General features: G+C 37.9%; 1 protein-coding gene across 1 annotated transcript; it reads left to right on the top strand.

Moving 5' to 3' along the window:
* The first annotated feature begins 32,075 nt into the window (after positions 1-32,075).
* On the top strand, positions 32,076-135,584 carry LOC128867005 (uncharacterized). The gene is made up of 3 exons (XM_054108096.1): positions 32,076-33,511; positions 37,163-37,508; positions 135,400-135,584. The coding sequence occupies exons 1-3, from the start codon at positions 33,173-33,175 to the stop codon at positions 135,582-135,584; spliced, it is 870 nt and encodes a 289-aa protein (XP_053964071.1). The 5' UTR covers positions 32,076-33,172.
* Positions 135,585-144,179: the final 8,595 nt, after the last annotated feature.

Below are 144,179 nucleotides of genomic sequence, written 5' to 3'. Positions count from 1 at the left end.
GCGACTACCAGCACAGGGGTCAAACAGTCAAGAATGTGTTGGAGGAGAATAAGACCAAATCCGAAAGCGGGGGGGTCGTCATCCTTCAGGAAGGCCGTTGAGGCCGCAGATCATTTAGCGCTACCCAGGATGCATCACGTGAAGGAGATCTACCCTACAGCCCAGCATCAACGTAAAAGCATCAACAAATTGGTCGAGAGGTGGGAAGAGGTCGTTAACAGCAACGGCGCATATCAAATTGATTAACTTGTTGATATAATTCTAGTTTCTTGTTTAAATAAAAGTCTTCGGTAAAACTACGAAGTTGGGGAACAACTTAATACTTTGAATGCTTCAATGGAATGGAAAATTATGAATTTGAAAAGAAATGTATCCTCTATTTAACAACATGCGGTGAGTTATGTGAATCATCTTGATTTTTGATCTCGCCATTATGTAACAGAAAGTATTAAATTTAATGATATCAGAGAGCAAGGTAGCAAGAAGAATCATATTCCGAACCAAAATGCGAACACTAATAAGTTTCCTTGGACAAAGAATGGCTTAGCTAAGAGTATCTATCGTCTTCAATTCAATTACGCGCATCAACTAACAAACTGTTAGTGTCAGTCAACCTGAATTCAATACACCTTTTTAAATCATATTCACTCATGTAGGTTATGGCATACCCAGCAAGCAGTATTGTAGAAATTTTATTGGACTCTGAGACTTTTGTTTTGATACCTGCAATCTACTATTACTTTAGTTGGGTGTATTTGTGCGTAACTACCATTCGCTTGGTTTGGATTCGAGCTATGGTAATAAAACATGAAATGGTAGAAAAGGTTTTTTTCGAATAGCTGCCGCCAGTCAGCAGGCAATGACAAACCTCCAAGTGTATTTTTTTGCTGGAAAACTCCTTTAATTAGCTACATAGAGGTGGCAAAAAACTGTAGGTCTCATAATTTATAGAGCAACGTCACGTGCAATAGAAAAGCACCTGGATTGTATGGCGCTTATGTCGCTGAAAAGTTCATACCGCAGCTGTACGCAGAATCTTACTTTCGTACACAGATTCTTTTTTGTACGGAGGTCTACTACGATAGCCTGCAGTTTCTAAGTAATGCCATAAAATATAAGTGAGCTGAGTAGCAGAAGAAAAGCTGTGGGCTGAATAAATTATATGTTTAATCTATTATCAAATACATTTTATCCTGTATCCTCAGTTGCTGAGCGGTTCCATGTCAAGTCACTCAAGTATTTTTGTCATTGCCGTCCATTTTCTGAAAATTAGTTTATTTGTAGACTTGAAAGTAATAATTAATAAATTAGACTTGATTGTAGTTATTAGTAAACTGAAAGCATTTTGAAAAATAATTTCGAGATTTGTTGATTTCCGAAAACATTTCTTTGCCATTTTTGAAAAACACGCCCCTTCAGACTTTTCATGTACTTGTGAATGCCAAATTTGCCAAAATTTCAACAGATGGCATCATGGATATGCGTAAGTAGCAAATATTGACTTAGGTATTCAATGAGCTTAGCATAGAAAAAGTAGTACTTTTGATACTTCTTTCTTTCGAAATATACCATATCCACAAATACAGTTAAAAATTATATTTGTGTGGCGTTTTTAATTATCAATAATTTTAATATGTCTCAAAAGTTTGACATGCTGAATCCACTCTAAGGTCAGATTCATATACAGCAAGTCAAAAAGGTTGAGATATTTTAATTGCCATTAGAGTTGTTGTGAATAGACGGGCTTGAACACGGGCTTGCCGTCATCGGAGTCCAACCACAACCCAGCGCAGACGAAGACCTTAAGCTGCCTCATGACACCCGCATTAATTTGACAAAAATCCGTTCAGAATATTGTAGCAGGTTACACTCGTACCTACCGGGAATTGACCACGACATAGTCATCACATGTATGTCCGGCATGTGCAGGTACCAAAGGCGCGACAACAACTACCTCTTCACATGTCCACTTATCTGACAACCCTCTCCGTTTGGAACCAACCCGTCGAAACAGCATTTTTCTTGCCACCGGTGGCTATACCGTATTGCCAGGTCTTGATCAACTGCCACAACAACAAACAGACATTCACATAAAAAGCATTGTATCTCATCAACAACTTTATTTTTTTAATAAAAACAAACAAAAAAAAAACAAGTTAAAAAAAAATCTTAAAAATATAATAATATGTCTAGCCAGCAAGCCTTTTCGGAGGCTAATAAAGGGGGTTTTTTTTAGAGGTTAGGTTTTCAAGATGAAATAAAACGTATATAATTTAATGTTATGGCCAAGAATTTAGCTTTATTATAAAGATAAGGGTTTGCCATTATGTTTTAAAAATGATTTCGGGCAAGTGGCCGCCGCGGCTGGCTCGAATAAATTCCAGCCGAGAGGCCCAATTTTCGACCACTTTTTGCAGCAATTGGGGCCGTATGTCAGCAATAACGCGCCGAATATTCTCTTCCAAGACGTCAATCGTCTCGGGCTTATCTGCGTATACAAGCGACTTCACATAGCCCCACAAGAAATAGTCCAGCGGTGTTATATCGCACGATCTTGGAGGCCACGCCACAGGTCCACGGTGCGAGATAATGCGCTCACCAAAAGTTTCCTTCAATAAATCGATTGTTGCGTTGGCTGTATGGCATGTAGCACCGTCTTGTTGGAACCAAAGGTCGTCCACATCAACATCGTCCAATTCAGGCACGAAAAAGTCATTAATCATGGCTCTATAGCGCTCTCCATTGACTGTAACATTATGGCCGGTTTCATTTTTAAAGAAATATGGACCAATGATTCCCTCTGCCCATAGAGCACACCAAACAGTGACTTTTTGAGGATGTAACGGCGTCTCAGCAATGGCTTGTGGATTATGTTCACTCCAAATGCGACAATTTTGCTTATTGACATACCCATTCAACCAAAAGTGAGCTTCATCGCTGCACAAAATTTTCTTGTGAAAATCGGGATCGGTGGCCATCTCGTTTTCGTAATAAATTTGTACGATTTGCAAACGTTGCTCAGGTGTAAGTCTATTCATTATGAAATGGCAAACCAAACCGAGCATAAATCAAGTGACAGCTGTCAAAACGACCATCTACGAAAAAAGTAGTGCCAACTTGAAAACCTAATCTCTAAAAAAACACCCTTTATTTTAAAGGGTAAAATAGCGAATTTATCGTATAAAATTTATTTGATTTATTTGCGGATTAAACTACTGCAGGCGGGTTCGACTTAGCCCATGTGGCGATAAACAACGAGTGCACAAAAATTTAAAGAGATTGAAAAGATCTGCTGACGCCCATGCATAGGGCGAAAGGCGCGGAGAGTGGAATAGCACCAAAAATTTTGTTGAAAAAAAAAATTTTTAAATATAATTTAAAAACAATTATTAAAAAAAAAAGAAAAAAATTTAAAAATATATATTATAATAAAACCAAAATTTAAAAAATAGAGTGAAAGATGAGCAGAGTGGAATAACAATAAACATTTTCTTGAAAAAAACTAAACTAACATATAATTATAAAAAAAAAAAATTATAAAAAAAATACAAAAAAAATATTTAAAGTATAAGTTCTATTTGTTTGATGAAAATATTGTTTTCCGCATTTTTATAAATTGTGTTTCTGCTTGTTATAAAAATGCAGAAAAAACCGTGAAAATAGTTTGATTTAATGAATATGAGTATTTGAGGGGTTGAGGGTAGTCAGACTTTTCAAAACATAGGATTTTATTTTGCACTTTCTAAAAGTATAATATCTTAAAACTACTGTACTCAAAATACTGTGTGAAAATTTGAAGTTAATGCGTCAAGCACTTTTCGGGTAATTCAGCAATTAACAAAGGGCGCTCGAGCTCTACAGAGCTTTCGAGAGCAAGTACGAGTAGCAGCTGCAAGCAACTGACTTCTCCTACAGATATACTTGCATATTCAGTGAATGTATAAATTCATTTTTGGTTATAATGAATGAACTGGGACTTAATTGTGGGCCTAATTCTCTTCGATATGCTGAAAAAATTGATGTTGCACGTACGAAACTGCAGATAAGCGCGCTAGCGATAACCTTGAGAAGGTAAAATGCTACGTAGGCAACAGAAATTCGATATTTGGAAGCTGCTATGACGGCAGAAGAACTACTATATGACCCAGGAATAGATGACACAGTGTAAATATTTAAATAATTCCTACACCTCTACATAAATCGAGAGCAAAACTTTAACTGCGTTTTTCTCAAAACTATGTTTTTTGAACTGGCGACCAGTGCAACTTAAAACCCGCTTGGTAGATTTGAATGAAATTTATACTGCTTTTGAAAAACAAAAATTTCGTGCCTAATAGAAACATTTTTTTCAAAAATTTCGGTTATTTTTAAACAATTAATTTTTGGCTTTTTCAAGAATTAACTGTCGCTTTTTGTCTCAAAAATTTGAAAAATATTTCCTGAGGACGCCATATTGGTAATTTTGAAAAAAAGGTTTCGATCAGGCACAAGATTATCTATTAATAAAACTAATTTCTCTTGTCCGATTGATTTTAAATGAATCTCTAAGGACTTGTGGTGATCACCGCAAGGGACTTCTGGAGAAACGGGCTCCACACAAACAGCGATAACTTTTAAAATTACTAATTGTTTTTTGAAATTTTGCTAAAGTGAAGTGGAAACATAATTTATTAATGCTATTTTTTTTTTTTTTTTTTTGTAAAATAAAGCAATTGACTAGCAAAAAAATTATTGAAAGTGATGATTTTTTTAAATCATCATTTTTGAGAATCATAATTTTTTCGGCCCTCTGACTACCCCTAAGGCAAAACCATGATCATTTAATTTCTTGAAAAATTGCACCGAATGAAACAATAGAACGGATTTGTGGGGGCTTTACATTAAGATCACCACCGAGGGATTATGAGTACGATGGCCCAGCACCTTCAATCCCAGATGGACACTCAAACGTCAACTACCTCTTCCGGCTACTAAAGTTCTTCTTTTTCCTCTTTCTTTATTTTACAACCAGGAAGGCGGCTGCACCTGATTGCTTTCATTGTAGTTCAAGTTACAAAATAAACAACCGAAAAATTAATGGATGAAGTTGAAACTGTTGGCAGTTTGTTTTTGATATGTTAGCCTGTAAAATGTGGGCCTAACATTTTTGAAGTGAAACTTCAAACGCGTCGATGGCCGAGCGAGAATGGATAGTAAAATTTGAAGGCCATGCAACGTTTTGGGCATCTTTGTTCCACGAGAGAGAAAAAGAAATAAGATAGAGGAAAAGAAGAGAGAGAGCCTCATATATACCTTAGATACACTTTAGACTATTTTTCCTGAGTTTTTCCTTGTGTTTGCTAATTACTAGTGAGAAATAACATTGCCTACTTTTTGGCGCTTTTTTGTTGGAGCAAACTAATAGGAAATATATTTTTGGTGCCTACTTTTCGGCGTTATATTTCCTTGGTGCCTACTGTTTGGGGCGTTTTTTGGTCCAAATTTTTTTGGAGTTTTTGGTTTTTTTTTGGTGCCTACTTTTTGGCGCTTATTTCCGTTTCCTGGCTAGTGCTTGTGCGTACTATAAAGTGCTATCCATTCCGGCGTCGGCTTGCGGTAATTTGTACTGTTGCGGCGGTCCTGGAATCGCTGCGTTTGTGCGGGTGATAAACGCTTGGAGTAGTGCGCGTTGTTGCCACAGTTTGTTTCCGGCGTTTACCTACAGCGATCGACCCTTCTGCGGTTTTTGTACATTTTGTTTATTTGTATTCTCTGCAAAAGTTGTGAATTTATTTAGATATATATTCTCTCTCTCTCTCTCTCTCTCTCTCTCTCTCTTTCTCTCAGGTCTCTCTCTCTTTCTTTGTCTGCCTTGAAAGTTTCACTTCTGTTACGCTACACGCACTTTTTTTATCAATATTGTAATTTAGCGCCAGATTTTCTAAACAACCACCAGAAGCGCTTTTTTCTTGATCTTTTAAATTTACATGAGCTTTGGACATTTTCTTTTCGAAAAAACGACCCATAAAGATAATTCATTAAAACTATCGAACCAGCCTTATGATTTTCTCTGTAGTTATTGATTGATAAGTGATTTAAAAAATCGCTAAGAGTCTGGAAATTCATTAATTTTATTTTAAGTTATTATTTAAATATCAGATCTCACTTCATTTTAGAAAGGTGTGAATTCACACTAAACTCTCCAGTGCTTAAATCGTAATGAAGCATATTGAAATCGAAAGTCATTAATGGGTTATACACCTTGTCTTGTACTAACAAATCAAAATTTTTTTATGGCATATTCTAAAAGTACATCACCTTAAAGATATAAATTCAAAAAATTATAAAGATCGGAGCACTAGAACGAAAATTACAGACCGTGAAAGCGCGTCACCTTTATCCATAAATGAAGTGCACGCAAAACTTTAGACGCGGTTATTTCGAAGTCGTGTTTTTTGAAAATTACCGTCGCGGTGATCATTATTTATCAAAAGCTATTTGACCGATTTGCATAAACTTTTTTTTTAATTATTCGAAGTTACAACCTCGTGAGTCTGAACGGTTCACTTTTTATAATTATTTGCATAGTTCGCTGGAATAAATTTTTTTTTTTTTTAATTTTTTAACCCCTCAAAAATAGTTTTTTTAGTGCAAAGCGGTTTTCATATCGAGAAAATTTTTTTTCGGGCAAATAAGCCGTTCAGATTCACTAAAAAGCATTTTTCTACAACAATCATTGAATTTTTTTGATTTCAGTTGACCAGCTCATGTGCTACCGTGATCACCACAAGTTTCTTCTAAAAAACGGCATTTCGGGGGAGGGGCGATATCAACAATAAATAATAACATTTTTTAGAATAAAAACAGCATAATGTATTCTTCGAAAGTTAGCCTTCAGTATGATATATGCCGCATTTAAATAAAAGTTCTAAAACATATTTAAAAAAAATTAGGCATATAACCCCTTAAGCATGAATTAAAAACCCACATTTCAGTGTTTGTTGTGCAGCAGACCACAGTCAGCGACTACACTACGTACAATACTTACACTACATTACCTCTATCAACACCATTTTCACTGCCATTACAATTTGGCCCGCCTTTCACAGCGAAATGATTTTCTATTGCCCACTCCATTCTCCAGATCCAGCTACGTCAGGTTGATCCCATTTCATTTCCTACTGTCATACACTTTTCAAAGAAGTAGAAAGCGAAAAGAGAAAAAGAAATATCATTCGCCACTCAAACGCTTTACTACAGCCCTTTATTGGAGTCACACACACACACACACACACGCTCACACGCACACTAAGCTTTTTATATATTTTGCTATTTTTTTTTCTCCTATCTTCTATTTATTTATTTTTCTCGTATTCTTTGAAGCGTTTGTTGATAGCGCAATGGCATCTCAAGGACATGCTTTATATATTCCGATATTACTGATACGCTTCTTTTGCATTATTGAACCACTTTTCTGGTCATCGCTGCTGCCTCCACTGCTGACTTTCTGTTCAATGTTTGTCTTATTTTTTTTTGCTTTTTTCTTTTGCATATCGGTGTACATATGTATGTATGTGTGAATATATACACAAGTATTTACGCTGCTCTCTGCATGCTGCCAGCTCAATGCTCTTATCAGAGGCTGCTGCAGAACTAAATAGAACAACAACGTGCATGAAAAGTAGAAACCTAGAAGAAAAATGGAATGCGAAAAGTCTCTGCAGAAAATGGAAAAAATCCAACCCAATCACTTTTATTGTATTCATGCAATATTTATAAGTTTTACATCTCCACACTTATCCGCGCTTTAAGCGTCCTTTATCTGATTCAAGCTTCCTCATCGTTAACTGCCAAGCGTTGAATGTTGCCGTGCACACAACATTGCTGCTTTCATTTACATCAGCAAAAATAACAAAACAAATGCAGCATCACACAATAATACGGGGACATTCCGCAATTGGCGACAAAACACTCTGGCCGCAAGGCAGTCGCCAACGCCCAGCGCTCCACTCACAGCCTCTATTTTTTTAGTTTTTTTCCTGATTTGGTCTCACAACATTGGCATTTGTTGCGATTTCATCGGCGACTTACGCACATACATATACTTGCGCATATGTATGTGTATATATGTATAGTGTACCTACGTTTCTTTACTTACTTGCATTGTGTGCTTAGCTGGGTTTTAATTTTGTTGGTTTTGCTTTAATTTGTGTATGTTACGTATACGCCACATCGTGCACCCAGGAATTTTTCACTTTGCGCAATAGCGGATACATTTTGCCCCAATGCTGCTACACTTAGTGTGTTTTATTTCTGCTATTCAGTCATTTGTTGTCTCTAAAGTTGAGCTCCTTTCAAATGTCCTTTATTTAACTGCCAATACTGTTGCTGGTGTCCACCGCTGTTCGCCCCTAAATTGGCAGCGGAAAACTATTTTTCAACAGGTATTTTCCGCTTCATGCACAGCAATAAACGCACATAGTAAATACACTTGCCATGTATACATACATTTAGCTTACATACGTATATATGTATATATATATACTAATACAGATACATACATACAGAATACACGGATATCGGAGACCGTACTTTTCCTCGTTTAGTGACACGTTTTTAGAGTACCGAAAATCGCGGAATTGTTAAATTTGGTTCTGGTTAAATTTTAAGGGCCGATGTCAAATGTAAACCACACATAAACGTTAAGCTTTTTCTGCATTTCATTTGACTTTTTACAATTCTAGATTAACTCAATTTGAATTATTAAAAGATTACAATCGAGCAACGAGCTAAAGTTATTCAGGCTTATTATGAAAACGGGCGTTCAAATCAAAATGAATATCGCGCACTTCGTGAAGAAAATCATCTTCAGTGATGAGGCACATTTTCACCTCAGTGGATTCGTCGATAAGCAGAATTGCCGCATTTGAGCGAATGATAATCCAAGAGTGATTGACGAAAAACCAATGCACCCACAAAGAGTGACTGTTTGGTGCGGTTTATGGGCCGGCGGCATGATTGGGCCGTATTTTTTCCAAAATGAGGCCGGTCAGGGTGTTACAGTGAATAGAGTTCGCTATCGTGCGATGATAACGAAGTTATTATGGCTCGAATTGGAAGATATGGATGTGGACGATATGTGGTTTCAATAGAACGGTGCCACTTGTCACACAGCTAACGAAACAATGGCTCTTTTGCGCGAAAATTTTGATGGCCAAATAATCTCACGTCGCGGCGATGTCAATTGGCCGCCAAGATCATGTGATTTGACACCGTTGGACTTCTTTCTTTGGGATTATTTGAAGAAAAAGGTGTACGTCGATAAGCCAGTAACAATTCATGAGCCAAAAGATGAAATAATTCGGCACATTAACGGCATAGAACCCGAATTATGCCTCAGCGTCATCGAAACTATTGACCATCGGATGGAGGTGTGCCGCGGCGGCCATTTGGCCAATATTTTATTCTATACGTAATTGAGCCATAGCAATATTACGATAATAAAGAGAAATGACAATAATTTGCTAAAAAAATTGTATTTTACTCAAAATCAACACCAGCCCTTAAAACTTAGCGACCCTTTATTTTGTCAAAGGTATTTGGCAGTGTTTGGTATTGCGGCACCTAGCAGTATTACTGGATACTGATTCACTTTATTTTTATTGAAATTTACATGAACTGACTTGGTGTTATTCAAATTTTATGCGCAAAGTCTTTGTCCATTCTTCAATAGGGGTTTTTGCAATTTGAAGTTTGGCTGCAGCTTCTTCAGCATTTTTTCCAGTTACTAGGATGCCCAGAAACAACAAGAAAAGTGACGATCAAGCTATTCGGGGGTATAGGCGAGTCTCTGATGTATAAAAGGTATAAGGGTGGACCAAGAAGGCTTCCTCGCGGCACACCACCAGGGTTCTCCAGGGTTAGAGTACTCGTTACTTGTTTAACGCGAAAGTAGCGTTTTCTCAGCTACGATTTTAGGAGAGCGCAAAAGTCATTTGGAGGGCAGGTTTTTAGTTTGCTATTTAAACTGTCTTGCTAAAACTTTTGTGCGACGTCCTAGAACACTGCTGAACGCACGTTATTTTGTTTGAAATAGTTTTCTATTTCAGCTGTGATTCTGTGCATCTGATCGATGGTTGAGTGCTTACAGCGAAAGCCGAACTGATGCAAAGGTAACAAATTTTTAGGTTCGAAATGAGGATGAGCACTTTAAACAGATTACCAATGTGTGGCAGCAATGAGTTTGAGTGGTACGAGGAAACCGGATGCAGATATTTTTCCGATTTTGAATGCATTACCATTTCTGCAACTTTTAACAGGGTTGGAACATAGTGGAGATGAATTATATGATTAAATGACTTTTCTAATTTAACCAAACTTATAAAGGGACATTTTTTTAACACCTCCGTTGTAATTAAATCGAGTCGGGACGCTTTTCGCTCTTAGTTGTTTTATTTGTTTTTAGAGTTCTTTTATAGTCACCAATGAAATAGGATGGACTCGGCCTGCCCTACATCGCCCCATTCCCACTCTTTCCTTGAGGCTAAGAGAGTCGTAAACGCTGTAATGGCAAGTGTAGGCGGGAGTGCATCGTCCACCAGTCCGGGAAGCCCCAAAGTGACAGCCAGGATTTTACGGTGACCATAATCCGCGTTTGACCACTTACTTAGAGTGTTCAAGCCTCATTGCCGCGCTGAGTGCGTTATATATTGCTGCAGATCTACCGGAGGGAAGTTTAATGTCGCGTATAATGCTTTCGATGGTGCGGTTGACATCGCTCCGGTTATAAGAACAGATGCTCGTCTTTGAACATTGTCAACCTTTTTGACGTTCACACCCTTCTCAAGGGCATTCCACCATATTCCAATAACTTTGAACTTCTTCTTCTAATTGATTTTTGGTCGGGAAGTCATTTTGTTGAATATTTTGAAGAACTTTCGCAAAAATTTCCAGTCAGTATTTTTATGGAGCGTCGGATTACTGTCTTTTTTGTCAAATCTTTCACTGACGGTTAAAACTATACGTGAGTGGAGTTCAGCACGGTCAGCTATTTGAACAAAATTAGTTGACAGTTTTTGTGACAACGGAAAAGTCGGCCAGGTCCGGAGTTTTATTGACATCTGTTGGCCAATTTTTTTGTTTGGCCATTGAAATGAAGTGACATCTTTAATTTAACTTTTGTCTTTTGAAATATCCCAATTCTTACTTTAGATGACGATGTACAAGGTGGCGCAAAATTAATCACCTGATCGGAAGATTTCTAATGTTTGCAAATAGCGTCGTACGCCAATCATATTTGACACTTGGGAACTAGATAGCTCCAGTATACAAGCAGACGACAAGCAATGAAGCGCGTAAAGGCAAAAGGTCCATATCTCAAAATATTTTTTTTTAGTAAAAAGTTATGCCAAAGCCTACCAATTGGAATAGAGTGGATGATTAATTTTTACCGAAGTACAACTAATCAATTTCGTATTTTTTTGTTAAAACCCCATTTATTTAAGTATAAAAGGGAAAAAATACAATATTTTACTCAAAATATTGTCTAGCAGCTTTTTCCCATCTTTCAGGCAATTCATGAATTCCATCCAAAAAAACTTGTCATCTTTTGCGCTGAGAAAGTCATCAAGCAATTTTTTAATACCTTCAACATTGGTGAACCGTATTCCAGAAAGGTGATTCTGCATCGACCGAAACAAGTGGTAATCAGAAGGAGCTCTGCCTGGGCTATAAGACGAGCGAGGTAGAATTTCCCATCCGGCATTTTCCAAATAATTTTTGACCGGTACTGCAACATGTGGAGGAGCATTGTCATGATGGAAAATAAATTTCTCGTATCTGGTCGCCCATTCTGGTCGTTTTTCGGCTATTGCTAGCTTTAAACGTATCAATTTTAGGAACGAAATCCCGAAAGTCCCGGGTTCGTGAAATTAGAAAAAAATTCATATCCAAAATAAATACAAAATAATGAATACCTAAATTCCGAAACTAGTCCCGAAATCTCAGGATTATAAGAGTGAAATCCCGAAAGCCCTGGGATCGTGAATTCGGAAAAAATTGGCATCCCTATTTTCTTTTGTTGTATATATATTGTACAAGTATGCATGTGTGTCAGTCGCCGAAGTGCTCAGAAACTATCATGGATTTGTGGGACAAATAAATCCATTGTTTGTTTACGGTTGACTCATTTTCTGTGGAGCACCTTGAAATCCTCACTCGTATATGAATGTGTGTAAGTATGTGCGTAAAGCACATATACGAGTATATATTTTGGAGTGTATAATACTTGTTGATACGTCATTTCAATGCGGAAAAGCTGCTAAAGAGGGACTTCGGCTGAGTATTCACTCACACCTGAGCTCACACATCGATAGCTACGCCAGCATCAGCACATTCATATCGCCTACATAACAATTTATATTCATATTATGCGGCTGAATAAATGGCTGAGTAGAAGATTTCAATATATAAATTAAAATTGTAGTTTCTAAGCAAATAATATCAGTTTCATACAAATAATTGAAGAACTCAAAATTCGAAAATTTATAATGGTTGGAGAGGTTTTTTTTAGTGCTGAAATTAAAATATGAGTCTTGTACTTATGATATAATATTTTTTTTTAAGTGAAACTTCTTAGGCGTTGATGGACTAGCGGGAATGGAGAGTAAAATTTCAAGGCCATGCAACGTTTTGGGCATTTTCGTTCTGCGAGAGAGAAAAAAAGATATGACATAGAGGAAAAGGAGAGAGAGAGCTATACCTTACATATATCTTAGATACACTTTAGGCTATTTTCCCTGAGTTTTTTCTTGTGGTTGCTAATTTCTAGTGAGACACAACACTGCTTACTTTTTGGCGCTTGTTTGTTGGTGCAAACTTGTAGGAAATATATTTGTGGTGCCTACTTTTTGGCGTTATATTTCCTTGGTGCCTACTGTTTGGGGCGTTTTTTGGTCCCAATTTTTTTGGCGTGTTTTATTTTTTTGGTGCCTACTTTTTGGCGCTTATTTTCGTTTCCTGGCTAGTGCTTGTGGGTACTATAAAGTGCTATCCATTCCGGCGTCGGATTTGTTGGTATTGCCTTACGGTAATTTGTGCCATAAACTATACTAAATTATTGATTAAGCTAAACTCGAATATAGAGTTATTGCTCTTGGCTAAATGAAGGTGTAATCTCTTACTTGCTACGACTTTCACTTGCCCGCTTTATATGTTTCATTACCAGACGAAATAATAATCCCAAGGTAAGCCAAAGCAAAACTAAGAAAACAGGATAAAAAATGTAGTGAAACATAAAGAAAAAGAATGAATGCAAAGCCTATTACCGCAAATATTATGAGCTTAGTACGCCTTATACTCGTAAGAAGGGCAGAAAAAAAAGATGTAGGCAAAGAGCGGCGCTTAGAGTTTTCAGGACTTTTGCGCAACACAACATATGTGTATTTACAGCTCAATATTTTATTATTCAACTTTAGAGACAATATCTTGCTGATATTTGCCCTTTGTCAGAAGCTCCTATCAATAACACTCACACACTCTCACACAAACTCCCAAACTCCCTCTGCTCACTTTTCAATATGGATTACGAACAAATCTTTTGTTATGTGTGACAAGCGAATACATGAAAGAAAAAAATCGTTCTCCGAAAAGCAAAGAGACAAATTAAATAAGGTATGAGTATTTTTACAGATGCATAATGTATGTCAACAAGTATGAATGTATGTATGTATTGAAGAAGTATTGTGCCTTTGATTCACTTAAATGGATGCTGCACGCATCAAAGACTTTTATTAGACGTTTCTTCGTACATATTTACTTATTTTTGTATATTAGATTTCAGTTGCTATTTATATCCTATTTACTTTTATTTCATTCAATATTCCTTTCAAAGGCAATGTTGTTGTCATCGCAATAAATTTCGTTACTTACATGGCGTATGAGCAACAAATAAATTCTAATTGTATGCTAAGTGGAAATGATTTGAGTTTTAGTGATGGCGGCGAGTCTTTCTTATTAAGAGGTATTGCTTTTAATTAAGTAGAGAATTGAGCAGTAAAGTCCACAATTTATAGAGCCTTCATCATGGCCATTCTATTGCATGGCACCGAAACTTGGACGATTAAAAGATCCAATAAGCGGGTGCTTGGGTGCTTGAAGTGTTCGAGAAAAAGATTTTGCGAAAGATTTATGGAACTGTCTGCGGGACATATTCTAGGCTATTTAGACTATGTGATATTCACAGTGACGTGAGCATACTGTGGAGCAATATAACAGAGTTGCACTGTTAGCTAGGACATGTCGTAAGAAGGCATATACAGAGGCGAGCTTAACTGAGTGCATAATGATTTTTTCTAATCCGTATAATGTTTGGTCTGAGCATATTAAGCATAATAAGAGCCTTGTAGAGTGCTAATTTTGTTCGTCAGCAGAGGACTTTGCTACTCAATTGCCTTCTTAGTCCAAAGTAGCAATTGTTGGCAAGAAATACTCTTCGTTGGATTTCAAGGCTGACATTGTTATCGGTGTTAATGCTGGTTTCTAGATAAACCAAGTCTTTTATAACCTCGAAATCATAAAAATAAATTCCTCTCCAGACTAACAAAAGTATCATTCTACATATAAGGCTCTCAGCGTGCCCGTCTTACCGTACGGCGCAGAGGCGTGGACGATAACAACATCCAATGAGTCGTCCCTTGGACTATTTGAAAGAAATATTCACCGGAAGATTTTTGAACCCTTGCACGTTAGCGACGGCGAGTATCGTAGCCGATGGAACAATGAGCTGTATGAGTTTTACGGCGGCATAGACAGAGGGCAGCGCATAAAGATCCAGCGGCTTCGTTGGCTGGGTCATATCGCCCGAGAGGATACAAACGCTCCGGCTCTGGATGTATTCGATACAGTACCAGCTGGTGGTAGTAGAGGAGAAGGAAGGCGTACTCTACGTTGGAAAAATCAGGTGGAAAAGGACGTAGCTTCAACACGCTTTGCGAAGCTCAGCCAAAATCGTGTAAGCGGTTGTCGCTCCAATCGCAAAGAAGAAGTTCCGAATTCTGGCGCTGTTATAGCAGCTTGACTGCCTGAGTAAACGAATATTTCATTTGTAGGTAATACTCTCGTTTTAATCGCTGTAAGACCTTCCTTTATAGGTATGACTTAGACTTAACTTACACTACAATGATCAGGTGGTCGAAATGTTTGCCTGACCCCAATTTCATCAGAGTAAGCCCCTTCGTCTACTTTGTTATCTAAGTTTGAGCCATCTGTATATATGTAATGAAGAATTTATTTAAATTAATGTCCTTGGCCTTACAACGTTACGTTGTACCAGGAATGCAGGTACGTCACTACAGCTCTAGTGGTAATAGGCTGAGCATGATGTTTAGTGCCTCTGTAGGTGTAGTCTTAAGGTAGTAGCCCGGTGTGACGGGTTCAAAAAATCGATTTCTTTTTTTACAACTTTTCGGAAGAAAAACATCTCAAAAATATACTATAAAAATTTCAGACAGAAATTTCAATTATTTTTAAAGTTATAGCTAAAATAAGAGAGCGCGCCGTAGAGTTATGAAAGCGTGTGACACGCCAGCAGCAGTTGCTCTGACCAACTTTAAATGCGTTTTTCTCAAAACCATGTTTTCGAAATTTCGGGGAATCACTGACTTAAACCATTCTAACGATTTGGCTAAAAATTTAACCCGTTATTCTAGACACACATTTCTAGATCTCGGACCTTTAACACACTTCATTTTTTAATAATAAACTATTTAATTAAAGCAATTTATGAAGAAAAAAAATTAGATTTTGACAACTTTTTCACAAGTCCGCCATTTTGTTTTTGTGTGTTTATTTTTATGCATATTTTAGGTTCGGGCCCTAACATAAAGTCTACAGAATAATAATCTCTTTGAGGATTTTATTTCAGATGGCTTTGGAAGGCTGTGTGTTTCCCCGAACCAACTCATCTTTTTTTTAAGGACTCCACTCTGACGTCAAAAATTTTCAACAAATTAATATAAAATTAACTTAAAAATTTTTTTTTTTATGTAGGTACTTCAAAACACCAATAAAAACATTTAAAAACTTTAAAACGATCGCATTTTATTTTCTTTTTAAAAAAGATTCATGAAGAAACGTCGAAATTTCGGTCGTTACACCGGACTACTACCTTAAGGGCCCCGCAGATGCGAAGACTGGCCATCCTTTGTAAATGTTCTGCATCCTTTTTGATATATTTTTGACGTGATAACGTCTTATAATTCGATTTAACAGGCTGCACGCGCGAAAAAATGTGTCGTTACCTTGCTCATTAGTGTTACCTTGCTCCTTTGTCCTTACCTTGCTCATTGCCGTTACCTTGTTCATTTGTCGTTACCTTGCTTATTGCCGTTACCTTGCTCATTTGTCGTTACCTTGCTTATTGCCGTTACCTTGAATGAACTGCAAGCGAAAGCGCGGAACGAACGACAAAGCAAACGAAAGGCAACGTTCGACATCTTGCTCTCTCCTATTTAAGTGAGCGTATATATACATATATAAATTCACGTATTTGTATTTGCATATGCCTTCTTCCTGTGTGCATGGTAATGAACCATTTCTCTGTTGAGAATAGGACGATGATAGAAAAAGTAGGAAATGAAAGGGAGTGTTTCGAGTGTAAAGTGTCTTGAAAAAGGGAAATCGATGATGGTGCCTCTTAGTGTTGTTGACTTATTAACGTCTGATGCACAATCGAAATTGAAGATATCTTTCATGAATTTGATAATTGTTTCGTAATTTTTCACGTTTGTGTAAATGTAACTTGACCTATTCCATTGCAATTCCATTTACCTCCTCCTCTATATCCATACAAAATATCTATCAAACAAATAAAATTAAAATTTTGTTTTGAAAAATGCAACCATTCCATCAGTATTTTCTTATGACGTTGTCACGTTAAACTATCGTCAGTAAACCGACTTTACAGACAACCTCTTTTTATCTAAAGCCTAATCCAATTATCTTTGTGCAAGAGTATAGTGCTTTTGTCGCTCTTCTTACTTTATCTTCGACATTTAACTGCCATGTAATTTTTCTGTCTAATATGAGACCTAAGTAGCGGCTTCATCGCTAAACGAAAATGCGGTACCACCTAGCATCGGTGTAGTTATTGTTGGAATTCAGTGTTTCCTAGTAAGTAAAATTCGTCCAGTTTTATTAGGGTTGACGCTCAGCCCATTTATCTTTGACCAGTTTTCAACTATGTTCAGTAAATCTTGCATGATTTCACAAAATGGATTGGTAAATTTTCCTCCTACTACAATTACAACATGAACTGTATAGGCTATGATGTGCTGCCCTCTCTCCTCTGCTAGATTAGCAAGAAGTTTAATGCCAGAACCCAGAGAGGAGAAAAGAGCACACACCACTTTGAGGTATTCTTCAACTGAAACTTTTCTTCATCTTCGAGGCTGGTAAGGTTGTGATCACAAATCTGTTCATGAGCATGTTTTGGATGAGTTCAACCAGAGCCTCAGAGATCCTCAAATCGGTCTGTGCCTTTATTGTGGTGTCTGGTAGGATGTTGTTAAACGTCCCCTCTATATCAAAAAAGGTACCAGCGAGTATTCCTTACTATATTTGTAGATTGCCCTTTTAATTTTTGAACAAATGAGTTAAGTGTGGTTTCTATAGATTTTCCTATACAGTACATCTGAGTGGGGTTGGCATTAGCTTTAATATACTTCTGTCTGATTTTTTATAAAGTTTCTAGCAAAAATAAAGATTAGCTAATTGGCATGAAGTCCTTGGATGTTACACGTGAGCTCTTTCCTGCGTTAGGAAGCTCCTCGCTACACTATTTTGAAGAAAACTTACATGGAATGTATCGGTAAATGCAAGAGATTATGTTTGCATGTACGAATTTCCAAAGACCAATAAATTATCAAACGGCCACCTAGGATAATCCTGCTAGACTGATGAGCATGCTAAAATATGTAAATGAGCAGTTTGTGTTTTAAAATTAGTAGATATGACAGATTGTACTAGGCGTACAACTAAATTCCCGCTGTTTGTCAATTGATGCCGCCAGCAGTGTGTGCTAGTCGATTCCAACATAACCTTTGACATATGGTAACCAAATTGCTTCGACAACTTAGTGAATTTTGTTTTGGTATCATATACTTTTGGTTTTGTGAAAATGTATGATTTTGTGCCAAATAATCATCATTTGTGGGAAGTGTTGATTTTCCTCTTTCATTCGAAAAAAACGGGGACTGAAGCGCATCAAGAGCTATAAAACGTTTATGGAGATGCTGCTTTAAGTGAAACAACGTGCCGAGATTGGTCCTGTCGCTTCAAAGGCGGTGATTTTAATGTTGACGACCGTCGGCGTGAAGGAAGTCCAAAAACCTTCGAAGATGCTGAATTGGAGGCATTGCTCAATGAGGATCCCTGTCAAACGCAAGAAGAGCTTGTTTCAGTATTAGGAGTTACCCGCCAATCCATTTCCAAGCGATTGCATGCTTTGGGAATGATTCAGAAACAGGGGACTTAGGTTCCTTATGAGTTACAAGGCAAGGGTTGTTGAAAGTCGTTTTTTCGCCTGTGAACAAATGAACAAAAAAGAAACGGGTTTCCTCATCGCATCGTGACGGATGATGAAAAATGGATTCACTACAGCAATCTAAAGAAAAGAAAGTCACGGGACTGCCCGGTCATGCTTTTAGGTCGTCGCTTCGGCCGAATATTCACGCTGCGAAGGTTATCCTATGTATTTGGTGGCACCAAGTTGATGTTAATTATTATGAATTGTTAAAACCAAGCGAACCCTTCACTTCGGATCGGTATCGACTTCAATTTATGCGATTGAGCCGAGCAATGCCGAGTGATTCTACAGACTTTCTCATGCCTTTCCGCGTATTTCGGCCGCTTCTGGCGCAGTGCTCGGCATGACAACTCTCGGCCTCACATTGCGAAACCCGTTGAAACCTACCTGGAAACACTGAAATGAGAAATCCTACCCCACTCGCCATATTCTCGAGATATTGCGCCGTCCGATTATCACGTGTTCAGCTCGATGGCACATGGTCTAGCTGACCACTAGTTCCACTCATATGAAGACATCAAAAAATGGTTTGATCCGTGGATACCCTCAAAGTGAATGAAATGATGAACAGTTTTACTGCAACGGTATACGCGATCTACCAGAAAGATGGGGAAAAGTAGTAGCCAGCAATGGGCAATACTTTCAATTATTCACTTCTTACCATATTTTTCGAATAAAGTTGTATTTCCAGCAAAAAAACAGCGATAACTTAGTTGCACACTTAGTAACTCAAAAAGAATCGTGCATTCATTTTGTGGAGAAAATGTGAAAAACGACGAGTAATAAAAATGATCAAAAATGCATGCATTTCAAACTTGCACTTTATTATATCAAAATTCAATGGGTTATAAACTGCATACTCAAAATTTTTCTAAGGATTTTCATTAAAAAGTTTGAAATTTTGAGACAAATTTGCTGAATTGTTTTGAATCTTAAACAAAGTTTGCAACCCGAATTTATGAAATATTTCTTATAAATATATATCTATGAAAAAATAAAAAATTAAAAAAAAAAATATTTAAATTGACCAAAAAGGTCCAAACTTGGTCGCTTTTATAATTTTGCTTGTAAACCACTTTGTATCTCTATTAAAATATTCATGCCAATTCGCATATACTGCAACTTACATGCGCACCTGAGTACGTGTTTTTATCGAAAAAGAAACCGCTTAAGGTGATATATGCTCGGCTTCATAATAAAAAAGCTATCACACACAGGTGGCTGATCTGGCAGCGAGCGACTAAATGAATTTGTGCTTATGCACTTACAATCCCAAATATAGGCACGATGAATCACAATGAGTCTGTTGCAGGGTATATTAAACGTCTCCCTCTGGGTTAGCGGATTCAAACCAAATTATATGATGGCGCACATACTGGCATAATCGAAAGGTGTTGATGCTGTGTTTGTGTATTCACATGCGCAATTGCTTGTTTCACTCTCGTATTCAAATTCAATACAATACATTTCATCAATATTTCATGCATCAATCTGCACAAGAAATGTATTTGCTGTCATTTTATTAACAGCTTACCTTTCAGTTGCATACCAGCTCCACCAACAGCAACTCAACGGTTACTCATACGCCCTGACACACCTGTGTGCTGTTTGGTCGTGTTTTGCTCGCACAAAGCAAATTCAATTTTCCTGAACGGATTTGCAAATGAAATCTTCTGAATTTCATTTCTTTGGCATCTGGGAATATGAACTAGGGGCAAGAGAGAAAGAGAGAGGGAGAGAGAGAGACATAGAGATAGTGAGCAAGAGTTGGTGTGCGGAAGAGGTTACAATAGCAATGAAATTGAATGCTAGACTAAAGAGAATCAAAGAAAAAAGCAATTTCATCATAGCACAATAATTCTAGCCATTCATAGAGTGACAGTAAACCAGCTAGTCGGCTAACCAGTGAATCAGTAAACCAGTTAACTTTGCCATGCAAATGGCCGGTCCGATGCTTCTTTTGACAGACATTCACATCGTTTTCACTGATTTCATTTTCCGCTTCGCTTTCAGGCTGTTTGTCATTGAATGCGCCTTTCTCTCGGCAAGCTCTATGTTTCCTGTTTTTTTTTTTGTTTTCTATGTATTTCTTTTCCTTTCTTTGTGGCGTATGATGCATTTGCGTATTAACGCGCCCTCTTGCATTCAAGTACCTTAATGTACTTTTCGCAAATATTCTTAAGTCCGACGTTCATAGTTGCGAGAATGCAAATCCTTAATCCGGTCAACTTTAGTTCTTCCATTTAGCCTCAGGTACAAATAAATGATAGTTTTTAAAGGCATTTAAATGTAACGTGCCAACAGCTAAAATAAATAAACTGCTAATAAAATCTTTGAGGAATTCGTATATCCAGTGGCGACAATAACTGAGAGCTTCATGGGTTTTTTAAATATTTACAATGTTTTCGAGTTACATTTTTGTACATTTTTTAAATGTTTTTTGTTTTTTTTTCTTTTTAAGAATTTAGAAAAATTACTAAATGTTTACCAAAATACTGAAGTCTTTTTTATGGAAACTTGAAAAACTACGAGAACTTTTATATACATTTTGAACTTCTTTTTTATCTGAAAATTTAGGAACATTTCGGGTATGCAATTTTAAAACGCTTTGAAGTTTTCGGTACCAGCTGGTGGTAGCAGAGAAAATGAAAGGCCTCCTCTACATTGGAAAGGTCGGTTACATAAGAACTGGGCTTCACTTGGGGTTTCCAACTGGTGCCCGCTAGCACGAGAAAAAAACGACTGGCGCGCTTTGTTAAACTCGGGAAAAATCAGGTAAATGGTTACTGTGACAATCAAGAAGAAGTTGTTTATTCCCTTCCATTCCTGGGAATTTGCGCAATATTTTCCATCCTAAACGTTTTTGTCAATTTTTTATTAAAAGACAGTTCATTGCATAACAGAAACCTTACAAATCAAAATTCCATATTTTATAAAAAATTCACAAAATATTAACAAACTTCTAAACTTTGACATCAAATTTTGTGTTAATCAGTATCTTTAGAAAAATGGTAGCATGCAGTAATCAAGACCATCTAATTTTGGTATAAGAAGGCGCAATTCTGAAACCGCCCAAAAAATGTGTTGATTTTTCACACTTGTGTTTGCATTGATGTATTTTCTGCATACAAAAAAAACGTGCTTTCGTTATGTGGAGAAAATAATAAAAAATCAACGGAAATTTTTACCAACTACAAAGTTGATCCTAGTACATTAAATATTGGAAGGCAACTATGCTGACCATATTGGATGACTTGATGAAATTCTCCAGCCTAGATCCCTTTTCTCTCCTCCGCTACATCAACAGCACTGGATGGCTGTATACGGTTTTATCTCCTCCCTTAATCCTTCCACAGGTAGTGGTCCACTTTATGGTATCAAAACGGCACGCAAGTGCTACTTGTAGTGTACCTGGGGTACTCTTGCCATCTTACCTACCTACCTACCTACCTACCTACATTAAATATTAATGAACTATTAAACACCATACGAAAAATGTGTCTAGAGATTTTAGTTAAAAATCACGGTATTGGGATGAAAAAATTGTGAAATTTTTCAAATTTTTAATAAACAAAAAAATTTAATTAATAAAATTTGAAGATTGCATTGTTTCTGTTAGACACTGAGCATTACTTTTATACAAAAATAATGAACAAAAAATAATAAAAAATCCAAAGTGGGTTAAAATATTGATATCCTATAATTTGGTCGTTGCCAATATAAGAGGATAATCCCAAAACTTGGGCTCATACCTATGAAATGAGACCTTTTTCAATTTCAAACTTTTATTAACAAAACATGGTTACAAATTTAATCTTCAAAATAATAACCATCGCTAGCGACACATTTTTCCCATCTATCAGGCAATTTGTGGATGTCGCGCCAAAAACATTGGCCGTCTTTGGCCGCAAACCAATCATCGAGCCTTTTTTTGGCTTCTTCGGGAGCATTGAAGCGCCACTCGGAAAGTGCGTGGCCCATCTAAGCAAACAAATGAAAATCGGAAGGCGCCAGGTCTGGTGAGTAAGCCGCATGAACCAGCGGTTCCTAATCTTACGTTTCCACCAATTCCCGGGTCGCTCTTGTTCGATGTGACGGTGCATTGTTACATTGCCAGTTCATGTGGTACCTATCTTCCGACCTTTAAAATTATGCCTATGTCTTTCAAACGTTTAGAAATGGTTTTTTGCGTCACTCCCAACTCCTCTGTTAGGGTTTGACTATCATCTTCATCCAACAATGCTCACAATGCGGCGTCCTCAAACTTTTTCGGTGGCCGGCACGAAATTCGACACATTTAAGAGCGACAAAAATGCATTGTTGTATGAAACGTAACTAACAATGAACTGAATATTGTTGACAGATAACAGACGAAAAAAACAAGACATTTAGGAAGGTTTTAAAATACTCTTGGCGACATTTATGGACTAACAGCCTGAAAGACTCATTTCATACATACATTCATTTGCAATATTCTTCGCCTGCTTAACCCTTTCGACCCGAATGGTACACATGTGTGCTATTCACCTGATCATCTCTGCTCTATTCTAAATACATACTGATAAGTTTCGTTACAATTTTTGTTGTCTGTACTAACGGAGTCTGTTTTTTTGCATTGACAAGCAGTGAAAATTAAAATCGGGCTGGTTTTCGCGGAGTTTTTCCAAGATATTCAGTGCTAAGGTGCCAAAAATATGGAAATTTCAATAAAATAAAGGTTTTTTAAATTGTTTACAAGTTGGGCATCTAAGTATTTATAAAAAAATATAGTTTTGCACTTATTTTAGCATATGGTACTTATGTGTACCATTCGTCCGGTATAGTGGTGCATATGTGTAGTAAGACTAATTGTAAATAATAGGTCTATTTATAAGTTCGTGCGGTTTTACAACAGATGGCGTAACTTGATTATTATTCCATCGATCCACATTTCCAAACATTCATTGGAGAGCTACTGTCGTAAGGCACAAACGTCAGTATAAGTTTTTTATTTGAAGCGTAAACAACAATATTTTTACCACACTTGAAAATGTCGAATTTCGTGCCAAATAATGTGTTTTTGCGGGGAATTCTTCTTCATTATTTTAATATGAAGAAAAAAGCAGCCGAAAGTCATCGTATCTTGGTGGAAGTTTATGGTGAGCATGCTCTATCTGAGCGAACGTGCCAGAAGTGGTTTGCACGCTTTAAAAGTGGTGATTTTGGCTTGGAAGACGAAGAACGCGAGGGTGCGCCGCCAAAGTTCATGGATACCGAATTGGAGGAATTGCTCGATCAAGATCCGGCTCAAACGCAAGAAGAGGTTGCAAAAACTTTGGGAGTTGATCAATCAACCATTTCCAAACGTTTAAAAGCCATGGGAATGATCCGAAAGGTAGGCCATTGGGTGCCGTATGAATTGAAGCCAAGAGACGTTGAACGCCGTTTTATGGCATGCGAACAACTGCTTCAACGGCACAAAAGAAAGGGTTTTTTGCATCGAATTGTGACTGGCGATGAAAAGTGGGTCCATTACGACAATCCAAAACGTCGGGCAACGTATGGATACCCTGGCCATGCTTCAACATCGACGTCGGCGCAGAATATTCATGGCCTGAAGGTTATGCTGTGTATCTGGTGGGACCAGCTGGGTGTTGTGTATTATGAGCTACTGAAACCGAATGAAACGATTACGGGGGATGTCTACCGACGACAATTGATGCGTTTGAGCCGAGCACTGCGAGAAAAACGGCCGCAATACGCCGATAGACACGACAAAGTTATTTTGCAACATGACAATGCTCGGCCACATGTTGCACAAGTGGTCAAAACATACTTAGAAACGCTCAAATGGGATGTCCTACCCCACCCGCTGTATAGTCCAGACCTTGCGCCATCCGATTACTATCTCTTCCGATCGATGCAACATGGCCTGGCTGACCAGCACTTCCGTAATTACGATGAAGTCAAAAAATGGATCAATTCGTGGATTGCGGCAAAACCGACCGAATTTTTCACAAAGGGAATCCGTGAATTGCCAGAAAGATGGGAAAAAGTAGTAGTAAGCGATGGACAATATTTTGAATATTAAATTTGTAACAATTTTACGTCAATAAAGTTTCAAATTTCGAAAAAAAACCGCACGAACTTATTCATAGTCCTATTACTACATAATGTGACTCCTCGTTTTGATCAAAACTTATATTATCCTTAGAAAATGGACCCTGAAGATATCTGAAAAATCCTGGAAGACGAAGCTGATAGTACCAGCGACTCAGCAGACTTCTCTAGGGGAAGTTCCGACAATTTTCTTCCAAGTGATTGCACTATTTCCTGTGATAGCGAAGATTCAGTAGACGAAGAGAATGAGGATGCTGCCGAGAGATTCTTACCTAGTGGTGCCTTGAGCTCTAACAGCGGTAACGATGATATTGAGAGCGATATTGATGACGTCGCTTCGAACCCCGGCGCTTCGAAAATAAATATTATTTGGAATACTCCTGATGAAAATTTTGTCCCAAAAAAAAAACTGTATATGGACTTCGGAACTCCACAATATCGAGCCACATACCAAGTCATTCTAGTATAGATCAGACACGACACGAAAGAAGTATTCGTATTGAGTAATTGTCACGAACCTTCTGTGACTAATGTTACAAAAACGATTAAAACACGGAGAAAAAATTCTAGTGCAATGACTAAGTCAAATAAAATATGATAGGGAGATCATGGGAGAAGTCGACTTGACTGATTAGATGTCTGGGCTTTATAAATACGACAGGAAATCGGATAAGTGGTGGAAAAATTGTTTTACCGTCTGAAAGTGATGACAGCAGTGAACGCTTGGGTTATTTATAACGACCGCAATCGAAAAAGGATACCATTCAAATCGTTTTTAGTTACTTTAGCTGACGCATTGATCCAGGATGGCTTACAAATACGGCCGTTCGTCGGCCAAAACCTGGACGAACACCACAAATTGCCCAGCGCAAGGCATACACCTTCCTGTTGAAGGTACTACACGACGTCGTTGTACCAATTGCAGTTCTCAAAAAATTCAGACTCGCACTAAGACGATGTGTGAAGAGTACCAAGTATCGCTTTGCAAAACGTGCTTCGCGTGAATACGTGAATTTTATATATAAAGATATTTTTCACTAAATTTTCTTGAATAATATAACAATTAAAAAATATAAATAAAAAAAATAAATGTAAATTTTTGTGTACATTATTTCTTATTTCTAAAGTGTGTTTTACAGGACGGCTGGTACTTATTTGTACCACATAACATCCCGACGGTTTACCACCACCCACCGTGTCACCCTGTTATTGCATCTCAGTTTTTTAATAATTCAATGGTTTTTTAATAATACAATAAACAATTTTATACCAGGATTGCTGTGCGAATGTCGCGTCGAAAGGGTTAAGTCTGGAAAAATAAACGCAAATATTTAGCTGATAAAAATATGAAGGTAGGCTTGCAACATCATTTAAATCCATTGCTGATAAAAATGTGTGCATAGGTTCCCTATTATTTGAGTAAGAAAACATTCAAAGAAAAAGACAATACGCATTGAATAGTAAATGCATACCTACATACAAACGAATAAACTCAAATAAAAGTGAACAGTCATAGCACTGAACCGCTAAATGTGTCTCCAAGGAGTCACATTAGGTATCTGCCATAACATTTGTAGGCTTGAATGCCTTCTCCATTTTGCGTGAGTGGAGTTTTCAATTGTGACTAGGCGCTGACTATTGGTGCACACATACATATAAGCATAAGTAGCACAAATGTGGTGGCATGCTGTTTGGGGGCATGATTGCGCATCATTATCCGCCACAACTTTAGTTGGCATGAAAGCGTCAGGAAAACCGCGACATCAAGATTGTCAATTCATACTTATTAGGGTACAGAAATGGGTAGAAAAAGGTTGGGAAATGGGTGAGGCATGAGCAATGAGATGATTAGACGTGTAAGTGAAGAATAGAATGGGGCAAATGGCTTACAATTTTGGGCGAATTGGAGTAGCTAAATATGTAAGTGTCTAAGTTTGCGGTTGATGCGGCATAAAATTGAAATCGAAATGCAAGTAAATAGCGAAAGCATAAAAAGTTTTTGCGCCAAAACATATTACCTACACAAATACATACTTTAACCAGGTGCTGGTGAAAAGATACGAAAAGTCAGAATAAGCAGTTGACATAGAATTGGATAAAGTTTTAGTGAAAACTAAGTCTCTAGCTTTTTTGGCGTATACAAATGCTTGAGGTATAGTACAAAGGAACACATTAAAAAAAATAAATAAAAAATAAGAAAAGTTTATTGGTGGGTCTGTAACTAAAGTAATTAACGGCGGTGTGACACAAATTCACCTAAAAATGTTTGTTGAATAAATTAGATTTAGAAAAACAAAAGTTTTCAAAAATAGACAGCCATGTACAAAGTTTTTTCAAAATTTTAAAAACTACATTTAAAATTTCAACTTGGTTGCATACAAGCAATTCTTCTGTTAGGGGGCCTGATATTACATCAACATTTCTCTTTACATATTTCCATATTACCGTTTGGCTAGTGATCCAAGTATCAAATGTTTTGCACATGGTCGTACATTTTCCTAGAAATTTATTTATTTGTTAAAACAAACTTCAAAATTTTGGAAAAAAATTGAAAAAAAACTAGAAGGAAAATTTTTTTTTTTTTTATTTAAAAAAAATTTAAAATTTTTTCATCAAGTGTTCGAAATATATTAGGTATGGTTTTAAATTTTAACAAACTAGAAGGAAAATTTTTGTTTTTTTTATTTAAAAAAAATTTAAAATTTTTTCATCAAGTGTTCGAAATATATTAGGTAAGGTTTTAAATTTTTCTATAAATTGGTTTATTTGAAAAAAATACAAAAATTAAAAAAAAATTCTACTTGAAAAAAGAATTAAAATTAATTGTGATCCAGTGATTCAAATTTTTCTTGAAATTGGCTTAAGTATAATAAAAAAACGAAAACAATTAAAACCGAAAATGTATAATAAAAAAAAATTATATGAAAAAAACACAATTAACTTAAATTAATAACACAATTAACACAATTAAAAAAAACTAAAAAAAATGAAAACAAATGTATATGTAAAAAAAAATTACGAAAAAAAACAAAAAAATTATAATTTTGAAAAACAAATTTAATTTTAGGAGGAAGTGATTTTAATTTTTCTAGAAATTGCTTTAAGTCTAATAAGAAAAGCACCAAAAATTGTAAAAAAAAACTTTATAATTAAAAAAAAATACTAAATATTGAAAATGTATAAGCAGTGATCCAAATTTTTTGAGAAATTGGTTTAAGTTTAATAAAAACACTGAGACAAATAAACATAAAAATATATAATTAAAAAAACTATAATTTAAGGAAACAACATTGCGAAGAAAACTAAAAAAAATTTTATAATAAAAGAAAAATACGAATAAACCTAAAAAAATTTTATAATTTTGAAAAACAAATTTAATTTTGTGATCAGGTGATCCAAATTTTTCTAGAAATTGGTTTAAGTATAATAAGAAAAACACCAAAAAAATTTAAAAGAAAATTTATATTTTTCAAATTTCGAAAAAACTAAAACAAAATTGAAAAAGAAGTCAAAAACAAAAGAAAACAAAAACAACTAAAAACATTTTATTTTGTAATCAGGTGATCCAAGTACTTTGTTCTAAGTATAAAAAAAGAAAAATACAAACATTTGAAAAAAAAGGGGAAAAAACTATGCTTTTGAAAAAAAATGTTATTTCGAGATTTATTCAACGGTGAAAATGTTGGTATAGATTCTCTTCCTCTTTGTTTATTTAAGAAATTTCCTATTCAAAACAATCTATTTGGATAACTTTTACTGTAGTTCAGTGAACTTGGATGTCCACCATTCGTGCCATATCTTCGGTGGCTCACGGGTGGTCTACTGTGGATTATCCTGCCGTTCATGTTGTTGTTGTTGGAGAAGTACCTTTGCCCTGTCGCGTATGTATGCGTAATCACCGGTAGTCTTCGTCTAGGCCCAGGAAACTAGCTGTTTCGACGGATTGGGTCCAGAGGGAGAGGGGTGTTAGATTAGTGGGTTTCATGGGGCATGTGAAAAAGTGGTTAGTGTCTTGCGGGGTGCCTTCACATGCCGGACATATGTACTTAGTATGTCGGGGTTGGTTCTGGATAGGTAAGAGTTTAACCTGCTACAGTATTCAGAACGTAAATGTGCCAAGGTTACGCGGGACTCTCTGGGAAGTTGGAGCTGTTCATCTGTGATTGGTGGTGGTTGAACCACGATAACGGCATTCGGGGGTCGGGAGCTTAAGAAGGTGGTGAGAGTCTTCTTATGAATGCCGTTTATGGACCGTCTGTACACTGTCCGATCCAGTAACTGTCTGTTTGTTTTGTCTGAGATCTCGTCCGCGTAGTTGAGGAAATGCCTCCTGATGTGCCTGGGAGGTGGCTCAGGCTCGAGCAGGTGTCTGCATGGTTGAGGTCTGCGGTAACATCCTAGCAGAAACTGCTTACAGAGCAATTTATTATGCTCCTTAACAGGCAGGTGGTGAAAAGGGTCGCCGTGGATTTAGTGGGGGAGAGTTGTAAATTCCTCGCAATGAAGAAGCGAGAAATGCTGGGAGGTAGTCGTTTACCTTGGACCATAGGCCATCAATGTCATTGCTTGACGCCATTATCGTGCAGTCGTCGGCGTATGAAACCAGGGAGACTCCCTATGGTGGCTGGGAGAGTTTCGAGATATAGAAGTTGAAAAGCAAGGGTGAAAGGACACCACCCTGATGTTTGGTCTCAGAATATCACCGACGAATGACGACCACTCAGGTAGTTCGCGGTCCACCTCTTCAGCCCTGCCGGGAGTGTCGACTAGCGTCGAAAAAAAAAATATTTTTTTCGCATGTTTGGAAATTTTTTTTTATCATATTTTAAAAATTCACCCCCTCAGGTCTTCTCTTAGTTTTTTTCATGAATAGCTAAGCCAACATTGAACAAATCTTAAAAATATTTAACTTTTTTCAAAATTTTTTTACTTCTTATTATACTCAAATCTACAAATAAACGCACTTTTAGAAAAATATACTCTAATGCCCAAAATAATTGGACTACTAGTAATAGAATCGACCACCTTTTGTGCCCGATTTAATCACTTGGGATTGTTTTCTGTGGCGCTATCTCACGGATAGAGCTCAGAAATATAAGAAAACATGAAAAAAATTGAAAATAAACCTGTGATATATTACAATTCCCGAAATGAAGACAAAATTCCGTCTAAGTATCATCGAATATGTTTCCAATTTTTCTTCTGGGCTTCATATTTCCCTCCCAGCAAGAATTGCGTAAAATCTGCTTATTTATGATTGTGTGTGTGTACATTTGTAAATAGATATTCGAGCCGGTTTCATTGCTAGTGTCAAAGTTGTTCCCTATGATTTGTGTTCCCTTAAGATGAATGTCATAATCGTCACCGCAACTTTGACATTTCTAATTAAAATTCCAATAAAACGTCACATTATGGGCACACAAGGGAATTGTACGAGTATGCGGGCTGTTTTGCGTTCAACAGGCTACAGGCATATATACATATATGTACATCTTGTTCATGTATGTGTTTATATTTTGAGATATACATATGTATGCATATGGGAAAATATATGTGTAGGTATTTACCAACACGACAAAGGTTGGGCCTGTTGCTGGTACTGTGCCGCGCTCGATGAAGCTCATAAATCTTTAAACAGCCTCGTTTGCCGCCTGCACTGGAATTATTAAAGAGAAACTATTATTTTATGTAAATACATACATAAGGTGGTATGCAATGAAAATATTTGTTTTTTGTTTTTTGGTATAGAGATTTCAAGTGAAATGGATCATTCACAGATTTACTTTCGTAAATTTACGATTTATTTGTAATCATTTCCGTGAGTTTGTTTATAGGATCTAATGGAACAAACAGACAAGCTTATTTATCAATTTATTTTATGCAGGAAATGCAAAATTTTTAAAGGCACCCAAGAATTTTGTTATGTTCGTCTATGATCAAAACTCCAAAGTTCGTCTACGTCCAAAAACTCATTCATTCAATTCATTTTCCATTATGTACCGGTTAATTCTTATTTTTTTCTGCATTATGATTAAGAACACATTACAATTCTTGAGCTCGTCGGAAAATTAATTCAAAATCCATTGCAAAACTTGTTCTGAATAGATTAGATTGATCTAAGAAAAATGTCAAAGACTGAAAAAAGAAATATTATTTGTTGCTCTTTGGCCCACAGGTACTTCCATATTAGAATTTTCCGTCGCTGAGTCCAAATTAAAGGTGAAATTAAAATGTACCGTACGAATTTTTAGCGATGTCATACATTTTTGTAGAAGTTAGTTTAATTGCCGCCGTAGCCGAATGGGTTGGTGCGTGATTACCATTCGGAATTCACCGAGAGGTCGTTAGTTCGAATCTCGGTGAAGGCAAAATTAATAAAAACATTTTTCTAATAGCGGTCGCCCCTCGGCAGGCAATGGCAAACCTCCGAGTGTATTTCTGCCATGAAAAAGCTCCTCATAAAAATATCTGCCGTTCGGAGTCGGCTTGAAACTGTAGGTCCCTCCATTTGTGGAACAACATCAAGACGCACACCACAAATAGGAGGAGGAGCTCGGCCAAACACCTAACAGAAGTGTACGCGCCAATTATTTTTTTTTTTTTTTTTATTTAGTTTAATTGTTGGCTCAAGTACAGCAAAAAAAAAACAAAACACATTTTGTGATTAAACTAAAAAAAACATTGTAAATCATGTACTGCAATTGAAGTTGGGCAAAATTAAGCTACAGAGGTCGGAGTTAAAGGATTGTTGATGTACCTTTAACCAGCAGTATGGAACATTTATGCCTTCTACATATGTATGTTGACCCTGACCCAGGCGCTGCGATGGAACCCCTTCCAACAGGCTGGACGAAATGTTGGCAGACAACGAACCACCTGGCGCCATTCAACTTAGGCGGAAATGAGGTATTTGAAAAAGACTTGGAGTGAACTTAGAGCCATTGCACAAACCGATTTCAATGGCACAAAGGAGTTGTTGACGCCCAATGCTCCAACTAGGAGTTAGTGGATCCTGTAATAGGACTATGAATAAGTTCGTGCGGTTTTACAACAGATGGCGTAACTTGATTATTATTCCATCGATCCACATTTCCAAACATTCATTGGAGAGCTACTGTCGTAAGGCACAAACGTCAGTATAAGTTTTTTATTTGAAGCGTAAACAACAATATTTTTACCACACTTGAAAATGTCGAATTTCGTGCCAAATAATGTGTTTTTGCGGGGAATTCTTCTTCATTATTTTAATATGAAGAAAAAAGCAGCCGAAAGTCATCGTATCTTGGTGGAAGTTTATGGTGAGCATGCTCTATCTGAGCGAACGTGCCAGAAGTGGTTTGCACGCTTTAAAAGTGGTGATTTTGGCTTGGAAGACGAAGAACGCGAGTTACGTCACTCAACCATTCTACTCCAAAAGAAAATACAATTGAAGTGGACTGGTCATCGTAACTCGATACCCAACCAAATAAGTGCCATTGCACTAACGCATTTCGCAAGCGACACAATTAGCTTGTAAAGAAATGAGTGCAACGACACTTATGCAAATAATTTAGGAAACTTAGAATAAGCAATATTCGTATTTCGTTGATTCACCAAATATTGTATTGTAAGTGAATCAACTATTAGCAATAGGAAATATTATAAATACTAGCTGTAAGCATATCAAAATTGTAATTGAAATTTACCATTTAATCAATAAAGACGCGTTTCGACGCCAGTTGATTTTTTTTAAGCCACGACTTTCGCATTGGCTTATTTGGCGCAGTCACCGGAAATCAATTCTGAAGAATTGATTAAAAGAACCATCGGCATCCTTAAGGACCGAAAAGTAAAATTCCTGACTAAAGTCAAGAATTAGTGATTACAAGAACATCGGCATCCTTAAGGACCGAAAAATAAAATTCCTGACTAAAGTCAAGAATTAGTGATTAAAAGAACCATCGGCATCCTTAAGGACCGAAAAGTAAAATTCCTGACTAAAGTCAAGAATTAGTGATTACAAGAACGTCGGTATCCCGAAGGACCGAAAAATAAAATTCCTGACTAAAGTCAAGAATTAGTGATTAAAAGAACCATCGGCATCCTTAAGGACCGAAAAGTAAAATTCCTGACTAAAGTCAAGAATTAGTGATTACAAGAACGTCGGTATCCCGAAGGACCGAAAAATAAAATTCCTGACTAAAGTCAAGAATTAGTGATTAAAAGAACGTCGGTATCCCAAAGGACCGAAAAACAAAAATTTCTGACTAAAGTCAAGAAATAGTGATAAAAGGCTACTTGAACACTGGCAGATCGGTAAACCGAAAAATAATAGTGAACAGTGATCAAAAGACACTAAAGACGTTTGTATACTCGTACAAGTGATTTAAATTGCTCCTACATATTTAAACAAAAGCAAAAGTTTACAAACTAATAGTGAACAGTGATCAAAAGACACTAAAAACGTTTGTATACTCGTACAAGTGATTTAAATTGCTCCTACATATTTAAACAAAAGCAAAAGTTTACAAAATGAACGACCAACCACAACCAGCAATAGCGGTAACCGAACTCATCAAGGAGGCGTCCCGCATTAAAGAGTTCAGAGGCGACAGATCTTATGACTTATCGGCGTTTATACGGGAAGTTGAAATCATCCTTCCGCTATTTAATCAAAACCTACCGCTGCAAGAATTCATATTCCAGCGTCACATCAGGACGAAGATCCAGGGACAGGCATTAAACACAATCAGAACACTGGGACAATCACCTACTTGGGACGATATAAAAAAAGAGCTGATCAGGAATTTCGGCGTGAAAGAAACATACCACAGTCTCTACCACCAGGCGATCACAACGAAAAATTATAATGTAAGTGATTATTTTTCTAATTTAAGAAACATTTTAGACAAACTTAACACAAAATATGAACAGGACGAAAGCAAGCCAGTAGAATTTGCACCTGAGGTTAACGAATCAATAATTTTAAAGACATTTCTTAACGGGATAGACCCAAATTTAGCTAGTATAGTTTATAGTAGGAATAAAAAGACACTTAGGGAATCTTACTATACACTCGAAGAAACTGGCATGATTAAGAAATATGACTATAGGAACAATAGGTCAAATAGATCGACACAAAACTATCCTCGACAAGGATCCGGACAAAACACAACGAGTTACGGACCAACTACTAGTTCCGACACATCAGGACAGTTTAAGCAGAATAAACCTGCTTCTGGACAATTTCATAGAAATTCGCAACAAAGTAGGCTATTTCCAAATAACACAACAAGTAGGGGTTCAGGACAGTACAAGTCGAATAAGACCGAACCCATGGAAGTGGATAACATAGAAACCACTAACGAAGAGAGTGAAAATTTTCGGTTTCCAGCCCATACTACAACCTACCGGTAGTTAAATTGACAATAGGAAAAGACGAAATGACGTGCCTTATTGATACAGGCTCTAACACTTCTCTTCTCGGAGAAGACAAACTCCAAAACTATAAACGACAAAGACTCACGAAGCCTCTCAATTTTAAGACATTGGACGGAAATGTAAGAGTGGATACAGAGATTATCACACCACTCCCAACTGAATTCAACGAAAAAAATTTAATGAGTTGGAAGTTGACAAACTTGAAGAACAAAAAATTCGACGGAATACTTGGACAAAACATTCTAAAGCCAATGGAGGCAATAATTAACCTAAAAGATGGATACATGGAAATCCACAATACAAGGACGAAATTCATCGATACATGCCCACACAGTTACGAGGACATACACACACTGGAAACTACACAAATAGACAGTACAATTTTACAAAAGCTTTCACGTGAAGATATGAACGAAGAGGTAAAAAGTCTATTACAAACAATAGTAGACGAAAATGGCGACCTATTTTTTCAGGAAGGACAAAAACTATCTCACACACATGAAATAAGACACGAAATCATCACAACTATTGACAGACCAGTATATTCTAAAATATATCGATACCCTCAAATTCATGAAGAGGAAATAAATAAGCAAATGAAGGAAATGCTAGAGCACGGCATCATTAAAGAAAGCTGTTCTCCTTATAACTCACCATTGTGGATCGTCCCCAAAAAAGTGGACAAATCAGGTAAAAAGAAATGGCGCATCGTTATAGACTATAGAGCCCTTAACGAGATCACTGTAAGCGATAAATTTCCTATACCCAACATAGAAAACATATTAGAAAAATTGGGAAGAGCCCAATATTTCACAACTTTAGATCTGGCCAAAGGTTTCCACCTTATAAAAGAGGAAGACAGGGCGAAAACCGCATTCTCTACTCCACTAGGACACTACGAATTTGTTCGTATGCCCTTTGGACTAAAAAATGCTCCTGCCACCTTCCAAAGACTTATGAATTCAGTCTTGAGAGACTATATCAATAAAATTTGCGTTGTTTACTTAGACGACATTCTTATATTTAGCACTACAGCCCAAGAACACATGGACAGTATCAAGAAAATTTTCGATAGACTACGAAAACATAACCTACGAGTTCAAATTGATAAGAGTAATTTTTTCGCTACAACCACAGAATATTTAGGGCACATCCTGACTACAGAAGGTGCAAAACCAAACCCCACCAAAGTGGAGGCAATCCAAAAGCTCAAGCTGCCGCAAACAGCAAAACAGATTAAATCATTTCTGGGAGCAACTGGATACTATCGCAAATTCATAAAGAATTACGCTAAAATAGCTCAAGCTATGACTAAATACCTAAAAAAGGATACAAAAGTCAACGTCCACGATACACAGTACATGGACGCCTTTTATAAATTAAAGAGATTACTCATATCCCCACCGATACTTAAGTACCCGGATTTCGGAAAAAAATTTGAAATTGCTACAGACGCAAGCGATTACGCTATAGGTGCCGCATTAACGCAAGCAGGTCATCCCATATGCTACGCAAGTAGAACTTTGAATGAGCACGAAAAAAAATACTCAACCACAGAAAAGGAACTTCTCGCCATAGTATGGGCAGTCAATTATTTTAGGCCCTATGTTTACGGCAGGAAATTTGACTTACTAACAGACCATCAACCACTAAAGTGGCTACAAACAAAATACAGAGGAAAGGACATAAATCCAAGACTACAAAGATGGATACTGAAATTAGGTGAATATGACATCAACATCGGTTACATTAAAGGTAAAGAAAATACCCTAGCCGATTTCCTAAGTAGAATTAATAGCGAAACAGGTGACATCTACCTAACGAATGAGGACACACAAATCGAGGATAACTTAGACAATATGAGTACCTCTGCAACCATACACTCTCAAGAAGAGGACCTTAATGATCATTTCCCAATTCTAGATACAGTAGTCAATCGTTTCCACACACAAATAATATTAGTTGAGCACAAATATAGAGAGATTGAAATTATTGGAAATAAAAGAAAGATATATATTTGCCTAGACGATATAAATAGCGGTTTTATTTCAGATATATTCAGACGATTTCTCAAATCAGGAAAAGTTGGAATTTTCTCTGAGCTTTCTGACGGTGATTACAATACTGTACAGCAAAAACTAATAGAATTATTTAATGGAAACATAAAATTTTTCAAATGCTCTTACCATGCTAAAGACATGCAGAACGAAGACGAGACATTTAGGTATATAAAAAATTATCACTTCACCGAAAGTGGCCATTCAGGCATAAATGAAAATTACGAAGGACTGAAAAAACTCATATATCACAAAAATTTAAAACAATTAATTCAAAAATTTATAAATAACTGTGATATATGTTGTCAAACAAAATATGATAGAAAACCTATCAAACCGAAATTTCATCTGACCGAAACACCAAAGGATACTAACGAAATAGTACACCTTGATACGTACACAATTAAGAAGCATAACTTTATGACTTTTATCGACAAATTTTCTAAATTCGCAGTAGCTATCCTCTTAGAAGACAGAAATAGCATTACACTCGTTGAAAACCTACGGATGTATTTTGCAATGAGAGGAAAACCTAAACTCTTTATAACTGATAATGAATTCAATTGCGTGAATGTAAAAGACTTTTTAAGAGAAGAAGGAGTTGAAGTCCATTTTACTAAACCGAATAGTCATACAGGGAACTCAGATATTGAACGACTTCATAACACGATAGGAGAAAAATTTAGAATTATGGAACTCCAATCACCAACTCTATCAACAAGAGAGAAAATGTACAAATGTATTCAAACCTACAACAATAATATCCATTCCACACTGAAAGAAAGACCTTCAGATATAGCATCTGGTAAAATTGACAAAGGGATAATCCATGACCGAATAAAAGAAGCTAAAGAAAGAGTTATTAACAAGATTAATAACAAAAGAGAGGTTTTTAACGACGAAAGAAGTACAGGACACGTAAAAAATTATAGAGCACTTAGACATAAACACGAACCTAGATATCGAAAGCTACCACTTCAAAACACTCATGCAAGTAACATTAAAAGACCAGGAAAATTTGCAGGTACTCTTGACATCAATGATGTTAATAACACTGATAATAGGATCGACCGCAACGATAATAACTGAAGACATCAAAAGTGAAGACGGGTTTGCTGAAATAAAACTCGACAACATACAGGTGATCACAGATTTTGACATCATCCTCCACATAATCAAACCAAAGGAAATAGAAAATATTATTGACGCACTTGAGAATTTAGCAAAAGACTCGAAACTGACCGAAAAGGGACAAATTCTAACACAGGAATTTGCAATACTACGAAGCAAACTTTATACATTACTACCTCACAGACAGAAAAGAGGACTAATTAACATATTAGATACAACAATGAAATGGCTATATGGAAGTATGGACGACGACGATAGACAAAATATAGAAGAACATTTTAAAGTTATTGACACGAATAACCATATTGCCATAGACACTTTAAATAAGAATATAAAGATAAATGATAACTTTAACAAAACATTCCAAAATATTCAGAAAGCTATAGAATCAGATAGAAGACAAATCTCTTTAAAATTAAATTCAGTACAACATCAAAATCAAGACATACATAAAGAACTTCTACATCTTGACATTCTTTTGAGAATTAGATCGCTTAGCAATAGTATAGAGCACATCCAAAATAACTTAGCATCAGCTAGACTAAACTTAATGTCCAGCAACATTCTTACCCCTGAGGAAATAAATACGTACAATATAGATATATTTAAACTAGAAAACATAGAATTAGGAGCAGCAACCGCCGCAGATAATATTATATTTTCATTAAAAATCCCAACAAATACAACTATAGCAAAACATATATTCATAACTCCATGTGCAAACAAGAACTCGGAAGAATTACAATTCAAAAGCGAACATCTTTTGGAAATAAATAAAACAAGATTCACTTTTTCAAGAAATTTATATCAAAAAAGCCTAAAAGCCTCAAAATCATGTGTAATAAAGAAAAATTGTAAGAAAATCAAAAATTATAAAGAAGAAATTATGGAAATCGAAAAAGGCTTAATAATTGTAAAAAATTCAAAAGGAATTGAAATAAAAAGTACATGTAACGAAAGAACTTTAAATTCCAGAGGAACTCAACTTATTTTATTCAATGATTGTGAACTTTATGTAAAAAACGAAACTTATAAAAATATAAATAAATCATTTACACAAAAATATGTAATACGTCACCTTGAATCAAATATAAATAACACACAACTCGAACCTACATTTGACGAATTAATTATCAACCAAATTGAAAACGCTCAAAAAAATCGAAGAACTAACCTTCCACAAAAAATCATATCAAATTAATATTTGGCTAACAATTTCATTCATCGCAGTAAGCACATTAGCCTTATCTGTAATTTTTATTCATTTCACAAACAAGCACAAAGCCATTGAACTTAACGTAAATGCAAAAACCCAGGAGTGTTTTCAATCAAAGGAAAGGGGAGTTACGTCACTCAACCATTCTACTCCAAAAGAAAATACAATTGAAGTGGACTGGTCATCGTAACTCGATACCCAACCAAATAAGTGCCATTGCACTAACGCATTTCGCAAGCGACACAATTAGCTTGTAAAGAAATGAGTGCAACGACACTTATGCAAATAATTTAGGAAACTTAGAATAAGCAATATTCGTATTTCGTTGATTCACCAAATATTGTATTGTAAGTGAATCAACTATTAGCAATAGGAAATATTATAAATACTAGCTGTAAGCATATCAAAATTGTAATTGAAATTTACCATTTAATCAATAAAGACGCGTTTCGACGCCAGTTGATTTTTTTTAAGCCACGACTTTCGCATTGGCTTATTTCGCGAGGGTGCGCCGCCAAAGTTCATGGATACCGAATTGGAGGAATTGCTCGATCAAGATCCGGCTCAAACGCAAGAAGAGGTTGCAAAAACTTTGGGAGTTGATCAATCAACCATTTCCAAACGTTTAAAAGCCATGGGAATGATCCGAAAGGTAGGCCATTGGGTGCCGTATGAATTGAAGCCAAGAGACGTTGAACGCCGTTTTATGGCATGCGAACAACTGCTTCAACGGCACAAAAGAAAGGGTTTTTTGCATCGAATTGTGACTGGCGATGAAAAGTGGGTCCATTACGACAATCCAAAACGTCGGGCAACGTATGGATACCCTGGCCATGCTTCAACATCGACGTCGGCGCAGAATATTCATGGCCTGAAGGTTATGCTGTGTATCTGGTGGGACCAGCTGGGTGTTGTGTAATATGAGCTACTGAAACCGAATGAAACGATTACGGGGGATGTCTACCGACGACAATTGATGCGTTTGAGCCGAGCACTGCGAGAAAAACGGCCGCAATACGCCGATAGACACGACAAAGTTATTTTGCAACATGACAATGCTCGGCCACATGTTGCACAAGTGGTCAAAACATACTTAGAAACGCTCAAATGGGATGTCCTACCCCACCCGCCGTATAGTCCAGACCTTGCGCCATCCGATTACTATCTCTTCCGATCGATGCAACATGGCCTGGCTGACCAGCACTTCCGTAATTACGATGAAGTCAAAAAATGGATCGATTCGTGGATTGCGGCAAAACCGACCGAATTTTTCACAAAGGGAATCCGTGAATTGCCAGAAAGATGGGAAAAAGTAGTAGTAAGCGATGGACAATATTTTGAATATTAAATTTGTAACCATTTTACGTCAATAAAGTTTCAAATTTCGAAAAAAACCGCACGAACTTATTCATAGTCCTATTACATATTTTGGGAAACTATTAGAAAAATTAGTATATCTCGTTGGCAATCCAAAAACAAATAAAATAAGAAAGTCCTCTAGTATCTAGAATGACTTGTATTTGTATACCCCAACAGTTCTGTTTTCGGGCCGAAATATCTGAACTCTTCAAGCCGATTAAAATATGAGAAAGCAAAGTCTCTGCCACACATATATTTGATCATTACTAAGTCATAAAAACTATATTGCGGTAACAAAAACAACAACGTCGGTATACATTTTATCTTTTCCCAAGAATGCTTGAAAATGTCTCTACCGGAGCTTTCGAAATGCTCAAGAAAATAGGAGTAATAAGAAAATTTGTTTATTCTAACCCATACTTCTGAAGCAATAACAAAGGTTTTAACACAAACAGTGTAATAACTAACAAACATGAAATTGTACACAAACGGGCAGGCTTCATATTGCCTGCATGCAAATAAAGTTTACTCCTACACTCATTTACGCACAACTTAATGTGTTTAGGCTGCACCGCAAATGGCACCATAAAGCCGAAAAACTACTCAGATTCATTTGCAAATAAACACACATATATATATGTATGTCCATAATAAATACTCCTAAAAGCAATTAAATAAATTAATGTCGGCTTTTATTGCTAATAAAAACTTAAAACACTTTTACTTAATGGGGGTTGGCTTGAAGTCTCACAAAAATAAAATAAAATCTTAAATGATTTCCGTTGTCGAAAACAGATTTAAATTCGACAAAGAAAAGACATATTCGGTCCACTTTCAAACGATTAGTAGTTTCTTAGATTAGGCGTACGACTGATATTTAGATACCTTGGATCTTAAACTACACGGACGATTCCCCAAAGTTTATTGAAAGCGGGGCTTATTCAGGTGCAGTGCCTATACTGGCACAGCGAAAACTGGGGAACATGTAGTTGGCCTCTTTAAAGCCGATGTACACTCTTCGAAATTTTTCGTAGATCCCTGAATGCTGATATCTTCCTACTCATTAAAAAAATATTTATTTAAAGTGGTAAGTCTCTGTCTGGAAAGAGCTGAACAGTGGCACAGAAGGTGTGCGAGATCAGCATGCGTCTGCACGTCTAGCCTAGCTTGTATTTAAGACAGTGCCTAGTTGTAACTGAAATCAGTGTGTCTAGGAGGGTCGTTTGAAAAGTCCGTGCAAACGTGAAAACTACTTAATTGTTGTGGGGATATCTTTTTTTTATTTTTCGACATAGTCTCCTTGCAGGCTTATACACTTCGTCCAAGGCTGTTCTAGTTTGTTTATCCTTCTGAAAAATTGGATTTATCTAAGCCCGAAAAATAGCCACTCGTTTCTATAATCACCGCATCGTTTGAATAAAATATTTCATCCCGCCAATCATTTTTCCGAATAGGGGTACAAATAAAGAGTAATCATTTTAAAGGTATCGGAGTTTAAGTTGAAAGACAAAAACGAAAATCGAAATTGATTAGGCAATCTTTATTACTTTTGTATAGAGCAATTCATGGTATTTATTTTTTAAAGATAACTCCTTTCAAATGTTTATCGCAATTCCGCCTTCCGTAAACACCGATTTTGATTGACGCGCTGGAAGACTTCGGTCAGTATCTCGTGAATAACTTTGGTGATGTTGGTTTCCAATACCTTAATTGTTTATCCACAAAGCGGTTAAGCTTTACATATCCCCACATATAAAAGTGCAGATCTGGGATATCACAGGATCTTGGTGAAAAACCCACTGGTCCGAGATGTGAGATAAATTGCTTGCAGAAATGGCGATTGTTACACAGACTGCATGACAAGTAGCGACGATTTGTTGGAACCAAATATTGGAGAGATCGCTGTCTTCAATTTCCGGTATCTGAAAGTCGTTTATCATGGCGCGATAGGGTTCGCCATTCACTGTTACATTGGCGCCAGCCTCGCCTTAAAAGAAATGTGGGCCGATGATTCCTTCTGCCCATAGGCCGCACCAAACGGACGTTTGTTGTTTTCATGTTTGTTGTTTCCCGATGAAATAGCTGTTCTTGAATGGTTTCCGGTTACTCTTCAGCACACTGAACAAAATTCGTGTCCCAAAATGCGGGTCATTGACGAGTTTTTCAAGAGCCCAACGACTGAAATTATGACGCTTTGGAATATCGGTCGGCTTCAAATCTTAGACAAGTTGCATTGATATACTTTGAACTTAACATTTTTCCGTAAAATCACCTAAGTAGTGCCATAAATACAGTCAAGTCTTTGAGATCGGTGTCAAATCGATTATTCCAGGTTTTCAGAAAAACTCTCATTTACAGCCGCAATATTATTTTCACTTCGGGCTGTACGTGGTCTAGTCGGTGGAGTATTACCCAGTAATGTAAAATTATTCTCAATTTTGCCGATGGTTTGCAGAATAGTGCGTGCGATAGGACGGTTATGTACAAGGAATAACGCTTGCAAAGAATACCGATTCATTAGCAAGTCTCACCCTCCCTGAGACCTATTCTAAAGTGCTCTTACAAGTCAAAACATCTAATTTATCCAGAGTTGTATCAGCTGTGAAGGAGGGAGATGCGTTGTCTACGCTTGTATTCCATCTTATCCTAGACAATATGAGGGTGGCTCAAAAAGTACCTGTGTTTGGTGACAAGGGACGTTTCTGAGAGAAGTTGGTATTAGTACCGTGTGCTGCCGTCTATCCAACGATGGCAAAACAAATTTCAGACTGATTGATAGGTCAGTTTGGATTTGGCAGCCATTCGAGTAAGAATTTATGCTAAGATGTAAAAAAACAGCATCGTTCGGTAATACGATGTTTGTTTCTGGATGGGAAGAAATGCGAGGAGATAAAAGCAAAGTTCGCAAAGTTTTATATGTACGCATGCTTGCTGAAAAGCGAAGAGGGTGACCGCGGAAATTATGGTTAGACCACATTAAGGACGATCTAAGAAGTATAGGGGTGGCCAACTACCGTACTATAGCTATGGCCGGAGCACATGAGGAAAAGTTGTAGAGGAATTGTAGAGACTCACACAAGAAATGTAGAAGGCCGCCAGTAAAAATAAATTGTGGAAAATGAACGCGATTTTTGAGCCACTTCAAATTTGCACTTTATTGTACAAAAATTCAATGGGCTTTAAGGGTGTTTTCTGTAGAATACTCCAAAAATAATAGTGTTGCATTTTGAAAAAATCGAAATTTTTCTTTGCATATTTTCCAAGTTTAGACATTTAAGAATATGTCATACGGATTTTTTTTAAATTCCTAATATTTCATGAGTTATAGCCATTTTGGTGACATGGCATCGGTTCCGATCCGTCTTGTCTGGAAATTTTTAACGTGTTTTTCTCAAAACTGCTTTTTTCGAGCTAGCAGTAAAGATATCTCGAGTTCTGATGGACCGATCTATCATACTTCAAATTTGGAGAGAATGTTCTTAAGGGGTTATATACCTTGTGTTTTTCAAAAAAATCAAAATAAATTTTATTTCTTTATCGTAAAGTACAATCCCTTGAGAACATTTTCCAAAAATTTCATAGAGATCTGAGCAATAGATCGAAAGTTACAGCGTTTTAAATTGTGCGTCGTCACGTCCTGAGTGTACGGCCTCATGCGGCGCTTGAAACTTTAAACGCGATTATCTCAAAAACGTGTTTTTCCAAAAATGCTTTTGCGGTGGACGCGATTGCAAAAAAAGTATTCAACCGATTTTTATAATTTTTTTTTTTAAATTGTTCGTAATTGATGTCGCCTCTTAGTGAACGATCAACTTTTTATGTATAAATTTTTATTTTGCAGATATGAATTTTTTAATGCCAATTTTAGGACTGTAGAAGTGGAGTTTTTTAAAAACATGTTCCTATTTTCACAAAAATCAAAATATTTAATATATTGATCGTTCACTAAGAAGATATAACCCTATACTAATGAAATCTTTTCGATTTTTTGATTTCAGTTGACTTGGTGGACTTGAATCGCGTCCACCGCAAGCCTCTTCCAAAAAAAGGGTCTTGGGGGAAAACGCCATAACTCCGCCATTTTTAAATATTTTTACACAAACAAAGCCTTTTTTTTTCTTTAAACATTGTAATATCCAATAATAAAAACTTTTATACAATAAAATTATTGCTACATATCTTTAAAAAAAACCCAACTTTCGCTAATTTCACCGGACCACAAGGTATATAACCCCTTAATACATTCCTTCATCGGATGATTTTAGCTCGAGACAAGAACTTTTCGGAAGGCGCCAAGTCTGGTGAGTAAGCCGCATGCACCAGCGGTTCCCAAGCGTACGTCTCCAAAGATTCCCGGGTCACTCTTGTTCGATGTGGCGGTGCATTGTCATCAAGTTAGATCATGCGGCACCCATCTTCCGACCTTTAAAATCATGCCCATGTCTTTCAAACGTTCGGAAGTGATTTTTTGGGTCACTCCCAACTGCTCTGCCATCATTTCTTGCGTTTGACCATCATCTTCATCCAACAATGTTTGCAGTTCGGCGACCTCAAACTTTTTCGGTGGCCGGCCATGGTCCTCGTTCTCTAAATTCGAAATTTTTATGAGCGACAAAAATGCATTGTAACGTAACAAACAATGAACTGAATATTGTTGACAGATGTCCGACGAAAAAACAAGACATTTGGAAAGGTTTAAAAATTCTTCTAGCGACATCTATGGACTAATAGCTGAAAGCCTCATTTCATAGCAATATACCTGGTAATTCTACCGACTTCAAAATTTTTATTTTATTTTATTTTTTTTAATTGTATTTACAATTTGGCGGCCGCCGTAGCCGAACGGGATGGTACGTGACTACCTCTCTCACAGAGAAAACGTTGGTTCGAATCTCGGTGAAGCACAAAAATTAAGAAAAAACATTTGTCTAATAGCGGTCGCCCCTGGGCAGGCAATGGCAAACCTTCGAGTGTATTTCTGTCATGAAAAAGCTCCTCATAATAAATATCTGCCGTTCGGAGTCGGCTTGAAACTGTAGGTCTCTTCATTTTGCGGAACAACATCAAGACGCACACCACAAATAGGAAGAGGAGCTCGGCCAAACACCCAAAAAGGGTGTACGCGCCCATTATATATATATATACATTTACAATTTTCGCAAAGTTTGAAAATTGTATTTCTATGGAGAAGAATACTCCATATTTTCTTAAAAAAATTATTAAAACTAAGAACCAAATAAATCGCCAAAAGTTGCTATAGTTATTTAATGTGCTATAGTAAAATTATTTGTATGTATGCATAATTTAAACGAAATATAAATGAATAAATAAACAATGAATGTAAACAATAAAAAACAACTCTCAAAGTCGTAGTTATTAATCATTTAAACTTTTAACAAAACGACTCTTGTAACATGTCAATTTACTTAAAGATCAGTGGCTGGCAAAAATTAATATTACAAATTCCACCAAACCAATTCTCAATCAATACAAATGAAGCACAATCAAGTCGAATGTTCGAAAACAAAATAGCTCAGAAAATAAAAAATGCATTCACTTCTAGGAGCAGCACAACAATGCTTCTCTGCTGCTTTGAATTCAATTATTTCCTACCAGCTACGGCAAGACTAACAACAAAAAGCAACCCAAATAGCTGTTACTGCTGCTGCCAGAAGGCGAAAGTAGTAAACAGAGTTGAAATTAAATTAGTCAATGGTGTACAGTGTCAGTTAGCTGAGAGTGCAGTGCAGGCAACAATAAAGCAGACATTTCGATTGTAGTCGAATGACGGCGGCAACTGTATTTGGCTGTACGACTACACATCTCCAGCAGTAGCAAATAGTGATGTTGCAACAAATTAAGAATTTAATAAAAGAAAATAAAAGCTATCAACCAGCATCACTCCTATTAATATAATTTTTGCTTGCTCTTGATGCACTTTAATCTTTAAAAGGCAGCATTGCTCGACGGCTATGCGCGTCATTGCCATAGTTGACAACTCCCTCAAAAGATTGCATACATTTAAATATACGATAATTGGAATATGGAAACAATTTAGTGGAATAGCATTCTAGCTTAAAATTCAAAAAAAAGGGAGCCATTATAAGAACACAGAAAATATACAAGGGGAAGTCCAAAATAAACAAGGCTGGCGTCATAAAAATGTTTTTGATAGCGCCATCTTTTTAATTAGTTGCTGCGTTGGAGGCTACATCCTTAGCTGACTTCCAGTGAAAGCTTGGTGAAATTCGGTTGAGTAGAAGCGAAGTTACTGCGTCTGAAGTGTTAGTATATTTGTGTCATCAGTACAAAAATGAGTTTCGAACAAAAACCAAATATCAAATTTTGTTTTAAAATCGGTAAAACGTCTACGGAAATATTTGAATTGATGAAAAATGTTTATGGCGAAGATTTTCTAGCTCGTGTCAGAGTTCATGAGTAGTTTACACGTTTCAGAGATGGTTGTGAGGACATAAATGGCAATGAACATACGGGCCGCTCAAAATCAGTAATCACCGAAAACTCCATCGAAATTGTTCGTAAATTTATCAAAAATCTACAGAGATTATCGCTGAAAATCATGGAATCGGAGTTGAATATCTCCACAACATCGATTTATCGCATTTTAACTGATCATTTGGGCTTACGAAAGGTCAGTGCACGTTTCATTCTGCGCAAGTTAACACGTTCGCGGACATGAATGCTACAGCATTCAAATTTTAAAGCCAATTTTGTTCATTTAAGATTTCAAACAATCGATTTTTTCGTGGATTTTTTTGGGAAGGGAAGAAATTTTCGATTGAAACGAAACTTTCGAGTTTTATTGTTATATATTTCAGCAGTCTTCTCAAATTTTTTCATTAAAATATAAGTCATGTTGTGCCTGGTACAAGCATTTTGCCGAGGCGCCTCCAGTGTGCATGTGTCGTGCGGCGGGAGAGATACAGGTCGCAATTTTCATCAGAAACCAAACACCCGAAAAAAAATTTATTTTAGTATATTAACGTTTCTAGTTAAACCAAGAAAATTAAATAAGAGGGGAGAAATTCAACAATTTTTCGCTAATTAAAGAAAAAAAATCGTTTTTTTGGAAAACAAATTCACTTTAGATTGTTTAAAAATTGGGTTAGTCATAACTTTCTTAAGGTTTTTTAGGTTCAACTAGAAGATAATTTAATTCCGAATACAATCAATGTTATCTCATTTCGATAGGTCGTTAAACTTTTCTCCTATCTTTCCCGCCAATTAGGAATAATCGTAAAAATAAAAAACCGATAAGTCACACTTCGAGCGATCCAGCCACTCGTATATCTGCTCGACGCTTGCTCACAATTTCTTCTGTAACTCCGAAAATACTTTGAATTTGCTTCTGAAATTTTGAGGACACATTCTTGGATAGTTTGGGAAGACATTTACAAAAAAAAAAATCGATTTTTTTGAAGCCTCTAAAGCAGGCTCCCCCCTTAATTTCATGTAACATTAAGTTTTTGTTATTAATATACATTTTAAAGTAATGACCAATTGATTCATTAAGTACTTTCATATTATTTTATTTTTTCTCCATGTATTTACAAATTTCCTCCACACTGAGTAAGCTAGAGGTGTAATAAATACTAGACGTGAGTGCTATAGCATCTATATTTCGTAGAGTTCTCAGAGAGAGTTGACTGTATCATTGCACACATTTTTCTGTAAATTTCCCTTTCTTTCAACAATGTGCATTGTAAATGCTTAGACATTTCATTATCTGCTTCAGTTAGACATTTGAAATTAAAGTGAAAACATCAGTTTTTTGAATATCGTATAACTTTTTTGAAAAATGAATTCACGTAAGAAGCCTACGTGAATTTTGAGATTATTTGATAATTCTGATTAAAATATAGGTAAGTGTTTTACGGAAATAATTGGAAATGAAATCAATAAATTTATGGAAACTTTTGTAATAGAATATGGACAATTCAGCGAAAATATGGATTTATCAACATCATCATCTTCTGATTCAGAAGATTATAACGGCATAAGTTTTTCAAATAGGATAGATGAGACAACTACCTTGTGAAATGAAGATACTGCAGAAATCAGGCCCGACGAGAGCGGGGGTACCGGGTACTTTTTCCCCCGGGCCCGGAGTGTTCAGAGGGGCCCGGACTCGAGATTATACGTATTTATATAAATTAAACATCATTGGAAAGGGCCCGCATTTGCAATTTTGCCCCGGGGCCCGGATTTTCCCCCGGGGCCCGGATATGCTCTCTACGGCCCTGGCAGAAATACAAGACTTTAATTTTGATTGGTCTTCAATGGGTATAGCTGATGATCTAAAAAATTATAAAACTCCGAAAGAGATTTTCGATAAAATTTTGTCTACAGAAACAATGCATTTAATTGATAGATGCACAAATGAATATGAGAAAAATTTGCTGCCACTATCACGTCCGTAAACGATAAATCGCCGGATAAAGAGTTTCACAGAAACAAATTTTTGAGAAATGGAGATATTCTTTGCCCTTTGTTTGTTGCAGGCTCAAATAAAGACACCTAAAATTCGTTCAAATTGGTATAACAATCTTTATATAATATTACTAGCAACCCGCCCAGCTTCGCACTGGTATAAAATATATACCCTATGTCACTCACTGAAAAAATGATTAAAATCGATCCAGTAGTTTTGGCTTATTCATTATTGCCCGTGGCCCGCACGCGTTAAATTTGGAGTAAAACAATTCTCCTTTCTTTACAGCATGAAGATTTCCTGCTATCTTTGGGATATCTAAATTCATACCCTACATTTTTGCATATTAACTTTTTGCATTTTTACATATGTATTTATTTTATTTTTACAACAATTACTATATTACAGAATGTCTTTATATACAACGTTCATAGCCTTCTTGTCATTAGACAATACAAACATGTTTTCTCTAGAGGTTACTCTTGAAAGAGCGACATACAGTTGGCCTTGTGAAAAACAGTCAACACTCAAATCTAAGCCTGCAACGTTGAAGGTTTGACCCTGAGATTTATTAATGGTCATTGCAAAAGATGTCTTTACCGGAAATTGTAAGCGTTTAAATTGGAATGGTAGATCCGATGGTATCAGAGGGATTCGGGGAATCAATACATCTTCTCCGGTACCACATCCTGTGAGTATTGTGCACTCTATTATGAAAGTTTTCAGTGATTTTACCATCAAACGCGTGCCATTGCAAAGTTTAGGTGGACTTAGGTTTCTTAATAAAATAACAGGACAACCTATTTTCAGCTCCATTTTGTGAGGAGGGAGTCCAGACGGTTTCAAAGAATTTAGAAATTCTGTAGGAAATTGAAGAGCTTCTTCCAAATCGAGAACAGTATCGACCGAGTAGTATATTTTCGTCGGTGCATCAATCTTTGAAATAATCAAGTTATTTACTTTATCTACTTGTTCGTTAGTTGGTGACAGAATAGCTCTTTCTTTAAACCAAGATATTGTCTTATAACTTATGTTATCAATGTCTGGATAGACATTGTTGACTAACTCTTGGATGTTGTCTATCAAAACACAAAGGTTTTCTAGGTTAATCCTTCCCTCACTTTGTGTTAATTCTCCATTGCCAACTTTTAGCAGCATCTCTGGACATAGCCTGTTCTCACGTGAAGATGACGAAATCCTCATATTAGTTTTAAGCTCTAATTTATTGACATACGACTAAAGGTGAGATCTTTTTAGCGAAGCATTTATTTCGTCAGCACGTGTTCCTCGAGTCACAACTGGTAGGATTTGACGGAAATCTCCAGAGAACAGAATTGTACATCCACCCATAGGTGCATTTTTGTTGCGCAAATCGCGCATTGTCCTATCCAGTGCTTCCACAGACGTCTTGTTTGACATGGTAGCTTCGTCCCAGACTATTAATGAGCAGTGACGCATCAATTTTCCTGTATTGCTCTGTCTAGAAACACTACAGACGCTGTTATCATCATCGGTGGCGATTTTCAGCGGGTGCTTCATTGTAGAGTGTGTGGTTCGGCCTCTTTCCAAAGGAGTAGCGGCAATGCCGGATGACGCAACAGCTAACGCAATTTTTCCGGTAGATCTCAATTACTAATTACTGTTGTAATATCTTGAAAAATATTGTTTTTAATTATATGCTGTAAAGAGCCATATACATAGATCTATATGAAAACAACAATGTATTTAAGGTATTTAATTGGATAAGGATTAATGTTGTACCCATTTGTTGAAATCGCTTCGAAAATAAGCTATTAGTTGTCGTAAAAAGTAAATGACAAAAAATGTTATTGTATGGAATCGATAGCAAACTAAACGCGCTCCGAATCAATAAAAACTATTCAAAAACTGTATTTTAATTATGTGCGATTTACTAATATAGAACCTGAAAATAGCGCTTTATTTCGCTGTAAAATTGTATGTACATATAATTACATGGAATTCAGTACATACATAGATACATATGTACATATGTCCGAAATGAAATAATGCGAGCGATTCGTAAATACATACATACATACGTCACCATACGATGTAATTCAACATTAATGAGGTGTGATGAGATTATCGCTTAACGCCTGTTGGTTCATTCGGTTGACAGCGAACACACACACAAACAGCTTTTTTTGGAAAAAGAGCTGCTTTTGTTTAAACAATTTTGGTTAAATAACAAATAAATCAATTATTTTTTTTGATGCAGAACGAAAGTAAATATTTCAAAGTTAAACTTCAAGAAAGTTTAATTTTAATTGGTTGATTCGTTTATGATTTATGGCCGTGAAAACAAAAAAATTATGTTTTTTTGCCACATTTTGACCGATTGCCATGCCCCCTTTATATATTTCTTCACATTATATAGATATAAACCTTCCTCTTCAATCAATCTATCTTTAAAAAAAAACCGCATCAAAATCCGTTGCGTAGTTTTAAAGATTTAAGCGTATAAGGGGACATAGGGACAGAAAAAGCGACTTTGTTTTATAATATGTAGTGATAATCCAATTTTCGGGGCATCTATGACCGGGCGCAGGTTTGAACAGCTATTGCATTGCTTACATTGCTTTCTATGTCCTAGAAATAAAGATAAAAAGTTTAAATTGAAATGCGCCACATGCTCTAACTTTGTTTGTAATGAATATAGAACTTAAGAAAAGAAGATCATTTGTCCACTTTATTTATATTACTATTATGGATTCTAGTGACAATGAATAAAGAATTTAGTGATAAGGACGGAGATGGAGCTGATGCAATGAATTATTATATTTATTTTTTTGTATTTTTTATTGTTGAAAGGAGAAAGGAACTCAATCCTTAGTTTGTATTCCTTATTTTAATTATAAGTTTATTTTATGGGAAAACACGAAATTTTTGAAAGTGCATAGTATTTTATATGATGCTGTAAATTTAATTAAATAATCATTTTTTAATTTACTAAAAGTATTTGTAATATTAATTAATATGCCAGCTTATAAACAAAACAAACCAATTATTGTGTGGAGGACTTTGTGACCACACTCCGTCCTTTATGTTATAAAATAAACTCCGTACTTTAAATGCTTAACATATTTGTATAAGCGATCTGACGTCTCTGTCAAAAGATACAGGGTTGCCAGATGGGTCCGTCGAATATTGGCAACCCTATATTTAAAAAGTAGAAAGTTCATGAATTTAATGAAAATTAAAAGTTCTTTTTTTCCGATTTTTTTTCTTTTTATTTCATTACAATTTCGAAAAATGTATCCCATTGTTTTTTACTGGCTGAACAATGTTTTCTCAGCAAATTCTTTCAATTCTTAGACGTACTCTCCCTTAGATGAGCAAGAAGACGTACTATTTGCGTAACTAATAAACCGATTTGCATCACTAAATGTTTTGTAGGTGTAAACAGTATCCGTATTGAAAGTGTCAAGCATATTCGAGAGCCAACACAGCAGCCTTAGCAGCCTATCGGCAAGTCTTCTGCTGTCAAAACTCGCAGTTCCACTTCACCGACACCCTTAAGTGCTCATTGACGGTGCTTTAATTGATTAATGTCAACCAAAAAATAATAAGATGAAATAGCAGTAATGCACAAAGCCTAGCGACACGTGTAGGCATACACAAATCCATATATTATGGAGGTTGAATTAGTTTTAAAGGTTTCTTTCGAAGATTTGGGGCTTTATTGTGAAAAAACGGTACAAAATATTTTATTCGAAGTATTGGCCATCGCTAGCTACAACTTTCGCCCATCTTTCGGGCAATTTCCGGATGCCGTTTCTCCAAAATTCTGGCCGCTGCTTGGCTATCCATGACTCAACCCATATTTTGGTAGCCTCGTACGAGGAGAACCGCTGGTCCGCCAAATCGAGACTCATATGCCGGAACAAATGATAATCGGAGGGAGCTATGTCTGGACTATACGGCGGGTGGGGTAACACTTCCCAGCCAAGCGTTCCAAGGTATTTTTTGACAGGTTGAGCAACATGCGGCCGAGCGTTGTCATGTTGCAAAATAACCTTGTCGTGCCTTTTTACCGTTTCCGGCCGTTTTTCTTTCAATGCCCGGCTTAAACGCATCAATTGCAGTCGGTAACGATCCCCCGTGATTGTTTCGCCCGGTTGGAGCAGCTCAAAATATACGACGCCGACCTGATCCCACCAAATGCAGAGCATGATTTTCTTGCCGTGAATATTCTGCTTGGCCGTCGACGTTGATGCGTGGCCGGGCAAACCCCATGATTTTTTGCGTTTTGGGTTATCGTAGTGGATCCATTTTTCGTCGCCAGTCACCACCCGATGCAAAAAACCCTTCCGATTTTGTTGCTCGATCAGCAATTCGCACGTAAAAAATCGCCGTTCGACGTCGCGCAGCTTCAACTCGTACGGGACCCAATGTCCTTGCTTTTGGATCATTCCCATTGCTTTTAGACGCTTGCAAACGGTTGATTTATCAACGCCCAATGATTCAGCAAGCTCTTCTTGGGTTTGGCATGAGTCCTCGTTTACCAATTCCCCCAATTCCGCGTCCTCGAACTTTTTGGGCTGGCCAAGACGCTCCTTGTCTTCGGTGTGAAAATCACCACTTTTGAATCGTCGAAACCAGTACTCACATGTTGAAATCGACGGAGTATAGTCTGGGTAGGACTCCTGCAGCAATTCACGGGCTTGGGCTGTATTTTTTTTTCAAATTGAAGCAGAAAAGCAAAGCTTCCCGCAAATTGCGTTTCGACGGCACGAAAGTTGACATACTCGGAGCACGAAAACACTGCGTTGTTTATACTTCAGCGAAATGACAGATACTGATAAACAAAGCCTAGGGATGAGGCTTTGTCATGAATATATATTCAGTATTGCCAACGCGATAAAGTGATAAATAGCGCCATCTGTGTGTCACCTTTAAAACTAATTCAACCTCCCATATTTACACAAACACATGTGCATATGTGAATTTGTATTGCTCGATGTACATAAGTGTGCGTGTATGTACGTATACTGTGCTGTTTGATGAATAAATACGTTGAGTTTTAACAAATAGGCACTTAATTTAATTCAAATGAGCCACTCAATGATTTTCAATCAATTATGATGCGAAATGAAGATCAAAATAGCGCACGAATACAAAAAAAAGAAACGAGAAATCAGGAACAAAGTTAGAAATCATCTAGACTTACACCTACAGACCAACCTACACTAAATAACAGCAACCAGCAAATTATCGTTAAGTACATATCAAAACACCGTCTCAGTTTGAACTAGTCTAAAATGTGTTTATTCAACTAATTACTGCTCACAAGAAGGCGATCAAAATTTTTGGTATAAATACAAATTTAATTTTCATTATATTGCAACACACGACTATCAAGAAGAGGAAGAAGAATAATGAACATGAAGCTCGTCCAAGAACCGAGCAACAGATGGGATGCGCAAATTATAAAAATGACAGTAGAGGTATATCAAAACGGCGCTTTAAGGCTACTTGAGGAGTGCCATTACACCTACAGTAGAAGCAAAGATCTTTCTTATAGTTGGCCATTCCGCTACATCATCGGATAGCCACGCAGCAAAGCAAACAATGTATCGTTCCCATGACAGTCGGTTCTACGTTACCTGAACGACCCGGATTTATATTCGGCCATGGGCTGTCACTTCAGCAGCATTCCTCATATTTGTATGGGAAATACAATATTTAAGCTCCAACAACAACAACAACAAACACTGTACTTAGTTACAATAATCCTTGAACTGGTGGAACAAAGCAAGAGAGGCCTTATCACCTTGAGCGCAAACCATAACCTCACCTTAACCTACATCCCGGGTCATCGAAACATTGAGGGAAACAAAAAAGCGAACGAACTGGCCAGAGAATGATCTGCCATGAATAAAATTCTTGCAGAAGCGGTATTCACAACACTGGGTGCAATCAAGAATGCAATGTCCTCAAAATATCTACGAATCGCGAATTGTGGATGGAGAGACCAGACGACATCTGAAATTAGCAAAACGTTAAGGCCCACCTGCAAGCACAAACAAACGTTACCATTCATAAGCACAAAACGACGGGACGCCTGACGATTCACGGCAGTCATAACAGGCTTTTGGTGCGTCGGAGAACAAGCAACCAAAATAGACACCTCTCGCAACACACAACGTCACAATTGTAAGTAACCAGAGAAAAAAGGAAACGATTTTCCATATCCTCTGTGAATATCCTGCCTTATGGAAGGAGATAATGTCAACCCTTGGCAAACCGCTGTTCGCGGCTATCGAACAACTGTCTGGCTTAGACGTTAACAACCTAATAAGGTTCCTGAACCGCAGAGGATGGATATTAATGAATAATTAATAATTGGCGCGCACACTTCTGTTAGGTGTTTGGCTGAGCGCCTCCTCCTATTTGTGGTGTGTTTTTGATGTTGGTTCACAAATGGAGGGACTTAATGAGCTAAAATAGGAACGATAGGAGCTTTCTTCTAATAACTTCGAGTTTATTTACTCAATATACTCCCCTCTGGCCTCGATATACCATTTTGAGCGATCTAAAGCTTTTCGAAAGAGTCGTTCAGGTCATTGACCGGCATATCCTTCAGGATATCGGTACAGGCCTTTTGGATGGCCTCTACGTACGCAAAACGTTTTTCTCACATGACCAAATACAATTTTCCGAATAGGTAAAAGTCACAGGGAGCCATTTCGGTGAATATGGTAAGTGATTGATGGTTAAAATGCGTTTTATAGTCAAAAAATCAGTAACAAGAGTGGATCGATGAGATGGTGCATTGTCATGCAATAAGCGCCAGCTTCCACCTTCGCGGCATTCAGAGCGAATTCCACGAACGCGATGCAACAAAATGCTTCAAAACACAAAGGTAAAAAATTGCATTAACGGTTTGGCCCTTTGGCACGAGCTTCTTGTGGACACTTCCCTTGGTATCGTAAAAACAAATGAGCATTAACTTGATTTTTCACACCTTCAAACACGGGTTTTTGGGTGGTGGCTCGTCTGGGAATTTCCATTCGAAACTTTGACGCTTAGTTTCAGGTTCATGTTGGAAACACTACGTTTCATCACCAGTTACAATGTTGTAAAGTTCTCGTCTTTTCTCGCCTGTTTAATTAGGTTCCTCGATTTTTAAATTCTGAGCAATTTTGGGTCCTCAGTTAACTTGTGCGCAATGAAACGTGCACAGACCTTTCGTAAGCCCAAATGATCAGTTAAAATGCGATAAATCGATGTTGTGGAGATATTCAACTCCGATTCCATGAATTTTAAAGATGATCACTGTACATTTTTGATAAATTCACGAACAATTTGAATGAAGTTTTCTGATTACTGATTTTGGGCCCGTATGTTCATTGCCATTTATGTCCTCACAACCATCTCTGAAACGTGTAAACCACTCATGAACTCTGACACGAGGTTGACATCACCGCCATAAACTTTTTCCATCAATCCAAATGTTTCGGCAAACGTTTTACCAATTTTAAAACAGAATTTGATATCAGGTTTTTATTCGAAACTCATTTTTGTACCGATGACGCAAGCATACTGACACTTTAGACTTCATTTCCACTGAACCGAGTGTCACCAAGCTTTCACTGAAAGTCAGCTAGGTTCGTAGCTTCCAACGCAGTAACTCATTAAAAAAATGACGCCATCACAAACGTTTTTATGATGGCAGTCTTGTTTATTTTGGTCTTCACCTTGTGTGTATTTACTTATTTGTTGCTAATCAAACTGTTTAATTCAAATTCCGCACTATAGTTGTTATTGTATCATATAACATTGCACAAACAGTGGCATTGCTTTGCATTTCATTTACATTAACATGAAACTAATATTAGCGCTCTTATTAACAGAAACTTATACGCGGCACTGGCGCTCGTCGAAACAAAAGCAAAAAAATGATACATCGAAGGAAAACTGTGTGCTTTGCATTTGTTTTACCTATATTACTTTTTAAAATAAGATATTTACAGTTTGTAGCTGTTTCCACAAATTTTTGTTTTCAGAATTTGGTTATGCTTCACTGGGTTGCTGAAGAAAATTTTCAAATTATGCTTATATTTTTCACATAAGCCTTAATTGAAAGAAGTTGCTGTTTTACTATTACACTCAGGCTAGCACTGATAACTCATTCCTGACCTTTCTTCACTTCAGCAGGTTTCTGTACCCAATAGCTGTCGTAGGTAAACCATTTGACAGATCCAACAGAAAATTAGGATGCTTCCTTTGGATACTTCTTGCTGCAAACAAAATGTTCGGTTTGAAGTGGCCATGCAATTCTAATTTCTAATTTTTACCGACTTATTCATCCACCCTCGTATGCACATTGAACTAACCGGCTATAAATATTTTGCATGATATATCATCGATATTTATTAGCATCTATGGAGTTTGTGCACAACAGCGTGAAGCCACGCGCCGCCGAATATTGAATGAACATCAAGTAAAAGTAAATGAGATGCTTTTATGGGTGATGACAAAAAAATATTAATTTGTTGAATGCGCATTTTTTCTTCGATTTTTACTTAGCTGCTAGCGGCAACTAAGGATTGCGTTGATATGACAACAGCGCACACAATAACAACAATCGCATTGTGTCATGGATTGTAATGGATCTGGTATTAAACTAAATACCAGCGAAAAACGTACGCACAAAGGCTAACAACAATAACAAATTGAAGCGCTTTTATTTATAAGTATTTACAAGCTGCTCTCGCACGCCCACCAACAAAGCGCTAATATTGTTTTGTTATCTCATTTTATTATATTAGTATTACATAATACTATTTTAATTGATGCTTCGGTAGCGCGTGCCACTGGGCGGCGGACAAGTGTGTGAGTATGAAAAATAAGTCGTGAGCGTTGGCGTTAAAGTACCACATTGACCATTTCTTTCGTTTACTTGCCAAAATGTAACACTAAACGACAAAAGCAACTTTTTTTCTGGGTGTTGGGCTGAATCAATTCTTTTTAAGAGACTGAGCCAAAAGTACAAAAGTTATTTCTTCGATTTTCGAGTTAGAAGTTCGCCTCCGAAAACGAGATATGGAGATTCGAAGCTGGGACTTTAGTAAAAAATTATTTAAAATTAAAATGTGTAAATAACTAAATGAGTGAAAATATAGTTATGACCCACCTATTTAAGTGGTGTATAGCTTTTTTTGCGCTTAATTATGTTACAAGTGCTATTAAGGGTCAAAAACCAAATCTTTGAAAAATTAAAGACCTCATAAAGGGTTTTCCAATAACAGGTGTTATTTTGAATAGCCCGCTATTTCGGTAGATGTCACTTTTGAAGCTGTAATTTTTTGATATTTGAGAAGTAGAAACTACGCCATTAATAAAAATGGGACGAACAACGTATTGAAATTACTAAAATTTACTATACAAATGGTGAAAATTTGGCAGAGACGTTTCGTAAAACTCGAACAGTTTTGAGTCATGGTGAAGCACCTTGTCGGACCACTATACAGAAATTGATGAAAAAATGCGAGCTGTTGGGACAAGTTAGTGATGTGAAGAATAAAACCCGTGCACGTCGCTCAAGAATAGCCGAAAATATTGCTGTTGTAGCCGAAAGTGTTGAAGAAAACCCAGATTTGTCCATTCCTTGTTGTTCTTTGGAATTAGGCATTCCACAAACGTCATTACACCGTATTTTGCACAAAGATTTGGTGGGTCTTAAGGCTCATAAAGTCCAGTTAACACCAGAACTCAAACCGGCCGATCATCAACAACATCGTTTCTTTGCTGATTGGGTCGTTGAAATTCATGAAAATGATCCGGAATTGCATCGAAAAATCATCTTTAGTGATGAGGCCCATTTCCATCTCGGTGGCTTTGCCAACAAGCGAAATTATAGGATCTGGGGCTCAGAAAATCCAAGAGTTATTGTTGAAAAGCTTCTCTATCCTCAAGGTGTGACTGTTTGGTGCGGTTTATGGTCCGGTGGAGTCATCGACAGATGATTAACGATTTTTTATAACCGGAATTGGATGGTATTGATCTGGACAACGTTTATTTTCAACAAAATGGCGCTGCGTGCCACACATGCAACGAAACCATTGATCTTTTATGGGAAAAGACCTCCAATAACACCTCTTATTGGAAACCCCTTTATTTTATTGTAAAAACTTTTTAACCGATTTTTTTTCAAATTGGTTTGTTTCTATCTTGGATATCTGGAGTTGGAGCAGGGGTTTTCTCTAAATCAGCCAATTTACGTACCCCCTAAAAAGAGTATTTGCGATCCTGCAGACATGCAAAATGCTTAGGGAACGCGAAAGCGCTGGAGATATTGACGTTGGTTGTTCAGGTAACATTTCTCTCATCTGGGTTCCAGGACATAGATATGTAGAGTGAAATGAAACTGTTGATGAGTCTGCCAGGAAGGAGACTGAATTGGTTTTAGATGTCTCCCAGAGGTCATCGGCGTTCCGCTAACTATTGTTAAAAGGGAATTGCACAATTTATTTCACAGAAAAGTGTAGACCAGCTGCAGCTAAATGCCTTCGTGTACTGCTTCGAAAACCCTTTGACCCCCGGAGGACTCAGAAAGTCGATGAACAATCGGCTCACACGCGAAAAAGCTGGGTTTACCATTTAATAAATGTCCGGGCTTAGCAGCTGGACACGGTCTCTCTCGTATTCTATATCATTTAGTAACTTCAAAATTTTTCGGCTCTAGCGACTTCAAAATATTTTCATTATATCGCAGAAATAGCCAAATTTATTACCTGGTGTCAAAAATCATAACTTTATTTAAATATCAAAAAAGCTAACATATCACTTTTTGCAAAATCAAGACTGTCCTTCATATTTCTTATAAATAGTATATCTAATATTTTATTGCGTTGCGGAAAAATTTCGTAGCATTTTTGCTGAAGACTTTTATTTAAACAAAAAAATCAATAAGTTAGGTTATTAGCCATTGCTGTTTACAACCTCTTCCCACCTTTCGACCAATTTGTTGATGGCGTTCCGCCAAAAATCGCCTGGCCCTATTTTGTTATCGACGATAACGCCCTTCATATGGTTTGATAGGGAGCGAGAAAGATAGTAATCGGTCGGTTCTATGTATGTCCGGAGAATACGGCAGATGCTGAAGAACCTCCCATTCGAGCTCATGGAGTGCGGGTTTGACGACTTGTGCAACAAGGGGCCTGATGTTGTCGTGATGGAGTATGGTTTGACCATGTCGATGAGGCATATAGCCTCATTCACGCGGTGAAACTGAGCAATGTAGATCTCCTTGTTGACCACGGCATTCTCTTTGAGGGTTTCGCAACACACCATACCCTCCCTGCCCCACAAAAAATATATCATGATCTTCTTTGGATGATCCGGCTTGACTTTCAGCTTTGGCGAATCTGCTGGAGCCACCCACTCCTTTCTTTTCCTCATATTGATGTAGAGGCACCATTTCTCATCTCGTGTGACGATTCGCTACAAAATGCGCTGCTTATGACCGCCTATTGCTCGATGGCGGGCGAGATGATGAGAAGGAATTTGAAGGCGACTTTCTTTGTTTTTTTTTTTTCATTGAGCTCGTGAGGCTTTCAGGCTTCCAATTTTTCAGTAAATCCCATTGAATGAAGGTGATTGAGAATCATCTTATGATCGCAGTTTTTTTCTACGCCAATTCACGACTAGTGTGGCGACCACTTCCTTCAAAAGTGATTTGAGACGTTCTTCATCGAATACAAATGACCTTACGCTGTGAGACGTGTCATCGAAGTTAAAGTCGCCATTTTTTAACTTTGCAAATCATTTCGTTCTGTATACTCACCTACGACACCTTCCCCATACACGTGGCAAATGTACTGGGCTGCTTCAGCAGCTTTCTGAACTCGATGAAAAGCTTATATCCCACGCTATTTATATAATAAATAGAAACTGCATGCATTGCATACAGAATCTCAACTTTTTTTCTGACATGTCTCTCTACTTTCCATAATTGCTTACATATTTTCGAAATGCAGACGCTTTAGAGGTCTACATATTTTCTTCATTAAAAAATATTTCATGAAATGAACATTCAAGTTTAAAAATACTTTAGTAAGGCATAAGAGCCATATTGGAATTTAATCAATTGTGCAAATCGCTCGCAAAAGTAAAAATTGTATTGTATGGTACACTGCGTATTGATCTCATTGTATTTCATATCTTCCATATCGCATTTATTATTTTGCATCCTCTTTTCCTTTTTTTCCATGTGTATTGCGCTCGCAAAACAACAGACACTGAAACACAATAACTAATTTTCATTTATATCTATAGGACCAATTGAAGAAATGCTGCCCAAGTCTTCCGTCAAGTTTTCGCATTCCTACAAATTATTCACTAAACGCATACGCGACTTGGTAAATACTTAGCTGCGTCTAAAAGTCAGCATACATTTCCACTTAGTTGTATCAACCAACCGCAGCGAAGCAACCAGTTTACCTCGGGCGCAATTTATGTGCATCTGTATATTTGTTTATGACGCCACCGATAAAAGCGTTTGTGCGTGTGTTGGTGTGTGAAGAGGTTGATGTCACGCATGATTACTGCTTGGTATAATTTAATCTGCGTCTGGGGTCGACGTCACTTGGTGTGTAACATTTGCAAACACAACAGTTACTTTTTCTGTTTTTCATTTCCTCACCGAAGTGCACTTTGTGTGCTTCATGCCACATACGCCCTCTCGCCGCTCGTATAAGCATTTACGTGCCACACACATAAGTGCTAACGTTGTGCTTGCAAAGCTGCTGATGTGAACGACAAATTGGATAAAGAATTTTAAAAATTGTTTTACACGCAAATTGGATGTCGCGCCAATTCTACGCGACAGTTCGCCCTTTATGCCTTTGCCATTTTCAATTTTCGAAGTTCACTACGTTTTATGCAATCGCCCGTTCGTCTTCCTTTTAATTCACCTTTCTTCCATTTGGTGGGATTCCCTTCGGAATTTCATTGGAATTAGTTTTTTTGATGTGTGTGAAGATGCGTCCTTCGCAACTCTATTCCTTAACTGAATTGCCACCAAGTGAGGCAAAATGCGATGTAGTTTGGGGAAAAGTAGATTAGAATTTTATTTCTTTCGATTCGTGAGCACCGTGTGAGGAGTTACTGTATTTATAAGCTGCTGGGGATTTATAGTTTACAGATCGGTTTACCTTGTGAGCAAATTAGCGCGATGATCATTATTAGAATATTAGTATATTAGTATTATGAGTAAAAATATGAAAAGATAGATAAAACATGATTGGAATTTGTTTGAATAGGAATATTAATATGAGAAAGAGAATGAGTATGAGTATGAGTATGAATATGAATATTAAAATGAATATGAGTTAGTTATTAGTACACCTATGAATGTGAGTATGAGTATAAGTATGAGTATGAGTATGAGTATGAGTATGAGTATGAGTATGAGTATGAGTATGAGTATGAGTATGAGTATGAGTATGAATATGAATCTGAATCTGATATTAAGTATTAATATGAATACGAATATTAAAATGAATATGAATATAACATAAGTACTAATATGAGTATGAGTATGAATCTTAAAATAAGTATTAAAATGAATATGAGTATGAGTATGAATATGAGTATGAGTATCAGTATAAGTATGAGTGTGAGTTTTTTTTTTTTGTTTTTTCTTTTTTTTTTTTGTGGAGGAGTGGGACTTTAATGCAACTAAACGCTCACTCATGTCCTGTGGTATGTCCTCCTGGAACTTCACTGTTAAGTAGTACGTCAGGAGGCCGTTGTGAGTATATTATTACTCAATCGTCTGTTATTGTCATTCTGTTGTGTACATTGTGTTAAGGAGCTCTTTCTATGGGCCTACGTGCATATTCCGCGTATTGAAGCCCCTACACATGTAATTTTCCAGTTTTCTTCGTTTTCGCACATATACTATGTGGGATAAGAATTGTCTCACTTATGTTTTCACCAAACGCTCCTTCAAGCATATTTCGCTCATTAATGAACCGCGGGCATTGGAACAAGATATGCCTCGCCGCTTCTTGTTATTCGGCGCACCGCGGGCAGTACGGGTCGTTCTCAAGATGGAACCTGTGTAGGTATGCTTTGAAGCAACCGTGTCCAGTCAGTAACTGTGTGATACAAATATCAATTTCTCCGTGTTTTTGCTCAATCCACCTCGCAATGTTTGGAATCAGTTCAAAGGACCACCTACCTTTCTCGGATTGCTCCCATCGTATCTGCTATTCTTCAATTGTTCGCAGCTTTTCTTCTTTTTTAGCCACGTTCAACGGTTTATGCCCAATGGTATTATGTAATCTATACATCTCAACCGCGAGAAGGTCGATAGGCACCATTCTCGTTATCACATTGATTGCGTCATCTGAGACGGTGCGATAGGCACTGGCTACTCGCAAGCCGCCAAGTCTGTATGTGGCTCGTATGTGTTGGTTGTACGATGGCTTCGTGTTTGCCCAGATTGGTGCTGCGTACAGAATCACTGAGCTCGTGACTGCTAACAGGAGTCTCCGTATACTTGCGCGAAGGCTGTCAATATTACGCATTAGTCTAGTCAGCGCGTTATTTATTCTTACGGCTTTTGCACTGACTCACTATAATTGATGCTTAAGGGTCATTTTCGAGTCAATGAGTATTCCCAGATATTCGATATATGAATGCGACCTTATGTCATGGTCAGCTACCGTAATCACTAACTCTTCCCGAACTCGTCGTGTTGTGAGTAATACGACCTCAGCTTTTTGAGCTGCCAGTTTTAACTTCAGATTTTTAAGCCATCTTCTAATTCTTAAAATTGCATCGTTGCATAACGCTTGCAACACGTCCAGATGCTTTCCCACTACCACCAACGCAATGTCGTCTGCGAGTTAGTGTAACAGAAAGCACACTACTGTAACCGATGATATCATCCAATGTATGATACAGAATCAGTAGTTTACATAAAAATATTCCTATTCAGCAAATAGTATATTTCTCTTTTTACATTATCAGCAAACAATAAACAAAAGAAACCAGAGCCCATAAATAGACGATTAAGCATAGAAATAAGTCAGTCTTCTATTATACTGAAGCATATGAACTTCAGTTTATAATTGACATAAGTACATATTGATACAAATAAAATATATCTTTTTATTTAAACATCAAAAGCAATTATTTAACTTGCGTATCCAATGAGGGAAGCTCAAGCTTGAGGATACCGTCATACATAGCATTCCAAAGTGTTGGGCCAAGCACGGAGCCTTGTGGAACACCACCAGTTACTTTATATGTGCCTATTCCGTTATTAGTATCATAAAGCAAGAGCCTGTCTTCAAAGTAGCTTGATATGATTTTTTGCAGGTATTTCGGCACCGCGAATCCTCTCAGTGCACTCATAATCTGGGGCCAGCTTGCGGAGTTGAACTCTTTTTTTATGTCTAAGGTAACAACAGCGCAGTATTTCTTCGTGCCACCTTTCCATTTCCTGCCGCTAGTGGATTGACGAGCAATACTCGTTACAGCTTGTATTGCGTCCGGTTGAACGGCCTCTTCTAAAGCCGTATTGGTTTGGGGAAAGCTCTGTTGGTTTCTCTAGAAACTCTTGCATTCTGCTACATATTATGCGTTCTAGTATTTTGCCGAGTGTATCTAGCATACAGAGTGGACGAGTAGCAGTACCAACCTCTGTTTCGTCCACACTTTTGGAAAAAGGCCTTAGTTGAGACATGTGTTGTACAATTTAGTGAAAACCTCGGCTAAAAACCTTTCACAGCTACATCTAAGCCCGCAGCTTTGTTATCAGCAATGCGCTGTACTGTGGAAAGCACTTCTTGTGTGGTGCCTTCGGGGATGTCAACCGCTATCACCCGTTGTGTCTGTCGTGGATTTGACTCACCTGATATGGAAATAATTTGGAAACCACTACTCGTAATAGGGCTGGGCACGTTGGCTGTTGTCCTCTTGGATTCTTGATAGTTCTCATTATAACCTTATAGCCCATTACACAGGGGTCGACGTTTACGCTCCAGCTTTCTGCGCACCCGATTGCAGTCTCCTCTTATTCTTGCGATGTGACTATTCCACCAATATACTGCTTTTCTGTGTGGCCATCCCGATAACCTCGGCATGGTCGCGTCGCAGGCCTTGCTGAGCCAGTTGCTTATGACTGCTGTCATGCCTTCTGCTTTCATTTCCCCAACGTTATCTAGAGTTAGGCAAGCGTTCCAGCTCATGTTGAAAACTTCGGGATCAAAAGATTGTCTCTTCCAGCCTTTTTGCTGTGCTCTTTGAATGCGAAAATCACTACGAGTATGAGTATGAGTTAATTTTCTTTTAAAAAACGTATTCCAGCGAAAATTTTGATGAATCACCCAGCCTATCAATGGGGCATCAGGCTTTGCCTTTGGCCTTACTTAATTTGACTCCTTTGGCGTAGTCGTTGATCTATACTGATAAGCCAGCTATGGCAGATGGATTCTAAATCATCGTAATATGAGCGAAAAACATGGGATTGACCGGATTTGATTAATACTATACAGGTGACATTATTTAAAAATACTAAAGGCATACAATTTGAAAGCAAATAATGACAGAAATCTTTCAGAGACATCCATTTTATTGCATGTTTCTATAAATTTAAATCAGTCAAAATGCCTACCACAAATCACTAAAGGAACTATTACTACTTACTTAATTTTTGGCCAATCGGGACTTTGAGGAACCGAACGAAGAATATCTATCAGAAAATTCGAATTAGGAAACCATAAAGTCGACAATAGCATGCCACAAATAATGGTTAAAAAAAAAAAATAAATAAATAATTGGCGCGTAAACCCTTTTTGGGCGTTTGGCTGAGCTCCTCCTCCTATTTGTGGTGTGCGTCTTGATGTTGTTCCACCATCTGAGGGACCTACAGTTTCAAACCGACTCCGAACGGCAGATATTTTAATGAGGAGCTTTTTCATGGCAGAAATACACTCGGAGGTTTGCCATTGCCTGCCGAGGGGCGACCACTATTAGAAAAATGTTTTTATTAATTTTGCTTTCACCGATATTCGAACCAACGACCTCTCTGTGAATTCCGAATGGTAATCACGCACCAACCCATTCGGCTACGGCGGCCGCACAAATAATGGTTTTGTGAAGAAAAATACTTATCTTCAGAAGAAAATATGTATGTAACGATTAAGCATTTGTTTACTGAAGTGCCTTACAAAAGTGATGAATGTGAAAACAGAGTTTTTTGACTCCTGGTGCTCTTAACCCTCAAGTTGCGGAGTCAATTAACCACATTTTTACTTGAATTTACATTAACTCAATTTTAGGTAATTTTCATTTGATTCAATTTATTTTGATATAATTTAATAATAATATTGTATCATGCATGATGTTGTAAATAAATCACAAACTGTAAGATATATTATATTTAATTGTGCGGCGTGCTGCGGCCTTCACCGATTTGAGTGAGCGGCGAAAATGTAAAAATAGAGTTGAGTCCAAGGATGTGTAGTAATTGATTGCACTCAAGTCCAATTCTTATATTCTCAGGCATTCTCTCTTAGCACTCAAAAGCCTAAAATACTCAGCAATATACACGTAAGGGACATCAACTCAAGAGACAAGTTTTATGAAACTGCTGAGCAAGGTCCAAAATACTGCGTTTTTATGCATCACCAGTGCTTTAAGGACCACCCCTAATAAAGCGCTTGAGGTGCTAGTCAATTTGCCCGCTCTGCATCTGGTAAAAAAAGAAGTAGCCGCCGCTTCAGCGCTTAAACTTAACAGTATGGCGCTATGTCGACGCGGAGATTCGGCAACGCGTCTAGAAAACATTATATGAGTAGTAGCCAAGAAATCGGCTACTCTTTTCTTCAACAGGCTCTTCAAGACTAATATCCCATCAACAAGAGAGTGGCAAACTCAAAGACCATGGAAAAGGAGGGGAATGCGCAGATGTATCCCAGCTAAGAATTAAAGCAGATTACGGAGTTTTTTCAAAAGAATTAAATTAAATAATAAAATAATTAAATTATCTGTCCGACTTTCTGACTACTGTAGCGTCTACCAGGCACAAGTCTTAGCCATAGAGGAGGCAACTGTGTACCTAAATGCACCCGCTCTAACAAAAACCTCGATAAATATATACTCGGACAGCCAGGTGGCCTGCAAATCAATGGTGGCCAGCAATCATACTAAGATCAAAGGTTCTTCAGGCATGCCTGGCAGCTCTAAATCATATTAGCACAACCTTCAAGGTCAGCCTTTTATGGGTTCTGGGACATAGAGATATTGAAGGAAAGTGCAAAGCCGTTGAGCTAGCCAGAAAGGGCACTAAACTTCCGCTGCTTGAAAACAGCGGTAATATTGGAATCCCTATGGCAACATGCAAATTAAGGATAAAAATAATATTCTCCAGGAGGTCAATAGGTCATGGAGAGAAGAAAATACTTGTGTTTCAACCAAGCTAATTTAGGTGCAAATAGATAAGAAAAGATCAGGAGAACTACGCAACCTTTCAAGAGAGAACATCTCGAAGGTCATGGCTTGTGTCACCGGGCATTGACTGTTAGGTAGGCACTCTGCTAGGCTAGGAGTATTTTTGCATGAATACTGCAGATGTTGTAGAGACGCGGAAGAGGAAGAAACAGTAGAACACTTTCTCTGTAATTGTGCAGCCTTTGCTAGGAATAGAGCAGGTTTGTTGGGAAAATACGCTTTTAACTCTCCTATGGAACTATCCGGTGTTGGTATAAAACCTATCCTACGCTTCATAAGAGCATCTAAATGGTGCTATGTTCAATAAACGCTGAGGTTCCCGTGTCACACAGTGGTACCACAGTGGTCCTACTTGATATAAGTGAGTTGGCTACTCTAAGCCGACAACCATAAAAACCTCACCTAACTTAAAGGATATATAAGACATCAGACTTATGGTATCAACACCAAAAGAAATGTATGCCAACCAAGGGTTAAGCCCATAAAAAGATGTATTTCGATTTAAATTTGTCATTTATTTCCCGTAACTAGCTTCACTCAAAGTCATTTATATAGAGTTTTGCCAAGCCAAATGTGACAGCTCACTTTGTTGTGATGCCACAAACATGCGACGAACTACCACAGAGGTTTGCTTTTCTAATGTTGCATATTTAGTTTCTCTGTGAAAATATTTCAGAATCAAAACATAGTTATGCCTCAAATGGTCCATGCATAGCTTGCCATCAACCACCAACCTTACATGACCCCCTGCCAGCCATTGCGGTCTAATGTTGTTCTCCACGTCTGCATGTAAAGTAGCCATAATCGACATTAGCATTATTGAAGAAAGAATACAACGGTAGGTAGAGAGTGCTCACGAACAAACACACACACGCACATGCGCAAGCGGATACCAGTGCGTCACGTGCAGCTCATAAAGTGAAATGTGCACATTGAGCTTTATGCAAAATTGTCCCTAAAATATCCAACTAAGTATTATCGTTAACTGATGCTAGAGATGACCCAGACACAAACACACATAAATATGCGCACTCATACCAGTTGGCAGGCAATGCATTACCCATTTGGCTACTTACGAGAGTACATTCAAGGAAGTCTTTCCATTTTAATAAACATTTGTTAACGGTATTTAACCAATGAGCTGCATATGAAATTGTCCGACGGAGAAGAATGAAATACTGCCATTTACATCTACCTATATAGTTGTATGTATGTAAGTCAATATGAAGGTATGTGTGAGCTCTTAGTTGTGTGCTTTCCCTTGCTATGTTGTTGTATGCCCAAGAGCCGGCTATTGACTAATGTAATGGGCAACCCAACAGCTTCGAAGTGGAATCCCATCTAAGCCTTTTTCGCATGGGACTCGGAAGACAAACCACTGGGCTAATAAATTTAAAAGCGATGTCGATGTTTTGTGTTGCTATTGGATAGTGTTTTTGCCTTTTTAGCGCATTGCTCTGCAAGTATTACATTTACATATGTATGTATGTGGCATAGTCGTCTGACGGTCTGTTGTTGGAGTAGTAGCAGTCACTACGGATATAAAAGCAACAGTGAGTAAATGCATATTGAAAGTCATCAAGGAATAAAAATATCATTCCCTCAAGTAGTTTTTAGCGTAACTAAGTTATGCGGAAGATTTTTGGACACTTGCACGTTGGCGAAGGCGAACATCAAAGGCTATGGAACGATGAACTGTATGAGCTTTACGACCACATAAACATTGCGCAGCGAATAAAGATCCAGCGGCTACGTTGGCTGGGTCGTATCGTCCGAAAGGATACAAACGCTCCGGCTCTCAAAGTATTTGATGCGGTAACAGCAGAGGAAGAACTCCTCTCAGGTGTTGAAGGACTTGGTTTAACTTGGTGTGTCCAACTGGCGTCGGTTAGCACGAGAACGGAACGACTGGCGCGCTTTGTTAAACTCGGCCAAAATCGCGTAAGCAGTAAGCGTGCCGGTAAGTTAGTAAGCTTCCCCTATACTGGACATGCTACTAATATATTTCGTGAATTTTTGAGTTGAAGCTGAACGATGCCACTGCGCCTGCTGTAAGATAGTTCTGCTCAGCAAAACGTCCCACGTGGTCAACAGAATCATATTTTGAGGACTCTCTGGTATTAAATACTGGCCCTCCGGTAATGTATTTAAGAAATTTAAAACCCTTTGTTGCGCAACTATTTTAACTGGATGCAGCAAAGGGCTTCAATTTCTGATTATACTGTATTTGTCAATGGGAATTAATATAATATAAGGACTGATTTTTTAAAAGCAGGATCTGCGTACTGGTTTGCTGTACCTGTTTCAATAAAACTCCAAAAAAATATTGGATTCCCACTATGAAAATTTCAGGGGATCCTGGGCATAAACTTAGATATTAATGGAATATCAAAATAGTCTGAGAGTGGATGTTTCCCAAAATTGGCATCAAAAAAATTCTTTCCAAAAATATGTAAGAAAAAAATCAAGTTCATTTAAAAAAAAAATTTCGAAATTATATGTTTTACTCGAAAAAAAATAGTACACTATCAAAAACAACCCAAGATAATTAACTTTACAAAATTTTAAAGCAAATTTTCTACATTGAATAAATCTAATCTAATCTTATAAATTTTGTTCTACTTTATTTCTTTTATACTCAAGCCTGCCTTTTGGGATAGCATAGAAACTTGTTCGATCAAAAAACTGACTCTAGTAAAAAACCAATCAATTATTTTGAGAAGTGTATGATGGTCAGAAACACGCAAACTTACTGTTATTGGTTTTGTTGTAGAGGTGAAACAAAGCATTGAAAGCCGAAGTGTGGACTTGTCTTTCGACTCACCGCACCCGAAAACCCACCTCCGCTACGTTTCCCTTTGTCCGTAGAACTACCGCTAGATATCACCCGAGGAGGAGGACAATGTGGGGAGACGCCCCACACAACGCAAATTTGTGATAATTTTGTTTGCCACATCACAAACAGCGGATCAATTTTCGCATGACTCTGGTTGTTAACCTTAATTGATTTCCCTACCTCATCTTTTAAGTAATTTCATTCAGTTTCAAACTGCGGACAAACAAAAAAAAAATGAATTCAGTAACGTCACTCGTACAGAAGACGCAGTTTGGGTCATCTTAATGTGCGAATTTATTTAAATAAAATTTGAACCATTCGTCAATATTTGAGTAAGATGAAAATCCGCTTTCCCGTGTTGTTTGTCCAGCCAACGTCCGTGGGGTTAACTGCTTCACCGACGCTGCCACTTTTCCTCACAACTCTTCTTCACTGTTCGACGACTCGCTTTATTTTTTGAGAACTCAGCCATCTCCCTCGCCAAAACGCCCATTGAGCAAGATATTATAAGTGTTGCTTCCTCTGATTTAGTTCGGAATGCGCTAAACACTCTTATACCGCAAAGCCGGTACAAGGAGCTCATTTCGCGTGCGTATGAGATACCTACATGTATACCCATGTTTGCTCTCCCGAATTTGGCTATTTGTGTCAATGTGTAGGCTTTTCACAGTTTAGCGGTGACTTTTCTCTCCGTATTTCGTATTCCCTCTGTTGTGGTTGCATCTACTAGCTGGATTGATTATTACAGCATAGCTACAAAGTTTTGTGGGTAAGGGGCTAGGAGGCGCGTTTACTTGGATTGTTGGTAAGTTACCACGACTATTAGAGGGAGTTTAGTGATTGGTGATTTGTGAATGTTTGATTATGCTGACCGTTGCGGTTGATGTAGTTGCTGCTCGTTCGCCGCCGCCAATTAACATTGTTATCCCGCTTTGGTTTCATATTCGTTCCTGAGAGAAGTTGGTGTTGGTATGCTGTCATCTATCAAACGACGACAAAACAAATTTCAGACTGATTGGTAGGCTAATTTTTATTTCGCAGCTATTAAAGTAAGACGTGTTTCGTGATTTGCGCTAAGACGAAAAAGGAGCAAAATCGTTCGGTAATTCGTTTTCTGTTTCTGGATGGGAAACATGCGAGGAGATAAAAGCGAAGTTGGATACTGTCTATGGGGACGTTTTGTCATCTTTTTCCATAGTTAGATATTGGTTCAACGAATTTAAACGTGGGCGCGAACATCCGCTGTTGATGAGAAGTGACCAGGACGCCCGGCAGATGTGATTACCGAGAAAATCATTCAAAAAGTTCGCGACGTGATTCTCGCTGATCGATTGATCGACGAACGAAAGTGTGCGAAGCAACAGAGACCATAGGTGTGTCGACCGGAATGGAACCTAGTATTTTGCATGATAAGTTGGCGATGAAAAAATGGTCGGTTCGATAGGTGCCGCGATTGCTCGCGGTGGACAACAAGCGGATACGACTCTTAACTTGGAGGTAGTGTTTGAAGCAACTCAAGCGAGATTCGAAGGAAGTTTTGCATCTCGTTGTCACCTTTGATGAAACCTGGATTCACCATTACACACCAGAAACTAAGCAACAATTAAAACAATGGATTCTTCCCGGTGAATCTGCTCAAAAGAAGGCGAAGACAGTCCCATCGCCCGGAAAGGTTATGGCAACGATTTTTTGGGATACGAATGGCGTCATCCTCGTGGATTTTTTAGAACAATCGTGCTTCCATCACTGGACAAAAACCAGGGTGAGTCATTGGATCGCTTTCACCAAAAATTTAAGCAAACAGGGCAGCATTTGGCGAAAAAGAAGGTGCTGATTCACCACAATAACGCACCTGCCCATTCATTCGGAGCTGTCGCCTGCATGAATTGCGTTATGAATAGTTACCGCACCCTCCGTATTCACCTGATATGGACCCCAACGACTGTTGTTTATTCCCTAACACGAAAGAATGGCTAGCGGGAAAAAATTTAGTTCAAACGAAGAAAGCAACGCCTAGACAGAGGCGTATTTTAGAGACTTCGACAAATCCTATTTTTTGGAGGGGTTGACAAAATGGCCGAAGCGTTGGGAGAGAAGTGTATCTTTCTAAAAGGGAACTATAATGAAAAATAAGAAAAAAGTTTTTGAAAAAATGGGGTCTTCATTTCTAACACGTGGCTTATTGAACCTCCCTCGTATACGCAAATTTCGGAAGATAATGTATTCGAATGTTAGATATAAACCTGCACTACTGGATCTAATACAAAAATATTATGTTTTTGGCGGCTTCTGTAAGGAATATTAAAGTGAATACATTCAAATATAAATGGTGAATCCATCGCACCACAAAAACAAAATGTCAAACAAAAAGATATGACAATGTGAGAATAGTTCGTCCAATATTCAGGGATTTTTAGTTAATAAAAGCATACTTGACCATTATGGGAAGACATCGGATCATGAAATCGTAGCGAGCGAAGGGAAGAATGTACACAAGTTTTTTAATCAGACTACAACCGGCGGCCGCCATAGCCGAATGGGTTGGTGCGTGATTACCATTCGGAATTCACAGAGACGTCGTTGGTTCGAATCTCGGTGAAAGCAAAATTAATAAAAACATTTTTTTAATAGCGGTCGCCCCTCGGCAGGGAATGGCAAACCTCTGAGTGTATTTCTGCCATGAAAAAGTTCCTCATAAAAATATCTGCCGTTCGGAGTCGGCTTGAAACTGTAGGTCCCTCCATTTGTGGAACAACATTAAGACGCACACCACAAATAGGAGGAGGAGATCGGCCAAACACCTAACAGAAGTATACGCGCCAATTATATAATATATATATATATATATACAACCAAAATTATATCAACTTGGATACCTCAAAGTTTCAAGCTTTCTGCAAAGTTAAAAAAAATTCAGAAATTTTTATCAAAATTTCACTATATTTAGTCACAGATTTTTCAGCTTAATGTGGCTGAAATATTCGCTTAAATATTATTATTATTTTTTTTTTTTGAAAGGTTATTTGTTTTTGGTCACATAACAAATTTACAAAATTTTTTTTTGTATGTAGGAAATACAAAAAAACCCCAAAAGAGCTGACCTCCTCACAAGTTCAGTACCGTCGATATTATATTTTTGTGTATAAGTCGGTAAGTGCATTACCTTGGATTCCTTGAAATTTACTTCGAGGCTTCATTTCGCTGCTCTTTATTTTCTTCTTCTTCTTAATTGGCGCGATAACCGCTTAAGCGATTTTGACCGAAATTAACAAAGCACTCCAGTCGTTTTTTTCTCGTGCTAAGCGGCGCCAGTTGGACACACCAAGTGAAGCCAAATCCTTCTCCTCCTGATCTTTGCAACACAAAGAAGGCGTTCCTCTTCCCCTGCCACCAGCTGGTATCGCACCGAATACTTTCAGACTCAGCCAGCGTAGCCACGTAGAAGTCACACGACAGCGAATCACCTTGTCTGAAACCTCGTTTGGTATCAAACGGCTCGGAGAGGTATCTCCCCATTCCTGACGGCGCTGCTGGTGTTCAGCAACGTCATCTTGCATAGCCGTATTAGTTTTGTGGGGATACAGACATCGCGGCACACAAGTAAATCCTTTCCGTACGGTCGAATGCAGCTTTGAAGTCGACGAAAAGATGGTGTGTGTCGATTCTCTTTTCATGGGTCTTTTCCAAGATTTGACGTATTGCGAATATTTGGTCAATGGTAGACTTTTCAGGTCTAAAGCCACACTGATAAGGTCCAATCAATTGGTTGATGGTGGGCTTCAGCCTTTCACACAATACGCTCGCTGGAACCTTATAGGCGATATTTAGAAGACTAGTCCCGCGGTAATTGGCATAGATTGCAGGATCGCCCTTCTTATGGATTGGACAGAGCACACTTAAATTCCGATCAGCAGACATGCTTTCACCGACCATATTTTACATAGGAGCTGATGCGTGCACCTTACCAGCTCCCCGCTGCCATGTTTGAATAGCTCAGCCGGCAGTCCGTCGACTTTGTTGTTCTTCACCTCGTCATGGTCGGATAGCGGAGCGACAGTCCCGTCGTCAACGATTGGGGCCATGGGAATCTTCGCATTCTCGGTGACATGCGCAGTTGACATTACTTAAAAAGTTCGTGAAGTGTTCCTTCCATAATTTAAGTATGCTCTGGATGTCACTCACCAGTTCGCCGTCTTTGTTCTTACAGGAAAACGCCCCGGTCTTAAAACATTCTGTAAGCCGCCGAACTTTCTGGTAGAATTTTCGGGCGTTGTTCCTGTTGGCCAGCATCTCAAGCTCCTCGCACTCACGTATTTCGGCCTCTCATTTCTTCTTTCGGATAAAACGTCTCCCTTTCTTTTTTAGCTCTCTGTAGCGATCCCAAATGGCTCGCGTTGCGCCCGATCGCAGCGTGGCTCTATAGGCGGCATCCTTTCTTTCTGCAGCAGCATGACATTCCTCGTCGTACCAATTGTTTTTTCGGGCTCGCCAGAATCCGATTTCTTCTTCGGCGGCGGTACGTAGGGAACGAGAAATGTTGCTCTATTGCTCGTGCATGCCGGTTTATTGGGCAGTACGCTCTGAGAGCAGGATTGAGAGTCGAGTGGCGAATCTTCTGACTGTCTGTTGTGATTGCAGTTTTTCGATGCCGAACATTCTTTGCGTAGGTAGATGCACATTTTTTTGCTGCACAGAGGCGTGTGCGCAGTTTGGCTGCAAAAAGGTAATGATCCGAGTCGCTGTTGGGTCCTCGGATCGTACGTACATCTAATACAATAGAAGCGTGTCTTCCATCTATCACAACATGATCGATCTAGTTTCGCGTTTTTCGATCAGGGGACAGCCAGGTAGCTTGGTGGATCTTTTTATGCTGGAATCTGGTATTGCAGACTACCTTATTTCGGGACCCGGCGAAGTCGATTAGCCTCTGTCCGTTACCGGATGTTTTGTTGTGCAGGCTGAATTTTCCGACTATGGGACCAAAAATTCCCTCCTTGCCCTCCCTGGCGTTGAAGTCGCCAAGCACGATTTTTATGTCGTGGCGGGGGCAGCGCTCATAGGAACGTTCCAAGCGCTCATAGAAGGAATCTTTGGTCACATCGTCCTTCTCTTTCGCCGGGGAGTTAGTGCAAATTAGCGAGATGTTAAAAAATCGTGCTTTGCGAGACGCTCGTCCACCGGAGTGAACGACAGTACTTGGCGACGAAGTCTCTCTCGCACAACAAGTCCGACACCGAATTTGCGCTCCTTTACATGGCAGCTCTAGTAGACGTCGCAAGGTCCTATGGTTTTCTTGCCTTGCTCCGTCCATCGCATCTCTTGGATGGCAGTGATGTCAGCCTTTACTCTCACGAGGACAGCAACCAGCCGGGCAGAGGCACCTTCCCCATTAAGGGACCGGACATTCCTTAATTCGTTTGCAGGGATCGTCTTCAGTGTTGGAAGTTCTCATCCGAGGCTTTGTTGCTGTTTTCATTGGGGGTGCTTTTTAAGTGGAGGGTCCCAAACCCAGCGCACAACCAGCTATCCTGGAATGCTTCGCCTTCTCACGTTAGCTCACTCCCGAACGGGTGTTCGGAAGCTACTCAGAGGATACGTGGGCTAATCCCGGACGTTGTGAGTTGCTTGAACCATGTGCAGAAGAATCAACCTGGGCACTTCGAAGTGAATGGCGATCAGTAACTTTCCCTACTTGCGTGGACTTTAACACATGGAACCATCCTCCATCCAGGTTAAGCCTACGCATATTTAAATTTGATTGCGATAAATCCGCTAGATTGGCCCATTATGATCTTTCTTGTCTTTTCTCTACTTCCTGAATAATTCACTGCTTAGTAATTCGTCCAATATACGAAAGAAAATTTTGATCTATTTGAATCTAAAGCCATAACCAATCAAATTAAGCCAAAAAAATTAGTAGTCCTAGTCGCCAATATAAAAACTCATCGTACATTTCAATGTGCACAAATCTCGCATATCAAGCCAACCCAATATGATTTATGTCAACTTTCTAGGTTAGTCAAAATTGATGGGCATCAGCGACTGGATTACATGGACGTACGAATTATTGAAGCTACTGAAGATTTATTTACAATTCAATTCATAAAAATTTCTATAGGCGTACATGGAAGAGTGATTGAGTGAGTGAAAGAGTGATTGATTGAGTGAGTGAGTGAAGAGGAAAAAATTTAACTTTACAGAAAATATGAAAACTGTATTATTCATGTCCATATTATATGTACAGATGTTCATGTGTATGTATCATACAAATCAGTGATAAGCAAAATGCAGCTACCTAAGCTTTAAGTATCTCTGCACTTCCATACAACTCAAGCATCATTTGCTAGGTCGGTGTGAAACGTGGGGTAAAAAACGCGTAACCAGAAACTATGTGCGACTTCACGATTGCATTTGTTGTTTCATACTTATGAGGGGTGTTCCAAGAGTGTCAGGCAATAATTCTTAGACAGATGTAAAGATTTAACAATGGATACTCACACTTAGAAAGACGCATTAAAAATATTGAAATTTATTATGAAAATGGTCGATTTTACGAAAAACATATCGTGAAAATTGTGAATTTATTCGTGGAAATAAACGTCCGTACGCTACTATCCGGCTCTCTCGAAAACTAGACTGTGCTAACTGGGCGCTCTCAGCTTTGAAAGGCTAGAATCTATCGCTGAACTGGAGCTCGAGCGACTTCTAAAATTCGTGAACAGTACGCGCATCTTGAGTGATGCATATTTTCGCTGAATAGGATCTGATCTGGTATCGCTGGTATCTGCATGGCTGTGGCCAGCCAGTTTAACCTAACATATCTTAACCTAAGCGTCCGAATGAGTTGAGAATTCAAAGGTTGTTGAACAAATTTCAAGAAACTGGTTCAGTCAAGGAAAGGGAAAGGATAGAAAGCACTGGCAGACCAAAAACTGGATCTTCTGTTGAAAATATTGCCGCTGTTGCGCAAAGTGCTGCTGAACAATTTTCAACACCGATATCTCGACGACCTCGACAATTAGGCACTCATGAAGCGACTGTTTGGCGGATTATACCTGTAAGGCTGGTGCTCATGCTGGACATTTAAGTGTTAACAACTGTATTTTGAGTAAAAAGAGCGAAACCTGAAAAAATCTAAATTTAAATTTTTTTTTTTTGTCAAAGAACATCTAGACGCGTCTTTGAAAGACGCTTTACTTGTACTTCTTCTTCTTGCATAGTTGGTCTCGTGTGTAGAAGTCCACGCAAGTGAGAGTCCTTGATTGTCAAAGTGAGTCCTTGATTGTCATTCACTTGTGATTGGCCAGGACGATTCTTCTGCATATGGTTCAAGCAGCTTACAAGTTCCGGGCTTGTCCAAGTATGCTCTGTGAGCGAGCTAATGTGAGCAAGCAAAGCAACCCAGGATATCTGGTTGTGTGTTGTGTTTTAGGCTCGCCACGTAAAATCCTATCTCACTAAAAACAACAACCAAGCCTCGGCTGAGAGCTGCTTACTCTGAAGACGATCCCTGCAAAGAGCTAAGTATTACGAATTAAAGGCTTGCACCTGGAATATCCGGTCCCTTAAAGGGAACGTGTCTCTGTCCGGCTGGTTGATGTCCTCATAAGAGCAAAGGCTGGCATCACTGCCATTTAAAAGATGCGATGGACGGGGCAATGTGGGAAGAGTATTAGCTCTGTACTGTCATGCACAGGAGCGCAAATTCCGTGTTGTTTTTATATTGGGAGAGAGACTTCATTGCCAACTACTGTCGTTCACTCCGGTAGACGAGTGTCCCGCAAATAATTTTCATCAAAGCGAGATGTTTCAACATCTCGCCCATTTGCGCCGACGCCCCTACAGAAGAGAAAGATTAAGCGATCCTTCTACGAGCGCCTGAAACGTTCCTATGAGCTCTGCCCCGCCACAATATAAAAATCTTGCTTGGCGACTTCAATGCCAGGATGGGTAAGGACGGCATTTTTGGTCTCACAGTCAAGAAAATCAGCCTGCACAACGAAACAACCGGTACCGGATAGAGGCTGATTGACTTCACTGTGGCTCGAAGCTTAGGAGGGCAAGGAGGGAATTTTTGGTATCACAGTCACGAAAATCAGCCTGCCCAACGAAACATCCGGTAACGGACAGAGGCTGATAGACTTCATCGGAGCTCGAAGCATAAGAAGACACACCAAGCTTCGTGGTTGTCTCCTGATCGAAAAACGCGAAACCAGATCGATTGGGTTGCGATAGATGGAAGACATGCTTCTAGTGTTTTAGATGTACGTACGATCCGAGGAGCCAACATCGACTCGAATCATTACCTAGTTGCAGCGAAAAACGTACACCTAACCACGCAAAGTGTGTACGACATCGGAAGGCTGCAATCGCAACAGACAGCCAGAAGACTCGCCACTCACCACTCGTCTCTCACTCCTGCTCTCAAGAGAACTGCCCACCAACCCGGCTTGCAGTAGCAATGGAGCAACATTTCTCGTTCCTTACGTGAAAAGTTAGTACTTTTTGTTCCAAAAGTACTTTTTTATAAAAAAATGTCTGTTTTTGTTTTTAATATTATTCATACTAGAACAAAAGCCACATAACGCAAAGTTGCAAACTGCGTACCAATTTTTTTTAAATTCCATTAAAACTTTCTACTTTTTAACCAGAATATCTATAAAGCGGCGTCTTTAAAATTTTCCAATGGGGGGTGTGTGGGAAGAAATCGTAGCGACACGAATTAGTGGTGGTTAGGCCACGTATATATGTATGTGTACAGTGTTGGCATTAATTTTTGATGCCTTGTGCGTCACATTATGTACGCGTATGTCAGCAAAGCAATCACTTTTAAGCTTTTACAATAAATAGCAACAATGGTTGAGGAAAAAAGTGTGTGATGAAAAATGTTAAAAACCAATAACATGTGTGCACACATGCAACTTACAGCGCATGTATGTGTGCATGTACTTAGACAGCCGTGCCGACGAAAAACACTTGCATAAAGGAGGTATGCAAGTAATGGAAACAAGCAAAAATCTGAAGAGATTGATGATAAATTATGACATCATGATTTTGTCATTTTCATTTCGATGGCAACTGAAAAGGGGTGTAGAGTGGTGGAGCGAGTCAGGCGTTTGCTTCACAAACGCAAAATCAATGTCAGAGAAGAGTTGGGGCCAGCATGCTGCGGGGTGTTATGTTGATGGGGCTGCCGCATACCAGTCGCCACCACAAAAAGCATAAGCACAGGCGCGGGAAGTTACATTTGTAAGTGGATGAGTGAGTGAGTGATTGTGGCTGCTTTTCATGTGTCGCGTGTAAACGCAAGACAATAGCGCAGGGATGAGCAAACTTGTATGTCGCTTTGATTGTCTACTGTCAGTTGATGTAAGACGTATGAAAGATTTATGTAAATTTGAGTACTTCCGGAGGCAAGTAGTGGAAGTTGGAATAGACTTTTTTAAGATGGATGAAAAAATCAACAACGATTTCGCATTATGCATTTTTTTTCTTTTTTATTTGATTTATTTTTCCTGTGATATATAGACCTCTTCGCTTTTCTATACATAAATTATATTAATATACAATTACACTCACTTAGCGACAAGCAATGCTGGACATTTATGCTGCATATGCTTGAGTTTTTTGGTTTTGGCGTTTAGGTGCTAAATCTAGGATTCGGAGTCCGCAGCAAATCGGGAGAATCTTGAACGAAACTCTGCTGTGTATCAAATTGTGAATAGTCTGTCAAACAGTCGCCGGCAAGCAAAACATTTAGGTGAATAACTCTATTAACCCTGCATTACGAACACCCCTGCATTACAGATACCCAGAGAGTTGCATTTCTCACACAGTTTAAACATGTTAGTTAACAACATCAAAAGGGTCTTCTTCTTCATTTTTATTTTAGGATTAAATCTTGTTTTACAACAATTTACATAATAAAAATGCATGCAACATAACATATAGATAAGGTTGCGGAATAAGTTCGTAGCTTTTTTACCTTTAGACTTTCATTTAAACAGAAAACAATAATTATATCAATAAGTTAATCAATCAGTTAAGGGGTTAGGGGTAGTCAGAATTTTGAAGAGATTTTTTCGCATTTTCTTAAGGGGGCAGATACCTGTAAACGGCCATATTTTCACTGATTTTCATTAAAATTATTCAAAATGAAGAAGTCAATATATTTTTCTCAAAATTTGCATACAGTTTTTTCGTATTTTAATCATTTAAAATGGCGGATGTACACTCAATTCTTCCAGGAAGATCGCAGCGGGGCTTCTCAATCGGCGGGCATTGTATAGGGTGGGCCAGGTAAAATTTGCTTTATGAATCGGCTATAAAAAAAAACAACTAATCAATACTTTTTCAAACTTTTTTGTTTATTTTGAAGACTGAACATTGTCATTTATGTATGAAAAACAATATCATTCAAGTAACTACCACGACTGGCCTTACAGTAGGCCATTCGATCAACCCAATTTTTAAGCACATTTTCGATTGTTTGGGCTCCAATTTCATGAATGGCAACTTCGATTTCGTGTTGTAAAGCATCAATCGTCTTTGGATGGTTCGCATAGATTTGTCCTTAACGGCCCCCCACAAAAAATAGTCCAACGGGCTTAAATCACAGCTCCGAGGCGGAAAATTCATATCAGAATTTCGGCTGATTATTCGGTTTTCAAAAACGGTAGCCAAAAGTTTGAGTGTAACTTTGGCTGTGTAACAAGTTGCACCGTCCTGTTGAAACCAAATGTCGTCCATGTCTTACTTTTACATTTTTGGAAACAACTCGTTGAGCATGTCACGGTAACGCTCGCCATTTACTGTAACCGCGGCTCCTCGCTCATTTTCGAAAAAAAAATGGTCCGATGATGCCGCCACACCAAAAACCGCACCAAACAGTGACTCGTTGTAGATGCATTTGCTTCTCTAAAGTAACATGTGGATTTTCTAAGCCCCAAATCCGACAATTTTGCTTATTGACGTAGCAACCGATGTGAAAATCAGAAAAGAAGAAGAAGACTCACCACTTTGGAAATAGGTTTTCAATATTTCCCAATTTTGTTCAAGCGTATAGCGTCCCATTTCGTAAATGTCAAACCTTTAAGTAACTTATGAACACATTTGACATGTCATTTGTGTTACCATTCTCAAAAAAATAGGTGGTTCAAAAAGCAAACGCTATATGGCCCACCCTGTAGCATTGGCGTCAGTGGCCTGAATACAAAACACCAACAATTTTTTTGTTTATTAATGTCATAATTTCTATATGAATTAACAATAAATGGAAAAAAAAAATTCGCGGAATAAAATGTTTCAAAAAAAAAATGAATTGTGGGGTGAATTTTTCTACTATTTTTGCTTCGAAAAAATTTTTTTTTCGAAAAAGTTTAAAAAAATTGTAAATTCACATAGAAAGTAATATCATAAAAAAGATGTGTGCAAAATTTCAGGCAGGTCGGTCAATAACTTTTCAAGTTATCGTGTACGCCAATTCGAAAAATATAGTTTTGAGAAAAACGCATCTAAAGTTTGAATACATGAAAATTCAATGATTTTTGTGACGTACCGATTAATCAGCAATTCCAGCGCCCTATAATTGTCCTTCTGAAGCCTCGTAGAACTCAATTTGTTCAATTAGTTACTGTTGACGTGTCTTATGAGCTTCTTTAGTGGCTAATGAGCTGAGCCGATTTTCTTGAATCGCTCTCTTTTCATCCAGTTTTTTGGCGTGAGATTTACATTGTCGGCCAATTATTATATTTGAGGAGTTCATTGTTTCTAAAATCGATGTATATCCTTCATTAAATAATCCAGCAGCAATGTTTGAGACCATTTCCTTAATTTTTGACCCCGAATGTAGGTGTTTTGGAGCGAGACGCCAAACGGTAGAGTTGAAACTCTCATTTGCGTTTTGCGTGTGCCCACCCAAACATCTTTCGAGCAATTCATCTCGTGATAAATCTAAAAGTATTGGCTTTACGTGCTGCTGAATATCTGGATGTAGGGGTGCAGGGTGATTAAAATTTTCTCCAGAGGTTTTAGCTTTTTGCCATTTGCACCAGCTGTCAGGACCCGATGGACAGTATTCATGACTTCGCTTGTCATCCGTGGAGCACAAATGATAATAGGTGGTCATGACAGCTTTTTTCATATTCTCGACGCTGTCAACAATTCTACGAACAGCTAACCCGTAGTATACTGATAATTTGTTGATGAGAGCTTGAGTGAGTTTGCCTCTTCCTCCGCGTTTTTTGCCTTTTGTGACTTTTCGATGGCGCGTACCCTTTTGCACTTGGCCAATACACTCACTTTTCACTACAGGAATATCGTCTCCATACGGATTTACATCGAGAATACCTTTGAATGTTTTTGATTCTCCATCTCCTATATAATTACCGTATTCCACGCCATACAATTCTTCTGACCTCAAAAACATTTCTTTGATTGATTCGACTTCCATGCCACCCGCAGATCCCCGGTGATTATCTCGGCATTCTGGGTCGTGTTCTTCATACCATGCATTATACACTTCAGTACCTTGTCTATTTTTCCAGAAGTTTCACCTATACATCGATTTCACCACTAGATCAACAACTTTTCCACTATAGTATTCAATGAGCGCTGTGACACCGTATCAAGATTTAAAGCCACGGTTTTTCGACGAACCATCGCCTGATACTTTTAAATTTGTAGCTGACATGTCATTTTTCTCATTTTCTATTTTTTCTTCCTCCACAGCTTTCTTACTGCAAGATTGAAATACGGACTGCGTAGCGGTATGTAAATGCGCAACAATTTTATTATATGCAGTTTCACTCAAGCTGTCGCACATGTCCATAAAATTAGAAAATAAATTAATCCGCTCTCTAGCAACTCCTAAAAGACGCATGCCAAGTACAATTCTACGATTAATTTCAAATCCATTACTAATAAATGACCCTAAGTTGATATCTCTACGACCGCAACGACACAATACGAGGGTTCCTTTTATATTTCGGGATTTGGCATCTCTGGTGTTGCAATCTGGCAACTGACAGCTGTATCGCTAAGTTTGACATTTTTTGGCTTTTACGTACTCAGAACGTTTTGAAATACCAGCGCTATTTGTGTTGTTTACAGAAACTTAAAAGATTCATCTCGGTCCAAAAATGGAATTAAATCGTGAACATTTTTGTGCGATTATTTTTTAACAACTTTCGACGTGGATTAACTCAGCAGCATTGCATGGATGAACTTAATTCATTTTTTGGCGATGAAGCTCCATCAAGGACCAGTGTTTGTCGATGGTATGGTGAATTCAATCGTGGTCGTAGTTCACTCCAAGACGAATTTCGTGAAGGTCGTCCAAAATCAGTTGTTGTTCCGAAAACCATTAATGCTGTGCGCGTACTGATATTGCAAGATCGTCATGTGACCTATCGTGAGATTGAGACAGTCTTAGGCATTAGTGGGACCAGCATACATTCAATATTGCATAAACATTTGACTGTCAAAAAAATTTGTTCGCGTTGGATCCCACACAATTTGTCAATCGCTCAAAAAAAGGCTCGTGTCGATTGGTCGAAGGAAATGCTCAAAAAATACGATCGCGGGGCTTCGAAACACGTCTATGACATCGTGACAGGTGATGAATCATGCATTTACGCGTATGAGCCCGAAAGTAAACAGCAGTCGACTGTATGGCTGTTTCAAGATGAGCCAAATCCAACAAAAGTTGTTGGCGCACGAAGCACTTCCAAGCAAATGGTCGCCTGTTTTTCGGGAAAACTGGACATGTCGCAACCGTACCACTAGAACAACGTGGTACACAACCATTTGTTTGCCAGTTGTCTTTGAAGAAATTAGGAAAACCAATCGCCAAAGACGGATCACTCTTCACCAGGACAATGCGAGCTCTCACACATCGGCTCAAACAACTACATTTTTGAGCACCCAAAACATCGAATTAATGGGTCATCCGCCATATAGTCCTGACTTGGCACCGAATGACTTCTTTTTATTCCCGTACGTAAAAAACAAACTGAGAGGTCAACGTTTTTCGACACCTGAAGAAGCGGTTGCGGCATTCAGAATGCATGTTTTGGAGGTACCTCATTCAGAATGGAATAAGTGCTTCGATAATTGGTTCAAACGCATGCAAAAGTGTATAGATCTTCATGGAGAATATTTTGAAAAACAATAAAGTGATTTTCGATGATTAAAATTTGTTTTTGTTCTCTAATCCCGACATATAAAAGGCACCGCTCGTAAAACTATTTTGAAACCCAATACACGATTGCCGGCCTCCACAAAACAAGTTCTGACAACGCAGTAATCACCGTAAAAAACTCAATAAATTTATAACAATGCATATTATTATAATGAATGTCGTCACTAATAGAACTGGGTAATTTTCTCGCACTTGCACTCGACTGTTCAGCTTCATCATTTTCAGAACGCCGACTTCCGTAAAATTTTCGTTTATGCGGGCGTGATGCCCGAGTTGCTGCCGGCCCATATACCGGGTGGGGTGCGTTGGTTTTTCGGCAATCACTCTTGGATTATCATTCGCCCAAATGCGGCAATTCTGCTTATTGACGAATCCACTGATGTGAAAACGTGCCTCATCACTGAAGATGAAGTGCGCATTTTGATTTGAACGACCGTTTTCATAATAAGCCTGAACAACTTTAATGCGTTGCTCGATTATGTATCTTTCTATGATTCAAATTGACCTAATCTGAAATTGAAAAATGTCAAATGAAATGCAGAAAAAACTTGACGTTTAGGTGTGGTTCACATTCAACATCGGTCCTTGATATTTAACTACCCTAATTTAAATTTATGTTCTACATATTTTTTGACATATTCTTAAAGGATTATATTAACATTTTATGAAAAAAACTTTTTTTTTCGAAATTTTACAGGTACCTGTCCTCTTAAATATCTCGAAACAAGAAATATATGGCCAAGACCACTTTTATAATTTTGGGCACATAAAGGGCTTTCCAATAAGAGGTGTTATTTTGATAAAAGGTCAATGGTTTCGTTGCTTGTGTGGCACGTAGCGCTCTCTTGTTGAAAATAAAAGTTGTCCAGATCAATACCATCCAATTCCAACCATACAAAATCGTTAATCATCTCTCGATACCGCAGTCTATTCACTGTAACTGTTGCTCCAGCTTCATTGTCGAAAAAGTAAGGTCCAGTGGCTCCGCCGGATCATAAACCGCATCAAACAGTCACACGTTGAGGATAAAGAGGCTTTTCAACAATAACTCTTGGATTGTCTGAGCCCCAGATCCGACAATTTTGCTTGTTGACGAAGCCACTGAGGTGGAAATGGGCCTCATCACTCAAGATGATTTTTCGATGGAATTCTGTGTAATTTTCATGCATTTCAACGACCCAATCAGCAAAGACACGACGTTGTTGATGATTGGTTGGTTTGAGTTTTTGTGTTAACTGGGCTTTATAAGCCTTAAGACCCAAACCTTTGTGCAAAATACGGTGTAATGACGTTTGTGGAATGCTTTATTCTAAAGAACGACGAGGAATGGACAAACCTGGGTTTTCTTGAACATTTTCGGGTACAACAGCAACATTTTCTGCTGCTCTTGAGCGACGTGCACGGGTTTCGTTCTTCACATCAGTAACTTGTCCCAACAGCTCGAATTTTTTCACCAATTTCTGTATTGCGGTCCGACAAGGTGCTTCACCAAGACTCAAAAATCTTCGAGTTTTACGAACCGTCTCTGACAGATTTGCACCATTTTTATAGTGAATTTTAATAATTTCAGTGCGTTCTTTAAGGGTCTATCGTTCCATTTTTATTAATGGCGTAGTTTCGCTTGTCAAATATCAAAAAGTGACAGCTTCAAAAATGACACCTACCGAAGTAGCGGGCTATTCAAAATAACACCTGTTATTGGAAAACCTTTATTGTTCCAAAGTTTTGTTGATTACAGAAGAAGTTGAATTGTTTTTTTTTCATAAATAGTATCAATATTTAAGTTAAACAAGTATTTTTATTTCATTTGCATCTAAAAATAAAACCCGTATTAGTTTATTCCAAGTTGATCAATAAAATACCACAAAATAGGTGGTCCAAAATCATGCATCAATTTCACGTATATCAGAACATAAATATCTAGCTGGGATTAATAAAACATACTAAAAATTATTTGGCAATAATCACACTAAGAAACATATATATCAAATTACAGTTATGGCGATAGTTTCCCACTATGCGGCACAGAAATGCCTCTATCGAATAAGCTGTGACCCACTCTGCATCTGAATACACAAAACCTGATGCCTTAGATAATTGAGGCTGCATATGTGTGAGCACATCCAAATGTCCGAAAACGTGTACGAATGTGATTGAAAAGTTGTTTGGTCATGCTGACTGAGCGACCAACCACAACAGAAACTGGCCGGGGTATACTTATGTGGTATTATTTGTCTTAAATTGCAGTTCCTCAAAAACTTTTTGTTACTTTCTGCCAATGTTTAGGAAATTTTCGGCTGACGGCACGGCACTCGTGGACATAAGAATTTCGTATGCGACTAGTGAAGCGTCGCCTTTTTAATGATGGCACCTCAAGCAGTTTGTCATGAGTTGTGAAGAGACTTAAGGTGAAAGCATAGAAATAAAAGAAAGAAGTTTCTATTGTTATTCGCACCTACTCACTTTCGCAATCTCCAATTGCCTGTGTAGAATTAATGACATAAAATTGTTCACGGTTCAGTTGTTTTCGCACTTTTGTTTAAAATTCAATGGCATCTATTTAATCTAAGGAAAATAAAAAAGTAACAGATTAATTTTAGCACAGGTTTGGTGGTCTTTGATTGCCAGAGGATTTCCAGCTCTTAATGTGATGTTTTTAATCAAAAGGATTTCTTTTGCAAAGAATGTTTTTGGCATTGCAATTTTGGTGTTCTTTCAAAAGTACGATTTTTTTGTTTTCGTGAAACTAAATGGCAGATGGTCTTGACTAAGAAAGAGGAGCATATTTTAAACAGAGTGTGGTTGCACTCTTTTAAATTCGTATCTATAATCATGGTTTAAAGGATATGAATCATTAAAATGGTATAAAATATGGTTTGCGGAAAAATAATGGATTTGGAAAAATAATGGATTTTTTTGCGTAAAACTCAAAACTTTATTTAAGATATTCCGGGTTGTCCAATATGGGTCAAATATGCAGCGCTTTGTAGTATAATTTGTTACCACTGTAGAGTTAGCTTCTTAATACCACTCTCATAGAAGTTTTGGCTCTTTTTGGTCCTTTAGTAATCGATTTTCACAAGCTTCCCTTGATACCAATTTCTTATCAGTCGGAAAGTTTTGCCATATAAGAAAAAAGTGAGAATCGCTTGGTGGCAGGTCCAGACTATGTGGCGAATGCATTAAAACTTCAAAACCAAACTCCCGGAGTCACTACAGACGTGTGTTGACTTTGCGTTGTGCTGATGGAGCCCAACACCTCTTCTGTTGGACAGTGCTAGCCATATCTGGTCAGCCGAAGAGGAGGAATGTTACATATAGTGTTAGTGGGAGCATGCCCCCACATACCATTGGTGTGACGGCACCTTTGATGATGTTTCAGACATTCTGATTTACACCTCCTGAAAAAAAAGAGCCATTTCTGGTCAATCGCTAACTTCAAAGAGAGAGATCCGGATTTAGTGTTTAGTCATACGGAAACAATTCATAATAAATGATTCCTTTTAAGTCCTACCAAATACATAGTAAATCCTTCCTCGCCGCTTGTTCTGGCTTGGCCTGCTTCGTCACGCTTTGGCCTCGATCGTTTTCTCACAATAGTGTCGTGTGTGACCATTTGTCATGCCCACTCACCATTCGTTTAAGAAATGGGTCGATTTCATTCCATTTAGCCAATGCTTCGCAGATGGAAATTCGATTCATTATTTTTTTTTGGCGTTAATCGGTGCGACACCCAAACATCGAGCATCTGTTTGAATCCAGCTTTGCGCAAATCGTTTAAAATGGTCAATCTTGAGCTCCGGGTCTGCCTGTGCGAGGTGCATCTTTAACATCAAAAATTCCTGAACCGAATCGACAAAACCAAAATTGTACCAAAACACCATTCACAATTCACTCATTCAGCGGCCAGGCTTGCATTTTCATCTTTATTAGAGAAAAACTGTAAAATGTGCCGAATTCTCTCTTTGTTGACTTCTTTTGCTTACACACTGTAAACCAAAACTGAATGGAACAAACAAAAAACTATAAACAAATTTTTTTTAGTGCGAAATGTCACCTTAACAACGAGCATAAATTTTAAATAATTTGAACGATACTTTACCAGATATCGATGACTACAGCCATCTACCGAGAAAATAATGACATTGACGGTTTGTGTACCAAGGTAAACGACTTCCTCGCCTGCTTTCTCGCTTCTTTACTGTGAGCAACCTATAACTTTCCCCCACGAAGTCCACGGCGACTCTCTTCATCACCTGGACAAAGGAGGTCAAACTGCAACACAAGGTAAAAGTCGATGATACACCAATACCGACTATTAACAACCCCAAACTCTTGGGAGTTACCTTCGACAGTTTGCTCTCCTTTTCAGCGCATACAACCACTATTGCCACTAAAGTCCAAAATCGCAACAAGGTCCTCAAATCGCTTGGGACAAAGTCAAAGAAATGTTGCTATCGACATTTAAGGCAATAGGCGAACTGGTTTTAAACTATTCTGCACCTGTCTGGTCACCTGGAACCAGTGTTTCGCAGTAGACAAAACTACACACTTGTCAAAATACTGTCATTAGGACTGCGACAAGATGTCTTCTGACGTCCCCTCTACCTACAACACCTGCATAACGAGGCACAGATGCTACCTCTAAAGGAGTACAGTAAACTGCTCAGCAAGCAATTTCTGCTAGGGTGCTACCGCCAGTTTCACCTATGTAGACACCTGCTGGAGTCTGATTTGCCGCTCAGGCTCGTCAGGAGACTCCTCTTCAACTACGCCGAAGAGATCCAGGACAACGCGAATCGACAACTATTGGGCCGGACAGTGTTTAGACAAACAATAGTCGACATTCATCGAGAGACCTTTACCACCTTATTAAGCTCCCGACCCCCGAATGCCGTAAAAAGAGTCCAACCCCCACCCACAGCAAATAAAGAGCACCAGCTACTCCGAGAAACCAGCGTAACCTTGGAACAACTACGTTAGGCAAGTTAAACTCCTACCTATCCAGAATCGACCCCGACATACTAGGTACATATGTCCGGCATGTGAAGGCACCCCGCAAGACACTAACCACCTTTTCACATGCCCCATGAAACCCACTCATCTAACACCTCTCTCCCTCTGGACCCAACCTGTCGAAACAACAAGTTTCCTGGGCCTACCGTTAGATGAGTTAGACGAAGATGACCGGTAACTACACTACACTGACAGGGCAAAGCTACTGCTATAACTACAACAACAGAAAATAATGGATTTGTCCTTCGACAAACTAATAAAACTAGGAAATTAAATTAAAATTAAAAAAAGGCGTCCATTTTAGGCCACACTATGTTAAGGGTGGTTAAGTTTCAAGGGCCGATGCTGAATGTGAACCACACCTAAACGTCAACGACACCGTTGGACTTCTTTGTTTGGGGTTATTTGAAAGAAAAGGTGTACGTCGATAAGCCAGCAACAATTCAAGAGCTAAAGTATCAGATAATTCGGCACATTAACGGCATAGAACCTCAATTATGCCTCAGCGTCATCGAAAATAAGGACCATCGGATGGAGGTGTGCCGCCGAAGCCCCGGCGATCATTGGGTCAATATTTTATTCTATGCGTAATTGAGCCATACCAATATTATCATAATGAGGAGAAATGATAATAATTTCGTAAAAAAATTGTATTTTATTGAAAATCAACACCAGCCCTTAAAACTTAACCACCCTTTATATAGCTCTTACAGTACGGTCAGACATCTTTCTAAAAAAATTCTGTTATCAAACACAGATACTTTTCTTTCAATCACATCCTATCAAATTTTAAGTGGTATTCCCAAAGAGTTACACAAAAATTAGTAGTAGAAGGCAATTGAAAAAGTCTAGGTTCAAGGCTTCTACGGTAAGTGGAAGCTAATAACTTTTAGTAATATAAGGTTTTATGTGTTGGCTAGGGGTAATTGCTTGACATATATTCTATACATACATACAAAAAAAATAGGAGAAAAAATTGTAATTTTATTGCATTTTCTATGCCCAACCTATTCCGACCAATAAACCCAAACTATTCTGACCAATAAACCTAAACTATTCTGACCAATACAACTATCACTTTAGCCACTGGTACAAAACTAGCCTCATATTCTTTTCCATGTGGGTTACATATAATTATATGTGTATGTTCATGTATGTCTACTGGCTCCAGCTGAGCGCATCCCATAACCTACATAACTAATCTGTTGTTTGCGGGCAGAACTGTTTTTCATGCCAAAGTAATAAAACTTATCTGTTGGGCAATTATGCGCATTATGAGCAACTAAAGAAAAGTAGAAGAAAACGAAAGTATCAAAGTGGCAAACAAAAGAGAAAAGAAGAACCAGGTCGCGTTTATCTAAATTACATTCATTTCCGATTCCATTTCCTGCATCTTCTTTCAATTATTTGCACTCTGTGTTTGTGGGCCATCTGGTTTGATATGTACGAATATGTACACTACATGCAACAGTGTTCACAATAATAGCAGTGCGACATATTGATCACTTAAGGTTTTTTTTTTTAGTTTTAAAAATATAGTTTTAGTTATATTTAGTTAAATATATAAAAATATACATATAGTATGTTGTGGTAACATAAACCAAATATTTCAAAGTTTTAAACTTTGCAAAAAATTACACAAAAAAATAGAAAAATTTTCGATGAAACTTCAAACTCTTTAGCGAAAGTTTTTATATAATCTTAAGTTCGTAGTTTTATAGCACAAAGCGCAAATTGAAAGTAGCTCAAAATTCAGGTCGATTTTTGAAAAAAATTTTAGTGGACGGCGTTAAGTATTTTTTGTCATATAACGAATGGTCGAATTTTTTTTTATGGAGAAAATGCACAAAACCGATTGCAAATAAAATAAAATTTGCTGATGACACCGCAATACTAACCGTCGGAAAGACAGAAATAGAGTCTGCTATACAACTGCATCTTGCTATCAATAAAACATACAATTGGATAGATAAATGGCACATTAAACTGAACGAAACAAAGTCTGTACACATCAACTTTACAAACAAAAAGATCAACTACCTGCCAATATACATAAACAGCATTAAAGTACCATACTCTAATACAGCAAAGTATCTAGGTATGACGCTCGACACGAAACTTAGGTGGAGTGCGCACGTGAAAAAGAAAAGAGAAGAACTGGACCTAAAATTCCAAAATATGCGTTGGCTAATGGGTAAGCAATCAGCTTTATCCGCACACAATAAGGCACTGCTTTACAAACAAATTCTCAAACCTATCTGGACCTATGTAATTCAGCTATGGGGATGCACCAGCTATAGTAACACTCTGCAAATACAAAGATTTCAGACTAAGGTACTCAAGCATGTAGTTTGTGCTCCATGGTATATAAGGACGCAAGATCTAGAACGCAGAGCGACTAAGCAAGCATGTGAACAATGAAGCCTTGATTCTTAACGATAATACAAAATAGAAACGAAGGCTCAAACGTAAAAAACCTCTAGATTTAAACTAATAAATAAATAAATATCAGTTAAAAGTATGATTTGTATTTTGCTGAGGACTAGCATAAATTATTTGTTGTAACAAAACTCAACAAAAATTGCTCGTTAGTACATAAATCTACGTAGTGTTATACTAGTTGGAATGAAAATACTAATGAAAAAAAAAAAAATTATTGTGAGCCCCATCATAATTACACTTTGTATGACCAAGGGGCTACAAAACTGCATACGTTAATTTTTTCTAGAAATTCTGATTAAAATTTGATAAAAAATTTTTGGTGATTTTCCTTTAAATTTACACGAAATTTAAAACTTTGTTTTATTTGGTTTTTGTTGGAGAATAAATTAAATTTTCAAAAAAATGAAATTTAATTTTTAATAAGAACAACAACATCAACAACAAAATCAGACATTTTCAAACAACCCAAAGTATATGATACCAAAACAAAATCACTAATGTGCCGAAGCAGTTTGTTTACCATATGTCAAAGCTTGGTTTATGATGTTTAGGTTATGTTAGAATCGACTAGGACACACCGCTGGCGGCATTTTTTGACAAATAGCGGGCGGAGAGTCCTTGAAGATCATCTGCAGGCTGAAACACAATGAGAACTGCCTCTGTCCGGCATTGGACAACAGAGAAGGCGTGGACTTCGATCCAACGATCATCGCCATGCCCCTTCACTCCAACCCATCAAGAGTCGTACTTGCAAAGAGGTACAATATGGTGCTGCCAGAGGCTCAGTTGTGGTCAAACTCTGAAAATGAGCCCGGCAAACACTGTTTTCGCTTGTTTTACGGGTGGATTCAGGACCGAGCACGGTTCCGGCTGTGGTGTCTAACAAAACAATACTTCGCTCTTGAAATGCACACATCTATATTTCAAACAGAGGTGAATGCTATTCAAGAAGCAATTAACTTTGTAGTGGAAAACGGATGTAGAGGCAGATCTGTATATGTCTCAAGTGAGGGTAGTTGAGTCCTGTAAATCCCGGCTGAGCTATGTCGATCATATCCTGAGGCTAACATGGATTCCGGGACACGAGGGAATCGCGAATAACGAGACCTCTGCCACTTTAGTTAGAAAGGGCTCTAAGTCCAACTTCTTTGGCCCGGAGCCCGTTCCCCCACTCTCTTCTGCAGCCATCAAAGTCACAGTTATGAAACTTCAGCCCACAAGCGTACTTGACAAACTGAGAGTGGCTGCAGATGGACAAACTGATGTTACCTGTCATGTCTGATCGACTGTCGCAGATCCTCCTGTCATTTAGCAGTAGAGACTGTAGGCAGCTGGTTGGACTGATGACGGGCCGATTTCTATGGGCGAAGCACATGGAAAAGGTAGGCATCTGCACTCTATCCGGCATATGGAGAAGAGGATGAGACGGCGGACCACTTTCTGTGCGTCTTCTCGGCCTTCGGGCTTGAAATCTTTGTCTCTGATGAGTTAAGAAGCGAACACCTTAGCTCCACGAGTTCTGCTCAGATTTCTTCGAAGATGGGGTAGTTTTGAAGAAAATTAAAAAGGGAACTCGAGTGCAGTACAATGGACTTAATTGTGTCTGATTGCTGTACTTGCTAAATTGTCTCGACACAAAAAAAGTGAGGTCACTCCATAACTAAAAATCATATTAATATTTGCATCGCTGATACTTGATCGCTGAGAGTTGCTAAGTAAGCTCAGTTTTATATTTGCGGAATTAGAACAAATGCACTTCATTGTTTTTTATTCATAATTTCATATCCAGCGAAAACTTTTGAGTGAACACTTACCCAGTTTTGACGCTCTCTGTATACCGTATGTTTAATAGAAGCATGCCCGGCTAAATTCAAACTTAGAATTCCCCAAAAATATTGAAAAGCTGCTAAAGAGGCAAGAACTTGTATGAGAACAGTATCCAATATGAACCTTTTTCTGCTTATTCAAAGCTACGCATTTAATTTCGAAATAAAAAGACGAACATGGAATTGAAGTGGACGTACTCTCTGTGAAAAAGACGATAACGTTTCCAAAATGGCTTCTCAATGGAATCCGCAAGGAAGTCAACGCAGAGGTCAATATTGAATGCTCGCAATCTCCCACGAGAGTCCTTCCACCATCACTTGGAACCAAATCAGACACATCGCGGCTGACAGAAATCGTTGAAGAACTTTTATTTCCACTCTATGTTCCGCCTAATAGCGATATAATATTTATTATGATGTTTTTCTTAAATAGATTTTTTTTTATTGTATCTAAATACAATTGTAAGTGTCACTGAAAAAAGACAAAGGCAAATTCATAACGGAATTTGACCAACGTAATGCTCGCGGCTGCATCTTACTTTTGGGCGAATAGTTGCACACGTTGGCCCAGGTGTAGTGCTGGTAATCGCAACTTCAACGAACTGTTAAGCATCAGGTTAAGGTTCATATTTGGGGATGTTTCGCCGAAAAAGGATGTGGCCGTTTATTTATCGCAAATTTTAATGCCGTTTTGATCAATAAAACTTACTAAAAAGATGTGTGGAAGATCTAGTGAACTTTAGATTTTACAAAAGGACAGTGAACTCAAGCACCGAAGACGAAGGTGTGTGAGTGGAAACAGCAAAATCAGTTTGAAATATTGTATTAACTCTATTAAAAATATTTGGGAATTAGTTAAGCAAAAACTCAAAGGAAAGCAATTATGGACGCTCAAGCAGTTATTAAGGCAAATTCGATTCGCTTAGAGTCGATTACTTCCACAGCTTGCGCAGAAACTAACAGAAAGTATGACTCAAAGATATGAAGTCATTATAGCCTAGCTATGAGTGGTTGCTATAAATTTTATTGACTATATTGCGTATTATAAATATTATGAGCCCGTGCAATGCAGTTTGTTTGAATAGTATTGGTCAACTAGTTTCTAAGTTTTGTCGGTCACGCTTCTATGCAACAGACTGTATTTGGTATATCTACGTCCAATGCGTATGTGAGTTAGTAGAAAGTGTTGATAATTTTAATACGAGTTCACTTGACCTTCTCACTATCAACTATACGCTATGTTTTCGATTTGTAGCGAAATTACGTATGTATGTAGATCTGACTCTGTAAGTAAATACAAGAATGTGTATCTCTTGATTTTTTGCCAACTCATGAGATTATTTTGCTTTCTCTCCCTTGGCTTACTTATAGGTTTTCCCTGGCTCAAAGTTGAACGTCCTTTGTGTACTCCCCGCCCTCTTTGCTGCACTTTTTGATACTTTCGGTTGCCAGTGAGTAGCTGTTTCATTGCCTATTTTATGGCACGTGCACTGAGATTTTTTGCTATCGCCCATTTACGTTTTGTTGGTGAGATATTAATAAATGTTTACGCGCCCCATGGAATATTAAACTTAAATGGGCGGCCTAGACCGAAAATATGCTAAGCGTTTTTATGCGCTTCAAAGTAAATTTAGATACATTGAAATATGTTAATCTTATAGCCATAATCTTATAGCCATAAAAGTACCCCTACTATTCATTGAAGCCAAAATTTGTTTGCGATTTTCGTTTATTCAAAGCTGCCTAGTAGAGAGCGATGGCATGTCAAGTGGGTGCCAGTTTTTGCACATTGTCGTAAATTTGTTCAAATACTAATTTAATTGTAGACTTATTGGTGTTAAGAGTTTTGGATATAGAGTTGACTTATTATAATTTTTAAATATTTTAGCTTAACAGTTTTATAAATTTTTTTTATTTTTATAGGATAAAATATACTTCTGAAGAAAATTTTTTGGAAATAAGTTTCGAATTTTTTTATCATTTGTGGAAACCCCCCATTGAGAGGACTAAGTGAAGGTGGTGAACCGGGCGAAAAGTGGTCATAGCAGCGGCAGGAGTGGGTGGGCATGGGTGAACCTGGTGAAAAGTCGACATAACAGCAGCAGGAGTGGGTGAATGTGCTGAACCATTTGGAATCCTGGAAAGATGAATATGGCTTCAGGTATTTGCTGAATTCCTGCCTGGAACTCCCTTGAAATGAGGGCTCCGTGAGATGGTGCATTCTCGTAGTGCAACTTCTATAACTTTTATCCACAAACCTTGCCTTTTAGTTGAATTTACACTTTTCCATGCGCAATAATGTCCCGATGGTACTTTTTATTTGCCACCTCACTTTTTTCATTTTCAGAATCCATTGATAAGGATTTTGTAATATCCGGTACGATTTTGACAGAATGCAATAGTACAAGGTTGCGCAAAATTAATAATCCATTCCTTTTTTTTAATTTTTTTTCACTAAAAACGCCTATCGGTGGTATACTGTAGCTGTTCTATAAATGTCTATTATAATTCACGTGGGACTGCTTTTGCAAAAATTATAAATCTTCTGATTGGGTGATTAATCTTTGATTTGACCAACAACACTTGCAAATCATTGAAATTTATTATAACAACGCGTGTTCTGTTAAGTTAGTTTAATATCCACTTTTTTATCGAAAAATTGTGTTCAGCGACGAAGCTCATTTTCGGATCAATGGATACGTAAATAAGCAGAATTGTCGATTTTGGAGTGAAGATCAGCCAGAAGAGTTGCAAGAGCTTCCAATGCATCCAGAAAAGATCACAGTTTGGTGCGGTTTACGGGCTGGAGGTATCATTGGACCGTACTTCTTCAAAGATGCTGCGAGTCGTAACGTAACTGTGAATGGTGAGCGCTACCGTAAAATATCCACCTTCTTTTTGCCCAAAATGCAAGAGCTTGACTTGAGTGACATGGTTTCAGCAAGACGGTGCCACATGCCACACAGCACGCGTTATAATGGACTTGTTGAGAGGCGAGTTCGCGAGTTCGGTGAACATTTTAAATCACGTTCGGGACCTGACAGTTGGCCACCCAGATGGTGCGATATAAGGCCTTTAGATTATTTTTTGTGGGGCTATGTTGAAGCTCATGTCTATTCAGACAAGCCTGCTTCAATTAACGCATTGGAAGACAACATTAAAGCATTTATATGTGAGATACCGGCTGAAACATTGGATAGAGTATTCCAAAATTGGACTAAGCTGATGGACCATTTGAAGTGCAGTCGCGGTCAACATTTGCATGAAATAATCTTCAAACATTAAATTATTTGGACTGTATATCGATATAAATAAAAATTTCATGCATTTTTCTAAATTTCACGTGTGTTTTTTTGAAACACTTTTCTATGGCTCTTAAAAAATCACCCTTTATATATATATATATATATAGGTTCTATATATATATATATATATACTCGTAAATTTAGCAATATATGTCTCGATTTGGTTCTTCTTGCTGTTTTATAAAAACTTAAAAAGGATAGTTCAACGTTCCTCCCATGAAATAAAGTATACGCAGTGTATACCTCTACTATATGGATGTTTAAGGAGACTACTGAATTAAACTATTAAAGCTTATTAAACAACTTAGTAGTTTCTCAGACAAATACAATTTTTTACGGAAAACACCGAAACGCACAGCTATACAGATCTGTTGTGCACTTATTTTTGAAGTATTTCATATAGGGAACCCTTAAAACTGAGTTTTATAGCTAATTGCGGAGTAAATTGGAGGCGGGTAAATTTTGGGGTGTTTTTGTTTTTATTGACGAACGCTATTGTGCTCAAAGAATATTTGTTATGTCCTGTTTCGCACTATGGATATTTTCTTCAGAGCGATAGGCATTTCTTACACTTTCACCAAGTTTTAGGTGGTCCCTTCACAGCACGAGTTTGAGTCATAAATACCGACAATACGATGCGACGAAGCCTTTCCGATTTTCCATTATGACTTCTGTTCGAATGGGGAAAAATGCAGTAAAACGTTTCGTAAAAATAATAAAAATGTATATTAAGCGCGTACACTTCTGTTGGGAGTTTGGCCGAGCTCCTCCTTCTATTTGGGGTGTGAGTCTTGATGTGGTTCCACAGATGGAGCCGCCTACAGTTTTAGGCCGACTCTGAATGGCAAATGGTTTTTTATGCTTAACTTTTCAATGGCAGAAATACACTCAGGGGTTTGTCATTGCTTGCCGACCGCTATTAGATCACCGCTATTAGATTCAGATACTTACTCCTGAATGTTAGTCACGGACCAACCCATTCGGCTACGGCGACAACCAATGCACGATGGTATACCCTATGAGCAAAAACTACCGGGAATGTTTAATTTAAACGAACCGCGCACGTTGGAACCGGTCCACGGTAAGAAACACATCTGTCACTTTTTAGCGTCATCGCATCATTAATGTCTGCCTGGCCGGCCGGAAATGTGGGCAAGCAATTCCTGGATTTTGCATGATAATGGCGCGCCATCGCACCGAGCCAAAATTGTGGTGGATTATTTGACCAAACACCAAATAAATAGTATCTACTATATATTTTAATTTTTTATAGTGCAAGCACCGTATTCAGCTGAGATGGCCCCGTGCTATTTCTTTTTGTTTTCTAAGTTGAAGTTACCACCTCGTGTAAGTAGATTTCAGTCGATAGAGAAGATCAGAAAGAATGCGAGGAAGGAGCTGAAGACCATCCCTTCGTCGGCCTACCAGGGATGCATGGAGGACTGGGATAAACGTTGGCACATGTGTGTTGCTTTAGGCTGCTCATATTTTGAAGGAGATAATATAAATTTGCCTGAAATTTAACTCTGTTTTGTTTTCTTTAAACATTCGCGGTACTTTCTGATCATAGGTATTTTCGGATCAAACGCTGACATTCACCGCGGTTTAAGCATCGGCTCAGAAGGCACTTAAGCGGACTCCTGACGCAGATAAATTTGGCAATTCGGGAGCTTCCTGCTACAGAAAAATTCAATAAGAAGAGACTTAAGCGAAACACACCAACTGACCTTTTGAATTAATTAAATTAAATAAATAATAAAATATTTATATACTTACATAAATTATTGCTGTAAATATTAAAAAAAAATACATATCCCTAAATTAATCTGAGTAGCCTTAAAATATCACTTAATTTTCTAAATATCTGTAAAACTAATTACTAATTGGTTTTATATAGGGAGATGTAATATTTTGTGGAAGCAATAAAAAAAATTGTATTTTGAGTCACTTGAAATTTCTGCTCTATTACAACAAAACTCAATGGACTATAAAACTGCATACGCGAGATAAAAAAAAAGTTAATCAAATTGTATTTTTTGTCAAATTTTTTTTTAAATTTCCATAAGTAGAAAAATTATACAAATTAAATTAGAAACAATTAAGGCTGGTTGACCGCCTCTGTGTCAGAGTTACTAAACTCACAGTATATAATTATTTACAAGAACCCTTATATACTTCTGCTCAAATATGAACGAGACGTTATCAATAAAACGGTCCGCGGATGACATATGGCAAAAATAAATTTTTTGTTGGATGGTAGAACTGTTATAAGCTTACATGCCAAATTTCAGCGTGATATGTCACATAGTTTGTTTTCTGTGCTACTGTAAACAAGTCAAGCTCGAGTGCGTTCTTCGAATTTAACGATGGAAATTCAAGTTGAACAAAGAATTTGTTTGAAATTTTGTTATTCCAACAAATTTTCGGCCTCAGACGCCTTAAAAATGTTGCAGACAACCTATGGAGACTCTGCTCTATCGCGTGCACGTGTTTTCCAGTGGTACAAATCGTTCAAAGAGGGCCGTACATCGGTTGAAAACTTGCCTCATGAACGTCGTCCAGCAACATCAGTAAACGACGAAAACATCGGAAAAGTAAAGGAAATTCTACTTGAAAATCGCCGTGTGACCGAAAGAGAGATAGCTAGTGAGCTGAGCATATCAAATGGATCCGTTCATACTATTATTCATGATGTCTTGGGCATGAGACGAGTGTCCGCGCGTCTTGTTCGAAAATTGTTGAAAATAATAAAATATTGAAATGCTCGCCATGACTGATACGGACATCCGGCTTATCATAACTGGTGACGAGACTTGGGTTTATGAGTATGACGTCGATACAGCCCAACAATCATCGGAATGGCGCTCCCCGGAGGAGCCGAAACCCGAAAAACCACGCCAAAGTAGCTCAAAAATTAAGGTTTTGCTGACTGTTGTTTTCGATTACGAAGGTGTGGTGCACTCGGAGCTCCTTCCGCAAGGCCGATCGATTAACGCTGAATATTATTTAGACGTTTTAAAGCGTTTGCGCGAGAACATTCGTCTTAAAAGGAAGGAATTGTGGGACGACAAGTCATGGTTCTTGCATCACGATAATGCACCAGCTCACACATCACGTCTTGTTCGCGATTATTTGAATAAAAATAATGTTAATATCGTTCCGCAAGCACTGTATTCGCCTGATATGGCTCCATGTGACTTTTTCCTGTTTCCCAAGCTCAAGTTGCCGCTTCGTGGAAAGCATTTTGAGTCAATTGAAGTCATAAAAGAGAATTCGAAAAAGGAACTGAAATCCATACCGAAATCGGCCTTCCAGAAATGCTATGATGATTGGAAAAAACGTTGGCATATGTGTATCGTCTCCAATGGTGATTACTTTGAAGGAGATAAAATAAAAATTGAACAATAATTAACCGTTTGTGTTTTATTAAATCAGTTTCGTTCTAATTGGAGCAGAAGTATTAACTCAGGTTATGCATGGAAAAATGGCATTAATGTATTTATTTGTGTACGTATGTATACAAGTATGCATATGAAGCGCAAAGAGACAGCTGATAATCGTTAATAAAATTGACATCAAGTAGTGCTAAAGCACAGAAAACTGAAAGAATTCCAAAAATAGAAATAAAAATAATTCGAATGGATTTGCAATGGTCAAAGTGCGCTTCAGCGTTGAAGTGCAAAATCCACAAACCAATCCGCAGTAAAATCTACTCAAAGTACAGAGTAATCTTGTGCTGAATGGCCATTTCGGTGGTGCGCCTAGTTGAGCAATTGCCATTGCGTTAATAATTTATTAAGCGCATCCTCTATTCCCTCTACGAGCAATGCCCGCTTGCGTCACCATGGATGGACCATTCAACTGTAGTCTGGCCAACAGCATCCCAACCAAAACCATCAACACCGATGTTAACATCTTCATTTTGCCAATTCAGAGCCAAACAAGCCATGGTACGCGGTAATCACAAAAAAAGTCAAAGCAAAGTAGCTGAAAATTGAGGCAAGCGCCTGCTTGAGGCATTGAATTATTGTGCCATGCCGGAGCCACTGGCTGTTGTTGTAGCAACAGCAGCAGCAGTAGTAGGAGCAGCTGTAGCAGCAGCAGCAACAGAGCCAGCGTTTCCTTTCAACCCTGTATCGCACTATGTACTTTTAAAATATATTGAATGCCTTAGCCTCAAGGTTTAGCGGATTTAAAAATGAAATCTGCACGCTTTCGGCATTTTGCCACCCCAGCTGCCAGTCGGTCAACCATTTTGTTCATGGAAATGAAATTAATTTCAATAATTTGGCCACAGTCGACTCCAGGCAGCTTCGGCTAAGCGATTGTGCTTCCACAATCAGAGCGCAACTCACAGCCACCAATGCCATCAGCATCTCTCCTTCCCTCTCCTTCCTCATTGCATTCCTATTATTCTACTTCACCTTACTCATTTGGCTTGTTGCTATTTTAGTTGTTTTTCGTGCGCTTAAGACAGTTTCATTTTGCTGTGTTGGAATTTACATAAATTCATTTATTTCGGTTGCTGTAGCGGGTTCAGTTTTTGTTCGTGCTACTAAGCCACCCGCACTTTTGCCCCACTACGCGCTGTTCGTTTTTCACTTTCTGCTGCCGGCCCTTTTCGCTCCACTTCAACAGCCCCGTGGCTTGCCAACGCACGCTCTATGAGCAGCACATTTTGGACATTCGATTACTTTCTCATAAAAAATTTATTAAGAAATTCTTGTTATCGAATAATAAATGGCTGAGTGGAGTGAAGCCAAAAGGCGTTCAGTTAATAGTCCACACGCTCGATAGTCAGCGCCGCGCTTCGCTCAACCACGCACTCGATTACTTTTTATTTTAATTTATTTGCTTTCGTTTTTTGGTAAAGCGTTGTGAGTGAACCACTTTTGAAGGAAATTGAAAGTCTACAATAATTTTAAAGATTTTTTTTACTGACTTCGATTATGGAGTTGCGTACGCACATCGTCATTCCACTGAGAGGCTGCCGCGTATGCCAACGGCGAGGTAATGACCGTAAAGTGCGCAGAAACAGCTGAAGGTAGAAACAGGGCAAAAAGTGAGAATTATCTTACGACTCGTTTGAGTTTTAAATGCCGAACTCTGTTTTCAGAGCAATTAGCGGAAGTTGCATCCACACCTGATGGGTATGGAGCCAATATTAATTTTAACTTTTGTATCCGTGAATGGTAACTCAGGTACACAGCTCACGCGGTAAGACGCGCCGTGCACTTAAGGTGGTCTGCTAAAAGCGCTAAAAAAAAAACTTTAAATAAGAAACAATAGAATGCATGACGCTGACTATTGGAAGAACGGAATTATACCGCATTAACAAGCTAACTGGCCGCCCCTGATCGAAAAACGCCAAACCAGATCGATCATGTTGTGACAGATGGAAGACACGCTTCTAGTGTATTAGATGTACGTACGATCCGAGGACCCAACATCGACTCGGATCATTATCTTGTTGTAGCCAAACTGCGCACATGCCTCTGTGCAGCAAAAAACGTACATCGTGAGTGTGAGGAGCTTGAGATGCTGGCCAACAGGAACAACGCCCGAAAATTGTATCAGAAAGTTCGGCGGCTTACAGAAGGTTTTAAGACCGGGGCGTTTTCCTGTAAGAACAAAGACGGCGAACTGGTGACTGACATCCAGAGCAATCTTAAATTATGGAGGGAACACTTCTCGAACCATAGCTGCGCATGTCACAGAGAATGTGAAGATCCCGATACCCCAATCGACGACGACGGAATTGTCGTTCCGCTACCCGATCATGACGAGGTGAGAATAGCGATAACGCGGCTAAAGAACAACAAAGCCGCGGGCGCCGACGGACTGCCGGCTGAGCTATTCAAACATGGCGGCGAGGAGCTGGTAAGGTGCATGCATCAGCTCCTATGCAAAATATGGTCGGATGAAAGCATGCCTGCCGATTGGAATTTAAGTGTGCTCTGCCCAATCCATAAGAAGGGCGATCCTGCAATCTGTGCCAATTAGCGCGGGACTAGTCTTCTAAATATCGCCTATAAGGTTCCAGCGAGCGTATTGTGTGAAAGGCTGAAGCCCACCATCAACCAATTGATTGGACCTTATCAGTGTGGCTTTAGACCTGAAAAGTCTACCATTGACCAAATATTTACAATACGTCAAATCTTGGAAAAGATCCACGAAAGAGAATTGACAAACACCATCTTTTGGTCGATTTCAAAGTTGCATTCGACAGTACGAAGAGGAGTTATCTGTATGCCGTGATATCTGAATTTGGTATCCCCGCAAAACTAATACGGATATGCAAGATGGCGTTGCTCAACACCAGCAGCACCATCAGAATTGGAAAGCACCTCTCCGAGCCGTTTGATACCAAACGAGGTTTCAGACAGGGTGACTCGTTGTGGTGTGACTTCTTTAACCTGATATTGGAGATCATCGTACAAGCCGCAGAACTTAATCGCTCAGGGCCAATATTTTATAAGAGCGTACAATTGTTGGCGTATGCCGATGATATTGATATCATCGGCCTTAACAACCGCGCTGTTAGTTTTGCCTTCTCCAAACTGGATAAAGAGGCAAAGCGAATGGGTCTGGTGGTGAACGAGGACAAAACGAAGTACCTCCTATCTTCAAACAAACAGTCGGCGCACTCGCGTATCGGCACCCACGTCACTGTAGATAGTTATAATTTAGAGGTTGTAAAAGACTTCGTGCATCTAGGAACCAGCATTAACGCCGATAACAATGTCAGCCTTGAAATCCAACGTAGAATCTCTCTTGCCAACAAGTGCTACTTTGGACTAAGTAGGCAAATGAGTAGTAAAGTCCTCTCTCGACGAACAAACCTAACACTTTACAAGACTCTCATCATGTCCGTCCTAACGTATGGCGCAGAAGCTTGGACGATGACAACATCCGATGAAGCGACGCTTGGAGTGTTTGAGAGAAAGATTCTGCGCAGAATTTTTGGACCTTTGCACGTTGGCAACGGCAAATATCGCAGACGATGGAACGATGAGCTGTATGAGCTTTACGACGACATAGACATAGCGCAGCGAATAAAGATCCAGCGGCTACGCTGGCTGGGTCATGTCGTCCGAATGGATACAAACGCTCCGGCTTTGAAAATATTCGATGCGGTAACAGCTAGTGGTAGCAGAGGACGAGGAAGGCCTCCTCTGCGTCGGAAAGATCAGATGGAGAAGGACTTGGCTTCACTTGGTGTGTCCAATTGGCGCCGGTTAGCACGAGAAAGAAACGACTGGCGTGCTTTGTTAAAGTCGATCAATATCGCGTAAGCGGTTATTGCGCGAATTAAGAAGAAGAAGAACAAGTGAAAATTTAAGCGGACTGTGATAGTTATTAAGAGTAGTGTCAAGGACCCAAAGTTGTTTGAGAAATGCTGTACAGGGCACAGAGTTTTCGTTCTTCCCTCCATTACCACCTATTAGTTGACATCATCTGCATGTTGATTTTAGACTCCACGTTAAGGATTGTAGCTGGGTAGCAAGTAGCACTGAAGCGCAGTTTTGAGACCTCCAACAGGAAGACATCTACAGCCAACCAGAGCTGTTGATGTAATGGAGATGATTGATGGGGATTTAGGTTGGCGCATCGCCACAGACTGTCAAAGAAAGGAGTACCCAGTGATCTTAATCTTCTAGCTGCGAAAACCCGGGCATGTACAGAGCGAATGCTCAAAAATCTCCTTCTCTCAAAGGTTGTCACAGCTTTTGCAATGGGGATTAAATAGTAAATCTAGCTTTTCTGCGTGTGTGCCGATCATCCAATTGCCGGTAAACACAGCTAGGTGTTTGGAAATTGAATGGCGAGGAGGAGGAGTAAGAAAGAAACAGCAAATGAATTTTTTTAGTGTGAAATATCACCTTGACTACGAGCATAAACTGTAAGTCGTTGATACATACTTTATGAGATATTTATCACTACAGCCATCTACCGAGAAAATAATGTATTTCATTTGCTCCATCAACGAGCTGACTTAAACATTGCTGATGGATCCGTTCAGAATATTGCACTTCTTGATTTTCTGTTTACGTGGAATTTTGGTATCACCGATTCCATTTAGGCATTAACATCAAAGAAAAAAACGAAGTTCAACGGTCTTTTAGTAGTCTTAGCATCGCCCAGGAGCTAAAAGTCGACCATAAAGTGGGTTTTAAGCCATTTGTGCAAAATAAGAAATAAAAATTATGTTTGATTGTTCCTCCCCAAAGTAATATTTGAAATAGTTTTGCGTAATTTCTGATACGGTTTTTGCCATAATATCTTAGAATTTCATATGAATTGAGAACTGTAAACTTTGAGGTGGCATAAAATAAACTTAAAAAATACTGACACAAATTTAGGAAAATATTATTAAACCCAAGGTATTTAAATTTTTTTTTAAATTTTTTGTACAAAGCGTGAATATAAAATTTACTTTATGTGACCATAGATTAGTTCTGGTAGGCTTGCTTGTAATGATGTTCTGCCACTACGCCGTGTGCACTCGCTTGTGTCCCGGAGCTTTAGTACGTGGATTCGAAAACGCAGCAGCAGAACCAAGCTACCATCATAACTATCGCCTCACAAGATAATCTAAATAAATTGCACACGGAGCAAATTAAAAACTGCCAACATACAGAACTTCCACCCACACCCACCTTGGTTTTGTAGATGTAAATAAAGCCCCATTAGATCCTCTACACTTCCTCTGAAATCAGACCAAAATTATGAAAAATCTAGTAAATCATTTTCATTACAATATTTATTAACACTATCAGATATATAAAAAATAAGTAATATATATTTAAAACAATGGTGTACTAACATTATTTTGTGGGTGTACATTAACTAACTAAAACTGTCCTACCTCAACATTTTCTATAATATATATATGTGGTCATTATCCCGAAGAAAAAATATTAAATAATATTCAATGTGTGGAAATAAAGAAACAAAAGGAATGAAATGGAATAACCGAAAAGATCAAAGTACTGTATATACGTACTGGGTTGCCAATATTCGACGGACCCATGTTGATGATAATAATCATTTTATTTGGTTCAAGTAGATTTGTTGTAGCCATTCAAAATCGACATCAAACGACGAGGAAACAATTTCTTAAAGAAATCGATTGAGGTGCGAGCTGTGTGTGGTGGAGCGCCGTCTTGTTGAAACCAGAACTGCCTCATACGCTTTCGACGAATAATTGGCATCACAAAAGTGGTTATCATATCTCGATAACGCTCTTTCTTCTTCTTCTTCTTCTTCTTCTGACTTCTTTTTCTGAATGTAAATTTCAACAATTTGGAAGCGTTCACGTGGCGTTCCATGGTAAAAATCTGCTTAGATTTACGCTTCCAACGCGGTATGTCATTAAGCGATCTGATGTCTCTGTCAAAAGATACAGGTTTGCCAGAATATCCATCGAATATGAGCAACCCTGTATATATAGCAATTGTTGTACTCACCGCTCGAAGAACCTCAAGAACCGGCGTTAGCTGAAACTCGTAATGGTCATATATTTTCGCAAACACTGATTTTCACAAAAAAAAAACTTTTTTTTTTTTTTCTTAACCCTTCTGTTACATTCAAAAAAATTTACACATGTGATATTCGGGTCACGAAATGACCTTACCTGTGTTTTGCTTAGATATCAGTATAAAAGTTTATAATTTTAATAGAAGTTTTTAAAATTCATTAGTTTTATTGATTATTAAGCTATTATATATACATATTTAAACACATTAGATACATTTTTTTAATTTGAACGCTCCAAACAATAGGTTTTTGAAACCGTAACCGTTGAACGATGTTGTGGACACACAGGTTTTTTGCAAACCGTGCAGCTTTCGTACGTTTTGTGACGAATTGAGCTAGGACAAACTGCGCAGGTGGCTCGCTGACTAGGTTTTCTTTTTTTCGGAACAGCCAAGATTTTCGAGGAAAAGTCTACGTTTATATGTTTTTGCTGCATTCCACTACAGATTTTGTAGAGTTGTAGAAATTGATGATATCTGGCAACTGTTTTGGATGGTTTTCCATAACGCTTTTATTATGGTGCAAGGTACTTAAAACAGTCACCATCTTATATTTTTTGGGTATGTATTGCACAAGGGTAACTGTCTGCTTAGCACTGATAGACTCCTTAACTCCACTTTAATACCACAGACCGGTAAAAATCGTTTATTACTCCTTACGGTGCCTACCAAAGTAATTCTTTTCTTCAATAACTCCAGTACCAAATCCCGGGTAGTAAAAAAGTTGTCGGTTGTAATATTCCGCCCTTCATACCCACTAACGAGATCCAACACAACGCGCTGGCCTTGATTCCGTTCCGGTGGAGCGGAAGCTAACTCCTTCCCTAAATACATTTGGAAATTAAGGCAAAATTTTGTACGCACATCCGCAGCTACCCATGCTTTCATTCCATATTTGCTTGGTTTACTTGACATGTAAACTAAAAAGGGGCATCTCCCATAAAAGGAATTAAACGCTCGTCTACTGTAATATTTTCGTATGGAACAAAAAGTAGCGGTAAATTAGACACCCACTTCTCACACAAATCGCGAATCGAAGCAAGTTTGTCGTTCATTCCTTGAGCCCTTCGATTGTCTCTGTCATCGAACCTCAAAACACGATTAATTTCAAGAAACCTGCCAAGTGACATTGTTCAACGGAATAATGTTCGGCCGTGCACTTCATCCCAGAGGCTTCGAATACTTTCTCCGTGTGAACGATATACTCCTGTAAAAAAATACATTTATGTCTTCATTTTAGTCATAAATACGGAAAATTATATTGATTTAACTACCTGCTAAAATTAAAATACCCAAATATGCATCGAGTTCTATCTCATCTATTTTTTTATATCCAGCTTAAATTTTTTTTTCGCCCTCTATATTGATCGAATGATTCCTTGATAGCAGAAATACGATGTACTGCATATGCAGTATTGGCCCTGTATATATCCCTGTCTTCCGTGGATTATATTTTCTATTCTGGCCCTGACACTATTGTGCCGAACTGGTTCCATTGACCACTCAATAGCTCTATCCTTGCAATAATACATAGGAACAGTGCTTTCATTTTCCAATGCAGGTACTATATCTTCATCGTTATCAGAATCTAAATATTCGTCAGAAGATCCTCCTGATCAAAATTGTTCCACTATATAATCTGCATCCCCATCTTCACTACACTCATCAAAATCCTCATCATTGTCAATAATATGCTCTATTTGGCTTTGAGTCAGACGATTTGGCCTCTAAACCAAATTTTCATAAATAAACACACCAATAATAACTAAATATTTTAATAAAAATACTTACAGAAGCTTGGAATCTTTCCATTTTTATAAGAATTTAACAAAAACAAGCCTTTGCAGCAAAAACCTAACCACAAAAAAGGCGCGAAATATACACTTTATATGTAAAACAACTGATGGTCACCGAATGACCCGTCGGCTGAAACTGGATAGCCAAAAGGGGAAACTTTCACTACTTTCGTTATTGTAATCATGATCGGGTGGGACATTTTCTCGCTGTGTTTAATTTTTATATAAAAGACATTCCGGTGTTCCATTTGTGTGTATGAAAATAAGGAGGTTGGAAAATAGAAGAAACTTAAAATGTTCACATGTACCACGGTACAACTTTTAGTATTGAAAAGCTTCTCTCTTTCGCTCAATTTTGCTGCCAAACTACAATTGATTTAACTTTTTTGCATTAGTGGCGTGTACACTTCCACAATAAAGCTTTCTTTCCCCACAAAACGAAGAAAACTTCTTCCAGCTGCAACAATGTTTCTGTACTTTGCATGCCACGCCATGCTTATTCAAGTTGCTGGCATGCAGAAGTTGATAAATTTCCTTGAAAATAAGACTTTTTTAAAATATAAAATGTACAAATAAATGGATATTAAAAATATGACCGAGTGCCACTAACAGCACATTATGTTTTGTACCACTTGCTTTGCATAACACCAACAACAATGCAAACAATGCATTTTACTCAAAATTGTGGAATAGTTTTTCAGCTAAAATTCTATATGCAGCGTCGGTGTTGGCTTGAAGTGTGGGATAAAGCGAATTTGCCACGTTACCAACAGCAACATTTTTCATGACAAAGCAGTTCGAAGGGGAGCGACGAAAAATAAGATGAAAGACTCGAAAAGTGCCAAAAGCATATTTTATTTCGAAATAACAAACAGTTCCGTAATTTTATAAAATTTACTTACCCTGCAGACAGCGTTTTGGAACTTGTAGTGGCAGTGGTAGCAGGAGTAGTTTGCTAAACGTTGTTTGGATGAAAATATACTTCCGAAGAAAAGCTATACCCACAGTTTCCCAATTATAGTCTTGCTCTAATAATAGAAACTCATACAAATGTTGAAGCTTAAGGGGCATGAAACTTTGCGCGCCATTCTTTTCAATTCTACATTCGCACAGAAATTGCGTGGCCAAACATAAAATGCCACCGGTAAAAGTCTTTGACCAACAAATTTCATTCCTTTATTGTTAAGTTTCGAAGAAACGAAAAGTAATGAAACATACAGAAGTACAACAGTGGAGAGAAAGAAGAAACCGCCGCAAAGGTAACTGTGGATTTGAAATTTCGGAGAAATGCAGCAAATAAAATAAAATTATTTCCGAGATAAAATAAAATACGAGACACCTACACTCGGCTGCAATTCCAGCCTGCGGTCATATTATATCCTTTGATTACTCGATTCACACAACAAAAAAAGGCAGAGCGCATTGGATATTTGATCAAAAGTTTAATTCATTTATAAAGGTTTGCGGAGCTGAGCCCACGTGCGCCTTTCACTGCCAGTAATTGTAGGAATGTTTGTAAGAGAATTAAATATTCAACAGGCTTGCCACGAGTCAGTGGCTGCGGCCATCGTTTTAATAGCAATTCCATGCAAAAGTCAACTAAGAGTTTTGCGACCAATAAAGTTTAATAATAGTAGGAGCTTTTAATAAGGCCCCTACAATATCTTCTGATCCCTCCAAGATGATTCCTCTTTTAAAAATTTGATTTCGTAAGAGTGCAGGCCAAGATCTTTGCGTGAAATTTGGCACAGTATCGGCTGAATGGCTGCGCGGCCGCCGTAGCCGAATGGGTTGGTGCGTGATTACCATTCGGAATTCACAGAGAGAACGTAGCTTCGAATCTCGGTGAAATACCAAATTAAGAAAAACATTTTTCTAATAGCGGTCGCCCCTCGACAGGCAATGACAAACCTCCGAGCGTATTTCTGCCAGGAAAAAGCTCCTCATAAAAATATCTGCCGTTCGGAGTCAGCTTAAAACTGTAGGTCCCTCCATTTGTGGAACAACATCAAGACGCACACCACAAATAGGAGGAGGAGCTCAGCCAAACACCCAAAAACGGTTTACGCGCCAATATTATATATATTTTCAATTTTCAAAAAAAGGATTTTTTTTAGAGTACGAGTTACCTTAAAAATGTAAAAACAATTTTCCTAACAGTTTTGAACCAAAGAAAAAAAAATTTTATGTACGGTTTACCTTAAAAATAAAAAAACCATCAAAACAAATGTGAACAAAAATTTAATTTCCAAATAATTTTTTTTTTAAGTTTTACAAAAAAAAATTTCTTTCCAAACAAAAACAGTTTTGAACAAAAAATGTTAAATTTCGGTTTATCTTATATAAAAAAAAAAATCCGAACAGATTCCAACAAAAAAATTAGTTTCGAAATATTGTTTGTTTTTTTCTTTGTTTTTTTTTTTTTTTTGAAATATAATTTGTCTTAAAAAACTGAAAAGCAATTTTCGTAAAAGTTTTACAAAAAAAAAATTTCTTTCCAAACAAAAACAAAAAAACTTTCCTAACAGTTTTGAACAAAAAAAAAAAATTTTAAAGTTCGGTTTAACTTAAAAAACAAAACAAATCCAAAGAAATTTGAACTAAAAAATTAGTTTCCCAATAATTTTTTTTGTTTTTTAATATAATTTATCTTAACAAACTGAAAATTCTCGCAAATATTTTAAAGAAAACTATCTTTCCAAACAAAAAAATAAAAAACAATTGAAGTATGATTTATCGTAAAAAATTGAAAAAAAATGTTCTCTAATATTTCCGACTAAAAACAAAATTTCTTTAAAAAAATTTTTTTTTGTTACATATGATTTATCTAAAAAACTTAAAAAATAATTCATTGTTTTTCCAAATAAAACTTAACAAAACAAAAGTTCCTTTCCAAGTCGAATTTTGTTTAAATATTATTTATCTTACAAAATTTTAATAAAAATCTTCTCAACAATTTTCAACAAAAATGTTTTATTTCCAACCAAATAATTTTTATTTTTATATGCTTTATCTATAATTAAAATACATTTCCTAATGCATCCACCACTTTCCACATGCCCCCCTGCCACCCACTCCTGCTGCTGCGATGTCCACTTTTCACCATATCCACCCACTTCCACTAAAATTCACTTCGAATAAAATTTTTCTTTTTGATATAGGGTCCGCCATATAACTTTACGGAATTAAAAATGCTATAAAAAAGAAACTACTCAATATTTTTCCAAACTGTTTTTTTTATTTTGAAGTACAATCCTTCCGCTTAATGATGGAACACATCTTCATTCATATGGCTGCCTCGGCTAGCCATGCACCATCCCATACGATCGATCAACACATTTTCGATTGCATTGTTGAGAGCGACGGTGAACTGATGTTCCTGGTGATTCACGAACACTCTCGGCAACAGCAGCAATATTTTCGGGTGTACGCACGGTTTTTGGTCGGTCACGCGTTGGTTTGTCAATAAGCAACCCAGTTTCTCTTACTTTTTTCGCAAAGTAACGCTTTTTCCCATTGCCGTACGTAATTTTCGTACACATTCTGCAACATTACCATGATTTTCAAAGTAATGTCGCAATATTTCCCAGCGTTCTTTGAGCGTATACACAACCATTTTCGTTGAGCGGAAGAATAAAACTAACTTTCTGTCAAATCAAATGACACCTAAGTGTTACCATTCTTCAAATAATACCTAGTTCAAATCCGTAATGATAGATGGCGGGCCCTGTATATGACTTTTCTTAAAAAACTGAAAAACAATTTTCTCAACAGTTTTACAAAAAAAAAAATCTTTCAAATATAATTTAAATTGAAAAAAAAGTCCCAACAATTTTGAGCTAAAACTAATATTTCTTTCAAAAACCAATTTTCAATTTCCAAAAAACAAAATTTTTTAAAACTTTCAAGCAAATTTGAAAAAAAAAACTTATTGCCAAATATTTCATTTCCATAATTTTTGCTTTTAAATATAATATGACTTATATTAAAAAAAAACTTAAAAAAACAGTTTTACAAAAACAATTTCCTTTCAAAAAAAAAAAAAAAAAAATGTTACGTATGATTTATGAGATAAACAGGATCTTGATTGAAAAAACCTACTAATTTCAAAAGGTTGAAAATATGTCCGCCTTTTAGTTAGAGTGAGTATTCACGATGTTATGGCGCCAAGTGAGAGAGTGGGTCTTTCCTTATTCAGCCTCCAATTCCAAAAAATATACAAATTATACTATAGAAGCAAATTTTTAATAGAAAAAATAATCAGCGGGAGATTGGATCGGCTTATTTCTAAAACTACAGTTTTACGAAAAAAAATTTTTTTCCAAGCAAAAAAAAATTTAAATATGATTTATTGTAAAAAATTAAAAATAAATTTTCACAAAAATTTTGAACTAAATTTCTTTGGATGATTTTTATGATTTTGCTTTTTTGGATGATTTTAACACATTTACTAAATATTTGGAGTATTTCTGAAAGATTTGTTCTGTACTGAGTAAAGCAGACGTCAACCAAACTACAATCAACGCAACTCAGCCGCAAACAAAAGGCTACGCAAAGGAGGTATCCAGAAATTCTCAAGACAAATATAAATATTTGTGCAATTCTTGCATGTATTGTAAAGCGGTGCATTTGACGCTTAGCAACATAAGCAGGCAAGACGAACACTTGACCGCCTGGCTGACTCCAGAATTAACAAGACAGCGGAAACTACTGTGACACCAACAGCAGGCAAGCCTTTGCAGCAATGAAAGCAGATGCAATCGCAGCAGCTACAAGCATTCGCTATGTGTGTATGCTTATATACATATTTATATATATTTATGTATGTATATAGTACGCATTATGCGCATATATTTGTATATAAACAGTTCATGTAACAAGTGTCACAAAAGCAAGGCTGGAAGTTGGTAGCAGCACCGGAGATGTGGTGGCGACCGTTTTCATGCCGCGCTGATTTGTGCTGTCAACACAGCTCGCTCAATGCCGCATACTATGGAACAGTGGCTGTTTTTGTTGTTATGGCAAAAATGAGATTTATTTCAACAAAAAAAACTACAAAGAATTTATGGTAAACCTAAAAAAATGCAAGAAACATCAAAGATTAACAAATAAAATAACAAACCAAGCCGAAAACATGCGAATTCTGGATATTTCGATTGTTTTTTTAACTGCATGAGAACTATCGATATCGATAACTATGGTTTAACACCTGAGAATGGCAATCTGTGCTGACGCTTCTGGTCAGGCTTGGGAAGTCATTATGAATTACTTAAAGCCAGAACAACGCTTCAGCATCTGCCGCATTATCCAGAACTTGTACCGACCGATTACCATGTTTTCTGCTCCCTCTCAAACCATGTGAAGGCGGTACCTTCAATAACAAAGGGGTCTTTAAAAGCTGGCCCAACAACTTCTTTAACACCACACCAGGCGGAATGGCATCAACAAATTGGTCGAGAGGTGGGAAGAGGTTGTAAACAGGGGAGCGGAAAAGATCGTAACTAGTCGGTGCAAGGTCCGCAGAATATGACGGATGCTGAAGGATGGATTAAGGAGCACCTGGAGTGGCGTACTTGGCGACTTGTGCAACATGGGGCCTGGCGTTGTCGTGAAGGAGTGAGGTTCGATCAAGTAAATCAGGTATATTCAATCGAATGTCCTCATTCACGAGGTATAGCTGAGCAACGTAGAGTTCTTTGTTGACCGTGGCATTCTTTTCAAGCATTTCCCAGTGTGTCATGCCCTCCCATTTTTCATCACCCGTGACGGTTCGGTACAAAAAGCGCTGTTTATAACCTCGTGTTTCTTGATGACGGGTGAAATGCTGAGAAGCAATTTGAAGGCGACTTTCCTTGTTTTTTTTCGTTGGGCTCGTGAGGCACTCTGACTCCCAATTTTTCGGTAAATCCCATTGAATTAAGGTGACTGAGAATCATTTCATGATTGCAGTTCATTTTTTCTGCCAATTCATGACTGGTTTGGCGACCGTTCCTCCGCTCCTTCAAAATTGAGTTGCAGTGTTCTTCATCGAATTCACAAGGCCTTTCGCAACGGGACGTGTAATCGATGTCGAAAATCACTATTTTTGAACTTTGCTGTAGACTCAACTAAGACTACTTCTACATACACGTCGCAAATGTCCCGGAGAAGAAGAAAAACCAAATTCAAGTTTTTTTATTATCGGCTGGTGTAAGTCCGAGTATATTTATTTGTACATCACCTAGAAAGAAACTGTCTAGTGTTCGCTAATATTTTTCCCGGCTGACGCTGGAACATCCTAAATCGCACCGCTCTGAGATATACTCGCTTGTTAATTAGCCTAATGAAATTCTTTAATTGCGCTCACCGGAGTAGATAAACATTCTGCGGCAATGCTGTTGAATGAAATCAGTCGATAGTTGGCCGCAGACCAAATCAGTTAAATAACCAATCAATCAAATATGAAAGCTGGGATAAAAGCAATTTCGAAATGTTTATGAAACTTCGAGGGCAATATGAAAAACACAACAAGGAAAACAAAACGATATGACCGAGAGGAAGGAAAAATATTTGAACATTAGGGTTGTACTTAAAGAGTGAAAAGAAAATACTACCCACAAACGGTAGTATTACAAAAATCGATTACTTCATTTAGCATTCCCGAAAATAAGGAAAGATATTGGTACATTAAACGGTTCTAAAAATTAAATTAAAAATAATATTAATTATTCTTTTTCAGTGTCCCCCCGCAAACAGTAATATTGCGGTCAAAGGTAGCACACATAAATTTTGGTCGCAATTGGAGACAGTTGCGGAATAAAAATTTAGATTACCCTATAAAGACTCGAGAAATAAAAAGCATTTATTTTTCAATCGAATAACCAAAATCGATGCTAATTTACTTGAAAATATGGCATATAAATTTTGGACTCGACCTACTCATATATTATCAAGTTTTGCTTATTTCCATTTAGTTTTAATTTGTTGAGTATTCATGGGCACAAGTAAAGGGGTTAGGAGTAGTTAGAATTTCAAAAAAAAAAAAAAAATTTTTTTGTTTTTGTATTTTCTTAAAGTACGAAATCTTAAATATATTGTGTGAAAATTTAAAGTGAATCCTAAAAATACCCTTCGAGTTGTTCAACAATTAACAAATGGTGCTCGGGCGCTCCGGAGTCGACAGCTAACCTTCAAAACTATGTTTTTTGAACTGGTGATCACTGTAACCTAAAACGGGCTTGGTTGATTTCAATAAAATTTATACTGCTTTTGAAAAGCATTAAAAACTCGTGGCTGATCGGAGGATTTTTTTTTACAAATTTAGATTTTTTTTTTTAACAATTAAATTTAACGACAGTTTTTTTTCTTGAAAATCTCAAAAATATTTCCAGAAGTCGCCATATTTTTAATATTGAAATCTGAAACTCATTTCTCTTATCCGACTGATTTGAGACTTATCTTTAAGGACTTGTGATGATCACTGCAAGGGACTTCTGGAGAAACGGGATCCACACAAACAGCGATAACTTTTACAATTATTATTTTTTTTTTTGAAATTTTGCTAAAGTCAAGTCGAAACATGATGATTACTGCTATGTTTCTATTTTTATAAAACAAAGCAACTGACTAGCAAAAAAACATTATTGAAAATCATCATTTTTTCGGGGCTCTGACTACCCCTAACCTGTTAGGCGCTTCCAATCGGAATTCAAGTGTACGTGTGGTCTCTTCAACTATAGTTTTGTCAGCGTTGAGACTGTGGTTTAAAAAATTTGATGTACAAATTTACTTACACTTTTAAGAACCACCCAAATGTAGATATCTGTGTGCTTGTACATGTTGTTGAATAGCAATGTCGTGCGTCCAGTATTTTAATTAGACTATAAAAGGCATTTCTAAGCAGAAAAAACTAAATTTTATACAGAATTGTGATACTATTGATGATGATGATCAGCAGGAAAAAAATAAACAACGGAAGTTGCATTCAGTTGCATGCCGTTCGGCTACCACTGCAGTAAGCGCAACGCCGGCTATAAAAGTTCGTAAAATGTTATTTTTACTGTTACAACATCGAGCTAGAAACGGGTATAAAATTCGTATATTTTCAGCATAATTTACACTTACACTTATGCGTAAAAGTATTCACGCACCTATAAGTATATGCGATTTACTGCTAACATCTTTCGTTAAAGGTCATAAAATGTTTAAAATCGAGGCTTTTTCTTTAACTGTAGTTTATTATAGTGAAATAAGAGATGATCAAATTGGAGGTATGTTTTCAAATAGGGGTTTTTTTGCCAGATCACGCGTGACTACTGGCAAACTAAATACATAATTTTTTCAGTATTCATTGGCAATTCGTTATGGAAGAACTTACGCTTCAACAATTTTTATAAACCGTGCAGTTTTATTACGAAAATCGACGATCTGTGTAAAGTGTTCATCGCGCGCTCAGGCCCACTTATGTTGCACATAACCGTTCAGCGATGAGGCTCATTTTTGGCTTAATGGCTACATCAATAAGGAAAATTTCCATATTTGAGCTGAAGAGCAACCCGAGGCCGTTCAAGAATAACCATTAGATCCATTGAGCACAACCATTTGGTGTGGCCTATAGGTTGACCCATATTTCTTCAAAGACGAGGCTGGCGCCAATGTGACAGCGAATGGTGAATGCTGACGCGCCATGCTAAACAACTTTTTAATGCCGGAAATTGAAGCCCGTGGTCTCCACAACATTTGTTTCCAATAAGACGGCGCTACTTGCCATACAGCCCATTAATCACTGAATTTACTGCGTCGTCATGTCGGTGAGCGGCTTATCTCTTTTCACGGGCCAGTGGATTGGCCACCAAGATTCTGTGATATCAAACCTTTTGACTTTTATTTGTGGTGGTAAGTAAAACCTAAACGGTTTGTGGATAAACCAGCCTTGATTGAGGCAGTGGAAGCCAGCTTTACCAAAGTTATTCCCGACATGCCGATCGAGGTCCTCCAGCGATTTATTTAAAATTTGTGTTTACGGATGATCAAAGTACGGCGCAGTTGCGGCCAACATTTGAAAAGGACTACCTTTGAAAAATAATACTATGGGCCTTATATAGTAATGCGGCATATTCAGTTTTTTTTTCTCAATATTTAAATTTAATTTTTTAAGCGACTATAAAGTTTGCTCTCGGTTCTGTGTGCGCATTTTTGAATAGCCCGGGCGTATGAGCAACGAGTACTCGGACACCTGTGCGGTGCACATTACACGAAAGTTTACGTCCGTGGGCTCAAGTAAATCGAGCGTTTTCGAATAGTTCAAGCACTTTCGAGTATTTTAACTTTTTTCTCAACACTTTTTTAAGTTTTACAAATTATACAAAGTACTTACGTCCTTTCAAATTTAATGGAATGAAATAAAATTGGCAATTTTTTATTGTAGTTGCGCAAATTATTCAAAAGCTCGAAAACTCGAACGAACATTTGAGAACATTGGAATAATCAGCATTGAACCGTTCTCGAGTATCTGAAGATCTACTCTAACGCTTCAAAGGCTTAAATTTTCAAAAAATGGGTCCATATACTTATTGCTGAGTTAATACTGAATGTGGCGGTTATTGCTTCATTTATTTCCAACAACATTACTGGGCTCAACACCTCTACTTATGGAGCAAAATGTCAGTGCTCAAATATCCAGTGCATAAACAAATGCATTGCCGCATTTCACGATTAAATACAACCAACCTGGTAATGTGGCATTGGCGAATTACCAATAGCAACATAACAGCAAAATGCATGCATATATGCGTGTTTTAATGCAAAGTAATTGCAATGATACTATGCCAAGTGCCCTCCATTACGAATTGTATAATTTTTTGATGCCCACACTGCATTTGCTGGTGCAAATCTGGTTTTATACAGAATTTTATTCTCCACAAATTCACGTGAATTCTCAAACTGGCAGAGCAGGTGACTGTATCTATTTATTAAATTTTTTTTTATTTCAAATTTTGCGTTTTCCAAAGACTCAAAGTTTCATTGAAATGCATACATCAGCGTTTACTTAAATAATAAAACACTGATGACTGCACAACATCACGCAATTAAATTTAATTTTCTTTCATCCAGCTGCCAAAATCAATGGAAAAAAATAAACAAAAGGAGAATAGCAAATCACTTTTCAACCAAATTTTTATTGCTTGCTGCCTGCAAAAAAAGCCAAAAAAAAAATACAAAATGTTAGCCTGCTAGAGAAGCGGACTTGTATTGAGAAATTATTTTCATAAGAAGAGTTTTTTTAGATACGAGGAAACTGGAATAGTGAAAATAACACAGAGAAATATGTGCTTAATATTCATGAAATTTGATTCATTTGGCAGATAATTTGATGCAATTAACAATTTATTACCAATAACAAGCAAGAGGATGCCTGACGCATATTTTGCGTAGTCTAGAGGATAAGCCTCCCAAACTAAAACTGTTTTTTTGCTACGGTAACATTACCGGCCGCCGTAGCTGAATGGGTTGGTGTGTGACTTTCATTCGTGAGTTCACGGGTTCAAAACCCCAGATATGAAACACCAAATGGTTATAAAATTTTTTTCTCATAGTTTTTTCCACTTGAAGTCTATTTTTCCATAAAAAAACTGCTCATAAAAAAATATTTGCCATTCGGAGTCGATTTGAAAATGTATTGTAAGTTCCTATATTTGTGGAGCAACATGAAGACAAACATCACAAATTGGAGACGAAACTCGACAAAATAACCAACAAATGATCATATATATTCAAACAAGGTGGCGCAAAATTATTCATCCAATTACGTTTTTTTGAACAAATTATTTACAAAAAAAAAGAGGTTGTCTGTAAAGTCGGTTTACTGACGATAGTTTAACGTGATAACGTCATAAGAAAATACTGATTGAATGGTTGCATTTTTCAAAAGAAAATTTTAATTTTATTTGTTTGATGGATATTTTGTAGGGATATAGAGAATGAGTTAACATTAACATAACATAATATAACATAACATAACACAACACAACACAACACAACACAACACAACACAACACAACACAACACAACACAACACAACACAACACAACACAACACAACACAACACAACACAACACAACATAACATAACATAACATAACATAACATAACATAACATAACATAACATAACATAACATAACATAACATAACATAACATAACATAACATAACATAACATAACATAACATAACATAACATAACATAACATAACATAACATAACATAACATAACATAACATAACATAACATAACATAACATAACATAACATAACATAACATAACATAACATAACATAACATAACATAACATAACATAACATAACATAACATAACATAACATAACATAACATAACATAACATAACATAACATAACATAACATAACATAACATAACATAACATAACATAACATAACATAACATAACATAACATAACATAACATAACATAACATAACATAACATAACATAACATAACATAACATAACATAACATAACATAACATAACATAACATATCATAAATCATTCACCAACAGCTTTCATTTGATACCCATATTGTACATACACGTCCGAAGGTTACCCGGGTCCACGTTTTGACCTATATCTCGAGACCCTATCTACCAATAGGTATTCAAACTATACGGAAATCATCTTCAATACCTACTTAACAATGTGTGTAAGTTTGGTTTAATTCGGTTCAAAGACACGGCGGGTCCACGTTTTGGCATATATTTCGAGACCCTGGTAATCAATAGGTATGAAAATTACCCCGTATTAAAGCACTTATCAACAGCTTTCATTTGATATCCATATTGAACAAACACATTCTAGGGTCCACGTTTTGGTCTCTATCTCGAGACCCTAGTCACGGAGCGGATGGAAATACTCTGAACTAAAGCATTCACCAACAGCTTCCATTTGATACCCATATTGTACATACACATCCGAAGGTTACCCGGGTCCACGTTTTGACCTATATCTCGAGACCCTATCTACCAATAGGTATCCAAACTATACGGAAACCATCTTCAATACCTCCTTAACTATGTGTGTAAGTTTGGTTTAATTCGGTGCAAAGACACGGCGGGTCCACGTTTTGGCATATATTTCGAGACCCTAGTCATCAATAGGTATGAAAATTACCCCGTATTAAAGCACGTATCAACAGCTTTCATTTGATACCCATATTGTACATACACAACCAAAGGTTACCCGGGTCCACGTTTTGTTCTATATCTCGAGACCCCAGTCACGGAGCGGCATGAAAAATACTCTGTACTAAAGTATTCACCAACAGTTTCAATTTGATATCCATATTGTACAAACACATTCTAGGGTCCACGTTTTGGTCTCTATCTCGAGACCCTAGTCACGGAGCGGCATGAAAAATACTCTGGACTAAAGCATTCACCAACAGCTTCCATTTGATACCCATATTGTACATACACATCCGAAGGTTACCCGGGTCCACGTTTTGACCTATATCTCGAGCCCTATTTCCAAAATAAAATATAATCCATGTTACTCGTGGATGACGTAGCTTTCGAATGGTGAAAGAATTTTTAAAATCGGTCCAGTAGTTTTGAGCCTATTCATTACAAACAAACAAAGTTTTCCTCTTTATAATATTAGCATAGACAACATATCTTATAAGGTATATGGTAAATATTAAAATACATTTTTTCCTTCATATATAATAAAAAAATTAATAATTATAACATTAAAACAACAGGTATTATTAACAAACTTGGTTTTATTTTAAATTCTTCAAGTGAATCAAATTTATAATAATCAATAAGAAGGCATATGCAAATACAAATACGTGAATTTATATATGTACATATGCGCAATGAGCAAGGTAACACTAATGAGCAAGGTAACGACACATTTTTTCGTGCGTGCAGCCTGTTAAATCGAATTATAAGACGTTATCACGTCAAAAATAAAAATAAAAACACATAAATTTGAGTGTTGCTAATCCTTAATCTTACCCCTACCTGTCTACTTTATAACTGTTAAATATGATTGACGTACAAAGCCATTTGCAAAAGTTATAAATAATCCGATATGGACGTCAGTTTGCGCCAACTTGTATCTTTTTTAAAAACATGCCTGCTAGAAAATTCATTCTGAACTCATTAACTCTTAGAAAAACAGCAAGTATAGAAACTCGGGCTAGAGCAGGGATCGCTCAAATACTGACAACTTCGTGAAGAGGACTTAACAAGACTAGAAGCTTTGTGTGTTGATAACTCCTTACCCTTAAATGCCAGCACGCAAAGTTGCGATTGATTTCGATTACAAGTTGGGCTCTACCGCTCTCGCAAAAATGTATGAACAAAAAAACTTGATCTTGAACCTGGTCATATTTACATTGAAAATAACGTTTTCTAAACACGAAGGTTTTATGATTGCCAAGTCTAGATCTATGCACGGACTTGTAGTAAGAAATTCGAAGCAGTTCCCAGACCTTTCTACGCTGACAAATTTGTATTTTTCTCTTATCCGATCAAAGTTTCACGCTTTTCAACTGTTTTCTGTACTTTACGACTAGTTTTTTTATATGTTTCCGTAAAACAACAAACCAAAATATTAAACTTTTTCATTCTTCTTCTTATTGATAATTGCAAAAAAAATAAAAATAAAAAAAATTGGTGCGTCCACTACTGTTGTGTGTTTGGCCGATCTCCTTCTTCTATTTGTGGTGTGCTTCTTGATTTTTTCCTACAAATGGAGCGATCTACAATTTTAAGCCAAATCCGAATAGCAAATGCTTTTTATGAGAAGCTTTTTCATGAGGGACGACCGCTAATATGAAAACCTGCTTCTATCATTTTGCTGTTTCATGCACGGAGATTCGAACTTACGCACACCCGAAATGCAAGTTTGAGTGGCTGAAAAATTGTGTTTGTAGCGGTTTTGTCCATTTTTTCTATATGGCGAATGTCTGGCGTTGATTTTAGTTGGCCTGCTAGCTTGGCAGGCCGAGAATCGCTGCAGATGGATAAAACTGATGTTATTTGTCATTTCGAACCTACTGTCGTAGATCCTCCTGCCACTAAGCAGAGAGGACTGTAGGAGGCTGGTTGGACTGATGATGGGCCACTTTCGATGGACCACTTTCTATGGGCGAAGCACATGGAAAAGGTAGCCATCTCAGACAGTGCACTCTGCCCAGCATGTGGAAAGGAGTATGAGACTGCGGACCACTTTCTGCGCATTTGCCCGGCCTTCGCTCGAATCCGGCCTGAGATCTTTGCACTGATGTGTTAAGAAGCAGCCTCCTTGTTTCCTTGGCATCACAAGACCTTCTTCGGAGGTCGGGTTGATGTGACGAAAATTAAAAAGATAAAGGGACTTAATGTCGTCTGAGTGCTACACTTGCTAGTAGTCCCGAAAACACAAACAAAAAAAAACGAAAGAAAAGAAAAAAACATCTGCATACCTGGAATTGTTTAAACAAATATGATTGAAAATTGGGTAACTGTAGTGAAAATTTGTTCACCCATTTTTATGTTTTTTAAATTGAAATAAGTAGCTTCGGGTTGCTTAGGGTAACCAATCGAGACTACCTGTGAAGTGCGAAGAAGGAAATACCAATGGAAGGGACCTACACGTTACGGTGGAACCCGCTCCAACAAGTACGGCATGCCGTTCGAAGACTTCGGGTAACCTAGCGAAGAACAACCGAATTCGAAATGGCAGCTCACGGCTTATCATGGAGCAATTTCAGCGCCACAGCGCAAAACTGTATTTCATGGCGTTCTGAAGTTGTTGACGCCCTATGATCTACTAGAAGTTAAAGGAAAAACTATGTTTACATTTTAGATTTGCACAGAGTTTGAAATTTAGATTTACATGGTTTTTGTAAAAAAATGCACAGAATTTTTATAAAAATAGACTACTCGTATCCAAATTAATTGAGAAACAATTAACCCTTCCGTGCCTTAAATGAGAACTTCGTATCAGATGCGTGTTGTCTTTTTCTGGCCAAAAATGAAGAGCTTGTATCAAACGCGTTCCTGTATCAAAAAAGTTTAAGAATTGTAAAAACTTAAAAAAAGTTCTACAATATTCATCGAAATTCGCCACTTTACAGTAGATAAAAAAAATTCCAGGCATGCAAGTTTATAGGTAGTGCATAAAATTTTGATACGATTGCGTGCAAGTCTCAATTGGCTTAAAATTTGCCTTAATTTTTTACTATGTTTTTTGTTTGGATGCCGTGTTGATATTTTTTCCAAAGAAAAAAGCTTTTATCGCAAGCGGAACACACAATTGTCGCTCGATTCATGAGGCAAGGTGTTAAATAGTCCAAACTTGTCAACAGATCACTGCGCTAAAGTTATTGCCCGCTGTGCGCATACCCATATGAATTACCATTTCGTGTCTCATTACGAATAAGAAAACAACAGCCTGCAAGGGCATAAAGTTATAATCGCCTAATGCACTTGTGCGTAATAGCATTAAATTGCATATACGGTATATACCTATGAAATGAGACTTTCAGCTATTAATCCACAGATGTCGCTAGGAGTATTTTAAACCTTCGCAAATGTCTTCTTTTTTTCGTCTGCCATCTGTCAACAATATTCAGTTCTCAAGCTCATCAAAAGCTTATAGAAGCTTATGGTGGGCATGGTCTAAGTAGAGCACAGTGCTTCAGGTAGTTTGAAAAATTCCGAAGTGGTGATTTTGGCCCGGAGAACGAGGACAGTGGCTGGCAACCGAAAAAGTTTGAGGACGCCGAACTGCAAGCATTGCTGAATGAAGGTGATGGTCAAACGCAAGAAATGATGGCAGAGCTGTTGGAAGTGACCCAAAAAACCATTTCCAAACGTTTGAAAGGCATGGGCATGATTTTAAAGGTCGGAAGATGGGTGCCGCATGAAGTGACTGAAAGGCAGCAAGAGAACTGAAAAGCCACTTGTGAAATGCTGCTCTCCTGGTTCAAAAGGAAGTCTTTTTTCCACCGAGTCGTTACGAGTGATGAAAAATGGGTGTATTTCACCAATCCCAAGCGTAAACGTTCGTATGGTCCGCCCGGCCATAAGCCAAGAACAACGGCCAAACCAAATCGCTTTGGCCACAAAGCAATGCTGTGTGTTTTCTGGGATCAGCCTGGTATAATTTGGTACGTGCTACTAAAACCAGGTGAAACAGTTGACGGTGCACGCTACCAACGACAATTGGCCGATTTGAACAGCGCTATACACCGAAAACGCCCAGAATATGCCGATCGGTGTCACAAAGTAATTTTTCTTGATGACAATGCACCGCCACATCGAACAAGAGCGACCCGGGAATTGGTGGAGACGTACGATTGGGAATCGCTGGTGCATGCGGCTTACTCACCAGACTTGGCGCCTTCCGAGTATCATTTGCTTGCATCAATGGGCCACGCACTTTCCGAGCAGCGCTTCAATTCTCACGAAGAAGCCAAAAAATGGCTCGATGATTGGTTTGCGGCCAAAGACGGCCAATTTTTTTGGCGCGGCATCCACAAATTGCCTGAGAGATGGGAAAAATGTGTCGCCAGCGGTGGCTATTATTTTGAAGATTAAATTTCTAACCATTTTTTGTTAATAAACGTTTGAAATTGAAAAAAGTGATTTCATTTCATAGGTGTATACCGTAGTAATACTCGTATAATAACTTTGGACCTCGTCCCTCATCGCAGCGCTATGCGAGAGTGCCGAAAATTAATGGCACCCCCATGAAAATTTATTGAAGCTCTGATAGAAGAGTTAAAAAAACCCTAAAGTCCGACCTGAGTAATGACAATACCGCAAAGGAATGGAATAAAGGCAAACAAAAGAATGGAAGCAAGTGATTAATATACGCGAGACATCCGCAGATTTCAGCCATCTTTCAGTGCCGTCCTTTTCGCGAATAGAACCAGTTGTTTGTTTTCGTCTTTTATCTTTAATCTTCATAACTTAATTTTTATATACATTTTTTTTTAATTTTTTATGTGCACTGAGCTCACTTTTTGCTGCTTATCTGCTAACCATTATGACGCAAATTAAAATGCACTTAGTCACTTGAGGCGGCACGTCAAGGCGTATGCGCGACATTTACCATTTGTGCAAAAATAATATAACCAGTACTGCGATAATGCATAGCTGCAGAACCGAAGTGTTTATGAAAATAAAGCGGATATAAAATAAAATCGAAAAAATGAGGAGAAAATTATTTATTATGCAAAGCATTACTGTAATTTTACAATGTATATATGTATGTATATGTATGCATAGTAAACATACCTTCACAAAGAAAAAAACCAAAGAATAAAAAAACAAAAAATCTCACAAAGTACAAAAACAATATGCAGGAAAAGTGGACCACTCATAATTACATAAATGCTTTGCATTTTAATTTGATAAGCGCGCATGCAACATTTAACATGACATTTACGCTGTGAATGGCATTGAATGCCAGGCAACCGCACAGGCAACGCTGCCAGCAGTCGTGCTGGCAAGCAGGAGGGTTCACTAAAATGGTAAGTAGAAAGCAAAGGAGGAGCTGGGAAAAGCGTGGAAAAGCAGTACGTCGACATGCGAATGTAGTTGAAAGGATTTAAAAAGCGAGCACGAAGCGAATAGCTTCATTACCCGCACACAAAAACATAAAAAGTCTAATTGAAGTGCATACGCACCCGTGCATGCAGTCACTCATATACTCGTATGTATGTATGTACGTACCGTTAAATGATTTTACGCCACATGTGCATGTGTTTGTATGTGCAATAGCGCTAGGAGCTTTTGCAATGCAGAAAATCACATAAATAACTGAGACTGGATGCAGTCATTGAATCGCCACCGTTAAATGGGATTTCTTCAGCTGTGTGATATTTTGAACTGATAAAGAATGGCAGCAGTAAATGGTGGTGCACCACAAACACACACGAAGTATATATATATATGTACGTAAGGGCACATGTCGCAGTGCACAGCTTAGCGTCCACCTTCAATTTCACTTATCTAAAGCGCAAAGAGTATGCACCAGTTATAGTAGTTCGAGTAAGTCGTTGTTGGCTTCACATGAGTTTCCTTTGTGTAGTTTTTATTATAATAGCATAACGTTTATGCGGCACTTATAAATTATTGAACACACCCTCGGAATATTCATTAGTTTTGTACGTATGAGCGGAGCGAAAAATTTTAGAGAAATAAACTTACATAAGAACAACCGCTGCCAATTCAAGCTGCTTGGCTCAGCACGAACGACTCAATTCAGATGAAAAATATGAGGAATATTATTTCGCAACAAAATATTACAGTTTATTTGCATAGCAAAGCGCTTAGCATTGCACTGGATCAAGTAAAAGCAAAAGGTTATTCATACTAGACTAAAGTAGTTGTAGTTGTGTGGAGATTTGGTAGCTCTTATGGTGATTTATTTCAATTACATAAATATTTTCTTCGAAGCCTTCACCACCTCATTCAGGACACTCCTACTATAGATGGTTAATTTCCAAAGGCGAATTATTTTTGAGACTTAATTGCCGCTTTAGTCTCGAAATCTTTTCTGACAGCTTGCATTGCTATAACTTCTCATAAAAACCCACCTACCATTTGTAGTCGGTGTAAAAGTGTAGGGTAACTTGATGATGTAATGAATGCATGGAATGCGATTAAAAAAAACGTTGAAAGCGTGTTATGTAGAAAAAAGATAGTCTTCGACGCAGTTACACAAAGCGTAGCCTCACAGACAGGGACATAAGAAGACGAGCCTATAGTATGAAGCTGGCTACAAGCAGGGAAGAAGAGGAGGGATTGTTTGAGTGGCCACCCCACATGACGCAGTAGACGACGGTCGCTGTACGTGCGAAGGCGTTTGGAATCCTATCTGGCCCACCAAAAAACAAAAAAAAACAAAGAAAATAAATAGATATTTATGGAGCAACTTGAAGTGGTTTTTACTACTCTTGATGCATATTTTGATATTTTAGACGCTTCTTTCAGCAAATAGTTACTTCATTACACCGCGTTACACACATTCTGTCCTATGAACCAAATATACTTTTTCGGAAAGGGGATAAAAAATAAAAATAACGTGTATCGGCGATTTTCATGTACACGTCACAATTGCTTTTTTTTTTTTTTTGTATTATATAACTTTAAACGAGCAATTCTTGTATGCATATCTGTATAGCCACACGATCTCAGGATTAGCTTAACGGATTTGAATGAAATTGGGCACACAGATAGTGTATCACATTTCCAGACTTTTCACCTAGATGTTGCCATTGACAATGTTTCACAGGGTTGCCACCTGTTTGAAATTAAAAAAAAAATTGCATGAGATACGCCGATGTGGGTATCAAAAGAAAGGTATTTCACTCCGCATTACAATAGAGATATAAAACCCCGAATTTTTTTATTAATTTTATTATATTAAAATTAAAAATTGTTACATTAAAAATTTTAATGCTTTTAAAGAAACTTAGGCCTTTTATTTTTGCGTTTGTAAGCAATTGTGTCAGTATCGCGACAAATAGACCAACAGTATTCGCCAAGCATATGCTTAATGTCTTGTCCTTTAAAGCGCTTTTCAATAGCCGCAATGTTCTAATGGAACTTTTCGCCATGTTCATCGCTACAAGCTCCTAAATCACCAGGGAAACAATCTAAATGATTGTGAAGGAAATGGGTCTTTAGCGACATTAATATGCCCATTTCGCCATATGCCGAAATCATTTCTGCAACAATATTTTTATAATTGTCAGCTCGTTTGTTGCCAAGAACCGGCTCAATAACGGCAACTATGCCTTTCCATGCACGTTGTTCGATAGCATTCAATTTTGATGAAAATTCATAACTTGCAACTATTTTTTTAAAATAAATAAATAATAAAAAAAATACCTGAATGAATCTTTGCGCCGCTCAGTTTCGGAAAAATATTCCGCAAACTTCCAATCGCCTCGCCCTCACGATCCAGTTTTTTAACAAAATTTGATACGATACCGAGCTTAATGTGTAGTGATGACTAAAGGTTAATAAGTTGTTTAAAAATATGGAGTCCCTTCAAGTTATGCCGAAAATTTAGAAAAATTTTTTTTTTTTAGAAAAAAAAAATTCAAGAAAATCTGAGAATTGATAAAATTTTTTTTTTTAATTTTACATAATAGCAACATTTCCACGAGTCTGCCTGCAGAAATTCAGCGCGATTGGATCACGGAAAAAGGGTTAAAAATTGATCCAAAGATTTTCACACAGGCGAATACGAGCTCTATAGTTTATACATAAAAAAAAAATTCTGACGTGTACATGAAAATCGCCGATACACGTGTATTTTTATTTTTTATCCCCTTTCCGAAAAGGTATATTTGGTTCATAGGACAGAAAAAAAGTTCGTTTTTGTAACGCAGTGTTATCGGTGCAGCTGAAAGTCAGCAATAGTCTGTTTGTCGGAATATCAGATCTAAACACAAGGTACAGAATTGAACCGTGGACAGTGCTTTGCAGAACACTAACCATAACACAATCATTTACTGTATTTTTTCTGGTTAGGCTAGGTAAAATGGCTGTCTTCCAATGCACTTGGGTCAAATAGAAGCCATTTGTGATACCACCGGTACCATTCCATCCTTACGCCACTTGGTCCTCTTTAAACCATCGTATGGGTTTAGTAAATCAAGTTGGTCTAGCAAACTTTATATATGTAACATCCACAACGCTGGCCAGAAAAGCGATTCGGAACAGCTTTAACCTTCTTTAAGCCATGTATCAGCTGTTTCGACAAGTTGGGTACAGAGAGAGAGGTATGTTAGATGAGTGGGTTTAAAGGGGGCATGTGAAAAGGTGGTTAGTGTAGTGCTGGACATATATTTAGTATGTCGCGGTCAATTCTGGAAGTTTAACCCTCTACAGCATCCAGAACGAAATCGTTCCAAAATTACGCGGACCTTTCGTGGTAGCTGGAGCTGTTAATCTGCTGTGGGTGGTGGTTAGACACAGATTACGGCATTCGGGGGTCGGAAGCTTAATAAGGTGGTAGAGATCTCCCGCTGAATGTGATTTATCGTCCGTCTAAGCACTGTCCCGTCCAATAGTTGTCGATTAGTTTTCCCCTGGATCTCGTCGGCGTAGTTGAAGAGGAGCTTCCTGATGTGCCTAGGAGGCTGATCTAGCTCCAGTAGGTGTCTACGTGGGTGAAACCTGTTATAGCACCCTTGCAGAAACTGTTTGCTGAGCTGTTTATTGTACTCCTTTACAGGTAGCATCCGTGCCCCGTTATATAAGTGTTGTAGAGGTCACATCCGTCGCTGTTCGAATAGCAGTGTTTTGGTATATCTGAAGCTTCATCCAGTGCATGCCACTAAGCGCAGACTACTAGACAGGCGCAGCGTGTTTTAGAATCGGCCAGCCAATTGCCGTCGTGTTCGACTGTGTCTTCCTTTTCTGCATTCTGAAAGTCTCTGTAAAATTCAAAATATGGCACAGGAAATCACAAATGGCGAGTTAATACCACATAATACAGTCGTGCAGGAATGGGTTAATTTTCATCGTTTACCACCACATGCCAGACTTTTCTGCAATATAAAGCACTTGTTCGGAAGTAAATATTTTATAATGAAAAAAAAAATTTTAAAGAATCAATGCGATTTTAAATGCGACTTCAAACGTACGAGGTGTGTTCAAAAAGTATCGCATATTTTTCACAAATTATTTATTTATTCATTAATATCTATTTTGTCCCCTTCAAGGTAATCCCCATGAGATGTTATGCACCGGTGCCAACGTTTTTTCCAATCTTCGAAGCACTTCAAAAAATCATTTTTTTTATGTTGTTCACCACCTACTTCGATGCCGTCTTTATCTCGTTAATCGTAGCATAGCGTCATCCTTTCGTGGGCCTCTTCAGTTTCAGGAACAAGAAAAAGTCACAGGGGGCCAGATCTGGGGAATACGGATGCCACAGCCTCATTAGTGTGTTGTTTTTGGCTAAAAAGTCGCGCATAAGCAACAATGTGTGAGCAGGGCCTTTATCGTGATGCAAGAGCCAATTTTTGTTCCGCACAAATCCCGGCGTTTCTGGCGGATTTCTTCACGCAAATTTCGCATAACTTGCTGGTAATGTACCTTATTGACCGTTTTACCCTGGTTTCCACGTCATGGTTCACCAGTTATGACTCTCTGGAGCAAATTTGGATTGTCGCGGACAGAGTCCAACATCTCATTAGGAATATTCATCCGATGCTGCTTTTGGTACGAATTTTGCGTCGACCCGTCTCATGCCCAAAGCATTGCCAAAAATCGAATGGCACCAGCCAATTGATATGCCTAGGTCCTCAGCAACTTGTTTAACGGTGATTCGACGATGGGCCAATACCAATTTGCATTTTCTTCACTTCATCAATTTTTGCGTCTCTTGTAGAAGTGCTCGGGCGCCCGGCACGCTTTTCGTCGTTCACATCTTCTCGGCCTTCTGAGAACCAGGTTGTACCACCGATAAACGTTGCTTTGATCCAAAGTAGCTTCTCCGTATGACACAGTCACCATTTGGAATGTATCCCACTTAATTTGGTTTTTCACACGAAATCTGATACAGATTCTTTGATCCATCTTTTTGAATAGGTAAAAATCGAAGATGAGCCGAAACACGTGCAAGTAAAGCTGCTGCCAACAAGTAAATGAACATTCAAAATGGCCGAACTCGTCGGCATGAGTAAGAGACATGAATACCTACATGCAAATATCGCCACAAAAAAATACAAAAATCGAAATTCGAATATACGTAACCTGCGAAAATTCAAATTTCGCAATACTTTTTGAACACACCTCGTACACTTTACTAAGCTAAAAACTAAATTTATGAAATAAAAATGAAAAATATTACGAATATCAAAAGAAGATAAAGTGTCTATATGACTTGCCGGCACGACAAGGCTTGTTCTCTTTATACTGGCAATAAAAAAAGAATAAAAATAATAATTAAAATTTGAGTAACAAAAATCAAAAAATTATAGTATGAAGAAAAAGACGAAAAAAAGCTTTACAAAAAACACTTTTTGTTCTTTGATTCAAACCCCCAAATGCATCTGATTTCAAACTATTTCTAACGCGCAGCAAATTTAAAGTAAATAAACTCAGCTCCATCCACCGCCGCATCATCACCTCATCGCATTTGCAATGGCTTTGCGTACTTTTGTATATTAGTACGCCCGTCAATTGCCTACTCACATCCACATGCCATTTATTTGCTAATTCGATCATTAACTGTAAATAAGCGCATGGTGAGGCGAATTAAGACATAAACAAAAAATGAAAGCGTTTTCAGACCTAAAACGTGTAAGTGGCTGCGAAACGTTTTATGTGATTTTCGTCAAATTAACTGCATCTGCTAAATACGAGCACAAGCGCGCAGCATAGCACAGCGCAGCAGGCAAAAACAAGAAACAAAAGCAAAACAAAAAAACGAAGCGTAAAGCGCATGTTTGCCTGTTAATTTAATATTAATAAGTTTTATTTAAGGTAATTAGGCTTTGTAGTGCCATAAAGCAGGCAAGCAGTCGTCAGCTGCACATCCCCCTGCCGAGGGGGTAAAGGGGTAGACAGACCGCGAATCGAGTGAATGTGGTGGCTGAATATATTACAGAAACTGAATGGAGAGAGAAACAAAGGTGCACTAAATAAAGCGAAGCGAGGTCGTTTTGCTCGCATATCCTGGATGGTAAACATATTTACAAAGAGTTACATGTACCCTTGTAGATATGTAGATGTGTAGTTACAAAGGAGTATTAGAAAAAAGGTGGCTGCATGGAGTTGAGGAACAAAAAAGGGGTAGATATATTTTTAAATTATCTTATACTTTCGGTATTTTCCATAGTTTCCTAGTCGCCTGTGGACTCAAGTTACAGAAAATATCTTCGAAAGAAAAAAATGTGCTCTGCTGTCTTCCTAGCTGTATCCAAGGCTTTCAATGAGGTATGCCACGGTGGTATTTTAACCAAAATCAAAAAGCTATTACCAACTGAATATTACAACATTATGAAACCCTACAAGGTGCGCCATCTTTTATGCCGGTATGTAAACGCTGAATTACTTTGCCATTTACCAACCGATCGACTTCAACATATGTACATGTTTTCGATACGCCATAGATCGTTCCACACCGAAACAATGCGCTGAAATAGTGACGCTAGACATCGAAAATAGTAGTTCTACGAGTATTGTTCCAACTCAACGCGCATATCGCAAAAAGTATCGCGGCAAACAGGCACCGTCTGACAATACCATTCGTCGTTTGGTGTTGAGTTTTTTTGAGCTCAGGACAGTAGGTGATCGTAAACGTGCCGTTCATCAACGACCAAGACGTTCCAATGAACTTGTTAAAGCAGTGCGGGAGAGCGTTGCCCAGGAGCCAACAGTGTCGTATCGTCGTCGCGCTTAGCATTTTGGCGTCAGTGAAACCATGATGCGGCGCATTTTAAAGGATGATTTTAGTTTGTTTCCATATAGAGTGCAATTGACACAAAGAATATTGCCAACGGGACCATTCACGTCGCTTGGAATATGGCCAAACAGTCGCCTGAATGGTTGAGACTAAACCAATATTTGGAAGCAAATTTTAATGACTGACCGCTTTTGGGGAACTGAGAAACCACACGAGATACATAAAACGCCATTGCATGACCAGAAAGTAACTGTTTGGGCCGGAATGTGCGCCAAAACCTCCATTGGGCCAAATTTTTACCGAGAAAATGGAAAAGTCGATGGAAACCGATATCGATGGATGTTGGTTAACCAACGTCGGCCGCTTGGTTAACCATTAGCAGTTATTTATAATGTCACTAACCTATATTGTAAAAATAAAAAAATATTCCCATAAACCGGCTACGGCTCTGCGATTGGTTTTGAAAACTTTAAAATTTGAGTATCAGAAGGGCCTCCCAGATGCTGTACTATTTATTATTTACATAAACGATACTGGAAACATTTTGATATATTATAAAATAGTGGCATATGCAAGAAGAGAAAAGAAACCTGAATGCGAAAGGAAGGTAATGTATGATATTCTTCGTCCCCTTCTTCTTCTTTTTCTTCTTCTTAGCGTCACAGACCTTGGTGAACCATTGCTTCATTCACAGCTTCTTGAAATCGATCTCGATTTACAGCCACTTCCCTCCAGCATTGCACGCGCATTTTCATAAGATCAGCTTCCACATCTTTTAGCCATCTTTTCCTCGAACGTCCCCGTTTTCTTTCTCCAATTGAGCAAAGATCTAGTGCCTTTTTCGTTGATCGCTCCCTTGGCATTCTAACCACATGTCTCAGCCATCTAAGTCGTTGCGTCTGTCAGTCTAAGGGGTCCATAGATCTTTCGGAGCACTCTTCTTCCAAAGCACATTAACTGTTTAGTCTCGTTAGCTTTCAGTGTCCATAGTTCGCAGCCACATGTAAGCAAAGGCCGTATCAGTGCTTTATGCATTCTTAATTTTTGCTGACGCGATAATATTTTAGATCTGAGAAATTTTAGATTAGCATTATATGCTTTGTTGGCTACTCGCATTCTGTCATTGATTGCTACCGACATGCCTTGGTTGGCTGATAATGAAATGCCCAAGTAGGTGAACTGATTTACTCATTGGAATGTGTATGCCCCACACTCCAGATCATTGGATACAATGTTTGATCATGATCGGACTATATATTTAATTTTTTCTGCATTGATTATCAGTCCAGTTAGATATATTATTTCCACCAGCTTTTTGAGCGCAGCCTGCAGCTCATTTCTAGTTTTTGCCATTTTAATATATCATCTCCATAGGCACACATTTGGAATGGCTTTTTGTAGATGCTTACATTCGGGTTTATTTTGCTTAGTATTCCATGTAGCACCAGGCTAAATGTAAGCGTTGAGAGGGCATCTCCGTGTTTAACTTCTGAGGCAATAGAGAACGGTTCCGTACATTCACCTTGCACTATAACTTTTTCTGTCGTATTTGTAAGGGTCATAATAACAAGTTCAATAAGCCTTGTTGGTATGCCTATAGACTGCAACAAGTATTTTATTTTACTTCGGTCTATGCTATCAAACTCCTGCTGAAAATCGATAAATAGACAGTGAGTATCATATCTATGATATGTATATAGCAAGGAGGCTCGGAGGCTATAAACAAAACTAAACGCAAAGCGCTTCAACAGTTTCCTTAGATGTTGAAAAACGTTGATCGCGTATTTTATTTATGGCCTTTGGGAACAAAGAGAAATTATTCGATGGCAAATCAAAGCTGTAAGATGGATTGGTATTTTGAGTGTTCAAAAACCCTTGATTTGGAATCCTATTTCCATTAATTTTATAACCACAACTTTTAGGGATTGAGCTGGTGCTTTGGCGTGATAGAAAAGGAAAATCACCAGACTTCCTTGATTCAAGCGAATGCCAAACACAGAAAAATAAATCAATCTGGCTAAAACTTGGTGCCTGTTCTTTCAAGAGATGCTCCTAACTAAACATAACCTCGATACGCGCCAGTAGTGCCAGCTCTCTGACCTCGCATGGACTTTTCAAACGACGCTCGTATTCAGCGTTAATTTTCTCAAAAGTATTTTTAGTGTTGAATTAAAAATCACAAATTTCCGAATTGAAAAGCAAAAATACAAAACGAATGATTAATAACGCAAATGAGTGCCACAAGCAATCAACAGAAATACTACAGGCACGGAGCAAATTGTAAAGAGTGCAGCTTTGCGTAATTGCTCTGTCAATACCATCAATATGTCAAATTGGCAATAGTTGCCGGAAATATGCTGCACCATTTTTAATCTTCAAAAGTGATTTGTTCCTTCAGCAGTAAAAGAAGAAAAACAAAAAAAAAAAACAACATTGAAAAATTTAATGTTGCATGCCACACTTGTGTGTGCGGCAATGCACGTAATTAATATTGCCTTTGTAGCTGAAGCACAAATAATGAGAATTGTTGTAGTTGGCTAAGAGTAGTTGCCTCTGGCGTTGCCAAATCAAGTCTAGCGTCCTGCTTGATTGGTCTCTGAGTGGCTGAAATGACCGGACTCATTGAGGAAAGTCAGGTGCAGTGGCTTTTGGCTGTTGATTGGTAGCTTTTTTGCATCAACACAAACGCAAGCAATTTACTTTAGACGCTTTTGAAAGAAATTAAAAATCAGTAATAACGACTTCATGGCTCAATGGGCTTTAATGCCTTTTCGCAAAATTGGCTTGCAATACATTTTTCTTTATTAATCCTCTTGCTTACATGTGACTTTAGATTTCATCGATTGCTGTCGAGGTGTGCTGAACACAATAGCATTTATTTCATCATTCATGTAGAGTCATAACTCAGGCCTAAACAGATGATTTTTTTTCTTTCATGAGACTGATTTCCACTGTATTTTTTTATGCTGTACACGATGTTGAAGTCCAAAAGTGTTTGTTACGCCAGAGTTTCAATAAAACGTGGGGCAAAAAACTATTAAAACATATGCCTGTGTGTTTTTATTCCAACTTTTCTGAAATCAGAAAAGGATTTCAACATAAACTCCAATTAAAGGTTGAGTCGTGCGCCAAACTAACCACACAGAAGTCAGGAAAAAACCAATACACCACTTATGTGTAATTGTGCTTGTAAACTTTCACATTTAATTTTTTAAATTAAAGTTAAGCTAATTCTCAGGCAAAGTACGAGTATGTCGTTGTCAACAGTATCCTTACCTCAAACGAAAGGGAATGAAAGCAGCAGCGTATGCGGATGACGTAGTGATTATAGTTTCAGGAATGTTTCCAACCATAATCAGTGAGATAATGGAAGAAGCTCTGGGATTACGCAGCAGCTGGGCCACAGACTGTGGTCAAGTGTAAACCTGGGCAAAACTGAACTGATGGTATTCACTAAGAGAACCAAGATAACAAACTTTATTCTCCCCAAATTAAACGGCGTTAGTCTTATGCTAACACTACCTGCAAAATACTTAGGTGTCATCCTATATCCCAAACTCAGCTGGAAGTCCAACGAAGAGTACAGAGTAAAGAAAGCGAATATAGCACTTTACACCTGTAGGAGAATATTGGGTAAAAAATGGGGTCTCCAACCAAAACTATCCAATTGGTGCTACACAGCCATAGTCTGGTGGCGCGCTATGGAAAAGAAATACAACCAAACCAAGCTAAATAAGATACAAAGAACAGCGTGTATCTTAAAGACAGGAGCGCTTAGCAGCCGTCCTGCTGAAGCGCTGAATGTACTAACTCATCTATTACCATTCGACTCACACATAAAAATAATCGCTACTTGCAGCGCGATGAAACTCAAAGATTTAGGAAGCTGGACAGCAAAAGCTTACAGTCACAGCAAAATTCTCCTACCATCACTGTTCAGAAACAAATCAGACTACACAGTCCCCGACCTTAACTTCAAGAAAGACTTTACGGTACATTTTCCACCGAGAGTCGAATGGTGCAAAGGCAAGGTGATTGGAAGAAACGATATTGAAATCTACACTGACGGTTCTTAGACGAACTGTGGTGTGGGAACTGGCTTTCATTTAGAGCCGCTCAACCTGCGTGTTCCAGGCAGAACTATGCAAAAGTACAGGGTGAACGATATGAAGTGTTACCTATTCAAAACACCATAACTTTTTTGTGTGAAATTAGTTTTTATTGATTTGAAAGACAAAATTGTTCAAAAATGATTACAATTCTAACATTCATTTATTCACTTTGGCTCGATATGACCACCTTTTGCCTTGACTATAGCCTTCAAACGGTCAAAAAATGAGTTGCATGCTGCCCGAATGTAATCTTGAGGTATTTTCGTATAATCGCTTTTTTCAGCGCATCCATACTGGAAAATATATTAGTCCTTGACTTGCTCTCCAATATGGACCAGATGGAATAGTCCATCGGATTTGCGTCTGGCGAATTCGAAAGTTATTGTGTGTACGAAATGAAGTGTGGAACATGATTTTTTAACCATTCTTGGTTCACACAAGTTTTACGAGACGTTGCTGAGTCCTGTTGGAACGTCCATGGTCTACGACCGAAATGTTTGCATGTCCATGGCTCTAAAGCAGCTTCTAAAACATTTTCCCGATAATAAGTCGCATTCACTTTGACACCAGGCTTGATAAAAACGATTGGAGAGCGTCCATCAGAGGTCACTGCGGCCCAAACCATTACTTGCGATGGGAAATTGCTTCGGTGGCCATACTTGAGCCTACGTATGAGCATTCGGTCAAGTAAACACTCTCGTTTTGAGTGTTTATGAACTGCTCAATTGGGAATTTTTTTCATCAGAAAACACAATGTTAGGAAATTTGCCACGTTCGTGCAAGCGCAACAACTCCTTTGCTTTTTCGCATAGAACTTTTTTTGCTGGGGTGAAAGATCGTGTGCGTTTTGGAACTTGTAAGCCTTGACCTTGAGCTCATTTTTCAATATGCGGCGAATGCTGTCTTGCGATATTTTCAGTTCTTTTGCCATTTTTCTTCCACTTCAACGTGGATTTCGTTCAAGACGAGCCTTCACTTTCCGAACCATTTCTGGCGTTTTTGCGGTTTTTTTTGGTCCACCTCCGTAGCGTTTTGCAATGCTAGCAGTATCACTGTAACGTTTTATAGTGCGATACACAAACATTTTATTCACTTTGAGGTGACTGAGCTCACGAACAATGGCTGGCTGTGATTTTCCAGCCAAATATAATGCAATCGCACTATTACGTTTGAACTCCATCACAGAAAAAAAAAATTCAACAAAACTGAGACGCAAATGCTTTTGATGGCCTATAAACAATATATTGAACTGTCATTAGAACACTTTTGACGTTGATGTCATGAGCTGTTTTACAGATACAAGCAGTGTGAAGTTGGTAACACTTCGGTAAATCTTAGGAAATTTGTTGCCTATGTTGCCTTTTTTTGATTTTAATTTTTTTAATTTTTTTTTTTTTTATTATTTTTTTTTTAAAGGTTTTGTTATAGGGACTCATAAATATGTTATTTAATTAAAACGCAGATTAATTATCAGAAAAGCTTGATATGTAGTGCACATTTTAGGTTTAAGCATTTAAGGTTCCGATAACGTTTGACGTCTTCTTTTCTGAACTACTTAAGTTGAAAGTAGCTCCCGTTTAACTTTGAAGAAGATGGAAGTCCAACACATTTAATCCGGTACGGGAGGAGTCTAACCATAGCTTCAGATTTCGAACAAATTTAATACCTGGTGAATATGGTTATGAATATTCCATTGATCCTGACTTATGCGGCACAACCAAAACAGTGCTTTATAGTTTTTGCAAATATTTCCAAATTTCCATATTTCCAAATATTTCCATATTGGACTTTTGAAGTTGTTCCCAAAAATACATTTGACTATTACAAAACTCCTGAAATCATAATAAACTCGAAACTTGTATTTCCTTTACAATTCTCAACGTCCTTGCATTTATTTTTCCAGGAATAAATGTTTCCTTTTGTTTCTCTTTACATTTTCCCATCTACTGCACACTTTTGCCGCCGGAATTCCGGAAATTTCTAAGCAGAAGAAAAAATTACGCAAAGGAATTTTTATAAGCAGAAGGAGAAACGCTTTTGTTGCAGATTGTTGCAACAATCAAACTATGTACATTCTCGGAAAATCAAATTCAATTACATATGTGTTCGTGCATTTAAGTATTTGTTTGAATCAGGGTATTTATTTTGTGGTCTACACGCCATCCGTTTGATTGTATCATACAAGGTTTACTTTTTCTCTCCCAGCTACGTCAGTACAAACTTACTCACATTTAATTACATCTTTTGTTATCAAGAATATCAATAATAACTTCCTTGTTCCACACGCTTTATTACTTCTCTTCCTGCTACTACTTCTTTCCCCCTTCTGAATGCATTTTTAATCTGAGTAGCGCAAAAGTTGAGGGTGCGACCAGGAAAGAGTTTTAATGAAAACAATTTGCATTTGGTTCTGTTGGATTGCTACCGAAGCCAAAGCCGGACTAGAGACAAAATTTGTTACACTAATTTAGCTTATTAACCCGCTCATTAACTAAGCGAATGAAATTCACCACTTATTTCAATTCAGTATCTGCTCCCCGATTTGGAGTTACTGAAAGAGGAGCAACTACTTGGCAAAACGTAATTTGGTCAAACCTTCTTTTGGGTAGTCACAAAGGGATTAAGAATCGTTTATTTCTTCTGGTCGTCTTCATCATTTTTACAGCGTCTCCACTGCTCCCATCGAGCAGTGTCCAGTCTGTATTTTGATTTTTTTTTCATACAAGGTTACCTAGAAATTCGTCCTAGATGCAGGACATTATTATTCAGCTAATTTTTTATTACTTTGGTTATATAAAAAAATGTCCAAAACATTGGGCAACATTATGAAATGGCTGATAACCATATTCAGAGCAACACTACGACTAAATTACGTCCCCCTAAGGTGGAGGAAAGTCAGGGTGGTTTTCATACCAAAGGCTGGTAGGAGCTTGCATACGAAACCTAAAGACTGCAGACCTATTAGCCTTTCCTCATTTCTATCAAAGACGTTAGAGCGATTAATAGACGCCTTTATAAGGGAAAACTTGACACCGTCGCTACTCGCAAGTTCACAAGGTGGATCCACAGAGTCAGCATTAAATTTACTAGTTTCAGAGATAGAGAAATCAATAGAAAATAAAGAGTATTCTCTGGTAGCCATCCTAGACATAGAGAGCGTTTTCAACAACATCCTACCTGAGGTCATAACAAGCGCACTAACTGATTTGGGCGTCGCCGAGAGCCTTGTGAAACTTACAGAACAGTTGCTACTAATCAGGTTCGTAATTTCGACGTTGGGCATCTTGACAATACGCAGATCCGTCAAGGGAGGCAGATGATGTTGCAATATTAATAAAACGAAAATTCCCAGATACCCTCTGCAACATAATGCAAAATGCTTTGAACGATGTAAGCCGGTGGGCTGCATCTAGTGGTCTTGGAATAAATCCCAACAAAACAGAACAAATCATGCTCACCAGGAAATACAGGATACCTATTCTAAACCACCCCCCCCCCCCCCCCCCTACGCTTGATTGAATCACACTGTCAATTAGAAAAGAGGCGAGCTACCTAGGACTAGTATTAGATAGGAAGCTCTCGTGGAAACATACGATTAATGATAGAGTAAAGAAAGCAGCCACAGCACTCTATACAGTGTCTTAGTCTGGTGGCCAACACTCGAGAAAAGAACAACAGTAAAATGCCAAGAAAGTATTCAAAGGGATGCTAGTCTCTGCATAAGCGGGGCACCAAAGACTACGTCCACGGCAGCGATGAATGTCATGCTGCACCTAGTACCGATTAAGGCCTACAGCAAACAGGTGGCGGCGAAAACGGCACTTAGGTTAAGAGAATTTTCCAACTTAGCCACTAACAGAGTCATGCAAGAATAATAGACGAATACCCCTTACTACATCAAACGACAGACTTTTTTAGCTCAGTAGAGCTGCATTCAAACACATCCTTTACCACAACTTTCCCATGGAGAGAAGATTGCGACAATGGGGTAATGGACAATAGAAGCGGAATCAGCATATACTCTGATGGTTCAAAGCTAAACGATCAAGTAGGCGGAGTCCTTCATTCTAACATCGCATTCCGGTTACCCGATCACTACAGTGTACTTCAAGCTGAAATATTGGCTATCAGGCAAGGCCTGCTGTAACGACATCGAAGAGGAAAAGACTATAGAACACTTGCTATGCGGGTGCTTGACTCCGGATAGAAGTAGGTTCAATATTTTAGGAAAAAGTTCCCTGAATAACTTGGCAGAAGTAGCCAATATAAAAATAACAAGAATTGTTAGATATAAAGGGTGGTTTAATTTAAGGGCCGATATTGAGGGTGAACCACACCTAAACATCAATGTTTTCTCTGCATTTCATTTTACACTTTTCAATCTCAGACTAACTCAATTTGAATCATGGAAAGATGCACAATCAAGCAACGCGTCAAAGTTATTCAGGCTTATTAAGAAAATGGGCGTTCAAATCAAAATGCATATCGCGCACTTCGTGATTTTTTCGGTCAATTTAATCGTCCAAATGTGCGTACAATCGGAAAAATTGTGCAAAAGTTTCAGCAAACCAGATCTGTAGGAGATGTGAAAACATCAGTGCATGCTCGTACAGTTCATATTGCAGAAAATATTGCTGCTGTTCGCGATAGTGGGGTTGAAGAGCCGTCCACTTCAACTCGTCGTCGTGCCCAACAATTGCACCTCTCACGCTCGTCGTTGATGAACATTATGCATGAAGACTTGCATTTACACGCTTACAAGGTGCAATTGACTCAAGAACTAAAGCCTCTTGACCATTTCAAGCGTCGTCAATGGTCAGAATGGTGGCAGGAAATCGCAGAAGTGAATGACCAATTTTCGAAGAAAATCACCTTCAGTGATGAAGCCCATTTTCACCTCAGTGGATTCGTCAATAACAGAATTGCCGCATTTGGGCGAATGATAATCCCAGAGAAACTGCCGAAAAACCAATGCACTCACAAAGAGTGACTGTTTGGTGCGGTTTATGGGCCGGCGGCATCATTGGGCCGTATTTTTTCCAAAATGAGACCGGTCAGGCAGTTACTGTGAATAGTGTCGGCTATCGTGAGATGACAATGAACTTTTTATGGCCCCAATTGGAAGATATTGATGTGGACGATATGTGGTTTCAACAGGACGGTGCCACTTGTCACACAGCTAACGAAACAATGGCTCTTTTACGCGAAAAATTTGATGGCCGAAAAATCTCACGTCGCGGCGATGTCAATTGGCCACCAAGATCATGTCATTTGACACCGTTGGACTTCTTTTTTTGGCGTTTTTTGAAACAAAAGGTGTACGCCGATAAGCCAGCAACAATTCAGGTGCTAAAGGATGAGACAATTAGGCACATTAATGGCATAGAACCTCAGTTATGTCCCAGCGTCATGAAAAATTTGGATAATCAGATGGAGGTGTGCCGCCGAGACCCATACGTAATTGAGCCACACCAGTGTTATCATAGTAAAGGGAAATGAGAATAATTTCTTAAAAAAATTGTATTTTGTTCAAAATCAACACCGGCCCTTGAAACTTAACCACCCTTTATTAAAGCCACACAATTTTAAAAAGTTTGAAAAATTGTGTTCAAAGTCTAGACCTTTGCGTTATTTGTTTTTTGGTGTAGTACGCGCTATGTTTAAGAAAAAAGAAATATTGGTGTGTTTACAATTTTGCAATGGGATGCATATGGGTAAAAATCGTAGGTGCTTAGGCCAAATATAAAACAAATTTTCAGGTTAATTAGCATTGAAAATAAGGAAAACCGCGAAGCATCATGAAAAAGTTAGAGATTAAAAAGGCGATTATTCTTGTTGTTTAAAGAAAAAATTGAAAATCTTGTATAAGGAATCGTCCTGAACAAAAACAATTTCTTTTTTAATTTTGTTGCCATAATCTAAAACTGTAAATATACATATAATTGGCGCTTGCACCCTTTTGGGTATTGATGATGTTTCACAAATGGAGAGATCTACAGTTTTAAGCTGACCCCGTACGGCAAATGGGTTTTATGAGGAGCTTTTCATTCCAGAAACACACTCGGAGGCTTACCATTGACAGACGTGGAGCGAGCGCACTGCAATAGGCAGAAAAAAGGTACACCACCTTGGTGATATTGCCATGCATTTATATAAATTCGGGTCGAAGCAAACTCATAAGCCTTCCAAGGCAAGTGCACAGCAACTCGCTAAGTGTAATTGCAAACAGTTGAATAACTCGTATAGAAATTTGTGTTTGTTATATTTGATACAGTAAAGTAATGTACATATGCGTGTGTGTGTGTGTGTGTGTGTGAATATAATAATTATATGAGAAATAAACAAGCAACCTGCGTATGTTTCCTCCAATGCGAAACTTTATCTTACAAAGCTCTGGCACACAACTCCACTCCGAAAGCACTGAGCCACTTTCAATGGCGAAATCTCGCTTATGAGGAAAATTGACAAAGCATTGCAACACTGAAATATTTTCTACTTTCGAACACGAGCAAAGAGAAAACCCAGCGCTTACACTCTCTTGGTGGGCAAAACAAGAGCGCTGCTTTCGAAGTCTACACTAACCAGTTGAGAACATCGAATGGTGAATACCGAGCAAAAAGAATCGAGCGCGAATCGAGCGCACGCTAAAGTTTCGAAGTTACGTATACGCCACCGGATAAAACAGCACCCAACGAAGCGCAACGACTAAATACAACAGAACTGCCGCTAATGATGTTGCGGCGACTAAATTAATTAGATCTTTCATTGTCAGCAATGCGGCTCGCAAGCGCAGCCTTATCGACAGCTTGGCGCTAACAGTGCAGCTGAGTTTCTTATCGCTACTTACTTTCACACCTCTTCCTCACTGCGGACAATTTGCCTTTTTGTCAGCCAACCGACCAACTCTACTGACTCGTAAATACAATAAATACAAATATAAACAACTTGTCTCCCCGCTATCATCGCTGATTTGCTTGCCTTTCATGGCATCGCTTATGCGCCACAGTCGACGCTGCTGCTGCTGTTGCTTCTGCCACTGCCGCTTGCCACTTTGCCTTCGGCTTCGATTTCGGTCTGCGTCGACGCTGTGCCCACGACTTCACGGCTGCTGCTTCGTCTGATAAACATTCTGAATTTATCATCAAGTCAGTTTGCCGAATGGACTACGCGAATTTGGACGCCTTTTGCTCTGATACGGTGGCGTGCGTGTATATATCTGTGAATACACATAAGAAAAATATTAAAAGATTTTCTAGAGAAATAATAAAGCAAAATTGCTCAAATCAGTTTAAAAATTTGTGGTTTCGATTTTTTTTTTTCTAATTTCGCGAAACTCATTTAACGGTAATGTTAACTGCGCAACGAGGTGTTAGTGAAAACTTAGTGATTCTGCTGGAAATATCTGAAGAAAATGTTAAATAGGTGAGCATCATAAAAAAGGGAAATAAAAAAATAAAATTTAAAAAATAAAATCATGTAAAAAAGTTTAAAATATTTTGTGCTAAATTCTGTGAAAATAAAAACGTTAATATAACTGTAAAAAAAAAGATTTTAAAGCTACATTTTTATTTTTATTTTCATTTTATTTACAAAACTTTTCTCACTGGTCTAGCGCCAAAGGTGCGGCCAGCGGTTATAAGCTTCATAGTTGTGTTAATATTGATTGCTTGAAGCAACAGTGCTTATAAAAGATGCCAATCCACGGCCGCGAAGAAGGCCAACAAAGATGCTGCATCACGAAGATTCTTACGAACAACAACAAGTGATGTGCTTAAACGATATTCGATTGCTGAGAACCGTGAATATACACCTTTGAATAATTAATCATAAATGAGTTTCGTTACATAGAATGAAACGATTTGTAAAATTACTAGCATTTGTATAGGTAATAAGAGGAATAGTGCAG

The sequence above is a fragment of the Anastrepha ludens genome, chromosome 6, assembly GCF_028408465.1.
Source record: "Anastrepha ludens isolate Willacy chromosome 6, idAnaLude1.1, whole genome shotgun sequence".
Lineage (NCBI taxonomy): Eukaryota > Metazoa > Arthropoda > Insecta > Diptera > Tephritidae > Anastrepha > Anastrepha ludens.
This window is presented reverse-complemented; position numbering and strand designations above follow the sequence as displayed.

Bases quoted from the DNA above. Each gene is read 5' to 3' on its own strand.
- LOC128867005 (XM_054108096.1), top strand. From the start codon at position 33,173: ATGAACGACCAACCACAACCAGCAATAGCGGTAACCGAACTCATCAAG. The intron at 33,512-37,162 runs GTAAGTGATTAT...GAAAATTTGCAG, and splicing joins TCACAACGAAAAATTATAAT to GTACTCTTGACATCAATGAT. The intron at 37,509-135,399 runs GTATGGACGACG...GCTAATTCTCAG, and splicing joins AATGAAATGGCTATATGGAA to GCAAAGTACGAGTATGTCGT.